General features: G+C 41.2%; 9 protein-coding genes across 28 annotated transcripts in view; 4 read left to right on the top strand and 5 right to left on the bottom strand.

Moving 5' to 3' along the window:
* The window catches only part of LOC147331413 (dedicator of cytokinesis protein 3-like), a 251,942-nt gene extending 233,366 nt beyond the window's left edge, over positions 1-18,576 (top strand). For 4 of the 10 annotated variants that reach the window (XM_086293682.1, XM_086293678.1, XM_086293675.1 and 1 more), the window contains 21 exons: positions 8-34; positions 385-480; positions 914-974; positions 1,861-1,954; positions 2,039-2,187; positions 3,164-3,250; positions 3,358-3,462; positions 3,928-4,069; positions 4,207-4,373; positions 4,970-5,056; positions 5,189-5,368; positions 5,776-5,859; positions 6,815-6,931; positions 7,249-7,379; positions 8,127-8,271; positions 8,474-8,555; positions 8,651-8,769; positions 9,113-9,200; positions 9,298-9,417; positions 10,871-10,956; positions 11,596-18,576. In XM_086293682.1, the coding sequence (XP_086149808.1) occupies positions 8-34; positions 385-480; positions 914-974; positions 1,861-1,954; positions 2,039-2,187; positions 3,164-3,250; positions 3,358-3,462; positions 3,928-4,069; positions 4,207-4,373; positions 4,970-5,056; positions 5,189-5,368; positions 5,776-5,859; positions 6,815-6,931; positions 7,249-7,379; positions 8,127-8,271; positions 8,474-8,555; positions 8,651-8,769; positions 9,113-9,200; positions 9,298-9,417; positions 10,871-10,956; positions 11,596-12,297 (2,869 nt within the window). In that variant the 3' untranslated portion in view covers positions 12,298-18,576. The remainder of the gene's footprint in view (positions 1-7; positions 35-384; positions 481-913; positions 975-1,860; positions 1,955-2,038; positions 2,188-3,163; positions 3,251-3,357; positions 3,463-3,927; positions 4,070-4,206; positions 4,374-4,969; positions 5,057-5,188; positions 5,369-5,775; positions 5,860-6,814; positions 6,932-7,248; positions 7,380-8,126; positions 8,272-8,473; positions 8,556-8,650; positions 8,770-9,112; positions 9,201-9,297; positions 9,418-10,870; positions 10,957-11,595) is intronic. The other 6 variants (XM_086293683.1, XM_086293676.1, XM_086293681.1 and 3 more) reach the window with 5 other exon arrangements.
* Positions 18,577-21,879: 3,303 nt separating this feature from the next.
* On the top strand, positions 21,880-46,886 carry LOC147331412 (uncharacterized). 4 transcript variants are annotated; one of them, XM_086293688.1, is made up of 6 exons: positions 21,880-22,557; positions 22,891-23,047; positions 40,818-40,871; positions 42,153-42,785; positions 43,438-43,470; positions 43,563-46,886. In XM_086293688.1, the coding sequence occupies exons 3-6, from the start codon at positions 40,823-40,825 to the stop codon at positions 46,316-46,318; spliced, it is 3,471 nt and encodes a 1,156-aa protein (XP_086149814.1). In that variant the 5' UTR covers positions 21,880-22,557; positions 22,891-23,047; positions 40,818-40,822; the 3' UTR covers positions 46,319-46,886. The 4 variants fall into 4 exon arrangements, with proteins under 4 accessions (XP_086149814.1, XP_086149812.1, XP_086149813.1 ...); XM_086293686.1 differs by lacking the exons at positions 21,880-22,557; positions 22,891-23,047 and adding exons at positions 29,830-30,151; positions 33,106-33,140; XM_086293689.1 differs by lacking the exons at positions 21,880-22,557; positions 22,891-23,047 and adding exons at positions 41,047-41,345; positions 41,456-41,520 and having other exon boundaries at positions 37,231-40,871.
* A 9,154-nt stretch (positions 46,887-56,040) lies between these two features.
* Positions 56,041-60,585, top strand: LOC147331411 (butyrophilin-like protein 1). The gene is made up of 5 exons (XM_086293708.1): positions 56,041-56,270; positions 57,463-57,801; positions 58,807-59,091; positions 59,201-59,323; positions 59,774-60,585. The coding sequence occupies exons 1-5, from the start codon at positions 56,204-56,206 to the stop codon at positions 59,860-59,862; spliced, it is 903 nt and encodes a 300-aa protein (XP_086149834.1). The 5' UTR covers positions 56,041-56,203; the 3' UTR covers positions 59,863-60,585.
* Positions 60,586-65,672: 5,087 nt separating this feature from the next.
* LOC147331410 (butyrophilin-like protein 10) lies at positions 65,673-68,594 on the top strand. Of its 2 annotated transcripts, XM_086293695.1 has the most exons (5): positions 65,673-66,096; positions 66,271-66,306; positions 66,919-67,203; positions 67,313-67,444; positions 67,895-68,594. In XM_086293695.1, exons 1-5 carry the CDS (start codon positions 65,709-65,711, stop codon positions 67,981-67,983), a joined length of 930 nt encoding a protein of 309 aa, XP_086149821.1. In that variant the 5' UTR covers positions 65,673-65,708; the 3' UTR covers positions 67,984-68,594. The 2 variants fall into 2 exon arrangements, with proteins under 2 accessions (XP_086149821.1, XP_086149822.1); XM_086293696.1 differs by lacking the exon at positions 66,271-66,306.
* Positions 68,595-71,266: 2,672 nt separating this feature from the next.
* LOC147331409 (putative butyrophilin subfamily 2 member A3) lies at positions 71,267-77,134 on the bottom strand. 3 transcript variants are annotated; one of them, XM_086293700.1, is made up of 5 exons: positions 76,754-76,972; positions 74,902-75,234; positions 74,108-74,386; positions 73,843-73,973; positions 73,437-73,747 (listed from the first exon to the last, which is right to left on the bottom strand). In XM_086293700.1, exons 1-4 carry the CDS (start codon positions 76,827-76,829, stop codon positions 73,855-73,857), a joined length of 807 nt encoding a protein of 268 aa, XP_086149826.1. In that variant the 5' UTR covers positions 76,830-76,972; the 3' UTR covers positions 73,437-73,747; positions 73,843-73,854. The 3 variants fall into 3 exon arrangements, with proteins under 3 accessions (XP_086149828.1, XP_086149826.1, XP_086149827.1); XM_086293702.1 differs by lacking the exons at positions 73,437-73,747; positions 73,843-73,973 and adding an exon at positions 71,267-71,833; XM_086293701.1 differs by having other exon boundaries at positions 73,437-73,973; positions 76,754-77,134.
* A 2,416-nt stretch (positions 77,135-79,550) lies between these two features.
* Positions 79,551-86,624, bottom strand: LOC147331408 (butyrophilin-like protein 1). The gene is made up of 5 exons (XM_086293699.1): positions 86,383-86,624; positions 82,497-82,835; positions 82,130-82,408; positions 81,038-81,169; positions 79,551-80,080 (listed from the first exon to the last, which is right to left on the bottom strand). Exons 1-4 carry the CDS (start codon positions 86,456-86,458, stop codon positions 81,051-81,053), a joined length of 813 nt encoding a protein of 270 aa, XP_086149825.1. The 5' UTR covers positions 86,459-86,624; the 3' UTR covers positions 79,551-80,080; positions 81,038-81,050.
* A 4,661-nt stretch (positions 86,625-91,285) lies between these two features.
* LOC147331407 (uncharacterized) lies at positions 91,286-93,093 on the bottom strand. Of its 4 annotated transcripts, XM_086293707.1 has the most exons (4): positions 92,632-93,093; positions 91,935-92,153; positions 91,570-91,848; positions 91,286-91,472 (listed from the first exon to the last, which is right to left on the bottom strand). In XM_086293707.1, the coding sequence occupies exons 2-4, from the start codon at positions 91,945-91,947 to the stop codon at positions 91,354-91,356; spliced, it is 411 nt and encodes a 136-aa protein (XP_086149833.1). In that variant the 5' UTR covers positions 91,948-92,153; positions 92,632-93,093; the 3' UTR covers positions 91,286-91,353. The 4 variants fall into 4 exon arrangements, with proteins under 4 accessions (XP_086149833.1, XP_086149831.1, XP_086149830.1 ...); XM_086293705.1 differs by lacking the exon at positions 91,935-92,153 and having other exon boundaries at positions 91,570-91,867; XM_086293704.1 differs by lacking the exon at positions 91,935-92,153.
* A 12,067-nt stretch (positions 93,094-105,160) lies between these two features.
* Positions 105,161-118,861, bottom strand: LOC147331406 (butyrophilin-like protein 1). 2 transcript variants are annotated; one of them, XM_086293697.1, is made up of 6 exons: positions 118,565-118,861; positions 112,025-112,366; positions 110,099-110,134; positions 107,371-107,649; positions 107,092-107,229; positions 105,161-106,381 (listed from the first exon to the last, which is right to left on the bottom strand). In XM_086293697.1, exons 1-6 carry the CDS (start codon positions 118,653-118,655, stop codon positions 106,362-106,364), a joined length of 906 nt encoding a protein of 301 aa, XP_086149823.1. In that variant the 5' UTR covers positions 118,656-118,861; the 3' UTR covers positions 105,161-106,361. The 2 variants fall into 2 exon arrangements, with proteins under 2 accessions (XP_086149823.1, XP_086149824.1); XM_086293698.1 differs by lacking the exon at positions 110,099-110,134.
* Positions 118,862-140,781: 21,920 nt separating this feature from the next.
* Positions 140,782-141,792, bottom strand: part of LOC147331405 (butyrophilin-like protein 1) — a 14,666-nt gene continuing 13,655 nt past the window's right edge. The window contains exon 6 of the mRNA XM_086293693.1: positions 140,782-141,286. Coding sequence (XP_086149819.1) covers positions 141,264-141,286 — 23 coding nt within the window. The 3' untranslated portion in view covers positions 140,782-141,263. The remainder of the gene's footprint in view (positions 141,287-141,792) is intronic.

Genomic DNA, 141,792 nt, shown 5'->3' with positions numbered 1-141,792 from the left:
GGACTAGAACCCAGCTGTTTGGGCCTTACCCCAGGTATGACACTCCCTGCACATGGGCAGATATACGCTGCTAACATTGACTGTTCTTATCTGCTAACCTGACATTGTTGTGAGTCTGTTGGCCCTTCAGTGAAGCCTTTGTTAACTCCCTGATGGAGAAGTCATGGCTCACAACACAGGACAAAAACGTTACACTAAAACACGAAACATCAGATTTGGCTTCATTTATTGCTCTTGTTGAACTTTTTGACGTCTTTTTAAAGTAGAACATTGTCGACACACTTTCACATGTGCTTACACACAGTATGTCCAGAGGCACGTGGTGGGTTTGTCCCCACAGTTTAAACTGTTTCCAGTGTGTAATTTGTTGCATGCTTCTTGCAGCCTGCTGGAGAAGATCGAGCAGGAGACGTGGAGAGAGACGGGCATCTCCTTCGTTACCTCCGTCACACGACTGATGGAGCGGCTGCTCGACTACCGGTACAGTAAAGCCTTTGTATTCATAGGACATAAATGATTCTGTGGTACTTTATGCTCCATAAGTCATAGAAAGTTTGGTTTTGTTGTTGTGCTTTTGAAATGTCTTTAAACTGAGCAAAGAAACTTTAAACACTGTGAGACCCAGGTCATATACGGGGCCATCATATAAAAGTCTTTGTCTGTAGAATACCAGCACTTAGTCACGTTCCCTGCAGGAACCCTCCTTTACCTGCAGTATCTATATTTATATCCGTCTTCAAAAACAGTCTTCTTGTTGTTTGCAAACTTGTTGGGCATCTCGTGACGTCTATCATAGGAAAAAGTGTCTTGGAGCTTGGGCTAAATGAGAACACCCACCCAAGTTAATAAAAGCGGAGGTTCATAAGTAAGTGTGGAAGGTTTAAGTTTGAAGTTTTATAAACTTTTTTTTCAGGGACTGTATGAAGGGAGATGAAACCGAAAACAAGAAGATTGGCTGCACAGTTAACCTCCTGGTAAGACTTTAAATCAGCGACATCACTAAAATACTGAGTTCAGAAAGTGTTCACATTTATTGTCTGTGAAGCTTCTCAGTCATCCAGGTCATCGTAGTCTAAGGAGCTTGGAAAGAAAAGCGTCTGCACTTCTTCAAGTTACTTGAAGACGTTTCATCCGAGAAGCTTTTTCAGTTCTAAGAGCAACTTGTCGAGACCTAGATTTAAGGCCTATGGGAGTGACCCCCCAAGAGGGTCATGGACCCCCTATTGATCCTCTACACGAGGATCACTCCTCTTTCAAACCATCTGTCCTCTCTGTCCAGAATGTGAACATTGGCATCCTCGAGAGAGTGACCTTTGACCTTTATGTGCAGATGGACAGCTCTCCTATTTGTGCCAGGATCAGACCTCTGCATTGGAAACAGTCACTTCATAAACATGGCTGCCATTGACCCTCTTGGAGACGCCCCCATGGGCTGAAATCTGGGACTCTGCACCAGCTGTTCTTAGAACTGAAGAAGCTTCTTGGATGAAGGTGAAACGTCTTCAAGAAAACTTAAACAAGTCCAGACACTTTTCTTTCCAAGCTGCTTCACATTTATTAAACCGTCCAGTTCTAAATAAACAGCCTTCAAGAATAATTCTCATGTTTTCCACATTCAGTTGGTCTACACTTGATCCTTTACAAACAAACAAACTAACATATAGGTTTGGTACAGTATGCCATAAATAGGTCCATGAAAATGATGAAGATGATTCAGACCTTGGCCTTGAGTTAAGTTCTGCCCTTCTTTAAGAAATTTCCACACCTATCGAGTGGGTATTTGCAGCGTTTGGCATCCCAGGTTTAAATCAGTGCATAAACACAGGAAGTGCATTAATTGTCTGTTTTGTTTCTTCTCAGAACTTCTACAAGTCAGAGATCAACAAGGAGGAGATGTACATCCGCTACATCCACAAACTGTGTGACATGCATCTGCAGGCGGAGAACTACACAGGTACAGCAGAATCAGTCACTCGTGGACACGAGCAGAACGTGTGACAAACACCAGGCTGACGCTCTCTGGGCTGTTTGTCTGCAGAGGCCGCGTTCACCCTGCTGTTATACTGGGAGCTGCTGCACTGGGACGAGCGTCCTCTGAAGGAGTTCCTGCATTATCCTTCTCAGACCGAGTGGCACCGCAAGGAGGGACTCTGCAGGAAAGTCATCCACTACTTCAACAAGGGGAAGGTGAGGGCGTGACACGGTCAGCGTGGGCTTTAGAGGTCACGAGCTGCTTCATTAATGGAGAAGCTCGCGGCTCTCCAACGGGAGATTGAGAGACCAGTGTCGGACTGTTAGAACAGCTTTGAAATTCATATGAGTTGTTCGCAGTAAAGTAAAAAGCACCATCACTTCATGCGGAGACCCTCTCGGCGCCAGCGGCGGTCTCGAGGCTGGAGCTGAACAACAACACCCTGATAACGACTGTGTTTAGTCTGTTCTTCCCATTCTATGCAAGGCCACCTGAGTTGGCTGGAAGACTGTTTGCTTAGCCTGGCAGGGCGAAGGACACTGTCTCAGCTGAACTCTGGACACACACACAGACATATACACACATGCAGATACACACTCATCCCCCTCCAAACGCCTTCGACGCTTATTCCCCGCCGATGCTGACGCTGGATCAAGGAGACCAGCGCACGCAGGCCCGGCTGTGCTGTCTACACTGGCTGTCTCTCACCCTTTACCCGCCCCTGTTGTTCGTCGTGTGTTTCTTTGGTGTATTAAGAGTTTTTTCATGTGCTATGTGCACATTTTTTTTTCTCCTTATCTTTCCTCATGTGGTGCATTTTCCATTGTTATACCTCTCTGACCTGTCTTCCCCATGTGATGTTTGTGTAATGTATGTATGGTCGCAGGGTAAGATGGCGCCGCCATTGCGTGCAATAGGTCAGCAGCCTTATGAAATTTCCCCTTGTGGGACTAATAAAGGTATGTTCTCTTATCTAACACCGGGGTGCCAGTCTTGGTTTTACAAGGTGCCAGCAGCAACTACTTTCATATTAGACACTTGCTGCGTCTTCTCTGTTAAGCACGGGGTCAGTATGTAAAGTGTTATCTGGTAACCAATCAGCTCGCTGCAGTTAAAGGCAGTTTGTTAGTTGTTGTGGTTTTGCTTCAAACATCAGCGCCTCCATGGTTTTGTGTGTTTGTGTGTCCTCAGTGTTGGGAGTACGGCATTCCTCTGTGCAGGGAGCTGGCCTTCCAGTACGAATCCCTGTATGACTACCAAAGTCTCAGCTGGATACGGGTGAGCCCCAACAACACTCACATCAAGAATCTTTTAGATCTTTAATATGATAAGGACATATTAATTATTAGATCTCACAATCTTCCCCCCGCGACCTTTACCTGCAGAAAATGGAGGCGGCCTATTACGACAACATCATGGAGCAGCAGCGCCTGGAGCCCGAGTTCTTCAGGGTCGGCTTCTACGGCAGGAAGTTCCCTTTCTTCCTCAGAGTGAGTGATGTCACTGTGCAGCATTTACACATGCACGTTAACTCTATTTGAAGTTGAGTAATTTTCCATCAGAAAAGAAAATGAAAGCTCTAATGGTTTCACTTCTCACAGAAGAAGACGTACGCCTTCCAGGAAAAAAGCTTTTTAAAACCTTATTTTGGGGCAAAGTGAACAAACTCTCTGAGGGTATTTCGATGGCTGCAGGGTGGATGGACTTGTTTCTAGAAGGACTTTGGTCAAGCTAATAATTGAGCTGCCACATCTGAATTCAGTGACCCAGTAAACAGCTGTTATGAAGCGAGAAGTAAACATGTTCACGGCTGCTGTAGAGCATTTTGGGATCCAGCCTCAAGTGGTCATTACAGGAACTGCAGGTTTTGTTACTTAAGAGGTGGCTTCAAGATTTCTGCTTTAAAAAATGAACATCTTAATCTTTTCTGTTCGTTTTTGATTCGTTCCCTCTAGAACAAAGAGTTTGTCTGCCGTGGTCATGACTACGAAAGGTTAGAAGCCTTCCAGCAAAGGATGCTGGGAGAATTCCCGCAAGCCATTGCAATGCAGCACCCCAATCAACCAGACGAGGCCATCCTGCAGTGTGATGCACAGTGTATCCTTCAGCAGCAGAGCTGATGTTCATCCAAAGACCGCTCGATTTAAATATTAATCCACGCCTGACGTCCATGGAAGCGTTTTGTTTGCTGTGTTATCGGCTCTCAGTTATATCTTTGACCTCCCTCCTCTCAGACCTCCAGATCTACGCAGTAACGCCGGTGCCGGACAGCGTGACCGTCCTTCAGATGGACCGAGTACCGGACCGCATTAAGAGCTTCTATCGAGTGAACAACGTTCGCCGCTTCCGTTACGACCGGCCCTTCCACAAAGGCCCCAAAGATCGAGACAATGAGTTCAAAGTGAGACAGGAAGTGCTTTTTCCTCTTATTCTTTTATTAGATACTCAGTGAATCAGCTCAACACACTTACTTACTGCAACCCAGCTGAACCTGCCTTTGTTTATATTCTTATGAATGACACGATTTACAGCATTTATATCCAGTGACTCATTACAAAAACCTTTTTTGCCTTGTTTATCCAAGTTTTACATTTCTTTAAGTTCCTTCCTGTGAAATTTATCTGACATCTTCCTCGTCTGTCTTTGCTTTCTGTCATTTCCATCCCTGACAGTAGAGACATCGTTTCTCCTTCAACCTTCCTCGTGATTCAGCAGCTTACAGCATCAAACACTCTGCGACTCCCTCACATCGTTGTGGAGGGTTTTAATCCACCTCTTTTTTACAGCGTTGCTTCAGTTCATTAAGATCTGCCGGGTTTTTTCTGAAGCTCTCTGAAAATTCAGCCAGCATGGCTCATTTTGACTGAAGTTTAGATGATTAATAAACCGGATTCTCAACATTAATTAGATATTTCAGGAGATTTCGATGGCTGCTGATGTTACATCAAACCTCCTGAAGTCTGGACTGTTTGTCTCACTGCTTGTCATGTTTTTCAGAGTCTGTGGATAGAAAGGACGACTCTGATCCTCACCCACCCTCTGCCCGGGATTTCCCGCTGGTTTGAGGTGGAGAAGAGAGAGCTGGTGAGCACATGAAAGAGATCTGTAAAGATAAACAGGATCCATAAACTCACAACAATCTGTTATGATATATTCTACGAAGTAATCTGAGCGTCTCTCACTTTGGCTCCTCGTCGCTCTGCGTCTCTCTCTCAGGTGGAGGTGAGCCCGTTAGAAAACGCCATCTCTGTGGTGGAGAATAAGAACCAGGAGCTGCGCACTTTGATCAGCCAGTACCAACACAAGCAGCTGCACGGCAACATCAACCTGCTCAGCATGACGCTGAACGGGGTCATCGACGCTGCTGTTAACGGAGGCATCGCCAGATACCAAGAGGTCAGACAGACAGGGAATTTCATGTCATCGGCCTGCGTGAGGCTGAGTCACAGCAGTAAAATCTTACAGCGCATCACAGTGGGCAGTTTTATAGGCAGGTGAAGGAGGGGCCACAATATGATTAAACCACTGTTATTTTATCCACTCATAAAACACAAACGGTCCAGAATGCACTAACCTCAGTGATATGTTAGAGTTTCCTTTTATAAACAAAAGTACAGAACATGTATTTTATTACAAAGCACAGCAGTTTGTTATCCGTGCGCATAATCTCTGAATCTGTGCGAACAAATTATGTATAAAATGGACTAAAAATGTTCATTTCTATAAGGTTTGGTGTTTTGGGATGATGTAATGCCACAGTACTGCTCCATAAATTTGACTTTGCTTTTTTCCTTCGTTTGCAGGCTTTCTTTGATAAGGAGTACATCACGAGCCACCCTGAAGACACTGAGAAGATCACACAGCTTAAAGACCTGATGCAGGAGCAGGTGAGGTGTCATTTGCTGACGTTCCTGCAGAGCTTTAATAACACAGCTCTGCCTTTTTGTCCTGAGATGCCAAATAGACCAAGTTGGCTCCATATACTCAAATTAAAGCTCTATATGTGCTTCAGTGGAAACACATATAGAGCTGTAAGTGTGTTCAGATAGAACCATGTGGAGAATTTGACCTTTAGCGTGAGACAAATGTCACGATTGAAGAAAAACCTCAGAATCCTGTAATAGTTGAATCTATAGTTTTTGTTTTCATATATCTGCATGCAGACGTTATCATTCATGCTTTCACTGAACTGAAGGAAAGAAAATGACCATTAACAACAAGTCTTTGTTTTTTATAGTGTATCTGTTAACAAAATAACAATGTTTAAGTTTAATCAGGATATTTCATGGATACAAAACAAGAAAGAAATGAGTGATTAGCCCCGTGGCCATTAATAGTCACCGGGCTGTCAGGCTGTGATGTGTCGCTCTTTTTGAAAACAAACATTCACATGTTAATATTTTTGGCAACCCTACTTTTAACTATATTTGATATAAAGACTAAAAATGTATTTTATATTACAAAATGTCCCAAAAGCTACAGGTTTGGTGAATCTTTGATTATATCAAGTTTCATCAATGCTGCAAAAATTGGGAAGAAGTTTAGCAAAATGCTCCATAATTCCTGGGGGGCTAATACTTTCAGCCCCAGCTGCTGATAGGAGGAGATGCCCCCCCTAACCTCGCCCCCTCTCCCATGTCAGATTATTTCGATCCAGTAGAAAAACATTTGTTGACATGAAGCAGGCAAAAGTAAAGCAGGTGAAACACGTGCATTAAGTTTTCCAAAGGAAGGATTTGTCTGTAGACCAACGTGAGCAACAACCTCGTCTTCATTCTTGCTCATACTAACAGGGTTCTTCATCTCATCCGCTGATGTTTTTAAAAACTGGTTTTCACACAGGTTCACATCCTGGGAGTCGGTCTGGCTGTGCACGAGAAGCTGGTGCACCCAGAAATGCGTCCCCTGCACAAGAAGCTGATAGATCAGTTCCAGATGATGAGGAGCAGCCTCTGCCATGTGAGCACACAAAATAATATAATATTACAACCTCAGGAGGTACAAATACGTACGCGGAGCTGTTGTTAGATGTAGCTCATGAACCAAAATGAACGAGTGTAGAAGAAGATTCATTACGGTGTAAACATGCTGGAAGGATGGATGGATTCGTTTCTTCTTCAAAGAGCATGTTAGTGTGCACCAAGCTTAGAGACTACGTCACTGCAAAGAATCTCGTTGAACATTTCACCTCTGTTCATAATTTTACCTTTACCGTTCCAACCAGTGATTCTTCTGTCTGTGTGGACACCCGAGGGCAGTGTGAATATTCAGAGCAGTGCTTCTATGTGTCTCTGCAGGGTCTGCCTGGTTTAGACAAGTCCGGTTCAGGGCCCAACACACCCAGAGGAATCCTGGCCACTCACGGCCCCATGAGCCCCGAGAGCTTCAAACTGATGCACCGACACAGGTCAGCAACACGCAGAGACTTTTTTAAAGTGCCCGTTAGACTCTCCTGCTTTAATCTTATTCAGCTACACCCTGATACACTCCTCAGTCTGCACCACCATGTCATCAAAACCTCATTCAGGGTCTCTAAACATGTTGAAAAGGTTTTAAAAAATCCTCAAAGTCAGTTTCCTCTAAGTCTGCATAGAGGGTCGGGTCAAAGGGGCACGGATCAAGAGAGACAAAGCAGTTAATTACTTTTATCTTATTCTTAATTGAAACTGTTAAATGTGGTGAACACGGCAGAAACCATCCTTCACAGTCAGCACACGTCTTCTCACTGGCTTCACCTCCATCTGTGATTCACCTGCTGTGTCTCATTAATGATCTTTGAGAAGTTCCTCGCAGCATCTCTGCTGTCCTCTGCTCACATCGCACTTTCTGAAAGTCTGCCATTTTCTCTTTCTCTCCTTCATCCTTCACCGACACCACCCTGCATCGTGCTTCCTGCATCGTGCTTCCTGCATGCTCATGGCTGACCATCGCTCTCATTCTCACCGCATCACCTCATGCATGCCGGCTGTTTGGTTTTCGCTTCTTCTTTTTTGGTTTGCTCGGCCCTTCCCCTTCCTGCCTTCCTTCCTTTCTTCCTGCCTTCCTTCCTTTCTTTTCTTCTACCTGGAATTTCCCTCTTCTCCCCCCGCCCTCTTTCTCTTTACCCTCCCTGTTTCCTCTCCTCTTTTTTCCTCCTTTCGTTCCCTCCTCCCAGTCCCGTAGCTGTTCTGACTCCTGTGCGCAACTCCTCCTCCTCTCTCTCCTCTCACAACTCCAGTGAGATGGGAAACGTTGGCAATCTGCTGATCCTGGCTGACGGCATGGTAGTGGAACACCCCGAGGACTTCTACCGCATGCAGGTCAGTGAAAAACGCGATTCGCAGAGAGGAAACGCACTTGTTGCAAGAAACAAGAAACACTCCATATATCACACATGAATATAAAACTCTGTAATATTATCATGTCCAGCTTTTTCTGCACAGCTGAGCATCACTGCTCAAATACCTCACATTATTGTAATCTATATGTACAATACTGCGTTCGAATTTCTTGGAACTGCAGGCGAGCCTGTCCTCCTCCAGTCTTAGCTCCACCCACTCTGCGCCTTCTCAGATGATAAACTCCGCCCCCTCAACCATCAGAGGTTAGCGGCCCATGGCAGCTTTTTAAAACTATATTTAGCTTTCTGATATTTTGTATTTCACACATGTCTCACTTCTGTAATCTGTCCGTCTGCAGTCGGCTCTCCGTCTCTGCCTGACAAATACAGACACAACAGAGAGATGCTGATGCTGCTGCCGCCGCACAGAGAGAGGCCGAGCAGCGCGATGTACACCAACATCACAGACAATGGACAGGTAAAGCAGTGGAGGGGGGATCCTGAACGACAGCAGTGACAGTTGTCTGATTTATTAGAAGTTGCATGTACGTCACATGCAGAGGGTAAAGTGGGATTTGACAGGAGAGGAAACTGGAAGCTCTTGTTTTGTGCACAAAGATTAGTTTTCTTTGTGCTGCACTGTGATCAGCTGACCTGTGATGCTGCAGGTGCTTTTCATGGATTCAACCTACCTTCAGATATTCTTCTAAATATTTTCGAATGCAATCATGTTCAGTTCTTTACTGAGCTGAAGACGGATTAAAGTCTGATTCAGGTGATCGCTGTGGTCCTCTCTAACGAGCTCATGGTCTCCTCCTCAGCCACCAAACTTCCAGCGAGCTTTGTTCCACCAGGTGATCGGTCCATGCAAACCCTGCAGCGACCCAAACCTCTCTGTGGCTGAGAAAGGTCGGCAAACTCACTCACACACACAATACAGAATATTTCTGTAAAACTCATCTATTTTTTTTCTCCACTCCACCCGTCTTCACTCTCTGCCCTCCAGTCCTGACCACTCCCAGCAGTTGGAGTTTGGACAGCGGTACCAGAGAAGCCCTCCCTTTCCTTTCCTCCCACGTTGGCAGTGTCATGGCACCACCTGTTCCACCACGCAACCTGCCTCAAGGTATGAAACTACTGTGTGTGTGTGTGCGTTTGTGTGTGTGTGTGTATTGTGCACTGATTTCCCACCAAGCATAAATCAAACTTTGCCAGATGCTGAAGCGTTAAATCATTCTTTTACATCTAAAACCGTCTGAAACATGAAAGGACTTCCTCTTTAGTGGATTTGAACCTTCGTACTGTGAAACAATAATCCTAAAAACAGCTGCACGAGTGTGTCAGTGAGATGCAACCCAGGGAGAACCACACATGCAGGATGATCATGACCACCAAGAGAATGTACCGTTTGTCCCCCTCACACACAGCTCACAGCTACAGACAAACACTTCAGTGTTAGACTTACAGAATTAACGTCTAATGTAGACGATGTTTACTAGATATTTACTGAACTCCACTTTTTAACCAAGTTTGGACATGAAGCCATGCAACTGAACGCCTTTAGCCCAGAAAGTGTCATCCGTGGACGCCTGCTGGGTTTTTGTTGTGCGAGAGCGAAGCGTTGATTCTTGTGCATCGTTGCGTGTGTCGGTTTTTGTGTGTGGGGAATCCCCACAGGTTCCCCTGCAGTGTGTTTGTGCGGGGGACTCTGTAACGTTTTCCTGGCTGTGGAACTGAATCTGTTTTTTAAGCACCGGGTCAGAAGACATGACTCTGTTTTCTGAGCAGGATTCAGAGGAGATTCATGTTCATTAGTACCTCCGTTAGATTAGCTCCGCATGATTCATGATCCCCGTGTATCTAATGGTGAGTCTCGGTGCAGCCTCTCAGTTTGTCTTCTGTCTGAAAACAGCTGTTTTAGCCGTTTTCCCCCTTTATGCAAGCTGTGCTTTGATTGGCTGAGAAAGTATTAACAGAATAGCGCTGGGCCTCTCCTGTCCGTGACATCTATGATCGGGGATTCAAAGCAGCTCTGCTTTTCATTCAGGAGTATTTGTGACGACGCAGACTCGTATTAGTCCCTCACAGAAACCTTTCAAAACCACCGAACACTCATTCTCGGTTTTGTAAATCGCGTTATTCAAACCTTTGAGTCCCAAGAGTGAAAGTTCAGGTACATGAAGTGTTTATGAAGCGTTTGGTGGTTCCTGCAACCTCAGAGGAGACGTCTGCAGGGCTCGAAGCACAGAGAGAAAGAAAGGAAGCGTTCTCTGAGAGTGAACTTTGGTTAATTTGATCTCGTTTTCACTGCAGACACACACAGACACACACTTTATACCACTGCAATCAAACAACTTAAATGCTATCAGAGCTGAACACCTCCCCTCCTCCACACACTGCTCCAACTCCCCCCTTTTCCTGTTTTAACCCCCCCCACCTGCCTCTACCTTCTTGTTCTCCACTCTCTGACCTTTGTTCCCCCTTGCCCCTCCTCCCACCTCCTCCTCCTCTCTGGTCTGAAATGTGTGAGAGTGTGTGCGAGTTTCTCTCAGTCAGTCCTGCTGTGTCTCCCCCTGTAGGGCAACACCTGTCGATGCACTTTGACGCTTTCCACCACCAGGTCAGCGACCTCCCTCCAGCTCTCCCCGCGCGCTCTTTAAGAAAGGTACCCTTCTCCTCCTCCTCCTCCTCCTCATGCCTGCTGTCTGTCTGGATGAAGTTCGTCTGTCCATTAGTGTGTGTGTGTGTGTGTATGCACTCACAAATCAGTGCACATTACTGTCTGTGTGTTTTTCTTTGTGTCCATGATTTTGTTCTTTTAAATGAAGCATCAGTGTTCACAGCTGAGTCTGCAACACCAGCTGGAAATAACTTTACAGTTTATCCACCAACAGTTACGACAAAGACAAAATATTTTCTGTTCAGTTGTAAACCTTCGTGTCCTGTTCCTAAGCTCATCAGCAATATTTGATTTATTGGCTTCATGTTTCCTTTTTCCTCTTTTTTAACAAACACTCCAGAATCCTGCTTTCTGTGTTACTTGGTATATTTATAGTTTAAACTATGCCTGTTAATGTGCACTGTCATTGTTTTGCTTCTACACTTCAGTCAGATGTGATTCTAGTTAAAGACATTCATTGTAAATAAGTTGTGATCTTCATGTTTATGCAGGAGAAAAGAATGTGATCGACCTGCTTTGTTAAATATTGACAGACTTTAAACATATTTAATAAAACCGCAGCTGTTAATCACAGACTCTGTGTTAGAGATTGTTTGTGTGACTCTCCCTCGCCTCTCTCTCCAGTCTCCCCTGCATCCTATACCTGCCTCGCCCACCAGTCCACAGTCCATCCTGGATGGCAGTAACTCCAACCTGTCAGGCAGTGCCAGCTCCGGAGTCTCCTCCCTCAGTGAGAGCAACTTTGGTGGCCCCGCCTCCTCCTCTGACCCCACCGCCAGCCGCACAGACACCCTGGAGTCCGTCCCCAGCAGCCAGGCTTGGACCACCGACCAGGAGGACCTCGACTCACCTTACCAGCCCGTCAGGTACAGCATCTCCGAACCTGAAGTCCTGGATGGAGTCAAGCCCCCGCCCTGCCGCAGCCACTCTGCCCCGGGAGGCGTCACCCCGGCTCAAGTGGGGTCCCAAATCCAACCCCAGGCTCCGGGTTCGGCCTCCATCGGAGTTCAACAAATGCAGCAGCAGGATGTGCTGCCACACCCACAACACCCCCACTACTACCACCAACTCCACCATCACTTCCACCCACACTACATCCCCCACCACCCGCCTCTCTACCACTTCCATGAGCCTCCGGCGCTGCCCCCTAAACCCTACCTCCGAGAGGGCTGCATCCCTGAAGAGGACTCCCTGATCAGCCAGTCTGCAGCGCCTCCACCTCCCGCACCGCGGCCCATGCCACGCAAGATCTCCCAGCCCATAATCGCAGCCACCAAGGATGAGCAGGCTAAAGTGGCGTGGGAGCACGGCATCGGCGAGGAGTAGGACGCCCCCTCATGGTTTATAGGGACAGACAAGAAACTCTTCTCAAAAGAGAGAAAGAAAAGACGTGAGAGCGAGAGCCAAACTAAAAACTGGGTCATGAAGTTGAGGGTAGCTCTGAATCGCCCCCAGCTGTCCTCCAGTTACCGCTAAAGGTTTCAGTCTGCTCTCGCACGCTCCATCTGGCTAACGAGTCCTTGACCTCTGAGACGTGTTTCCTTCAACCAAACAGTCCTCACGTCACTGCATCCTGATTCTTTACTTCTTATATGTGCAGACGGGGGTTTAACCTGAGAAAATGCTGCTCAGCTTTTTCACTAAATTCATGATTACACCTGAAACTGAACCCGTGATTTTACGAAGGGATTTCTAGTCAAATAAAAAAAAGCCTCGCTCTGAAGATTTAAAGGCAAACGGCACTTTAAAAACATTTTTATTTATGTACAAATAAAACCTATAGACACAGAACGGTCAAAGCAGGGATGTTATACTGAAGGATATTTAGATCAGTGATTCCTAAAGTGTGGGCCGCTGCCCCTTAGTGGGCTGTGACGGTACTGCAGGGTGTCCTCCAGAGGCAGGGTGGCCAGATTCCATGAACCTCAATGATACAACATTTTACAACAGCTGGAGTTTATTTGTGTGGGAATCTTCACATATCCTAAAAAACTATAAAAGGACAAACTGCAGGTTTGTGAAGGACTTTCCCTCCTCCCTCGCTGAGCAGACGCAATAAGCACAATAAGAAGTTTCATGTTATTGTCCGTGATATATTCTTTTTACTATATTTACTTTTGCTGTCCCGATAATTGACCTGTCACTTAATGTCATGTTTTCCTTTCTGCATCACTGCTGATTAACTAAGAAAGGAAAATCATTTCCTTTGTTTTGACTTCACCCAGTTAAGTAGTCTCCCTGTATTTCAGTTTTTTTAAAGCCACTGGATAAAAGCCAGACTTTAGGAAAGTGCCTGTCCTGCAGTGAACAAAATGTGGGACACTGTCTCGATGTGGGACGAGGGGACCAAAGGTCAGTCTCGTGTGGACTCCAGTTTAGCAGCTTTGAGTTTGGGAATCACTGATTTAGATGATTTAAAAAGATGAAAACAAAAGACCAAAATGAAAGCAAATAACTAATGATGATTATTTCTGTCACGTAAACAGCGGCTATAAAGGCATCGGGTAGAGGTACTTTTTGTAACGATGTAAATAAAACGTTCACCACTAGGGGGCAGCGTTTGAACAAAAAGGTAACACACCAAAGTACGGCCGGGACCTCATTTGACTACGGTTGACATCGTAACAGAAAACACAGATAGTTTAGGACATAAAGTCAAGCTGGTATTTATATTCTGTTAATTTTTGTTAATCTTAGAAAACAGGAAGTTACAAAAAGTACCTTTAAGTGATGCTTTATGCAAACAGAGCGACGGCTTTCGAAGATTTTCAGTCACTTTTTCCTGAAATGTTGAAGATAAACGATGAGAAGTGTTTATATTTAAGTAAGAGAGAATGTAGATACATTTAATACACTATAAAGAAGTATATACATATAATTTATATTCAGTCGTTATACTTTTGATTGAAGAAATGTGCAAATGGCTTTCTGAGCCGACAGTAGCCGCTACATCAGACGCGATGTGCACTTCACAACAGCTGAAGGTTTTATTGCAGCTCCTGAAAACAGGAGCGAGGGACAGTTTGCTCTGAGGGTTTTTTAAAGCTGACGATGCGTTCAGCGGAGGAACCTGTAAATATGTGCGAGGCGTCCGACTGCTGGTATTTTTAGGGATGTTAGCTGAAGTACATATACACCTTTTTTGGCATTTTTTCTATGAAAGTAATGACTGTACATTTTTTTAATCAGGGTACTGTTTTGTATGCATGTTCATTCACTGAACAGAGACTGTGAGGTGAAGCACTGGAAGCACTGGAGAAATACTGTACTGTGCACTGATGTCTTTGTAGTCTAGGAAACCACTTTGAACACCAAGGATGTTGAATCAGCAGGATTTAGTAGTAGACGTGTAAAAGTACTGCAAAGGGTCATACTTTTGTATTTTAGTGTTTTGTTTTAAATATTCTTTTTACATTTAGCACTCAGATTGTGAGCAGACTGTCATCCTGATCACTTCGCCCCCTTTTTTAGGTTGAACAGCCGTTAGCTCACATGGCTATTTGAAATCCTCGTTGTGCTCTGCCTGGTGTCTGATCATCTTCTCACATTTTGCATGGTGAAGCTGATCGTTGTGTTTGAGCTTTGTCCTGTTTTGGTTCCTCCTAAAGGTGCAGAAAACTCAGAATCCTGATTCAGTGTCATATTGTGTTGGTGACGATGGCTGGTGGCTCTGTAGTTTGTAGTTTCGAACTTAAGCCCAGCTACATTTAGATAAATCCAACACAGAACTGTTCCCCTGTGAGGCTAAATAATAATAACACGATGTCTTTGCAAAGTGCTTTGACAGAAAGGCAAAAATAGAAAAATACATTTCAACAGGAAGCTGGACATCGAAGAGCGAGATGGGACGAATTAAAAGTTAAGACAGAGAACAACGACGAAATAAATCAAATCAACATTGTCTACATAAAGGGCTGAAAGCAAAAACAATAAAATAGGGGATACATGCATAAGTAAATATAGGCATCACATAAAAATATGTCGATGACAAACTGAGTCAGGTTGAGACATTTTAGATTTAAGGATTAGCGACCTGAGTGCGCACTCTGCCTCGAATGGCTTTCGCTGCTTTAGAGAAGCTGAAGGTTTGTTTTCGGTGAAACGACGAGACTGTGTGTGAGTGCGTCTGCACGTTTAGAACCATCACAGACTTTACTTCATCCATTAAATCATTTTCAGGAGTTACTAAAGTCGACCAGTTCTGGATTTTCTGACTCTGTCACACCAGGATGGATGTGCGCAGTAAACACAACCATAGTTTTGTTTACAAAGAGCAGCCAGTCTAAAGAGACGGGCACTGAAGCAGCTTGTTTCAGACACTTTGCAGTGTTATTTTTAACTATGAGTCATACAAAGCTCCTCTGGTAGAGTCCAAACATCAAACTATAGAGCTCGAAATGAGCAGAGCGGGTCCACTTTAAATATTCAGCTCCTGTAATGTCAGAAGAAAGAAGAAAGAAAGTGTGCTTTATTGGTCCCCGTGGGGAAAATCCCTCTCTGCATTTAACCCATTCACTCAGTGAACGTGTGTGCTGCATTCACTGACCCAGTAAGCTACATGGAACAACAGCCATCATTCAGACAGTTGTTGCACATGAGCATTTCCTGCCGCGACGCATGGCGTGAGCTGTGTGAGCAGTGATACGGGCCCACTGCTTGAATTCTCCACCATAAACATACGAGTGAAGCAGTGATGGTTAAAGATGTTCAGTGGAAGTTCAGAGCTGGACTTTCAGTGGCGCTCTGTGTCCGGTGAGCGTTTCCAGTCTCTTTATTCCCCACTTATAAAAGTCAAAGCCATGAAACTGTCCTGTGGCTCACACAGAGGCTGCACCACAGCCCGGACAGTTTGCAGAAAACTGCTGAATTCATGAAGTCGGGTGTTTGGTGAACTAACTGATGATGTTACAGGTGAATTATGCAGCACGGCTCGAGTTACCTCCTTCAACCTGTCTGTTTTTAGATCTTTAGCTTCTCTCTTCTTCTACTTTTAGTTATAAATTTCATTTAAAATCATTTTAGTTCATTTATTCCCTAAATGATCAACTCTTTCATCCTTGTGTGAAGAGTTCGAGTTGATTGTTGTCCTGTTGAAACTGAAACCCATATTAACACTCAGTGCAGCTGATGGTGGATTCATGCGCTGTGTGTATTCACAGCGATATAAACAGTTGTTACAGACTCGCACTGACGCCTTTGTGTTTATGCCAACAACATATGATGTTACCTCTGTTTTAAACAGCTTTGAGTGCTCTCAAAGGTTTTCTCACAGCACATCTGTTATGCTTGTTGCCTTTGCAAAACATGAAGATTGATATTAATATGTATACGTTTATACAAAGCCAGATTTAGAAATCACCTTATTGCTTTTTCTTCCTGCAACCTTTACCTCCAGTTCACATAACGCACTGGAAGGTTTAATTTTTTATCACTTTTCTGTCATTCTGTGTGTTTGTTTATCTGTAAAGCTCCGTGTGCAGTCGTGCTGACCCGTTTATGTTTGATCCTTCTGAGCCTACAAAGAGCTGTGAGCGGGGATGCTGTAAATACATGACGCAGGCAGGTTAGAGAAGCTTTTCAGCAACGAGAAACTGCAACAATGAAGGTGTGCGCTGTTACGGCAGTTTGTGAGAGAGTGTGTGTTATATCAGGATCGAATTACACCAGAGGGAGAGAGAGAAGTCACACAACAGTTTACTAAAGAAAAGTTCACAGCAGAATTAAATGTACTTTATTTTCTCCTGATTTTTAGTTCTGTTCATCCTTTTAGAACATTTTGACATCTGCTGTCTTTTAAATATACCTGAGCTAAACTGAGAATCTGAGATCGTTGATCAGCTACTGAGAAATAAAGAAGAAGCAACAACCTATTGAAGATGTTTCATGTGGGAACTATTTTCTTCTCCCTGAACTAAACCTACTTTACATGCATATGCTGCAATCACACGTGCATAGATTTTCTTTTGCCTTTTGTGTCGTTGCTCCTTTGTGCTTGTTGCGTTACAGTTTTATTCTGGTGCTTTTGTTTCTTATTCAAATTCAAATTCAAATTTTATTTGTCACACACACACAACCATACACAGTATGACATGGGGGTGAAATGCTTGTAGCTGTACAATGCCCGACCATTAAATGACAGAAGAAAAGTTTTACAATATTTACAATTTACTACAAAAATTTACAAATTAACTTAGGAATTTACAGAATTTATCCCGGTAACAGTCTGTTTCGTCCTGTGAGTGGACACTGGGATTGGGCCTGTATATAAAGGATGGCTGTAGCTTCCACGTCTGAAAATTAAAACAAAGCTGGAAGTTGCGTTCTTTCCAGTGGCCACTAGGGGGCAACTGTTTGTCCTGCAGAAAAAGTCTGAGAAAACAACCCCCGCAGCTTGAACTATGACCTCAGTAAATATTTACCTGATGAGCCTCACTAGTGGCAGGACTTTAATTTTATCAGCTGTCGTTCTATTGGAGGCAAACAAGTGGATAAACCAGGGTGTAATTGACAAGTTGCTGCTATATGAATGTGCAGCATCCTTCATATCCAACGGGGGACCTCGCTGGTGGGTACGGCATCTTTTATGTAAAGTGACGGCCTGCTTTGACCAGCTTATATTAATTATTTGCTCACTAAAGAGAGACCTGGCTGCATTTTCCATTGGCTGGCAGATGTAGACAGTAAAAAGAAAGTAGTTCTTTGTGCTGTTTAGTAGTTTGTATTGAAAAGAAGGCAGAAATCTCTGCACCTAATATCTCCAAAACTGGGTCATTCCCACCAAAACAAAAGAGATGTGTAAACGGTTACTACGGTTACCACAGTTAAAATGACATCTTTGATTTTGCTGTGAACTCTTGCTTTAAACAAACGGTCCTGCATACTCGGTCTGCAGCGATGAAGTGTTCAGATTTCAGTGAATCAAACTCGAAGCAGGTGAAGATGAACTATGCAAATCAGAGGTTTGTTTGTAGGATGTTCAGTTCATTCTTTTGTTCTTTGGCTTGAACGTGTCGGATGGCAGGAAAATTAAAAGTAGTTTGGTGCTTTTTTAAAAGAAAGTAAGTTTTGTGTGAGACTAAAACCACTGACCCCACCCAGTCTGTGTTTCCTTTAGAAGGAGGAGCGTGGAGGGAAATCCGACGGAGCTCACGGAGGAGACGCATTGATTTCTTTGTACATAAGCGAGGAGAGGGCGTATTTATCGCGGGCATGAAGGGCAAACCTCGTATACACGTAGACTGTGATCGTCTCGCCTCGTGTTTTCTGATGTAAACCAGTTTTTAAACCCGGTCCACAGCGATCCAAGTTCATTCTGTCGAATTATCGCGATCACTTCAGGGCAGCTGAGGAGACGTTTATTATGATTTTGTGTATTTTGCATCAATGACAAATCTAGATAGTTCCAACGATGGCGCTCCTTTGTATGACGACGCTAATGGTATTTCTTGTATATAAAAGTCTTTGTTGTGTTAGCATGGGTATAAACTGTGACGTGTATGATGGTAGATGTAAATACTCACGTTTTTCCTACTCACTAAACAAACTGCTGTGTTGTGGATTCATGATTAATGACAAACATTAAACGATAAACTTTTATTGACTCGACTGGATTCAGCCTGTCGTTATTTCACGTTTGCTGCTATAAAGTTCAGTTTTTGTTTAATTCATGCAGTCATGATCACAGATAGTCAGTTAAATTTATAACTTCCTCCATTAAATCTGAAACTCATTAAAAATACAATTTACATCACTTTTAAAGTTAGTCTTAAACATTTTTAATTTCACTTTTCCAGGAAACGTTCAGTTCATTTGTGAGATTTTCACATCTGTCGGATGTGGTTTAATGGCTTTTATTAGTGTAATATTTTGTCACTAATAAATAACCATAAAAGGAAATGCAGTACAAAGGCAAACACAGAGTTTGTACAAACACTTCTTGTTGTTTTTAACTCTTTTGTGCAAGGTGAACTTGAGTGTTTTGAAAGACAAATAAAATAAAATGTAGTCATTTTATCACAGCCACCATAGGCTGAGAGGCGGGTTACACCCTGGACAGGTCGCCAGTCTGACGCTGGTCTAACACAGCGAGAAGGACAGCCATTCACACCATGAGCAGTTTAGCGTTACCAGTTAACCCACAGACCCCACTGTCAGTTTGGCCGGTGGTCATGTGTCGATTCAACCAAAATGGCGTGAGACTGAGAACCCAACCCCTCTAAAAGCAGCTGGCTTCCTTTTATACTCGACCCGATTCAGGTCAGCATCTGGAATAGCCCAAGTCTGAGGTCAGCAAACCAAATGAACAAATAAACATCCACACGAGCAAACACGTGAAAGACATATTTATATTTGTACCACGTCCTATAAATAATTCAATAACATATAGACTTAAACCTTAACCAAACTCTTGAGCAGGTGAGTGAGCTGCTTTTACTCTTTTGCTCCACATCCTGAATAGGAAGCAACCAGGAAAGGTGAGTACTGTTAACACACTTCTCTATTACATGTACAAAGAATTTAGGTTCCAAACAAATTACACTGATAAAATGTGAACTAAGGTTCTTTTTCCTGACGCATGCAGAATGGCCAGTCCCCCTGTCTCTTCACCTTCCACAAGCAGTCAATTAAATATTAGCTAATGAACGTAATGAAGAATCACTAACCCACAAATGCATGTCTCTTTTTCTATTTTTAAATATAGGTTTTGGCTCATTTAGCAACTAAAACATAACACAACTTACCTTTAAACAAGCTTTAAAAAAAATGAACATTAGTATTTATTATATTTGCATTAAGACAGACTGCTAAAGTCTGATTTTCCCACACAAACATCTCCAAGATTCACAGGAAAAGGTCCAAAAATCCAGAGTGACTGTTTCCTGAGGTCAGAGGAGAACGGGCAGACTGCTTCAAACTGATAAGAAGGCAACGGGAACTCAAATAAGTGCTCAGTGCTCCAGTCAACAAAGCACCTTGTTCAGACTTTGCAACAAAGAATTAAGGCAGAAAAGCATCACATTACAACCAGTCCATTTAAAATGATGTTCATGATCCTCATTAAATAAACATCAGCAGAACATTTGCACTACTTATTGAGAGAGCAGTAAGTAGTGTAAATGTTTGCATCAAATAAACAGCAGGGGGAGCCATTGCTCTACTCAGTGTTATATTAAAAAAGGAAGAAGAGTCCACCAAGAATCCAGTCAGTGGTTCCAGGGAGCCTATCCAATGGTTCAGTCTGACGTCACTAGCCGTGTCTGGGCCTAAACTCCGCTGCAGGTCCATATATCAAACGATCACTATGGCATTACTGAGAGTTGAAAAACTGTCTAAAGTCTTTCATCTTTAATAAAATGATCAGCGTTCTGCTCTACCAGGTGTAACAATTGAGTTTAACATCCAGGCATCCATGAAAACGGAATTTATGACATTTAACGGAGTTAGAAGTTAGCAGGGAGTTAGCTCGCTAGCTTCTATCTAAATACAATATAGCATGTCCTGACTGCGGGGTTTTGGAAACAAATTCAAACTACAGCTCTGTTATCACTTCCAGCATAAATGAAGACAGAAACTAAACAGCAGTGACGTTTGTAGGGTTACTGAAGTTGGGCTAGCTGGTATATAATGATGTGCTACGTAGGGTTGCCAACTCCCTGAAAAATAAATAAGGGACACCTCGTGGCCAGGGCCGGGCGACCCAGTTGTCTTCACCCTTCCCAGTGTGGTGAATTTTCTAGCTCTTTTTTTGTGTGTGAAATTATTTTTTTAACCATTTGACTTGAAGTTGATTTAAGTAGATGCATATTCTATTCTTTGTGATATGAACACATGTGAAACAAATGATCATTTAGCCATTTATTTTTAGCTCAAAATGACAACATTAACAGAATAAAACAGGTCTCTTTCTTAAACAGAAGCCTGTCATGCTTAACTTTTGAGAATATAAGTAAATCTTTCTTTAAAAGAACTCTGTCCTGCTTAACTTAAAATAATAGAAAACAATAGAAAGAAAAATATTCTTGTAACAGTGCACATTTAGTGCATTTAGTACAATTGGCTTCAGTTGAGGTATTATTTCAGCTTTTCTAATGCTAATCAGCTGCTCCTGTTTGTAAACCCGCTTGTTCCCATGATTACGCATCATAACTCATCATCATTATTCATCTATGTATTACTTTTATGTATTAGTCATCTATTTGTTGTAATCATCTATCCTTGCAGTCGTTTATTACACAAAATAAATTATATTATCACACTTCTGGCCACATAGCGCTGATATTCATTGCACATGCCCATATTAACTTTTTCCAGCCAGGTGTTTTCCTTTTCCCATTCTTCCCTTTCTCTGAGGGGAACAAACATTGCTGCTCTAACGCTGGGCTCACACTGTGCGGTTTTAGGCCCATTTTGAGCCGATTTTTGAGTGATCGGACCGATTTTGGCCTTCATCGTGCATCGTGTAGTATACGTGGGGTAACGAGAAGTGATTAACACCTCACGACCAGCTCCCGATCATCAATCGCTCGTGAGCCGCTCACACTGCTCGCGCGCAAACACGTAAACGCCGTGAAAAAGACGGAGCAGCACGGCTGTGCAGCGTGTGATCTGGACACAAGCGATGGAGGCACAACTTGTAGAACTTTGGAAAGCTCATCCGAGCCTTTTCGATGTGGCATCACAAAATTATCACGACCACAACAACCGTGAAAATAGTTGGATTTACATGCTGCTCAATCACAGCTGCCTGATCATGTTTTTCATTAGCAATTTAGCAAAGTTGATGGTGGTGTGTCTGTGTGAGTGAGAGACAGAGAGAGAGAGCGACAGATTTTCTGTTATAACCTTCATGTTATGGAGGCACAGTGTGAGCACTCAGGTCGCATCAGAGCATCGGGCGATATAGTGTGAGACCTGCATCGTGACCTACCAACTTCTAACCCCTGCGAGTCAATCGTGCAGTTTGAGCAGGAGCTGAATAACGTGACTGAAAAAATCGCACAGTGTCTGCCCAGCTTTAGGTGTACTGTCGTCCGAGACTTGCACCGCAGTGTCGGCGTTTGTTTCCCTGTTGGCCATGCTTGTTGTTGTGGTCATCTGTTGTCTTCCGGTATTTTCTCCGCAAGCGACCTTTCCTCGACCAATGAGATGAGCGGTAATCTGAATTGTCATACTCGAATTGTCATAAGTGTGCTGTCAGCTCATTGGTCACAAAGCAGGAGAGGGGCTGGGAATTATGTTTTCAAACAAAGCGTTAATTCCATTAACATTTATAGACTACTTTTGATTCTCACTGTATTACGGGACAAAGTGCGTCCCTTATTAGCTCAATACGGGACGTGTACTTTTGTTTCTAAATACGGGACGATTCCGTTTTTTAAGGGACGGTTGGCAACCCTAGTGCTACGTGACCGCTAGCGACACAGCTATGTTAGCATAATATAAACAAGCTAACTTTTTTTCCACTCGATAAAAGTTAACGTGAGTGTTCTCGGTGGTCAGGAACAAATGTAATCGCATGGCAGGACGCTGTAAAAGGACCAAACTTCAGCCAGGAGAACAACTGAGATAATCCATCCACAATACGAGGTTAGTCATTCATATACTGCTGCATGGGCTGGGCTGTAGTTACATCCTAAGGTTTTAAAAACTGAGCTTAAATAAATGATTAGCGGTAATAAAAGCAGAGGGAGGTCAACAGTGATCACTGACTGTTTTAGGAGCTTTTTGAGATTAAATAGAAGAAAATACAAAACATTAAACATGTTAACAATACAAAAGCCATAGGATTCGTCACGTCATCACTTAATAATCAGATAGCTTTGGTTTTACCTTTTTATTAACCAGTGAAGAAACTCCCTAAGTAGAGATCCTGAGTCGAGATGAACAGGACTAACCTGGGATGTTTTTTTTTAACTGCAGGAAAAATCATCATGAGGAGAACGAGCAAACTCCAGGCAGTAGGTTTGAACCCAGGACGCTCCTCCTGTGATGCAACAGTGCTAACCACTGAGGCATCCTGCTGCCTCTTTTATATTGCAGACTGATCAAAGATAGTTGAAGACAGCATACACAAAAGGTCGGTAAAGGTTGTTGAAAGTTTGTCATGGTGATGGACGTGAAGCATGAAATCACAACAAGCTACATCTCTAACCTGACTTTAAACATTTTCACCAACAAACCACAAACTTCAACACTAGATATGAACTGTGAAACTGCCTGAAATCAGAGATGAGTCACTGTCCTGATCAAAATCTCATCACTTCAGTCATTTAAAGTCCTGATCTGTATTAGTGAGACAGACTGTTTCTGTTGGAGGATCTGCAGGAAGGAAACACAATTATATTCAAGGATTTGGTCCATTAAATCCAAACAGAACAGAATATGAACACAGCTGTCAGTTATGAGAGACAAAGGCTGTTAAATGTTCACTGTGTGGGTGTTTTTCCACTCACTCAGTGAGACTGAGACTCCTCACAGTGTTACGGGAGGCCGAGGTAATGGCATCCAGAGTAAGAGAAGCTCTCTCTGTGGGACGGAGACAACACCCTCAGTCACTGCGCAGCTCTTTGATTAGGCTGTAGTGAGAATCCAGAAGGCTGTGATCACATGAACTCAGTCAATGCTTCTGTATTGATGTGAACTGATTATTGGGATCCATGCAGGCTGACATCGTGTGATGAAGGTTCAGACTGGGCTGCATGCTGATGCCCTCCTTATCCACCCTCCACTGATAAACTGCAGTTTCCAGAGTCCACTTGTTCCAGCTGATTCCAGTCCAGTGCGTCACGCAACAGTTTTCTTACCGCTTTGATGTCCAAACATGACTCCAGACAAAGTGAGCAGACAGACACGCGAGCAGGAGAAGACACTCTATCACCGTGGAAATCATCTCCGGAGGAAACATCACTAACAGACACGCTCCTGACAGAAACACGCAGCCCAACTGACTGTCAGCTGCTGCCGCCACAATAAGAGCTTCAACTGTAATATTATAAAGTCAAATCAGGACGAGAACTGTAATATTATGAATGAGTCAAACACATTTAATAGGGATCATTGGTGCTCTCCAGGAAGCGAGTCCTGTGGGTTTAAATGTGTCGCACGCTGTGGATGTTTCCAGCTGTACAAGGCTTGAGTCATAAACATCAGTCCATAAACAAATGAAAGCTCTGAAACCAGATTTCTCTGAAATTAAGCATTTCCTTATTTTTCATGATATAAAAACCTGTGTTTTAATAAATCACGCTCCAGCTCAAAGGATCATTTTTCTATAAATCAGATGATTATTTTTCTTTGGGGAAACCTGGAACTTCTTCGTTGTGTCAAACAGGGAGAAAAACCCTTCAAATTTTAAAGAATTTAATAAATAAAAAAGTCAAACTTAAAAATGATCAAGAAGGAAAGGAAGCTGTGCTAGCATCTGTTTAACTTTAGAGGGTAGTGGTAAAAATGAGCTATTCAATCATTTCTGTTTGAGGGACAGGCTTTCTATTTAAATCACAACAATAAACACTGCCTTTATTAAAATGATGCTTTATTTTTGTTTTTGTTGCGTTTTTATGCTTCTAAATGTACAAACACGTGGTTGGTGTGGCTTAGAGTATCTGACGTGCCATCCAGATTTAAACAGAAGGCTGTCCGTGATTTTGTCCGTCAGTTATGACGTTGTTGCACGTTTCTATTGCACTTGTGTCTGTGTCGTTCTGTTCTGTCTGGTGTTGCACTGCTGTCGTTTTGCATTTTTGAGTGGAGGCAGCCTGAAGTTTATGAATATCTGAAAATACACAAATCGACACAGACACACAACAAGAATCAGGAGTGTTTTATTTAAAGGGTCAGAAGTTTTTACAGGATCAACCAAATCTTCTTCCCCTTTGCGCACTCGTCATAAATACGTCCGTCCTCATCATGAAGAAGTATTCTCTTTTAATTTTCTATTCAGGAGCATTCATGTAAATATTGCATTTTCCACACACAAAATCATACTTGTTTGAAGTGCTATGACCTTTGGTGCTTTTATGTCAGTCCAAAAAAAGAAGAAAAAAAAATCATGAAAATTACGATTATGAAACTTGATGTAATCAACATGAATCAAAAATAAGATAATATTTGTATCACGCTTATTAAAAATCAACATAACAAACTGCTCTACAAACATAAAATAGACATTGAAAATATGATTTTGACAGCAGCTTGGTTCTTAAATCCATCATTTTGAGTTTTAGCAGCACAAACTTCATCACTGTGAACGGAACAGCTGCTGATGACTCTGACAGTTTTTCTTCCTGAGAGATTTTAAAAAGAGACGTGAACACCTCAAATACAGACAGCCTTCGTGTCGACTCGACATGAAGACAAAAGTAAAAACTATCTCTGATTTCTTCAGAGTTACTGTTTGTGGTTCGAGTCCCTGAGATTTTGGAGTGAGGAAGAGGCAGGGGTAAGGGGGACTGGATGAGGGACGGGGGCTATGTAGAGCGTGGCGGGTTATTTCCAACCATGACCAACTCAGTTGTACTTTTACTCATCTTAAAAAGCTCTAATATTCTTGCATTCTTCTCATCCACCATCTTTAGCCAGTCCTGAGTTGGAATCCGAAGCAATGTGCTGAAAACACCGGAGTGGGTGTTTGTAAGGTCCAACATAAAATCATCTGTGCAAGCTCGATCGCTTGTTTGTCGACTAGCTCCATCTGCAAAATGGAGTGCTCTTGGTCTCCCACTGGGTGTATGTTTGCAGACCGGTGCTGATTGGGTTCTTGGGTGAATGGTGGAAACGAGTAGGCCTCTTTGAAAACTGGATACTGCTGGTCTCTGGTTCGCGGTGCGCTCGTTTCCCGCAGGCTTTTCTGTATTTCAGGGGTCGTGATGAGCGTGAGAACAGCCCAGTCAGAGCAAGTAAAAGCGATCCGCGATGTGAGCGGACCAACACTTTCACCCACTTTGAGCTGGTAGAAAAAGATTTCACCCTCTGGGAGGCTGAAGGCATCGCCCCAAAACCCCCCATTGTTGAGGCTGAATCTTTGCTCCAAACGGTTAGCAGCTGCTGTTGGCTGCACTCTGCAAAGATGTAATCGTCTGAGTTCTGGCGGCGTGGCGGAGGCTATAGCTATAACTATAGCTAGTTACGGGCGTTTGAGAGACCACAGTGAGGTTGGTAGGTCTGGCGGCCATGTTTGTTTGTGAAAAAAAGAGAAAACTTGCTTGTTTTTTCTGAGAGAAAAAAACCAGTTAAATTTAAGCTTAAATGTTAGATTATTTATCCTGAATGCCAGTAAGAGAATAAACCTATTGCTGAGAAGGTAAATCGGACCTGTATCCGATTGGCTAACCGGGGTGCAAAGGGAGCCGCCCCATTGTTATGTGATTGGCACCGGGGCGAGTTAGGCACGCCTGCGAGGCGGAGTTGGTCTCCGGCGCAAATTTCGAACGAAGAGCCCGAATCATTAAGCAGCAGATGTGGAGCGATCAAGAAGGAAAAATTGTGCGCTGGCTGCGGCTGCATCAGAGTCAGAGTCAGAGCGAAGGGAGAACTTAGACTTTGCTGAATTTGCGAGAGAGCTAGTAAGAGGGATCGTTTTGAAGAAAAAAGACTAAGGATTTTTCAGGATTTTTCCCCTGTTTTCGAATATAAGGTTTTGGGAATAGAGGGGTCCCTACCAGGGTTTTTTTTGAGAAATATACGGAGGGTTTTCAGGAGTTTTTCCCTGGTTATTTTGTCTAAGGATCGGGGTGGGAGCCGCGGGGCGCTGAATTTGAGAAAAAAGACTAAGGATTTTTTCAGGTGTCTTCCCCCTGTTATCGAATATAAGGTTTTGGGAATAGAGGGGTACCTAACAAGTTATTCTAGGGTTTTGGAGAAAACGCGGAGGGTTTTTTTAAGGAGTTTTTTTTTTGCTGGGAGCCGCGGTGGGATCGTGAGAGTTTTTTTTACGATTCTGAGTTTGATTCTAAATCTCCTTGTTCGTATTAAACAAATGCATATAAATTGAAATAAAGTTTTCCCCCGAGGCATGCAACCTGTATGTCTGGCCATACTGAACGTTACAAAAGCACAAGTTTAACTAAGCAGTTTTACTATTTTACTATATATTATTAACACATTTTTAAACACACAAGCACGGACCCGAGACACACAGGACAGTCCCAGACACAGGCGCGCGCAGAAGTGCGTGTGGCGCATAAAAAGCATAAAAAGTAAAAACTTTTAAACATTTTTTGCACTCTCTCGTCAACTGACTCAGTGAATCAAATGACTCGAAAAACCCGATTCACTTTGGTGAGTGACTCATTAAAACTCGATTCAGTAAAAACAATCAAATTTACCATCACTACTTGCTACTGAAAACAAGAAAAAAACCGGTCCTGCTATGGGCTGAACCATTTGTTAATGGTGGAGGGGGAAACACTATGCAATATATATATTCAGTTTTAGCATTTATATTCACTGTTGACTGTAACTACGCTCAAACTGTTAATGCTATCTTATTTTAATAAACAACACTGTCATATGCAAAACTGGGGTGGCAAGGGATCATTTTAAGGTGGCGCTTGCCACCCCATGCCACCCTTCTAGATCCGCCCCTGTCTGGTTAGACCACAGGATAGGCGTCTGCTTCTACATTAATAGTGGCTGGTGCACAGATGTAACAGTGATTGCTCAGCACTGCTCTTCCTCTCTGGAATACCTTTTTATTCACTGCAAACCGTTTTATTCTCCGCGGGGGTTTGCATCATTCATCTTGGCCGCTGTTTACATCTAGCCAGATGTTGATGTGCAGGCAGCTCTGGCATTTTCAACTCCTCACTGCAGGCATGTCATGTGCCTGTCTGCTTCAAGTCCTCTACCATAATCCCTGTCCCCAAGAAACCAAGGATCACTGGACTAAATGACTACAGACATGTGGCTCTGACATCTGTCATTTGAGCGCCTGTTTCTCTCCTACCTCAAGACCCTCACGGCCCCCCTCCTGGACCCCCTCCAGTTTGCATACAGAGCCAACAGGTCTGTAGACGATGCTATCAACATGGCTCTGCACTTCATCCTGCAGCATCTGGACTCCCCAGGAACCTACGCCAGGATCCTGTTTGTGGACTTCAGCTCTGCCTTCAATACCATCCTTCCAGACCATCTCCGAGGCAAGCTTTCCCAGATGAAGGTGCCTGATCTCATCTGCCAGTGGATCACTGACTTCCTGACGGACAGGAAGCAGCATGTGAGGCTGGGAAAGAATGTCTCGGACTCCCGGACCATCAGCACCGGCTCCCCTCAGGGCGAGTACACTAACTGCTGCACATCCACCCACCAGTCTGTCAATCTAATCAAGTTTGCAGATGACACCACCGTTATTGTCATCTTGGACGGGGATGAGTCTGCCTACAGGAGGGAGGTTGAACGTCTGGTGTCCTGGTGCTGAATGCCCAGAAGACAGTGGAGATTATTGTGGACTTCAGGAAGCACACAGCCCCACTCTCTCTCCCCCCCCCATCATCCTGACTGACACCCTCGTCACCTCTGTGGACTCATTCCGCTTCCTGGGTACCACCGTCACCCAGGACCTGAAGTGGGAGCCCACCATCACCTTCGTCATAAAGAAGCTGAAGAAATTCAACCTGCCAACATGGACGATGATGCAATTCTACACTGCAGCGTGTTGTGCGCTCTGCTGAGAAGGTGATTGGCTGCAGACTCCCATCTCTGCAGGACCTGTACACCTCCAGGACACATGACCCTACACTGTGTTCACTGCATCATTCCATGTTTGGCACTGATCACCACCTGCACTCATGTATATATCTATCTACTTAGCACTTTTAATTTTAATTTTTAGGTTTATTTAAGCATTGTCTGTCAGTATGTTTACACTAAGTACCGCAGCAATTACCTAATGTTGTAAACCTGCTCAAAATTTGGCAATAAAACCCTTTCTGATTCTGATTCACTTACTAAATCTGCGAGATCTACAGAATATTGTATTTGGTTTAATTGTTATGTTGTTATGTGGTGCATTTATTTTTGACTTTTGCTGCCATGATGCCAAGTCTCTCTTAGAAATAAGATTTTTAATCTCAATGAGATTTTTACCTGAATAAATAAAGGAATAATAAAAATAAAAATGGTAAATGGTCTGTATTTATATAGCGCTTTACTAGTCCTTAAGGACCCCAAAGCGCTTTACATATCCAGTCATCCACCCAGTCACACACACATTCACACACTGGTGATGGCAGCTACATTGTAGCCACAGCCACCCTGGGGCGCACTGACAGAGGCGAGGCTGCTGGACACTGGCGCCACCGGGCCCTCTGACCACCACCAGTAGGCAACGGGTGAAGTGTCTCGTCCTTTCTCTCCCTGTTTAGGATTTCTGTGACTGCAGTGAAAATTTCCTCCAGTCGTCACTTATTCCAGCTGACCTGGACTAAAGTAAAAATTAATCCTAAAGCAAAGGACATTACTAATGAACACTGATTATACAGAACAATAAATATACTTTTTTTTATAGTTAATATAGATTACAATCTTGAGCTTATATAGTGTTTTGCCTGCTACAACAACAACTCAGCAGTAAGAATAAATATCACACTGCAGAATAAGTTTTTATTCTGCAGTGTGAGTTCAGCTGAGAGTTTAACAGACTGTTGTTAAAACATAAATATATCAGCAGCTTATGGGTGAAACAGAAAATGCAGTTACAATGAACATTTACATGATCTGGGCAACTTATGTCGCTGGTTTTCATAAATAGTCAGATGATCCATCACAATGAATTATGGGACAGCATTTTCTCATCCCTTTTCATAAAGGATGGCTCCTTGTATCCTACGCTACAGGAAGCAATAAAGGAAGCATTGAAGCTCCTTTCCTCAGTGTTTGGAGAATTGGAACAGCTCTTACTGTGGCCACCACGCAGGTACTTCCGCGTCACGTCTCTCAGTAGGAACCTTCCGAAGCAAATTGGAACGCGCCCCTGGTCAATACTTTCACTTTCATTAGTGTTGGTGGCGCAGTAATAAGTTCCGCTTTCAAATCAAATCAAGCTGAACGTTTCAAAACGAAAAAGAAATATAGACAAAAAGCTGGATGAAGTCAGTGCGTTGGACATATTGATTGAGTTTAATAATAATTGATTACTGGCCGCACAAGAGGACAAATTAGTCTCATGACCGAAGAGTCTTGGGTGAGTTTGTGTTCAAGTCATTTTTGCTGATAAAACGGTGCATGTGCTGCAAACAGCTTTGTTAAACTAAGAGACAGAAATAGGCTTCTCTATCTCACTGAACTCCTGATTTTAAGACGTCTTTATGACTTCAGGTTTAGTGTGAGTTCAGATAAATGCGGATTTGACACGAAAATGGCGTAGAGGTGTAGTTTTATCCACTCGGGCACGTCCGCGTACATATTTGACTGACATATATTTTAGCACACCCAAAATGCGTCCACTTTAGTGCTAATATTTCCATTTAATTTATCTAATATTGTTATTGGTTATTTTCAGGAACTGCTAGAACTTCTAATTTTGGAAAAATGATTAATATTTGTGATTTATTATTGTAACATGGCCTGCACCGAAAGACAGTAAAGTGGAACAACCCTGCAGCTGCAGCTGTTGATTTCAGGGCAGATGCACGTCAGTTGCTGGGCTGAACTTCTGCCCACTACTGAGATTTAATCAGGGAGGTGAATTGAGTACACTGTATCTTCGTTGTCCCTGAACTTTACCCGTATATACAGGCATTTCATATTTGTCATTATGGCGTCTCTGGAGCTTGCACACTTACATGCTGCTTACAAGGATGGGCAAGTGTGCAAGCCTCCTGTAAGTCTCATTTTCATTCTTCCTTTTGGATAGTTGCTTGCTCTCTAACTGTGTTGCCATCTCTTCTATGGGCTCAAATTGTGGTCATAAATATTTTGTACTTGTAAATCAGGATTTGTATGTGTAAAAAGAATTTGTGTGTGCGTAAAAAAGATTTGTGTGTGGACTTAGCCAAAAAATACATGTGAAACTTTGACCCTATTTTTCTTCCTTTCATCTGATTGGCCAATGTCATGTCAATCAGAGAACAGATGGGTTTGGCTGTCGGAGGGGCGCTTGTTTGAACTGCAGGTCCTTGAAGGGTAATACAGTTTTAAGCTGGAGGATCTCTATATAAATATCCGAGAGATGCTAGATCCCCTAACTTTCAGTAGCTGTTGAAAGGATAAAGTTGTGGTATATCAGTGGTTAGAAACACCATTATTACTTTATGATTAGTTTAACACAAAGTCAGGGCTGACCTGGGACCATTGCTGTGAGTCACAGTGCGCAGCATAAAAGTCCTTTCACATCGGACGCAGCATGTGCTGCTAATGCTAACTGCTAACTAAAAGCAAAGGATCCAGAATTTGTTGCTGGCTGCTGGGCTCTGTGGGTTTTTGCAGCAGCTCTACCTGCACTAGATGCACCTGCTCCTTGTCTTTTCTATCTCTGACTTTATGTCCTCTACAAGAGTTTGTTTTTTTTGCTGGTTCTTCAAATGTTCAATAAAATCATGTATCCCCTCCCCCTACCCCCCAGAGGTCCGCAGCGCTGTTGAAAAGGCTCTGGAGGTCCCTGTATTAAGCACATAAACCTGTGACAGAAAAATCACCAAACTGAGACGACCACAGAATGTTTTCCTTCCTGGTGATGAAGGAAAACGCTGAGCTGGCATTCAAAAGGGCATTTATTCCCTTCAAGGACTTGAAGCTCCATAAAGCACCCCTCCAAAAGCCAAACCCATCTGTTCTCTGATTGGATAGTTAAATTTGTGATTGACATGACATTGGCCAATCAGATGAAAGGAAGAAAAAAAAAAAAAATAGGGTCAAAATTCATACTTGTAACTTGAAACTTGAGTGCAGAGTTTCACACATAAGTCCACACACAAATCTTTTTTACATACACACAAATTCCTTTTACACACACACACACACACACACACACACACACACACATATCCTGATTTACAAGAACAAAATATTTATGACCACAATTTGAGCCCATACTCTTCACCTTATGTTTTCTCTGGTGAATTCAGAGAGTTACAGATAGTGTGAAAAGGTGTTTCCTCCAGATTTCCCATTTTTTGTACATTTTTCACATTAACAAAAAAATAAAATATCAGACAAAATTAACAAAAGTAAACACAGAATGCAGTTTCTAAATGAAGGTGTTTATTGTTAAGGGGAAGAAAATGCAAATCTACATGATGCTGTGTGGAAAAAGTGATCGCCCCCTGATGGCCCTTTGTTGGGCCACCCAGCAACAACTGCAATCAAGTATCTGTGAGTCTGTCTGATTTAGGTCAGGACTTTGACTAGGCCACACTGAAGTGTTCAGAGAAACTGAAAATACACCTGTGATACACCACAGTTAATTCACGTTTTAACATTCATTAATGGTAATAGTAAATTTATTTATACAGCATATTTCATTATACATGAACTCAGTGTGCCTAATACAGAAAAACGGGAGGGAGTGAAAGGGAGTGAAAACAGCAAAATAAAACTTGAACAAAAAAAAAAAAAAAATTGAGTGTAGGCCTATGTGAACAAAAATCTTTTGAGTCTGGTTTTGAATGTCAACACAGATGGAACCGATCTTGGGTCAGCAGGCAACATTTTCCAAAGAACAGGACAATTTATTAACACACGGATGGCTGATAATTTGACAGTAAAGAATGTTTAGTGTGCTTCTACACATTGCACAGGTCAGCTGCTACAGTCACTTTGCTTACAGCTTTATTGCAGCACTCTTATGTGAAAACTGAATTTCAACCAATGTAGCTGCAGAACATTTTTAATGAGCAGTCTGTTTTTCCATTTGGCTTGTCAGCTGACACTGAACTTGACCAACTACATCCATCTGTGTGCACATATAGTACTATATGTGTGTACTATATGCATGTGTGCGTGTATACTATATGTGTGTGTGTGTGTCTCTCTGTCTGTCTGTCTGTTTTAAATTCTGTGAAAATAGTTAAAAGTCGGAGGACATGGCTTCATAGGTTGTCCAGATCACAGAACACTGACATAAGTAAAAGTTCCCTTTTGTTGTTTTAAAACTTGCTAATTATGTTATTAATAATTCTTTCTTGAAAATGTTTTTAGGGGTGAAGGTCACACAATGGCAACTGCAGGAACTGGTAAGTCCAGTCATTCTTTAAATCCTTGTAACAAAGCATTATTTAAAAAATAAATCAGACTGAAGGTGGATACATAAGCTCACAGAACATCTGATGGTGTGCACATGTAAACACAGGTTTTAGAAGGTTGTTCTAAAAGATTTATTTCTAACAGCTGGTTTGGTGGATGGATGGGGTTAGTTGGATCAGTGAATGGATGATTTCTTTTCTGTACATTAAATAATTACAATTAAAAACCAAACCAAACAGCACTACTATAAGCTGTGCAAAGCATAAAATTAGTATAACATCAACTTGCATCACTAACGCATCCACCATCTTGGTATTTCCATTTCTTTAAAGTTAACCGACATCTAGTACATTTGACTAAATATCCCTTTCGACTGAGCAGTAATCAGATAATTGGAAGGTTAAGCAGAGTCTTCTAAAATTATAGGGTTCTGTTTGTTCTCACTCTGATGGTAAGGAGGTAAAAGGCCTGCCAAAAACAAAAATATTCATGAAACTTGTCATACCACGCCTCTAAGTAACCTCCTGCTTGTACTTGATTGTTGATCTAGAACTTTCTGATCAACCATAGTGGTAGCAATATGCTAGTGTCCAAAGCTGAACCTCTGAAGGAGGTTTTTCCCAGCTGATTTGGGAAAACACGTTTTCATAGCAACAGGGGCTGTCAGGGAGTAACAGATGGATGTGACTGGGACTTTAACAATAATTTTCGTAGGGACTGCCATCAACCTCCAGGAATCACTCACGAGTGCTCGGTTACACCAGAAACGTCAGAATCTCAGGTTAAAGCTCACAAAACTATTTCAAAAACCACCAAACCGCTAAAACAGAAAATGAGAGCTGGAAAACAGATTCCGCACAAAGATGTTAACACAAAGTGCAGATTGTTTACCTGACTGCACGGACACGCCATCGGGGCTAAAAGCCGACATCTCACAGATTCTGAAGCTGCAGGTTCTGTTGCGCCGACCAAAATTCACTGAACCAGCAGTAAAAGAAGAGCCGAAACAAAAATAGTCTGGTAAGCAGAATCCCAGTCCAAAACATTGCAAAACCCCAGCTGCGCCTCCAGCAGCGGCGTCACAACAGTACCCCAAACAACGTTCAGGCAGCCTACCTCGGGTCTAGTGACCACAGTAACACAATCTGGCGGCAGCCACGGGTTCGGTGGCAACGTTGTTGCAGCTCAGGGGGCCTGCCACAGGTCTGGCAGCGGCGGCATTGCAGCTCCGGTGAGCCACAGTGTAGAATGGCACATGATCGCCGATGTGCTGGTCGTGCAGGACGTGGGTGTGGAGAGCGCGCTGGACGTGGAGGGCACGCTGGACGTGGACGACGTGGAGGGCACGCTGGACGTGGAGGTCCCTCTGGCACACAGACCTCAAGCTTTGGCGGAGCCGGTCCCTCCCGCTTGCTGAGCTCCTCTGCCGGGAGTGAGGGCTCCTCCCGCTCGCTGAGCTCCGCCACTGGTGGAGCGGGCCCCTCTGACAGTGCTGCAGCTACAGATGGTCGAGCCGAAGGTGATGTAGGTGATGCGGCAGCTGCAGGCGGTGGATGTAGTGTCAGAGTAGCGGATGTGGATGGTGGAACAGATGACAACTGAAGCAGCCCCTCTGACCTTCCGGGGACTGATGTGGGACAAGCAGGTGTATCGGCCTCTGGCTGAGGGTGTAAATGTGTGGCTGACTGGACTAAGGACTGAGCTACAGGTAGCAGAGTTGCAGTCTTACACGCCTCTCTGCAGCTTCTCTCCTCCTGCTACCCCCCCAAAAACCCATCTCCATAGAGACTGTGTCAGCTCCCAAACAGACAAAAAACAAACTAAAAACCATCAACAAACAACTTAAACATAAACAATTACAAAGAAAGAACAATAAAGTATCCACATCTGAACCAAAGAATAAAACAGTGAAATGTGGATTATTAAATATTAGGTCTCTCTCCTCCAAGTCTCTGTTAGTACATGACTTAATAATTGATCAACAAATCGATTTACTGTGCCTTACAGAAACCTGGTTGCAGCAGGATGATTATGTTAGTTTAAATGAATCAACACCCCCGAGTCATTCTAACTACCAGAAACCTCGAAGCACAGGCCGAGGGGGCGGTGTGGCAGCAATTTTTCACACTAGCCTATTAATTAATGAAAGACCAAGACAGACTTTTAATTCATTTGAAAGCCTGATGCTTAGCCTCAGAAACCAGTCTTACTTGTTATCATCTATCGTCCACCTGGGCCTTACACAGAGTTTCTGTCTGATTTCTCAGACTTTATATCTAATTTAGTTCTGAGCTCAGATAAAATAATTATTGTGGGTGATTTTAACATCCATGTAGATGCTAAAAATGACAGCCTCAACATGGCATTTAATCTGTTATTAGACTCAATTGGCTTCTCTCAAAATGTAAAAGAACCCACCCACCACTTTAATCACACTCTAGATCTTGTTTTAAAATATGGCATAGAAACTGAACATTTAACAGTGTTTCCTGAAAACCCTCTGCTGTCTGATCATTTCCTGATAACATTTACATTTACAATAATTGATTACACAGCGGTGGAGAGTAGACTTTATCACAGTAGATGTCTTTCTGAAAGCGCTGTAACTAAGTTTAAGAATATAATCCACCCACTGTTATCATCTTCAATGCCCTGTACCAACATAGAGCAGAGCAGCTATCTGAACGCTACCCCAACAGAGGTCGATTATCTTGTTAATATTTTCACCTCCTCACTACGTACGACTCTGGATACTGTAGCTCCTGTGAAAACTAAGGTCTCTAATCAGAAGTACCTGACTCCGTGGTATAATTCTCAAACACGTACCCTAAAGCAGATGACTCGTAATCTGGAGAGGAAATGGCGTGTCACAAATTTAGAGGATCATCATTTAGCCTGGAGAAATAGTTTGCTGCTTTATAAGAAAGCCCTCCGCAAAGCCAGAACATCTTACTATTCATCACTGATTGAAGAAAATAAGAACAACCCCAGGTTTCTCTTCAGCACTGTAGCCAGGCTGACAAAAAGTCAGAGCTCTTTTGAGCCAACCATCCCTTTAACGTTAACTAGTAATGACTTCATGAACTTCTTCACAAATAAAATTTTTATCATTAGAGAAAAAATTACCAGTAATCATCCCACAGATGTAATATTATCTACAGCTACTTTCAGTACCATTGATGTTAAGTTAGACTCTTTTTCTCCAATTGATCTTTCTGAGTTAACTTCAATAATTACTTCCTCCAAGCCATCAACGTGTCTTTTAGACCCCATTCCTACAAAACTGCTCAAAGAAGTCCTGCCATTAATTAATTCTTCGATCTTAAATATGATCAACCTATCTCTAATGATCGGCTATGTACCACAGGCCTTCAAGCTGGCTGTAGTTAAACCTTTACTCAAAAAGCATCTCTAGACCCAGCAGTCTTAGCTAATTATAGGCCAATCTCCAACCTTCCTTTCATATCAAACATCCTTGAAAGAGTAGTTGTCAAACAGCTAACAGATCATCGGCAGAGGAATGGTTTATTTGAAGAGTTTCAGTCAGGTTTCAGAGCTCATCACAGCACAGAAACAGCTTTAGTGAAGGTTACAAATGATCTTCTTATGGCCTCTGACAGTGGACTCATCTCTGTGCTTGTCCTGCTAGACCTCAGTGCAGCGTTCGATACTGTCGACCATAATATCCTATTAGAGCGATTAGAACATGCTGTAGGTATTACAGGTACTGTGCTGCAGTGGTTTGTATCATATCTATCTAATAGACTCCAGTTTGTGCATGTAAATGGAGAGTCCTCTTCACACACTGAGGTTAATTATGGAGTTCCACAGGGTTCAGTGCTAGGACCAATTCTGTTTACATTATACATGCTTCCCTTAGGCAGCATCATTAGAAGACATAGCATACATTTTCACTGCTATGCAGATGACACCCAGCTCTATCTGTCCATGAAGCCAGATGACACACACCAATTAGTTAAACTGCAGGAATGTCTTAAAGACATAAAGACCTGGATGGCCGCGAACTTTCTGCTTCTTAATTCAGATAAAACTGAGGTTATTGTACTCGGCCCTGAAAAGCCTAGAAATATGGTATCTAAGCAGATTCTTACTCTGGATGGCATTACCTTGGCCTCCAGTAACGCTGTGAGGAACCTTGGAGTCATTTTTGACCAGGACATGTCCTTCAATGCACATATTAAACAAATATGTAAGACTGCGTTCTTCCATTTGCGCAACATCTCTAAAATTAGAAATATCCTGTCTCAGAGTGACGCTGAAAAACTAGTTCATGCATTTATTACTTCCAGGCTGGACTACTGTAATTCATTATTATCAGGATGTCCAAAAAACTCACTGAAAAGCCTTCAGCTAATCCAAAATGCTGCAGCAAGAGTCCTGACAGGGACTAGAAAGAGAGAGCAGATTTCTCCTGTTTTGGCTTCCCTTCATTGGCTTCCTGTTAAATCCAGAATTGAATTCAAAATCCTGCTCCTCACATACAAGGTCTTAAATAATCAGGCCCCATCTTATCTCAATGACCTTGTAGTACCATATCACCCTATTAGAGCACTTCGCTCTCGCTCTGCAGGCCTACTTGTTGTTCCTAGAGTATTTAAAAGTAGAATGGGAGGCAGAGCCTTCAGTTTTCAGGCCCCTCTTCTGTGGAACCAGCTTCCAGTTTGGATTCGGGAGACAGACACTATCTCTACTTTTAAAATTAGGCTTAAAACTTTCCTTTTTGCTAAAGCATATAGTTAGGGCTGGACCAGGTGACCCTGAATCCTCCCTTAGTTATGCTGCAATAGACGTAGGCTGCCGGGGGATTCCCATGATGCATTGAGTTTTTCCTTTCCAGTCACCTTTCTCACTCACTATGTATTAACAGACCTCTCTGCATTGAATCATATCTGTTATTAACCTCTGTCTCTCTTCCACAGCATGTCTTTATCCTGTCTTCCTTCTCTCACCCCAACCGGTCGCAGCAGATGGCCTCGCCCCTCCCTGAGCCTGGTTCTGCCGGAGGTTTCTTCCTGTTAAAAGGGAGTTTTTCCTTCCCACTGTTGCCAAAGTGCTTGCTCATAGGGGGTCATATGATTGTTGTTTTTTTTTCTCTGTATCTATGAAGCGCCTTGAGGCGACTTATGTTGTGATTTGGCGCTATATAAATAAAATTGAATTGAATTGAATAGTGGGGCAGCAGACTGAGTTACATGCTGGGCTGAAAAAAAACTCTAACACCGGGCTGTCTAGCAATGGACTCTCTAGCTGATCAGCAGCCACAAAAACAGTTTTTAGATTTACACTTTCATAGTCCAATGACTCAGGGTTAACAGCCTCTAAAATTAAGGCTTCATCCTCAGATGGGGAGCAAGGAAAACGGTTTTCAATACTCTCTACACTAATTAATGACCCAGAATTAGTTGTCAGTTCATGTTCATCTTTTGGCCAATCAGAATTTTTAAGCTTATTCCCCATTGTGGGCCTTGTTTTACCATTCACCGACTGGGCGCGGTCCTTGGGTTCAGATGAAACTGTCTTTTTCACCACTAACAGATTCTGTTTTACTCACTGCGGCGCCTTGTGCGGCTAGCCCAGAGTCAACTAGTTCTTCAAAAGCCAGTGGAGTAAGTGGAAAGGTGGTATGACGACGGTGCGGGCGCCGTCTCCTCCGTGGAGGCGGGGCCGCGTTAAAGGAAACTGTCCCGTCCTGTTCATCTGCGTTTAGATTCTTAATGACAGGATCTAGTGAAACAACTGAGTCAGGTTTACTCACAGCTAGGGATGGGTACCGGTGTCCGGTGCCATGATGGCACCGGTTCAGACATAAACGGTAGTAACCAGACCGAAAAGCAGCGCACATTTCGGTGCTTTATTTTCCTGAGCTGTGATACACTTTAGATTCTAGCCAATCATTTTACGTTTCCGAGGATAGTAGGCGGGTCCAGGTACGTACGTTCTGTTAGAGCAGAGCTACAGATTAAAAATGCCCAAGGCGAAGCGGTCAAAAGTCTGGCTGTACTTCACAGCAAAAGATGCAAACTCAGCAGCAACAAGTGCTTTAAGCTGATACTGTGATACTGTCAAAGGAGGTAACACCTCAAATCCGATGAAACACCTGGCGACGCATAGCGGGTTTTTTTTAAAGCCAAGAAATGCACCGTATTTGATAGCTGTCTTCTTGTTTGATGGCAGATACTCCCTTCACCCTGGCCAAAAAGGCTAAAATGACCAAAGAAAAAGTGGAAAACAGTTAAACATGAGAGGTTTTTGGACAAAGTTTGTGTTTTTCCATTGTTTAAGCACTGCTTCCAGCCAAGAGTGATACCATATATGCCCCATAGCTGCAGAAAAGGCTAACATTGTTATCTTTTTACAAAAAAAAAAAAAACAGCTGAACATGAGGTTTTTGGACCAATTTTGTGTTCTCCATTCTTTAAGCACCAGTTTGAGCACCGTTTAAGCACCGGCACAGTTTCAAAAGCACCGGTTTGGCACCGGTATCGGATAAAACCTAAACGATACCCATCCCTACTCACAGCAGTGATGAACACTGTTGGACCATCGCCGGCTGGCCCGGCTGAAGCCGCTGGAGTGGGTTGAAGTGTGATGGGGTGATGATGGTGAGGACAACATCTCTTCTGTAATGGAGGATCAAACAGTTGTGCAGCAAGCATCGACGGAAAAGCTGGCCGCCGATGCGTGAAAAACCAGGCGGCTAGAGCTTCTACAAGGGCAGCCGAATTTTCCTTGCCCGGGCCGCCCAAGCCAAATAATTCCAAACTAGAACCTGCCCTCAAACTAGTGACTATTTGAGTTAGTTTGTTAATGTCAAAAAGATTTGCTCTGAAGGTAGTGGATGAAAGGAAATTGTCAAAAAACACAACCTGTATGTGTCTCTTGTGAGGATCTACCGTCCAGATTATGCTCCGGCAGTAACCCCAGAGCTGTGCGAGCGTCTCCTCCTCTGAGGTGACACTTGAGTCCACTGGGTCCATTATGGCTGGATCGTTCTATCACAGTCTGTGGGTGGGGAAGGAGGACCCAAGATGCAGGACTCTGCAATGCAAACAGTCCATTTATTTACAGCGGAGTAAATAGTACACAATAAATTCCTCGTGCGTCTCCTACTCCTTCTCAGTGCCCGTGCTCCGTGTCTCCGCTCCCGTGAAACTTGTGCTCGCTGCTTTCCCGTTCCCACACTCCTGCTGGAAAATCCACAGAGGCAGCCGTTAACACACAAATACAAGGCGACAGACTCGCACTCACTGATTTTGCCAACAATCCAGCGTCGAGGAGCTCTCAGTCACACTGCTTTGTAGCTCCTCCGACGAGGCTTGATCAGCGCCAGGTGTGTGTGTGAGGATCCTTGGGTGTGACCGGTCAGCTGGCAGGGCCACACCCACCAGGCCTGAAGGTGCCTGTCACGATGCCAATACACAAACATGGACCACAGGAATATCAGCAGTGCAGAACACACACATATAATATAATAAGTCCACAACTGTTCAGGGATTCTAGGTCACTCAGACCGGAGCAATGAGAAAATATTTCAGCTTCTGCTTTGGTGCTGCTCCACCACACAAGCAGTATTAATCCCCCATAGTTGTTTAAATCATAATTTAAAAACCAGTGCTAAAAATGTGTCTTTGTCCTTGTGCTCACAGATGATATGAAACCACTGACACGGAGTTCCAGCTTTCAATTCCTGCTACCTTCCAGTAAGTCTGTGTAAAATGTATATCTATGTGTGATGGAGGTGTACCATGTAATGTTTTTATCGTTGGTATTAAAACAACTGTGTAGTGAAATGAATGCATTTATTGCGAGAATTATTGATTTTAATTCCCTGACTTAAATGGCCTGTATTTATATAGCGCTTTACTCGTCCCTAAGGACCCCAAAGCTTTACACATTTAGTCATCCACACATTCACACACTGGTGATGGCAGCTACATTGTAGCCACAGCCACCCTGGGGCGCACTGACAGAGGCGAGGCTGCCGGACACTGGCGCCACCGGGCCCTCTGACCACCACCAGTAGGCAACGGGTCAAGTGTCTTGCCCAAGGACACAACGACGAGACTGTCTAAGCCGGGGTTCGAACCAGCAACCTTCTGATTACAAGGCGAACTCTCAACTCTTGAGCCACTCTTAAGGGGGAGAAAAAAAACCTTTCAATTAATATCTAACATGTAAGTTTTTGTAATGATGCATGTTTAATGTATCCATTGCATTTACACTATAGTTATAACTTCCCAGTCAGTTTGATATGCCTGTTATGTGCACCGGTTTCCTTCTGCAGGCTGTGAAGAATAGCAAAGAAACATTTGCCAGCATCAACTTATATATGGCCCAGTTGCATATCTGGTAATACTTGAACACAGAGGCCTTCTCTGCGCTGATGTAAACAATTTGTCGCCAGCATGAACACATAAACCCCCCCCCCCCCCCCAGTGGTCACAGGTCACACGTCATACTCTCTGAAACTGTACTAACATTGTGCATTAACCTCTCCCTAAACACTGATACCAAATCCACATGTGGACACTGTTTCTAAATTGAAATTTATACGTGAATGTAGGCATATGTGTAACTCATGTGTCTGTAGAGTGTCTAGTTTTGGGGGTGCATGTAGGCATGTAGCTTGGTGTGTGTTACATGTGCATGCGAGTTGGGGTGCAGGTCTCTGTATCTGTTCTTCTGTGTCCGTATATGTGCTTCTACCTAAATGACTGTGTGTGATAATGTATCTGTTATTTGATGTGTATTTTTATAGATGTGTGTGGAAGAAAAATATCCCTGTTGTGGAATGATCTGCCCTTGCATGTTAGGCAGGCTTCTTGTCTTTCTGAGTTTACAACTCTTCTCTTCTCTTTGTTTATTTATGCTATTTGTATATGTACAAAACTTTGTGACTTAATTAGATAAATTAATTAATTTCCTGTTCTGCTTCTCTTCAGTTAATTGTCTGGAAATAAGTGATTTACTTTTCTTCCCAGTGTCCGAGCTGAGGGTGGTTCTGCTGGGGAACAAATGGTCAGAGATGAGAGCAGTGGGGAACATGATACTGAGACAGGAGAAGTTCTGTACTGAAAAAGCACCAGACTGCTGTGTGGAATTCAGGACACCCTTCAAGGAAAAACGAATAGTTGTCATTAACACCCCAGACCTGTTGCTTCCCAATATTTCTGATGCCAAACTGAAGGAGCATGTAGAAACCTGTGTGAGGCTCTCTGCTCCTGGACCTCACGTGTTCCTGTTGGTTCTACAGCCTGAAGACTTCACTGAGGAGCAAAATCGGAGGCTCTGCAAAGTCCTTGAAGAATTCAGTGATCAATCATTTGATCATTCATTGGTTCTGAAATCAACTCCCAGAGAGAAGAGCTCAGCTTTCATGAAAGAAGATCAACCCTTAAAGGACTTTATCAGAAAATGCAAATACAGACATTTGAAGCTGAAGAACCTCGAACGTGCAGAGCTGCTAACACGCTTGGTTCAAATTGCAAAAGAGAACAATGGACACCTGGTCTGGGATGTATTTGAGGATGCAGCAACAGGTCTGGCTTCTGAGCAGGAAAACCTCAAACAAGAAAAAACATCAACCTTTCCATTTGGTCCAACAAAGGAAATTGGTAAGTTATTGTTTATGTCATGATCCCTGGGTCTAGGACCCAGTATTTTAAGTTTTGTCTCTTGTCAGTATTTCCTGCGGTTTCTGTTTATTTATGTTTCCCAGGTTTGGTTTTCCTGGTTTCAGTTTATATTATATTTCCTTGTATTTTTGGCTCCCTTATCTTCCCATGTCTACCCTAGTCTTGTCTCTATGTTTATTTACTTCAATATATCAAGACTGCGTTTTTGTTTCTGTGTTAAGTTCATATGTAAGTGATTCTGCCATCTGTTTACTTACATTCTGTTTTACTTTGGTGGTGTTTTGTCCTCTGTGCTTTTGTTAACTCCTTTTGTCTTATCTCTGCTGATTTATTCTCTTCTATGTTTCCTGGCTTCCTGGTATTTTCTGTACTTGCATTTTTTCAAACAACAAATTTAGGAAACTCTGCACACTTGATTTGATGACAGGTGCATAGGAGAGAAAAAATCTTAGTGAAAGACGTATATTATAACCTCACCAAAATGCCCTGCTTATCATTATTTGTATTACACAGTTTTGGTCCATGCAACCTTCGTCAGTTGCAGAGAAACAGGAAATTGTAAAATGACTATAAATCACTTTGGAATCATACTTCCTGTACTGTTGAAATAAGGCTGTGTTGTCTTTTACAGAACTCAAAGCTCCCAGTGAATATTCCCAACAGTGTAAGTAAATCACATTTTATATATATGTGTATATATATATATATATATATGCTTGCTGGTATCTTAATCTTAGTATTTTTGTTAATTTACAGCACCTGGACTCAGAATTGTGATATTTGGAAAAAGTGAGGACAAAAAGAAAACGCTCTGCCAATTCATCATGCAGAAAAAACACTTTCAGTTCTCTAAATTCAACCCGAACAAGCAATGTGAGGTGGCTCGTGGAGAATGGAAAAGAAAACCAGTAACAGTGGTGAAAACCCCAGACATGTTTAGTATGACTGTGAAAGCAATTATTGAAGAGATGAGAAGCTGTGTGAGTCTTTCCCTTCCTGGACCAAACGTTTTGTTGCTGTTAGTGAAACCTTCTAATTTCACTGAAGAGAACAGAAGAACTCTGAAGGTCATCCTGAGTTTGTTTGATCAAAATGCCTTTAAACACTCGATGGTCATCAACACACATGACAACCCAATGAGTTCCTGTGTGAATGAACTCCTCTGGGACTGTGGAGGAAAATTCTATAACATGTTTGAGGAAGACCACAAACAGTTAATGGCGAAGATTGAGGACATTGTGAATGAAAATAAAGGAAAATTCCTCACGTTCACTGAAGAGACCACACAACTGACGTCTGAACTCATCAAGCCAGCTCTAAACCTGGTTCTGTGTGGGAGGAGAGGAGCAGGGAAGACGTCAGCAGCCAAGGCCATTTTAGGTCAGACTGAGCTTCATTCAGACTCCAACTCATCAGAGTGTGTTAAACATCAGGGAGAGGTGTGTGGACGTTGGGTTTCCCTGGTGGAGCTGCCTGCCTTGTATGAAAAACCTCAGGAGGCAGTGATGGAGGAATCACTCAGGTGTATTTCCCTCTGTGATCCTGAGGGTGTCCATGCCTTCATCCTGGTCCTAACTGTGGCTCCCCTCACTGATGAAGACAAGGGAGAGTTAGAGACCATCCAGAACACATTCAGCTCTCGAGTCAATGACTTCTCCATGATTCTGTTCACTGTGGACTCAGATCCTACACATCCAGCTGTAGTTAACTTTCTAAAAGACAAGGAGGACATCCAAGAGCTCTGTGAGAGCTGTGGAGGAAGATCTGTTGTTCTCAACATTAATGACAAACAGCAGATCCCACAGCTGGTCCAAGCTGTGGAAAAGGTGAGAGATAAAGGACCCAAATCCTTCACAAAAGACATGTTCATATTAGCTCAGATGGAGAGAGTGGTAGAACAGAAAAACATTAACACAAGACTTAAAGCTGAAATGGATTTAAGAAAAGAAAGGGCCATGTGTGTTGATGATAGAAATCAGAACAGGGAATGTCTCAGGATGGTTCTGATTGGAAAGACTGGCAGTGGGAAGAGCGCAACTGGAAACACCATTCTGGGGAAAAAACATTTTAAATCTAAGCCCAGCGGGAGGTCTGTGACAAAGTTCTGTGAGAAAGCAGAAGGAGAGGTTGATGGACGTCCTGTTGTTGTGGTCGACACCCCCGGTCTGTTTGACACGAGTCTGTCCAGTAATGAAGTTGAACAAGAGCTCGTTAAATGCATCACCATGTTGGCTCCTGGACCTCATGTGATCTTACTGGTGCTATCAATCGGCCGGTTTACAAACGAAGAAAAAGAAACTGTTGAACTGATAAAGAAATACTTTGGGAAAAATTCACAACATTTCATCATCGTTACATTTACCAGGAAAGATGAACTGAAAGGTCAAACATTTGAGAGTTACATAGAAGATGATTGTGATGAATTTGTACAAAAACTGATTCATGATTGTGGAGACAGATATCATGTCTTTAATAATAATGATGCAAAGAATCGGGCTCAGGTCAGTGAGCTGCTGACAAAGATTGAGGTAATGGTGCACGAAAATGGAGGCAGCTGCTACACCAGCGAGATGTTCCAAGAGGCTGAGGTGGCAATAAAGAAGGAAGTGGAGAGGATCCTAAAAGAGAAGGAAGAGGAGATGAAGAGACAGAAAGAAGAGCTTGAACAAAAACATGAGGAACAAATAAAAGCAATGGAAGAAAGAATGGAAGAACAGAGAGCGGAAACTGAATGGCAGAGAAAACGGATAGAAAAACAACTTAAAAAAATGAAGGATAACATAAAGAATGAACGTGAACAGAGAAAAAGTGAACAGAAAAGGCGAGAAGCAGAGGACCGCCAAAGGAAAATACAAGATGAACTTCAACAACAAGAGTTGGAACAAAAGCGTATAGATCTGGAGAAAAAACTAAAGGCAGAATCAAAGGAAAAGGAAATAACTGACCGACAGCTGGAACAAAGCAGAGAGGAGATGAGAAACCAACGAGAGAAGTGGGAAAAGGAAAGGAGTGAGTGGTGGGACAAACGACATCAAGAAAATGAAGAGAAACAAGCAAAACTTACAAAAATGCAAGAAGAATACGACCAGGAAAAAGAAAAATATATAAACAAGAGAAAAGAAGAGGATCGAATGAGAAGAGATCAAGAGGAGAGAGAGCGGAAAGAACTGGAGGAAAACTATAAGAAAAAACTGCAAGAAATGAAGACAAAATATGAAGAAGAAGCCAGAAAACAGGCTGAAGAGTTCAACGAGTTCAGACAGAAATACACCAAAGACTTTACAGCTCTGGTAGAAAAACACATGGAGGAAATAAAAGAACTGAAACAACAACATGAGAGAGAAATGCAGCAGACAGACGTGAGACACAGTAAAGATTACAAACAGTTGGATGAACTCTCCAGTTACAAAGAAAAATCTCTCAAAGAACAAATTAAGGACTTGGAGAAAACGCATGAGGAAGAAATAGAGGCTCTAAAAAAGAAATATGAGAGCAGCTGTATTATCCTCTGATCATGAACATGATAGCTCTTCAGTACTTTTTCATATTTTTGTCCAACTTTTTTTCCAATATTTTGGAGATTGATTCAAATGTACAGGACTCCATGTTCTTGACAAGTCTGGCTAAATATTTAGATTATGCACAGTTAATAAGACTAATAAGAATGTACATCTGCAGTATGTGTGACATTGGCATGGTGGACGATGTTAAGTAAATTCTTTGATGTAAAATATTTAATATGCGGTAAAATTGTCACTCTCTTTCATAATCAATTTTCTCCTCATTTGGAGACTGAAATAAAAACAGAATTAAAATGTCCATACATTCTTTATGTCATAACAACCCACAGCTTTACTGTGTTCCAGCAAAGTATCCAATAGCAGTGACAACTCCTCCACATTAGCAGGTGGTATTCTTCGTTTTTGGGGACGGCTCCTTTTATCTTTCAATATGGATGGTCTGTTTATGTTTTGATCCAGAGCAGGGGCGGAGCGTGGGGGTGGCTTACGGGGCTTAAGCCCAGGTTGTTTTGTCAGAAGCCCGGGGTATTTTGGAGTGTAATTTTTTCATAGTTAGATGTCTGGCTGACAACTGTATAAAACAGAAAGTACACACAATATTCGAAGCACATAGTGCACACTGTGGGAATTTACGACTGTGCGTGAATCCCCCCTGATATTGGTATGATCCGAGCTCAGGCACTAAGCGACTGAGCGAGAGGGCGGGGCAGCTGCTGCCTGTGAGTGCGCTGTTGTAGAGACGGAGCCAGCCATACTAAGGAGAGCTTAAGTTTGACCAGGTACCAAAGCAAATCATTCGTACCGTACAAATAATGTAAATATGACGGTGCATCACGAAAGATTGATATCAAACTGATCACTTGACCAATATTACGTTACTTGCTCTTCAAGTGAATCAACAAATGGCGAAATGAAAAGCCGAACAAATGCTATTTTTTTTAGAGTCTTAGCTTACGTGTGTTTATTTCATATTTTCAGTTCTTACCCTCCCTGACTAAATCGGTTTCAGTTATGTACTGAAATATAAGAATGGACATTAGAGGCTTCTTTCAAAGAAAAAACTCAGGTAAATGTTATTTTATATATTATGCTTTGTATGTTGTTCAGTATATTTCTATGCAAAACAAGAAGAATTTCAGTACACAGCAGGATATTCACATTTGTAACCAGATATTTACACTTTAGGGAGAAAACATTTTTACTGTACAACATCAATTTAGAGTAAACTTTTGTTTTAGATAAATATTGAAATATATTTTGAATTAGTTAAATGTCAGAATAAAGAGACAGAGCTTCTATTTTTTATCACTTTCATCAAATTTAGGAGTACATGTACACTAAGTTTACTGTTAATTAATAAGAAAACTCCAGACGATTCCATTCTGAGCTGAAGAAGCTTCTGATAGGTTAGTAGAGTCCATGTGAGTAAACTGGTGGCACAGCTGTGGATGCATATAAGGCAAAACACAGAGCCTGTTTCTGTGACATGGGAACATCAGGAGATGTCAACCAAAACACCAGGAACAGAACTGTGGAGCTCCATAAGTGTGGCTCAAGTTTGAATACAATTTGGTGCCATTTACAATTAAGAAATACAGACAGTTTCTCTCTTTACTCTTAAAGTTAACAAATATGTTTTTATATTTATCAATCTAAAAAAATAAACATTTAGTCTGATTTGATGTTACAATTAAAAAGTGTTTGTGTTTTGATCTGAAGAGTACATATCTGGTTTCAACTGTATATTTGATGATTGTCAGCACAAAGAGGGAGAGAGAGGAACAGAGATGAACAAGAGCAGGTGAGACACACATGTTAGTCACATGGTTGTTTACCAAAAGTATCACCGTATCACAGGTCCTCATGTGTCTCGTACCTAGTGTTTCTTTTTAGGTTTGCTATTTTTCAAATTCTATATTAAGTTTTGCAGGCTTGTTTGCACAACAAGGCTGAATAATTATATAAACTTTTCTCAGTCTAAATATTGTACTTTGGTAGAATTAAAAAAACAACTGTAGTGCAGGTCTATGATGATTTTTAGTGCTGCTATCATCTAGTTCTGATTCTGGTTCTGTCTTGGTTAAGTCCCAAGTAGTCCTGATTTTGAACTGTTGTAGTCCTGTTTTAATTCTGGATCAGTTCTGGGTTTGGTTGAATTGGGGTTTAGTCCTCGTGTCTTGATACAGCCCCGACTTTGTTCTGCCTTGCTGCTTAATTGAAAAACTAGATTAAGGTGTCCTGCACATGTGATATATATCTTTCCCTATATGAAGTCATTCTTTTTTGAACAAAACTCAAAACAGAGCCTATTAATCTTTCAGTCATTTCTACCCCCCCCCCCCAAAAGAAAAAAAAAAAAATCCCACATGCATGCATGCATGAGCCCCGGGTGTTTCAAATGTCTGGCTCCAGAGCCGTTTTTGGGCAGCTGAAGAGGAGAAGTCTATCTTATGGCCAACCTCTGGCTGTATCTTGGTCATATTACCCAGCAAAACCCAGTATGCAGGTTTATCTGTAACAGTCCTTGTGCCACAGATCCACACTGCTGCTTCTACTTTAAACAGAAGAGCAGTGACATGGCTGCAGGTCTCCACGACTCCGGCCTTACAGGTGCAGTGGGCGGCTTCAACCTTCCTTGTGATGCTCACAGTGACCCATGGCTGCAATGCTGGTTCATTCAGTCTTTGAGAGTGCAGGACCTGAAACATACAAAGTTAATTTAAAGACAAGGACTCTAGTGAGCCAAGGCCAACATAAATGTGTTTTATCTACTTTCAAATCCATTTTATCATAAATGTAACAAAGTATTTAGAAACTAGCACATACATGTAATTTTTCATTTTTTTATGTATCCATCTATAGAACGCTGCATGTTATATTCCAAATCTGCCTGTTCTCTCTCAGAAACCTGCCTTCAGAAAATGAACCTAAAGTATGTAATGCAAGGATGTCATCACTTTCAAGATGGAGAAAGCATAAAGTTTGACTTTAGGTGACAATTATGGACACATAATATGATAAGGAGATTCTGCAGGTCATTAATCAATGTATTATAAATGGCCTGCATTTGTATAGCGCTTTTCTAGTCCATAGGACCCCAAAGCGCTTTACACTACATTCAGTCATTCACACACACTCACACACTGGCGATAGCAAGCTACATTGTAGCCACAGCTGCCCTGGGGCGCACTGACAGAGGCGAGGCTGCCGGACACAGGCGCCACCGGGCCCTCTGACCACCACCAGTAGGCAAACATGGCGTTAGTATCTTGCCCAAGGATATTTGGCATGCAGCCAGGATACAGCCTGGGATCGAACCACCGACCTTCTGATTAGTGGCTGACCTGCTCTGCCACCTGAGCTACAGCCACCCCAATGTAGTAAAAAATTTATTTTTGTGACACAGGACACAAACATGGAAGCAAGATATATAATTAGGATTATTTATAATAAATATGAATAAATAATTGCAATTTCTTTAACCACTGAGAATAACTAAATCCTTCAGGACAATGTCACATCAGTGCACTGAACTCACTATGGCTACGTTCACACTGCAGGTCTTAATGCTCAATTCTGATTTTTATATTTAAATCTGATTTTTTGTGTCTGCTTGTTCACACTACAAAGAAAATGTGACATGTACTGACAGCGCTCCTTTGTGAACTCTCAAAGTGGCCCGCATGCACAAAAGCAGACGTCACACACAACACGCTCTGTTCAGACCCAGACCAAACAGTATTGTTTGATGGATGGCCCTTAATATAAAGACTTGTTTCAGACTTTGCGTTCTCCAATTTTGCTTTAAGTTATTTTGTTATTTATATATGGCCTAATAATTATCCTTATTGCTGTTTTAGAGAGGAGCGGTGCTTCAAAGGATAGTTGCAGATTTCTGTCAGAATCTTCAGATTATACAGTATAAATAAATGTTCACATTATCTTCCCAACAGTTTCACTAACATCTACACGGGATGGACATGAAGCGCTCATGTGTTCTCAATGTCTTCTCGGGTGCTTCTCCAGCGCTGATAATTGGCATATGTTTTGTGTCAGCGACATAAAAGACGGATTTATTGCAACATGACCATTCAAACAGCAGTTGCTTTCTAAAACATCAGATATGTATCGGATTAAGGACCACATATGAAAGTGACCCAGATCGGATTTGAAAATATCGGATTTGTGCTGTTTTTACACTGTCATACCATGATTGGATATGGGTCGCATAGGGTAAAAAAAAGTCGGATTTGATGCGCTTTCACGTGCAGTGTGAACTTAGCCAGAGCCTCCACATGTTCTCACTGTAATTTGCCCCTCATGAATGAATTTATGATTCCACTAATTTGAATGTTCAAGAGAAAATCAAACGCATTTTACTCACAGTGCCCTACAAACGTCACTGCTGTTTAGTTTTCTGTCTTCATTTATGTTGGAAGTGATAGCAGAGCTGTACGTTTGAATTAGTTTCCAAAATCCCTTATTTAGATGGAAGCTAGCGAGCTAACTTCCTGCTAATTTCTAACTCTGTTAAATGTCATATATTCCGTTTCGTTTTCATGGATGCCTGGATGATAAACTCAATTGTTACACATGGTAGAGCAGAACGCTGATCATTTTATTACAGATGAAAGACTTTAGATAGTTTTTCAACTCTCAGTGATTTATGGACCTGCAGCAGCGTTTGAGCCCAGACACGGCTAGTGACGTCAGACTTAAAGACCGGATAAAGAGTGATATGAACATATCTATAACTTACCGGAATGAAAATGTCTGGAGCACACCAACAGATATTTGGAGATGGAAGAGAACTGGATATCAGCTCGTCTCACAGCTGCTATCCAGACTAGACGCCTTCTTTCGGTAACATCTGATACATGAGCTGCCTCATGTTGCTTCCAGGTGGGGAAAGAATGAAAAGATAAACCATTTTCAACCTTATTCGCTTGCCGGTCGTGCGATCTAACTTTACAACCGACCGCACAGCAAGTACGAACCATAGCTGGTGTTATCCGTGTACTTTCGCTCCTCTTTCGCTAGCGCTTTGTTCGGCCCAGAAACATGGCGCCTCAACCAAAAATCATGGCCACGCTCCCTCTCGTGATATCACGCTCCAAAAGCCCTATTAGGCTAATCGTTGCGTCACTTCCTGTATTTCAGACAATCCCTTTCTGTCAAGGATTTTTAATTTTTTGTGGGTTTTTGTAATTTTTTGTGGGTTTTTGTAATTTGTTGTGGGTTTTTTAATTTGTTGTGGGGTTTTGTAATTTGTTGCGGGTTTTTTTAATTTGTTGCAGGTTTTTAATTTGTTGTGGTTTTTTAATTTGTTGCGATTTGCACTTCCCAGCCACCGTACTAAACGTTGCTTATTGACGACAAGAGATTGCTGCGGAAGAGCCTGTTGTCAGTATATATTTCCAAAATCACTTTGTAGTGATGTATACTGAACACAATAAATTATATGTAATGTTTGGGTGTAATAGTGGATGAGAATTTGACATGGAAATCTCATATTGAACATATTAGAAAGAAAATGGTCAAAAGTATTTATATTTTGGGTAGTATAAGAGATTTATTAAATTATAAAACAATGCGTATTTTATATTTTTCTTTGTTTTTTTCATATATCAACTATTGTGTTGAAGTTTGGGGGAATACATATGAGAATACCATAAAACCTTTAAACCTATTACAGAAGAAAGTTATACGAATAATTCATAATGTTAAATATAGAGAACATACAAACAAATTATTTATAGAATCAAAATTATTAAAATTAGGAGATTTAGTGAAATTACGGACATTATTAATTATGTTTAAGGCTAAAAATAATATTTTGCCTTTTAAGTTACAAAGAGTATTTTTGATGTGTTCAAGTGGAGAAGAGAATAGAAGGAAATTTTATTTTAAACATCAGTTAGCCAGGACTACACAAAGATTAATGAGCACAACGGTTAGGGGTATAAGACTGTGGAATTCACTTCATTATAATTTAAAGAATTGTATAAATTTACAATGTTTTAAAAAGTGTTATATGTTTAAAACGATAACTCAGTATGAAGAATGCGAATGAATGTGATGTTGGTTTGGGATTCGACCGGAGAGAAATGTCAATATTAGTTTGTTCCTGATTTTTGGTGCCCACCGGTGATATAAGTTCGATGGTAGATAGGGGGCAGGGTTTAATAAGAATATTTTCTTCTTCCTGCTCCTTTTCACACATGGTTGTTGTGTTTTGTTGACAGAAGATGTGGTTGTTTTGTTTGATTTGTAGTACCAAGTGTGAAATAAATAAAAATGAAATGAAATGAAATGTAAACAACTACCTGAGAAACAGCAGATAAATTAAATACAGGCTATTACTTTTGTATCGTTTATTGCATTTATGGAGGGAGTGGTGTATGCTGGGTAATGGTACAGCTAGCGACTGGGTGACTTTATTCATCTGCTTCAGATGTTATCAATCAATACTAGTGATATGCGATACCACTGATTTCCTTTCCGATCTGATACCAAGTAAATTCAGGGTGGTATTGACGATACTGATCCGATATCAGTACTCTGTAATGTAATGTTTCATTGTATTTCATAATACAATATATAATTGTAATATGTAATTGTAATAATGATATAATAATATAGCTTCATAATTATAACAGGACATCAGACTAAACCTGAAGTTGTGCTTTATTTGAACACGTTGCCTGCCTGCAGCACTAAAGAAGTCCGCAAGAGACGTCTGTCTCGCCCTAGCAGCACCTGTCCCGCTCGTCCTCTTCAGTTCGCCTCAACATAAGCTCATCATATTCTGTGATATGATTTACTCTGAGGTGTTTTACGATGTTAGTGGTGTTGCCACAACACCTCACTATCTTGCCACATGTATGTGTGGCAGGATGAATGTTATCCCTCGGTCCAACCCACTTTCAGCCTGGCCCATTAGGGGGCGCTGGTATAAATAGTGGCCATTTGAGTGTCTCTGCATCGCTTGCCTGTGATCTCCTTTTTGGTCACCTGACTTCCTCGGTGTGGTAGAGATCGTTTGTGGGTTACTCCTCTGAAGTCTCCATCGCGGCTGGTCGTAGCTATAGAAGCCTCCTGAGCTATTCTGCTTACGTTCTATGACACGGCTTACTTGGAAGTGTGGGCCTTAGTTTTGCGCCAAGCTATGCGAACTGAAGTGCTGCTGTTTTGCCTTGCTGTGCTTTTATCGTCTGTTCCCGTTGTGAGATTTCTTTCCCCGCTGCTGTCAGCTTTTACAGTGGACGTCGGCGTGGACAACGGCCATATGCATGCCGGTTATCGGAGTCAGCTGGCGTGCATATTGATTGACTGTTAACTTGTCGTCGTGTGACGGCAAGTTGGAGCAGTACGGCGATTCCGTTTGCTCCAGATTTTAGAGTTTTATCCAGATTGTATGTTGTTTTATTGCTTTTGATTTGTAGTTTGGATTTTTGTTACACCACTGGTGGGAGGCCCTTTTTCTAGCTGTAGATCACCAGTGTGGTCCTGCAGTTGGGTTATCCCCCGGTGCTACACATTAGTTTGTTGTAATATATTAAAATTTTCTTTGTTTCTTTTATTCAGATGCGGAGTGCCGACGTGGAGGAGACTAGGGTGCCTTGGTGGTGGGATCCCTTGAGTGTACACACCTGCCTTGTTTAGTTTATTAGTGTGAGTGTGTGATAGTGTGTTGCACTTGTGTCTTGGTGTGTTTTCTTTCTTTAGTTTGTGTGTGGCATCCCTGCCCCTCCACTGGTAAGCCTCAGCTCTGAATACCTTTTTAAGCATATTTGTACTTGAATATTTATGATTGTGCTTTTATATGGTGTTTTAAATAATTATTAATAAATTGTTAATTTGTTGATCATTGAACCTCGTCTCTGGACTGAGTATAGCGAACTTAAGTGCCTTTTCGGTGATTTAGTGTTACTTACAGTATTCTCTGGGTGAAATTCCCAGGGTGGCGTTGTCATTCTTTAAAACTGTGAAGAGTAATTACTTTATATCCCATCCTCGTCTCGCCACATATGCAAACCGTGTCTTGGCTGTTTTTGGAGGTAAAATACGTCCACACATGACTCCGTTTACACTCAGCCATTGTTGTGAGTGCGCACGCCAGAGGCTGCCACACATTTATGCAGATATATTTCTCACATGACTATGAAAGGCAGAAGAGGAAGTAGTTCCTTCCAATGTAGACAATCCGAATGTTATAGTTTCTTTCCACTGTGTTCCTGTTAATGATAAACTAATTTGCCCTATATTACTAAAATATTGATATTTTAATATGAGAATCGATTCTAGAACATAAATTACTGGTATCGGAGGACTCAATATTTCAGCATCGATTCGCAAATCACTACAGTTCCTCTTTTTACCACACCCAACTCCGCTGCCGCCTAACTTCCCCTAAAACTCCTAAGTTTCATACACATACGAGTCATTTTTCTTTCATGTTATTACTCTTGATTCATATACATTCATCATGTCAACATCATGATTTATTGTTAGTTCAAACTATAATCTATACATATGATTCTGTTGTATAACGCCCATAACATTTACTCTTCATACGTACCCCCCCCCCCCTCGTTCTACTCATGCTGAATAGGCCGGGGGCTCTCACACTCACAGTCTCACAGTTTATCGACAGCTGAGAGGAAGAAGTTGGATAAACTCATCAGGAAGGCCAGCTCTGTTCTGGGACGCACCCTGGACCCAGTGCAGGTGGTGGGAGACAGAAGGACTCCGGCCAAAATAGCATCTCTGATGGACAGTCTCCCACCCCATGCATGTAGATGTTGCTGCAGAGCTGCTTCAGTGACAGACTGCTGCATCCTCACAGACTTCATTTCAACAAACTGAAAGAAGCAACGGCAGACCGACCGACTGCGGTCTACAGCGGGGAGCCAGTGTTGCCAACTCCTCAGTAAGGAAAATCGCTATTGGCTGTCCTAAAAGTCGCTAAATGACGTCATCGCCTAATTTGCATAATTGGTCATGCTAATATAATTGCAACCTACGTTGTTGGAGAGAGAAATAACATCGTGGAAGAGACATAAAGTGAGTAAAAAATGTCCTAAATGCATTTAGAGTTTATTTAGAACTACAAATTAAATTTCTTTTAGCAATTATTGTTTTTTAATGTCACAATTCCAACCCTGCTCCTTTACCCGGGCTTGGACCGGCAAAAGTGGCCCGAAATAGGCGCTCTGGTGGAGTTACTTTGTGTGTGTTTATAAGTAGTTTTAAACTTGATCCACAAAACAGCATAAGAGTAAAAGAAGAACTGACTGCGTCACAGTCAGTGCGGAGCAGCGACTTCGCTCATGCGCGATTCATTTGCAGTTCAGACGCACAGGCGTGAACATCTCCTGCCCTGATAGCAGCGGGGGGAGGACTATCCTCCGCCCGTGAGCGCTTTGGAACGGGCGAGGTGCCCACGGCAGCACCGCTGCTTGTTGAGAGTAAAAGCGATCCGCGCTTTCACGTCAAAAAGTCGTCATAAATAAGTCTCCAGTAACACCAGAAAAAGTCGCCAGATTTGTCGCTAGTCGCTTTTTAGAAAAAAAGTCGCTAAGGGGTCTGAAAACTCGTTAAATATAGCGACAAAGTCGCTAAGTTGGGAACACTACATGGAGCTGGTCGGTCGGGGAGATCGTTGGTCGTGGAAGGGGCGGGCCGTGGGCCGTCGTCGGGCGTGGAAAGGGGCGGGCCGTCGTCGGCCGGGAACATTTCTGTCGGTCGGGAGCTTTTTTCGCCGTATATAAAGCCCGGTCAGCTCGCGCTCTGTAACTCTCCTCTCGTCTTCGCTCGGAGCAGCTCCCCGCTCTTGGCCGATCCGTCTGCCGTTGCTTTTTTCAGTTTGCTGAAATGAAGTCTGTGAGGATTTTGTGCATCTGTCTCCTGACTGTATCTGCAGTTATAGGAAATGAAAAGTGTAAGAAAACTAATGACAGTAAATATTTAAAGCTCTGAGCGAAAATATTCTAAATTTCTGCAGAAATGAGGAATTGGATCCTTTTATCGCTCACTTTAAGTACATCTGGGTGGTCTTACAGTACTTGGAGTAAAAGTACTTAAAGAAAACTTCTGTCTGCAGTTTTTGGAGCTCATTTGAAATATTCTGTTGCTTTCTGGTACAGTCAGCAGCGTTTAGTTTAGACTGATAAACACGGATCAGTAGAATACAATAGAATAAGGATGGAGTTCAGTGATAGTTGTTGGACAGAAGCTGCTCCAGCAGCAGGTGAACCTTCTTCAGTATCCTGAGGAAATAAAGTCTCTGCTGGGTCTCTTTTTTTACAATAGCAGCAGCTTCTCTGATCATTGAAGCTCCTCTTTGATGGAAACCCCCCAAAATTTAAAGCAAAGCACTCTCTACCTCCTCACCCCCTACACCCCTCTGTGTCGCCTCAAATCTAATTTTTTTTATTGATTATAATTAACACTAAAATAGTGCTGTGACTGACAAAGTGGGGTTTCTGTTTCTAACAGTGTGTTAAAGCAGTGCAGAGAAGCTGTAATGACTGTAACGTCTCCAGGAATGTGTTTTGACAGACATCAGTATTATTGATAAGATTATGAGGATTAATGATGGTACACATAAATGTTAATGTGAGGAAAAATGTTATTTCACAGTAAGTTGTTTTATACATTTACATGAAACATAGTATGATAGATGGGCAGAATTTGAATTGAACTTATTTAAATTCACTTTCTAATGGCACAAAGTTCTGCCCACAGCACAGCTTCTATTTAGAAGTATTAAAGCAATGAGGACATGCCTTAAACCTGTATTCTATCAGAAGCAACCAGATGGCAAAAGTTTATCCCAAAAGGTTGATTCTGATCACCTGTTCACGCGCTTTCAGTTTCAGTTCAGTTCTCCCACTGAAAACGCTGCTTACAGATGAACAGAATCCACCTTTTGCCATCTGCTTACCTGGATGACTGAGCAGGCGTCAAGACGATAGAGCTGATCCTATCACAGTAGATTGTATGTTGGACTTATCAGTGACCTGAGCTACAGACAAGTGAAGTAAAAAATCTGAACACACTGAGTCTGAGCTACAGTCAAACTATGAACTGCATATTTCAACATACTGAATCAAACATGCTTCATTCTTCAGGTCCAGGAGTCACAGTGGTTGTCTCAGAAGAAAGTGATGTCATCTTACCCTGCTCCCTCAGCACCAATCAGGACCTTGAACAGAAGCTCTTTGATTGGAGGAAAAAAGCACCAAATAAACAGGAGGTGTTCATGTATGATGGAGGCCTTCATTACAATAATGGACGTCGAGGTCAAGACGAGCACTTCAGAGGACGGGTCTCACATTTCCCACAAGAGCTGCAGTTTGGTAACGCCTCCATCATCATCAGAAACACCACGGTGGCTGACAGTGGAGTCTACACCTGTGATTTTCCACATCTGCAGCCAGAACAAAGGTTCTGCATTAAACTTGTTGTTGGTGAGTAGAAAGCATCGTGAAAATAAACCCTTTAATAACTCTGCTGGAAGCTGTCACCTCATCAGTTTGTTACCTGAACCAAGAGATGCTCACAAAGGTGATGCAGAAACATCAGCTCCATCATGAGTTCATGATGCTGTGTGAAAAAACACATGTTTAATTTTTGCCTTTCAGAACTCACCTTGAAAGATCGATCAGGAGAAATCCCAGGTGAGTGATGATGTCACTGATGTGTGCATCTGTAACCTGTTATAAAGTTACGTTGAAACCAAGCACACCATTGTTTTTCTTGTGACATTACCAATAAGTGTGATGTGTCACATGGCCCTCTTCCTATTGAAAAAACAAAAGTTGTATCCAAGATGGCCGACTTCCAAATGGCCACCGTGGTCACCGCCCATCTTGAGGAGTTTGCCCCTCACATATACTAATGTGCCACAAACAGGACTTTAATATCACCAACCATTCCCATGTTGTTACGGAGTATCCATAGAAATGGCCCACCCTGTACATCAGAGGAGTCGGTGCTGAGCCTGACTCTGATGTCACTGAGCTCTACATGTGCCGTTTGTAGAGGCTGCTGTGTGGACTGGGATCAAACCTGTGCTGGTGTCCAAATGTGTGAGTAATGGTACGTTCCCTCTGGGGCACAGAGTCGTAGCACACAGAGCGCAGATGTAGAAATCAGTGATGTTCTCAGTCAAGCCTTCAGATTTCTCTGATCAGTCTGTAAGGTCACACTCTGGGTCACAGTCTAACAAATCAACCTGTCTGAAAGCTCAATAATGATGACATCATTTTTACTTCTGTGAAGCTGGACTCAGGACGTTTCCTGTTTGTGCTGATAAATGAAAGTCCTCCCAAACTCTGCTGTAACATGTAGTAAAGGTTGTTATTTCTCTGCTCTCACACACGATGTGTCGACATCTCCATCAGGAAAGAGAAGGACATGAGAGCATGACAGCACATTTGTGCTGTAACTGCAGCTTCATGCTGTGTTCACAGGTGCAGCTCCGAAGCCGTTTGTTGGGATCCTGAACATCAGCGAGGACGAGGCGCTGCTGAAGTGTGAGGTCAGAGGTGCTTCTCCAAAGCCTAAAGTAGAGTGGAGGGACAGCGATGGGAACATCCTTCCTGCTGAGGAGCCACAGGTGTCACGCACAGGAGAGCGCTATGACATCACCCTCCTCACCACGGTGACCAGGACAAACAGCAGCCTCTTCCACTGCGTAGCCACGCAGGAGGAGATGGGCCATGTGACCCGTGATCAGATCGACGTGCGTTACTGTGGTAAGATCTTATTGTGTCGTTGTTTAGACTGTGTTTAATGTTTGTGTGTATCCAGTGTGCTGTGTGTGGCGTCCTGCTACAGTCCTGCATGAACTTTCATGTGTTTCAGAGAAAACGTCTGAGGTGAAGTCCTGCTGTGGAGTCGGTGTGCTCATAGGTTTGTGGTTTTCTGGAGTCGCTGCAACTCTGGCTCTATCTGTAGCTGCAAAGTGCATCAGAAAACACAAGAAAGGTGAGTTAGAATAATGGATTTATTATTTATGATTTATTTCATATACCTGTAAGGTTAGACAGCCATATAACAGATGATTTGATCAGTGTCGAGTTCACATTCCTGACATTTTATGTTTGAATCCTTTGCTTTAAACAGGAAAATAAAAACTCATAATTATTAATAATTAATAATCCTGGTGTACACACTAAGTCAGAGTGTGCACACCAGGATTATTCTGATAGTTTCAGGCACGTTCATGTCAACATGGAGCTGTTCATCTTCACATAATGCCACCAAACTTTATCAGTTAATATTCAAGGTTCTGAGCATTAAATCATCATTTTAGTCTGACTACATGTTTTTGTACCACAGTTACCACAAACTGCTGCTTCTCTCCATCTGTGAGTAAAGCAGAGACATGATGTTATAATCTCATCCTTCATGTTCTCACTTTTTCTGCTTTTGCAGCTTCTCAGAGAAACCAGAGAGACGATCCTTCTAAGGAAGCTTGTAACGGTGACGCTTCACTCACAAACTGTTTAACGTCACAGCTGTAGTGTGTCTGTATATTTCAGGGGAAATGGATTCATATCTCTGAGGTCAACATTACTTTTTTAATATTTTGTATTTTCATTCCTTTTATTGTTTTCTGTCTCGTTGTGTCTCCATGTTTCTCACTGCTGTCTGTGAGGAGTCAGTGAGATCATATTGATCATATCAACTGTGTTTCACTCCAAAATCTCAGGGACTCGAACCACAAGGAGCAGATTCACCACATAATGCCTTAAAAATGAGCAGAAAGTCAACTTTGAACACAAAGGCAGCTTATGAAATGTGGTAATAATGGCTGCTGTGTGTTAAAGTGGTGGTTATGAAGGTGCTGACTGCAGGTGCTGGTGATCCTGCACAAACTGGTTCTACTTTTGTAGATGTCAGATGGTTGTAAACATCAGTGCAGCAGAGATTCTTCGTTCAGGGAAACTGACTGTACGTCAGTGTGAAAGCTTTTAGAACTTTGGTGTTCACATCTGTTTGTTAATTTCTCAGGTTGAAAAACTGTTTTTATTCAGAGTCATCAGCAGCTGTGCCTTTCACAGTGATGATGTTTGTGCTGTTAAAACTGGTATTGATGTATTTAAGAATCAAGCTGCTGTCAAAATGATGGATATTTTTGTGTTTTTCATGATTTTGTAAAGCAGTTTGATGCTGATTTTATAATATTTGTATCGCACTTTTTAAAGTCTTGCAAATAAACAGATTAAGCTCTAAACTCAACTTTTTCTCGCTCAGCACCACAAAGCTTAATTATTACTGTCCATAAATATAGAAATCATTTATCATTTGTAAATTCTTTTCAAATGATAAAAATAAAGATTTTAAATTGTATTTTTCTGATTTTGTTTAATAAAGAAGTGGGGAAGGTTTGACCATGTGATACAACTACTGCATACAGTTAGATCCATAAGTTCTGGGACTAATTTTTGGTAGCCTTGCCTCTGCACAGACACAGCGGACTTTAAAACACTCAGGACTGATTGACCTGCACACTTTCAGTGGCGCCTACTGTGGCGCAGCAGTTGGGCCTCCTCCGCTGTCTCTGCGCACTGACACTTAAGCCCCTCCCTCTGCACTTGCGCTTCGTCGCTTTCATCAGTTTTGTTGAAGTGAAATGGTAGTTTTTACGTGCATTCAAAGTTCACCCTGCTAATCTTCGTTTCCATTTATATTAGTGAGACATTTATTTCCTTTGCAATGTCCGTTTTATTTCTTTTTGGTTTATTTATTTCTGATGTTTGCGCTGTGGACAGTTTCAAATAAAGCGATAAAAATCTGAGTGGAAGAGGCAGATAAATACAGATCACAAGGGATGAAATTTCTCCACACACACACACACACACACACACACACACACACACACACACACACACACACACGGTGAATCACACCCTGAATGAGACGAGCGGTGTAGCGCTATTTATTTACCTGGCGGAGCGCACCACGCACCACCAGTGAATTTAAGAACATAAAAAATCTGACATTTCTTACACGCAGCTTCCGGCTCTCTCCTCTTTAATGTGTTTTCTCTCCTTTTCCTTCTCTCCCGTGGAAAAAGCTTGGACAGCTTCATGTCTGCTGGGACGAGGTGCTGAGAGTGGGTCACTTCTGCTGTGTTTAAATTAGCAGTCATGTGACACTTCTTTGAAGAGCTGATGATCAAACTGAGGCAAAGCATTTAAAAACAGAATGACAACATCAAGTGCATCAACACTTTTCCAAAACTGGAGCAACTCAAATTAATCCAGATATAATTAAGAATCAGACAGAAATCCTCTTGTTAAATGGCCACAATCATATTATTAGTGGCTCATCAGGTCTCTCAAGACTATCCGGTGTGTAGGCTGAAAGAAGCCTATTGTATTATTAAAAATTAGCTGGCAAGTCTGCCTCTTCTTCTGTGTACGTGTTCATCCAGTTTGTGTGTGAATGTTTCTGATGTTTTGATATTAAAATAGCACCTTTCAGCTTCCATTTCCTGTCCCGTCTTCCACAGCCAGCATGTGCCTTCCCCTCTCCCTCCCTGCAGAGGAGGGTTTCACTTTTCTCTCTTCTTTATAATTGATTCTTTTCTCTCACTCTCTCTCAGCTCCTCCTCTCAAAGTGGGAGGGATTAGAAGCACACAAGGAGGAGCTTGTCGTTTGGTTAGCTGATATGGATGTCTGCCTGAGTGAGGTTGACCAGCTGACAGGAAACACCTGTGAAAAACTGCTACAAGGCTTGTTTATATATGAAATGTATTTGATATATATGATACATATGTAAGAGACATTGTCCTGAACTGGACTAATGAAGGACCATGAGTCCAACATGAAACTTACCTTACATAACGTAAGGCTGAAGTTCATTGATAATCTTACTCAAAAACTTGTTGAAATATTTTTACTGAACATGCAAACATCTGCTGATGAAAATGTGTTGATTTGTTGGTCCATTATGAAGCTATTGCTATTTCTAATGTGTTTTTATCACTTTCTGGTGTTTTATTAATTAAACAATACATGTATTAATTGTTGTGTTATCTTAGTTCAGTTTTTATATGTATTTATTTATAGTCTAGTAAAAATATTTAATTATTACTGTTTAAATGACTAATATGTGACATGTATTAGTAGTGACGTTGTGCTGAGGGTTAAAATACCTTTTTGTCTTTTGATATACAACGAAATGGCAATAAACCAGTAATATATGTCCATGTGCTTGTATTTATTTTACCCTACTCATATTCAATTTATGGTACATTTTATTTTGAAAGATTTAAAAAGGTTCTTTAAATTGTTTCTTTAAAGAACCGTTTTTAAAAAGGTTCTTTGAAAAACCATTAAAGGTGCCCCAAAGAACCATCAAGAAATGGTTCTTTGGGGCACCATTAAAGATTCTTCAATGAACCACTGAAAGAAATGGCTCCTCTTTAGAACCATTGTTTGAAAGGTTCTTTGTGGTGCTAAAAAAAGGTTCTTCTATCAGTCTAAAGAAACACTTTTGGTTCCAGTTGGAACCTTTATTTATCTGATTCTAATATATAGAAGACACATTTATTTGTAAATGTTTTTAAAACCTTTAATCTTTTTAGTGCATTTGAAGCTGACAAGTCACCTGATAGATCACATGACCCAGCCACAGCTGGACACACCTCCGCTCTTGGGCAAATCAGTTTGATTAGCCGAACTGAGTCGGTGTCACTTCTACTGTAGGCCGCATGATCACGTGTGATTCGGCCTATTCAACTGTAGACCACGTGTGATGCGGCCTACAGTAGAAGCGATTGGCCGATCTGAGTCGGATTCAGGCCTACAGTAGAAGTAAGGCTAATACACGTGATGTGGCCTACTTCTACGTGACGCCGACTCAGATCGGCCAATCAAACTGAGTCGGCCAAGAGCGGAGGTGTGTCGACACGCGTGTGATGCGACCTACTTCTATTGTAGGCGAAGGTGTGTCGGCTTTTTGCCACTTGGTTTGATTGACCAATCTGAGTCGGCGTCACGCCTACAGTAGAAGTACGCCGCATCTCGCTTCTGCGCATATCTTCCTGCATCACTTTTAGTGCTACCCATCGGGCTGCTGTTGCTTTTATCAGTTTGTTGAAATGAAGTCTTTGAGGATTTTATATTTGTGTGTCTTTATCCTGACTGTATCTGCAGTCACAGGACATGAAAACGGTAAGAAAACTAATGACAGTAAATATTTAAAATGTACAACTTGGAGTGAAAATATCTCCTAAATTACTGTAGAAATGAACTGACAGAACATTGACGGGGGGATTTGATCCTTTTTGTTAGAAAAACAGTGAAACCACAAATTGAAACCGCTCACTGGAAGTACATCTGTGTGATCTTACTGTACTTGGTAAAAGTAGGGGAGACCGGGGATAGTTGTAACATTTTTGACATTTCTGTCTGTAAATTGGAGCTCTTTTAAGGTAGTGGATTCAAAATGTAATGCAAAGTATTTACATGTCTCTGCTATTAAATAGTGCAGCTATTTTCTCTGCAGCACAATTACCCATTGCATGGTATGGCCTCAAACACAAAGAGTGAAATGTTACAATTAACCCCATAGTCTGGGTTAGTTGTAACATATCCTGGGGTGAAATGTAACACAATGAAATAAGGGTACTGACAAAACATTAACATGTAATCTTTGTTTATTCAACACATGAATGCACTTAGAGCCATTAATGTAGCTGTGTGTGTGTGTGTGTGTGTGTGTGTGTGTGTGTGTGTGTGTGTGTGTGTGTGTGTGTGACAGAATGCAGAAATCCAGCTTTTGAACATATTCCAACCCCCCAAAAAGACAAGTTATGGAATTTTCTGCAACTGAATATTTCATTAATTTTGGTTGGTCTTCCTTGAGTTTGGCCTCATTGGCTCAGTGGGCATTATAACCTACAACTCTTGCACCAATTTTGAACATAACAATGAAGCTGAAAAAATGTAGTTGTTCACCAGCATCGCAATTCCATTACTTTTTATCATGGCTTACCTTGGTGTGGTTTGCAAAGTGCTTCAGAAAGATGAGGAAATCTGTTTCTTGCACCCATCCTGATTTATTTCCACTACCAGTACTTCCTACTGGTCCATCTCTGACACAGTGGTCTGCATAATGTATGTGTGGGAACACAAACAGTGGAGGAATTGTGTTGCCAATGGCATTAACTGCATATACAAAAGCGACCAGTGAACCTCTCTCTGCTGATGTCGTTGCCCCAACTTGTTTAATATAAGTTAAAGTAATAGTGTGGTAAGTTGTAACATCTGCATTATTGTTACAACTAACCCAGACTGTTGCTGTTACAACTGACCCAGACTCCTATAGCCATGAACTAGCTAACATTACAGCCAACGGCTAAAACATTAGCACTAAAGACCTACACAGAATATATCCCCATAGACATACAAATAACATAATTTAAGTTTGATGAGTTTAACTGCAAAGCAGATAATGCTATTAGAAATTGAAATAAAGTAGAAAAACTTACTTTTTGACATACAAATTACTTTTTTCATGTTAAATTGTCTGTGTTTGACAAAATGTGCTGATTTTTCACATGTGATAGCAGAACTAAATTGGGCATGCACAGGATGAGTCACATCATTTGAAACTTAGCCCTGATTGGAGAAATTGGAAGTGTTACAACTGACCCACGTTACAACTATCCCCGGTCTCCCCTACTTAAAGGAAACTTAAAGAAAACGTCTCCTCTCTATTGTTTGGTTGGGATAGAAGCTGCTCCTGCAGCAGGTGAACCTTCTTCAATATCCTGAGATAATAAAATCTCTGCTGGGTCTTTTTTATAATAGCAGCAGCTTCGTTGAACATTGAAGCTCCTCATTGATGGAAACTCACAAAAATTTAAAGCAAGGCACTTTCTACCTCCTCACCCCCTCTGTCGCCTCAAATCAGTTATGATTTTTTTTTTTAAATTAATTATAATTAACGCTAAAATAGTGCTGTGACTGACAAAGTGGGGTTTCTGTTTCTAACAGTGTGTTAAAGCAGTGCAGAGAAGCTGTAATGACTGTAACAGCTCCAGGAATGTGTTTTGACAGACATCAGTATTATTGATAAGATTAATAATGGTACACATAAATGTTAATATGAGAAAAAAATATAATTTCACAATAAGTTGCTTTACACATTTGCCTGAAATATAGTATAATAGATCCACAAAGAGTCTATTTAAAAACATGAAACCAATGAGGAAAATTAAACCTACACCTGTATTCTATCAGAAGCCACCAGATGGTGATAGAGCTTAACCTATCACAGACTTATCAGTGACCTGAGCTACAGATAAGTGAAGTAAAATATCTGAACACACTGAGTCTGAGCTACAGTCAAACTATGAACTGCATATTTCAACATACTGAATCAAACATGCTTCATTCTTCAGGTCCAGGAGTCACAGTGGTTGTCTCAGAAGAAAGTGATGTCATCTTACCCTGCTCCCTCAGCACCAATCAGGACCTTGAACAGAAGCTCTTTGATTGGAGGAAAAAAGCACCAAATAAACAGGAGGTGTTCATGTATGATGGAGGCCTTCATTACAATAATGGACGTCGAGGTCAAGACGAGCACTTCAGAGGACGGGTCTCACATTTCCCACAAGAGCTGCAGTTTGGTAACGCCTCCATCATCATCAGAAACACCACGGTGGCTGACAGTGGAGACTACACCTGTGATTTTCCACATCTGCAGCCAGAACAAAGGTTCTGCATTAAACTTGTTGTTGGTGAGTAGAAAGCATCGTGAAAATAAACCCTTTAATAACTCTGCTGGAAGCTGTCACCTCATCAGTTTGTTACCTGAACCAAGAGATGCTCACAAAGGTGATGCAGAAACATCAGCTCCATCATGAGTTCATGATGCTGTGTGAAAAAACACATGTTTAATTTTTGCCTTTCAGAACTCACCTTGAAAGATCGATCAGGAGAAATCCCAGGTGAGTGATGATGTCACTGATGTGTGCATCTGTAACCTGTGTGAGCGGTTAGAGACCTGCTGAAATGTGACTTTGGTCAGATGTACATCAGATCTGTGGTTGTGTCAGTAACGACCGATGAAGAGGAGTCGGTGCTGAGCCTGACTCTGATGTCACTGAGCTCTACATGTGCCGTTTGTAGAGGCTGCTGTGTGGACTGGGATCAAACCTGTGCTGGTGTCCAAATGTGTGAGTAATGGTACGTTCCCTCTGGGGCACAGAGTCGTAGCACACAGAGCGCAGATGTAGAAATCAGTGATGTTCTCAGTCAAGCCTTCAGATTTCTCTGATCAGTCTGTAAGGTCACACTCTGGGTCACAGTCTAACAAATCAACCTGTCTGAAAGCTCAATAATGATGACATCATTTTTACTTCTGTGAAGCTGGACTCAGGACGTTTCCTGTTTGTGCTGATAAATGAAAGTCCTCCCAAACTCTGCTGTAACATGTAGTAAAGGTTGTTATTTCTCTGCTCTCACACACGATGTGTCGACATCTCCATCAGGAAAGAGAAGGACATGAGAGCACGACAGCACATTTGTGCTGTAACTGCAGCTTCATGCTGTGTTCACAGGTGCAGCTCCGAAGCCGTTTGTTGGGATCCTGAACATCAGCGAGGACGAGGCGCTGCTGAAGTGTGAGGTCAGAGGAGCTTCTCCAAAGCCTAAAGTAGAGTGGAGGGACAGCGATGGGAACATCCTTCCTGCTGAGGAGCCACAGGTGTCACGCACAGGAGAGCGCTATGACATCACCCTCCTCACCACGGTGACCAGGACAAACAGCAGCCTCTTCCACTGCGTAGCCACGCAGGAGGAGATGGGCCATGTGACCCGTGATCAGATCGACGTGCGTTACTGTGGTAAGATCTTATTGTGTCGTTGTTTAGACTGTGTTTAATGTTTGTGTGTATCCAGTGTGCTGTGTGTGGCGTCCTGCTACAGTCCTGCATGAACTTTCATGTGTTTCAGAGAAAACGTCTGAGGTGAAGTCCCACTGTGGAGTCGGTGTGCTCATAGGTTTGTGGTTTTCTGGAGTTCTGACTGTCGCTGCAACTCTGGCTCCATCTGTAGCTGCAAAGTGCATCAGAAAACACAAGAAAGGTGAGTCAGAATAATGGATTTATTATTTATGATTTATTTCATATACCTGTAAGGTTAGACAGCCATATAACAGATGATTTGATCAGTGTCGAGTTCACATTCCTGACATTTTATGTTTGAATCCTTTGCTTTAAACAGGAAAATAAAAACTCATAATTATTAATAATTAATAATCCTGGTGTACACACTAAGTCAGAGTGTGCACAGCAGGATTATTCTGATAGTTTCAGGCACGTTCATGTCAACATGGAGCTGTTCATCTTCACATAATGCCACCAAACTTTATCAGTTAATATTCAAGGTTCTGAGCATTAAATCATCATTTTAGTCTGACTACATGTTTTTGTACCACAGTTACCACAAACTGCTGCTTCTCTCCATCTGTGAGTAAAGCAGAGACATGATGTTATAATCTCATCCTTCATGTTCTCACTTTTTCTGCTTTTGCAGCTTCTCAGAGAAACCAGAGAGACGATCCTTCTAAGGAAGCTTGTAACGGTGACGCTTCACTCACAAACTGTTTAACGTCACAGCTGTAGTGTGTTTGTGTGGTGCGGGGGGGGGTCACCATTACTTTTTTAATATTTTGTTTTTTCATCCCTTTTATTATTATTTTTTTAAATCCGTCTCGTTGTGTCTCCATGTTTCACACTGCAGTCTGTGATGAGTCAAGGAGATCATATTGATTATGTCAACTGTAAGTGTTTCATTCCAAAACCTGCTGCAGGTGCTGGTGATCCTGCACAAACTGGTTCTACTTTTTAGATGTCAGATGGTAAAAAGCTGCTTTGACTTCTTCAAATATCACTCAGCTTCACGTTGTTGTCAGAACAAACCAAAGTTTCCTGCAAACCTTTGACTGTATTTAAACTTGATGAGATTGACTTTTTCTTTTGTCTTCCTGTCGAGTCGACTTGTTGGAGGAACGTCTGTCTGTATTGGAGGTGTTCACATCTGTTTTTAACATTTCTCAGGTTGAAATCTGTTTTTACTCAGAGTCATCAGCAGCTGTGCCTTTCACAGTGATGACGTTTGTGCTGTTAAAACTGGTATTGATGTATTTAAGAATCAAGCTGCTTTCAAAATGATGGATATTTTTGTATTTTATGATTTTATTAAGCATTTTGACACAGATTTTATAAAATTTGCATCACACTTTTTAAAGTATTCTAAATAAAGACTTTTAACTTTAAACTCTGGCATCTTTTTCTGGCTCAGCACCGGGAAGCTTTATTATCACTGTCCATAAATATAGAAATCATTTTACATTCGTAAATTAATTTCTAATAAAAAAATAAAGATTTTAAATGTCTTTTTTTTTTTTTTAAATCTTGTTTAATAAAGAAGTGGAAAGTAGTCGTCTCATATGGAAAAACCATGTGAAACAACTACAGCATACAGTTAGGTCCAAGAGTTCTGGGACTACTTTTTTGGTAACCTTGCCTCTATTGTTGGACCTGTCAGCAGCTTTTGACAAGGTCGACCACGACGTCCTGTTATCACGGCTAGAATTTCATGCTGGCCTAAAAGGATCTGCCCTCCAGTGGTTTCAGTCCTATTTGTCAGGAAGGTCTTTTCACATCAATATGGGCCCCCATAACTCCAAAATAGCCCCTCTTAAACACGGTGTACCTCAAGGCTCTGTTTTGGGTCCTGCCCCGTTTAATACACTTTTTCAATTTCTGTGAAAATTCCTGTCCCCCTTGAAGGGAAAATCTATCTCTGGAAATTCTGCTTTAAAGACTGAATGCTAAATGTGAGTGATCAGTTTTCTGTATTATACTCATACTGTATTCTTATTAATAAACTGATGGCAGCCTTGCAGTGTTGCAGGCTCGAATAGACGAGCTTGTCGTCATCATCAGAGTGCGAACACAAAATCTTTACAGCCAAAGTATGTCACAGTTTGTTTTAGCTGGATGTGATGCATGTTCTAGCAAACAAATTGAAGAGTCTGGATTCTAAATATACACAGTATGTGAAGGTGCCTTTTTTATTATTATTTACAGATAACAACAAGAGGCGACACAGAATTCCTAAAGTCATCTTAGGCTACGTCCACACGTACACGGGTATTTTTGAAAACAGATTTTCCATTTTTGTTTTAAAAAAAAATCCCGTCCACACGTAAACGCAAAATTGAAGGAAAAATGTAAATGCAAGAGACCGAGTACGCAGCATGTGTCGTACCTGACTGTTGATCCAGGGTCTGGTTGGGGAAAGACTGCAGCAGTGCAGGAGTTGGGTTATTGGTCTTTAATAAATTCCCACAGAAGAGTTGTTTGCATCAAAGTGCTTGCCAGGCGGTGCAGCCATAACTGAACTTGTCGTTTACGTGTCACAGATAACTATGATCACAATACAGTAACTCCATCTTCTCCACACAACAATATCTCACAATGTCCACAAGGGGTCCCTGTAGACCATAGATAAGCTTTTTAACACGTGTCTTACAAGTTGCTCATATTAAGGCACAAATACGGTAAAACTAGCAGCAGTTAAACTAAACAGTCGAACAGTCCTTTAACTAATACAGCTGGATGTTATTATTGTGGGGATTATGGCCGCTGCTATTAACTTAGTGCTAAATATCTTATATTAAATATCTTAGCAACATAGTATCAAAGTACTGAGACATATAATCTTAACATGCACGAACAATTATAACCAGAATCATTACAATTAACCTGACAAAGAAATAACTCAATCACACCATGAACTGAAATATGTGAAGTCCAGAAACGACTGACTGGATGTATGATTATAAAAACAGCTGTAGTACACACATACTTCCTGCTCTTCTGTTCTGGATAGTCTTGAGGGACCTGAGAAGACACTAATTATGTGTTTTGGACCTCTGACATTTAACAAGAGAATTTTTGTCTGATTCTTAATTATATCTGGATTAATTTGAGTTGCTCCAGTTTCTGAAACGTGTTGATGTTTATTTAATTCATTTACTGCACATAATTAACGTACTTGCTGCATACAAATCTACTACTGCACATAATGTCCCCCATGTATATATTCTTAATGCACATAATGTTCTTCTCTCCCTCTTTTGCACAGTCGAGGAGCAGGTCAGGATACATTTCACTGCGTGTTGTACTTGTATGACTATGCATGCAACAAATAAAGAGTTTTGAGTCTTGAATCTTGAGGGAATCTTTGAGTCGTGGCCTGCCAATATGGTGCTGCGCTCCCACAATGCATTGCGGCGTTACGTCAACTCCAAAGCCCTATAACGACTCTAAATCCCAGTAACGATTGACGGGTTCCTGATTTTGGCATAATAACTAGTTACCGTGCTCGTTACCACAATAATAATGTAGTTACTGTAACACTTTACTTAACAACACGTTAGTCCCTGCACTGTAAACGAATCAGTGAAAACAAAACGAGGGAAATCATCTGAGTCTGGAGTTTGGGCTGAGTGTATGAGACTGCGTCTGAGCTGCAGACACACAAAGAGAACAATTTATTTAAACCTTCAGATTTTATTTATTTATTTATTTATTTTTACATTTTTGATCATCATTAGTTTTTCTTTGATCAGTCAGTGAAAAACACAGAAATGCCTTCGTCTGAACTGTTTGTAGTTACATTTTTTGACTTTTGGGAGTTAAAAAAGAAGTGTTATACCTCAGAGATAAACGTACCCATATACACACACACGGTTACAATTTAGGCTTGAAAGATTCACGGGTCAGTCATACGTGGCTTAAGTAAACGGTCAGGTGTAAGGACAGAAAATGTCTTCTTTTAAAGACTTTAGAAAGAAGAATACAAGTGATAGACATACACACATTCTGAACAGCAGCAAATAATCTTTAAATTAGAAGGAAAGATTTTATACAAAATTTCAAATCTGCACATAGAGAAATAAGAGAATGAATAAAAGATGATGGCCATATTTGTCTTAATTAAATGAAACAGCACGAGAGTCTGCTGTGTAATGATGGTTAACATTATCTGACTGCAGATATAAGACGTAGCATTCATAAGGTAATGACAGTGTGAGAGCACAAACATTAAAGTGCAGAGCAAAGCTGGACGTTACTGCAGCTTAGTGTTCATTTCCCAGTAACAACAGCCATGATCATGTTTCATGTGTCATGATCATCATGGAAGTCACTGCTTCATGTGACAATAAAAAACATTCATTTCATCATGAGCCATCATTTTAAAATAAATATAAAACAGCAGCATTTCCTTCACGCTGACTCAATATGAGACAAGAGTAAAAGTAAAGATTTCATTTCACTGACGCATGAATCTGTTGTCCTGAACTTAGAATCAGTAAGTTTCTTCTGAGTGTCTGATGTGGCAGCTCGGTGTCACCGTTACAAGGATCCTTAGAAGGATCATCACTCTGGTTTCTCCAAGAATCTGCAAACAAGAGATCAAAGTAAATATTACACAAAAGCAACTTTTACATCAACACATACATGTGATAAATGGAGCTCCCAAAAAGATGAGTTATCAGCATCTCATTTACAGTTTTTTACAGACGCTAGGACACATTTCTCAATACTTAGGTCACGTTTGCAAAACTCTTCACACAATCCTTCTAACTGACCGTCAGCTTGGCAAAGCAGTTCATTTCACATTCAAAATGCACTACAACTACCAAAACACTTCATTCAGGTCTCAAATAAACTCATTCTTCCAGAACACTAGCAAAGGTTGACAGCCGACAAACACACTTTGTCACCCACAAAACAATGACCTAAAAAACACTAACAACATGTTACACAGTGTTTTCCTGTGTAAAACAAGGACACATCTCTGTTTATAATTTCAATATATGTTACTGGAATGAATCAGACATCATGCAGAATTCGTTAATATTTGTTTATGTATTTTTATTTTTTTGCACTAAGTAATCCCAAAATACAAGAATTTGTATACACACCATCCACTGATACACATACAGTAGTAATGCTAATCTACTCGGTCTCCTCCATTTGGCCACAGGTTCTCATCCACATCACATCTTATGTCATCTTGGGCAACACACCTAGGAAAGAATCTTCTGGCTGCCAGAATTGAAGGAGTTGAAAAATTAACAGTAACACCTGTGTAGATGTTCATCTACAATGAGAATCAGCTGTGGCTGGTTAAACTGCATTTTTAGATTTAAAATATGTTTCAATAAAATATTGCTGTTGGATTTTGCTGTCTTTTTAAGTTTTGCATTGTGTTATTGTTTTGACCATGAGTTTAACAGTTTTGAAAACAGTATGTAAGCACATGCAAAATGTCCTGTACGTACAAAGATTTTTGGCAGTTGTTGTGTCTGAGTGAGAAGATGATTCATGAAATTTGAGAGATGTAGTCATTGAATGCATTTTGTGCCAAAACAATGATAACTGGTCCTCAGTTTAGCCCACATAGACTTCTGTTGTGCTCACTGTGTGAGGAGTTTTGCAAACGTGACCTAAGTATTGAGAAATGTGTCCTAGCGTCTGTAAAAAAACTGTAAAGCCACTGGACTGTGAGTGAAACTCTTTAACTCTAAAGATTTTAATGTTAGTAATGAACTCAGTGAGCAGAAGCAGCTGTGAAGCTTATTATTCTGCATCTATAATATGTTCATGACTCCAAGTTTCAATAAAGAAACTCAACAAGTTACACATCACCTGTTAGCAGGAGAAACAACTATCCCTCCTCCTCTGCTCATCCTCCTCAGAGACGCAGGGGGTGGAGTCTATCCCAGCATCCATAGGCCGAGAGGCGGGGTTAACCCAGGACAGATCAGCAGTCTGTCACAGGGCCAACACAGACACTCACACCAGTTAACCTCCTGTCCCCATCATCCCTGTTTTAAACACATCACTGCACGATGCAAACTTCCCGAATCTGATACTTTTCATTTTGGTCATTAAAACAACAACAAATAAACCAAAAATGTGATTTTGCAAAAAGAGCTCGCATAAATATTTTTCTTTCTTTGGTCATTTAATCATTCACATAACTTTGCTTTGTTTCTGTAGCAACTCCTATTTTTCCTGGGTTCACGATTAAAAACGTACAAAACATCAACGTGTGAAACTGCAGACAATCAACCTGAACCTGAACACATCAAGTTCCTGCTTTACCTTCCAGAACAATCAAACACACAACAGAACAAACTGATGTGAATATGCTCAGTGAAACTTCCTCATGACAAATAAATTATATTTAAGGCAACATCACTCACACACACACACACACACACACACACACACACACACACACACACACACACACACACACACACACACACACACACACAGAATAAAAGACCCAACAAAAAAGAAGCTGTGAATAAGATAATAAAACAAAAATTAATATCCGCGGTACAGTCGTGTCTGCAGATTACAGACATGTTGATATAATCCATCTTTCAAACGCACCTTCATGGACGATTAGACGGTAAAGTAGAGGAAACACACGTACACAGCTATCAGCACGACCGCAGAGAGAATTCCACAAACAAATGAAACTATGAGCACGATGTCTCCACCGCACGACTCAAACAGCTGGTCTGAAACACACGACACCAGCCTGCTGTCAACACGAGTCTCCATGACATCCACAATTTAGTCTGTGATCAACGAAAAGCACATTCATGAAAACAGCATCATTCACAGACTGAAACATGATGAGCGGGAATCAAACCTGGAACAAAGATCTCGTCAGCAGCTCGGTGGCTGAGCTCCTCCTGCGTGGCTACGCAGAGGAAGAGGCTGCTGTTTGTCCTGGTCACCGTGGTGAGGAGGGTGATGTCATAGCGCTCTCCTGTGCGTGACACCTGTGGCTCCTCAGCAGGAAGGATGTTCCCATCGCTGTCCCTCCACTCTACTTTAGGCTTTGGAGAAGCACCTCTGACCTCACACTTCAGCTGCACCCCGACCTCGCTGATGTTCAGGATCCCAACAAACGGCTTCGGAGCTGCACCTGTGAACACAGCAGCAAGAAACACGAGTCAGAACAAGCAAATCAGCTTAAAACTGTCTTCAGTGAAACAGGGAAAAGTTCTGCGTTGTTGTTGTTCCTGCTTCATGACACGTCTGAAGTGGGTTACAGGACACAGGACTGTTGAATCTGAGGAATGTAGAATAAGATTTGTTTCTGCTGATTTGTTTTCCTACCAGCCAGCCTGTCTGAACACACCCTGTTCTTATCCCGAGAACAAGCAGAGGCATCAGGAGAGAAATATCTGCGGTCACTTTCCCCACAAAGGGTTGTTTGAGCCAACACTAACAGCACTAAGAGTGTGGAGCATGATCGATACACTTTTGTCATTAACAGCAGAAAACACCAAATATTACTGATATCAAATCAGTATAAAGTTTTTATATCAGTATTGTGGTAAAAAAGGAATATTTCACCTCTTGTCTGTTATAAAAGTTCACGTGTGCTTCGCTTGTTACACTTGGTCTTTGGTTTGTTTTCAGAAATGAAAGACTCACCAACAACCAGGGTGACGTTAAATGTTTCTCTGTCCGGCTGATGAAATGGAAAATCACAGGTGTAGCCTCCACTGTCGGCCACCTTGGTGTTTCTGATGATGATGGAGGCGTTACCAAACTTCAGCTGGTCTGAAAAGTGTGACACGCGTCCTCTGAAGTGCTCGTCTTGACCTCGCAGGCCGTTGTTGTAATGAAGTCCAGCGTCGTACACAAACACCTCCCTGTCGTCGCTTTTCCTCCAATCAAAGCGCGTTCGTTCGAGGCTCTCCTGGGAGCTGAGCGAGCACGGCAAGATGATGTAACTTCCTTCAGATGCCACCACCATGACGGTTCCTAAAGAATGAATCACAGTTTAAACCGCATGAGAACAAAACATGAATAATACAGAGCTAAATCTAAAATAAGTAGCTCGTAAACACGTCATCTCAACTGCAACAACAGTTTATAACTGAGTTAGAAAACAGTTTTATTCAGCATTTGAGTCACATGACCAAATCATTTAAGGAAGTTCGCATGAGATGAAAAATAAACTGGATGCACTCCTGTTTATTTCAAACATGCCAAACACCAGGACAGGAAAACCATCAAGCACACAGACTCCTCCTGTGCTCACTTCATGTTCGTCCAACCCCAGGTGAAGTGAACAGGCGAGTGTGATCACCTTTACCTGTGGAGCACACACCCCACAACCAAACATAGAAACCAAACATTATCAATCCACAAAGCATGCATGCCTCCTACAGCAGCTTTATCAGGGAAACCTTGCTCTTATTCAGTTGGACCGTCTTTACCTTCAGAGCTGTTAATGGCGCAGAGTCAACAAGCTAACTTCTCAGAGGTTCTGGTCCATGTGTTAGCATCACACAGCTGCTGCAGCTTTGTCAGCTTTTCTTACATGATGTGAATCTCCTATTATACCACAGCCCAAAGGTGCTCTGCTGGACTGAGATCTGGTGACTGTGGAGGTCATTCGAGTACACTGATCTTATCGTCATGTTCGAGAAACCAGTTGGAGATGGTTTAAGCTTCTTTAAGCCTTAAGTGCTGTCCTGTTGGAAGCAGCCATCAGGAGATGGTGCACTGTAGTCATTCATCGATAAACACGGTCAGCAACAAAACTCAGGTAGGCAGCGTGGACTTCGCTGGTACAGAGACCCACACCACCAGCAGCTGGAACGATACCAGGAAGGATGGAGCCATGCTTTCTTTTATTTACGCCATATTCTGACCTGCCATCTAAACATGGCAGCAGAAATAAAGTCTCATCACACCAGGCAACGTTTTTCTATTCTGCTGTTTGCTCAGTTTAGCCTCAGTTTCCTGTTCTTTGCTGACAGCGGGCCCAGTGTGGTCCTCTGCTGCTGCAGCCCATCTACAAGGTCCAAAGTGTGTTCAGAGATGCTCTTCTGCCCACTTTAGTTGTAACGAGAGGTTATTAGAGTTGCCTTCCTCGCCATTCTTCTCTGACATCATGAAGGCACCCAGACAACTGCAGCTCACTGGATGTTTTAATGCAATTATTCAGGTAAGTAAATCCCAAAATTTGATCCTGTTCATCTGACCTTTTATTGAATTAAATAAAATTGAATTTTAAAAGTGGAATATAAAACAGACAAACTTAGACTAAGACTCATTCTTCCCTTCTCTCTGAAGTGAGCATTTATTATATGTGACTATAAATATAATTTTTTAATTAATATTTACACCGTAACAAAAAGGCAGGAAGGCTTGTGTCTTTGACTGCAGGTGAGTTTGAACAGTTGCTGTGAAGCTCTGAGTTTGTTCACTTAAAAGGAGGTCGGAGCAAACTCTCAGGGAGACGCTGTGATCACAGTTACTGATGATTTCTTACCGTTTTCATGTCCTGCTGTTACCGCAGACACCGTCAGAGGGAAGAGGCTCAGAGATAAAAGCTCCGATAAAAACATGTTGCTGAATAAAGTCTGTTCCTCCCTGCGATCCAAACAGCAGCAGCTTAAATCTCTAAAAGTGAGTGAGCACTTCCTGCAAATCCCCAAAAAATGAAATCCAAAAAGATCCCAGGAGCTCACGGGTCGTTGAGTCCGGTGTGACTCAGGCTGGAGCAGGAATGTGAGCAGGTCTTCCCTGGTGTGTGTGTGTGTGTGTGTGTGTGTGTGTGTGTGTGTGTGTGTGTGTGTGTGTGTGTGTGTGTGTGAGAGAAACTCTGCCTTAACAGACTGGAGAGAAAAATCTATGCAGTGCAGACCATCGTCACCCGTGGAGTCAACCTTTCATTACTTCACATTTTTCATGCATGCATCACGTTAGAGCTGTTACATCCTGTCCGTCGGTCGAGCTGGTTGGATGACAGAGGAACATGCAAAAACCGCCTGTTTCCAGAGAAGTGCAGTTCACCGAAACAAAACAGCATCACATTTCCTAGTTCACTGTGGGCATGTCACGTTTAAACATGCGCAGGCCCGTTGCAAGAATTAATGCAGGGCGCCGCCCAATAAACACAGAAGGCATGAGTCCAGAGAAGATTTATACCTGTACAGGTTCTGATCAGAGTCCACCTCCAGTCCTCATCCTTCCAAAACCACAAACAAAAACCACAAATATCTTAAATATCTGACCAACATGTGGACGGCCGAATGAAAGCTGCTGAAACGTGATTCTGTTACTGTTACATTCAGACAGCAGCCCGACGCTGTCATTATCAAAGTCATTATTTAAACTCAGCTGAATAAAATCAAGGAGGATTTTGAGGTAATGAAGAACTCAAGCTCCACGTGTCTCCCACACTAAGGCAAAAAAAATGTAAGAAGGTGGAAAGAATAAAAATACACATTTCATTTATAGTACTTTATTCTTTTGTGTGTGTGTGTGGGGGGGGGGATGCAGAAAAGAATTTAAGAGTGAGCAGCGCTCGGCTCACATGACAGTAATAGGTTGGGGCGTCTGACAATCAATGTTATTTTAAAGCATCATTCGCCACCTCTCTATTTTTTTTCTCTTAGCTCTTTATACAGTACACTGGTGTAACACCTGGTAGTGTGGTAACTTGTCCTGCATGAACAACTCCACCCCGATCAAGCTCGCCCAAATCACTGGAACACAAACACCATAAAGCCCAGAAGCCCCAGATTGGTCGTGACCAATAGCAAAGACCACAAAGCCAAGAAGACCAGATGTCTCTGTTTTTTCTGAGAAACAATGAAAGTCTGCACCAGTGTCTAAAGTCACCACAGAGATCAAGTATAAGCCAACAAGCACATCCCCACCCCACAGACGTAGTAAGGGCACCCAGAGAGAAGGGCCTCGAACACTGCAGACACCAAGGGACAGTGAACAGACCCGAAGGCCAGGTAGGGCACCAGCCAGCACAACCCAGGTGCCAAGGCCCACCCCCAAAGGCGCAGGATACCCGAGCCCCAGACTCCCGGACCCCCAACAATCCTGGAAGAAAGAGGCACCCACCCCAAACCAGAGAGCCAGGTGAAGGGATAGGACAGCCTGCAAGGAGGACCGCAGGACACAGGCCAGCACAACTCACAGAGAGAAGGAGACTTCCAGTCTTTCTAATGGACCAGTAAAGGCTGCATTTAATTCATTAGCTCATTGTTGTTTGCTGCATGCTGGAGTTTTGGACACTAGAGGGCGCCAGAAAAGCACTGCATTTAATATTCATAAATTCATTGAGTGATGTGCAGAAGTCTGAGTAAAATCAAACTCTAAATAAAGCGAACAAAGCAACATTTAGTCAGCCTGTGATGTAGAGTTGAGATGTTTTACAGCTGACTGCAGGATGAAAGATGGAATAATATTCAGCATTTAAGAACAGACGCTAAAAAAGCTGACACAGCTCTTTGTTCTAACAGAAACATCATCAACAAGAAGGGAAACTAACTGTAAAAACGAAAAGACAGAGTTTGGAAAAGGTTTTATTTTTAAGTTGAGACAATGTTTCATGTTTTTTCATGAGCATGAAGGCACTAGTTGTCCCACAAGAAAGTTCATTCATTCATTTCACCAACAAAAAGGAGAAAACTAATGTTTAAAAGTCCTGAGCATCAAGCCTCCACAGAGTGGAAGCGAAAGTATCAGCACAGACTAAATAACAGTAAAAAACAGGGACTTCGCTCATCCTTGGACCACATCAAGCTTGCGTGTGGAGCTCTGAGCGTCTGTTTCTCTGTAAAGAGATAAAACTGGAGCTGATGTGATTCTGGACGACATCTGTGGAAACACAAAGATCTCTGGCACAACTTCACTTGTACTCAAGGTGCATGGAGGAGAGCTATAGCCTAAAGAAGGTGAAGCTTGAGCAGCATCGTGGGAACAAGAACGACTGAATTACTCAATCGACATGTTTCTGCTTGTTGCCTTCATCAGAAAAACACTGGGCAGAGGATGGGAGGTGGGAGGGGCAATGATGATGATGAGGAGGAAGCCTCTAAAACGTGTTTTGAAAAGAAGGTTGTACATTACACAGCAGAGGTACATTTTGCACACAGCCACAGTTAGTTACTGTATATGTGCACATTTGTAAACATGGCTCTGTGAATATGGATCTTTAGGAGTGGGGCTCCAGTCGTTGCATCAGATATTAAATTTAAAGGATCTTGAACAGTTTTTATAGTGACAGAATTTTAAAAAGGCAGTCAACATAGACCCAGACACGTCTATAAACAGCACAACGTTCATGTTTTCAAATTGTTTGTTTGTTTGTGTCTTTGATTTGAGATGGGACGACCTGTGAAACGATCTTCTGTGTGACTAATGACCGAGACCGTCTGTCTGCAGACATGAAACATACAATAATAATAATAATGAGAGCAGTAGTTCTGGGAGCACAAACACTAAAAACATTCACAGACGTCCTGTAACAGGACCGAACAGAATTAAAACCAGCTGCACTTTCGCCTGCTTCACAGTTCACTTCCTGATAACAACATGTCAAATGCAGTGTCTGTTTTCACATTTCATGATCATCATAGAAACACTGCTTCTCAATGCAATTAAAAAAGATGGCATAAATTAAAGCAAGAGTATTTCCTTCCCTGTAATAAGCTGGATCAACATAAAGACAAAGGAAACGCAGGATTTCAGTTCACTGAGGTATGAATCTGTTTTCCTCAGTAACTTTGTTCTGGAGCCTGGAGTCTGCTGTAAATCAGCCTCACAGAAACATCGTGTCTCTGGTTTCACTGAGAAGCTGCAAAAAGGAAATAAAAGTACTTATTACATAAAGTCTGCTTTTAAAATCACACATACACATGAAGAATGTTGGTCCTGTGAAGATGAATTTTTATTATGTTAAAACAACAAAACACAATAAATTCTGTTGGTCAGAATAAAAACATGTTATCATGAATACATCTGTACTTCAAACAGGAACTCTGCACACCATTCCCTCACCGTTCCCTCACTGTTCCCTAACCGTTCCCTCACCGTTCCCTAACCATTCCCTAACCGTTCCCTCACTGTTCCCTCACCGTTCCCTCACTGTTTGCTAACCGTTCCCTCACTGTTCCCTCACTGTTCCCTAACCGTTCCCTCACTGTTCCCTAACCGTTCCCTCACTGTTCCCTCACTGTTCCCTCACCGTTCCCTAACCATTCTCTAACCATTCCCTCACTGTTCCCTCACTGTTCCCTCACTGTTTGCTAACCGTTCCCTCACTGTTCCCTCACTGTTCCCTAACCGTTCCCTCACCGTTCCCTCACTGTTCCCTCACCGTTCCCTCACTGTTCGCTAACCATTCCCTCACTGTTCCCTCACTGTTCCCTAACCGTTCCCTCACTGTTCCCTCACCGTTCCCTCACTGTTCCCTCACCGTTCCCTCGCCGTTCCCTCACTGTTCCCTCACTGTTCCCTCACCGTTCCCTAACCATTCCCTAACCGTTCCCTCACTGTTCCCTCACCGTTCCCTCACTGTTCGCTAACCGTTCCCTCACTGTTCCCTCACCGTTCCCTAACCATTCCCTAACCGTTCCCTCATCTGATACTTTTTGGACATTAAAAAACAAAATAAACAAACTCAATGTGACTTTTGTTTGACAGCTTGAGGTCAGCTTTTTCTTTCTCTGGTCATTTATTCATTCATGTCTCTATTATTTGTTACTGCATCATTCTTGACGAGGTCCACAGGTGTGAATATGTTCAAACGTACCTTTAAAGGCGAGTTACGCTGTAGTGTAGATGAAACACACACAGAGAGACAAAACGACGAGCGCAGAAAGAATCCCAGAAACAAATGAAACTATGAGCACGGTGTCTCCACTGCAGGACTCAAACAGCTGGGCTGAAACACACGACACAATCCAGCTGTTACACTAAAGGTCAGGTTTAGTTTCAACCCACAGAAATAAGATCAGCGTCTGTGATCAATGAAAAAATACAAACACGTCTGTGAAAACGTTTTTTTTCCTTCCTGATGTTTTATTTTATAAGCTAAACAGAAAATAAGATTTTTTAAGTGATGTTTTTATTTATTAAAGGAACAAAAACGTCCCACCCTGACCTTTAACCTGTGTGAAAAAGGAGTTTCCCCCAAACCTAACAGGTGCTTGTATTTCCCTCTGCAGCGCTCAGGCGTCTGTGATAACTGATGAACAGTGCGTCACATCAGTGTGGAGGATTTTCTGGTCTGTTCTCCTAAACTGACACAAGCTGCCTGTTGTTCTGGGTTCTTTACTGACCTCCTGGATGAGCCACCGATGTGCTCTCAGAGTAACTTTGGAAGGTCGGCGACTCCTGCTTCACCACTTTTCCAACTCCTGTCTGTTTGTAGATAATGACTCTCTGTGTGAACCATAAAGCCTTAAACACGAGTTTGTACCCAAACATCACCAATAGATGTCACTGACTTGTCTCAGCTTCTCTTTCATGACGCGCTGCTTTGTCAGATTTTGGTCTAATTCACTTTGTCAGAAACGTTTTTTGTCTGTTTAGGAGATTTTTTAAAATTCATTTCTGGTTTTCAGCTCTGGCAGCATTAATGCTTAAAATAGGAAAATTAAACTCAGCTTTCCAAAAGATTTGCCTAATCACAGTGTGTGTCTGTGTTTGGATAAATAATCTAAAAACTACCTTTTGTATTACTTTGTTATTTATATTTGTTTGATGATCTGAAACATCTAAATGTGACAAATATGCAAAAAACAATGAAATCAGGAAGGAAGATAAATACTTTTTCACAGCATTGTTTAAAACATACAAACATCAGCATCACAGACTGAAACATGACGAGCGGGAATCAAACCTGGAACAAAGATCTCGTCAGCAGCTCGGTGGCTGAGCTCCTCCTGCGTGGCTGCACAGAGGAAGTGGTTTGTGTTTGTCCTGGTCACCGTGGTGAGGAGGGTGATGTCATAGCGGCCGTCTCTGTGTGACACCTGTGGCTCCTCAGCAGGAAGGATGTTCCCATCGCTGTCCCTCCACTCTACTCTCAGCTTTGGAGAAGCACCTCTGACCTCACACTTCAGCTGCACCCCGACCTCGCTGATGTTCAGGATCCCAACAAACGGCTTCGGAGCTGCACCTGTGAACACAGCAGGAGAAAGTGGACACTCCATACTGTTTCAGGTTGGAATGACTTCTTAGGATGATTGCAGAAATGAAAGACTCACCAACAACCAGGGTGACGTTAAATGTTTCTCTGTCCGGCTGATGAAATGGAAAATCACAGGTGTAGTCTCCACTGTCGGCCACCTTGGTGTTTCTGATGATGATGGAGGCGTTACCAAACTTCAGCTGGTCTGAAAAGTGTGACACGCGTCCTCTGAAGTGCTCGTCTTGACCTGAACGTCTGTTATTATGATGGAGGCCGGCGTCGTACACAAACACCTCCCGCTCATCGTCTTTCTTCCAGTGAAAGCGCGTTCGTACGAGGCTCTCCTGGGAGCTGAGCGAGCACGGCAAGATGATGTAGTTTCCTTCAGATACAGCCACCACGACGGTTCCTCGCCCTGAAGAATGAAACATATTTAAATCATTATGTTTAAACACAGAACAAATGCAGATCATTCAGAGATAAGTTTTAAAACATCACATTCCTCCAGCACATCACACACACTCATATTGTTCCTGCACAGGCTTCACTGCTGAAGACATCTGCTAGTGTGTTGATCCACTCGTCTGAGTCTCACAGCTCATCACAAACGTTTGTTTTTTCAGTCAAAAACATCTTTTGCAAACCAAATGTGTCACTTTGATGATGAGTTTGTGCCTGTGTCTTAACTGTTTGGAAAATTTGGACTTTGCTGTCATGCAGCAGGCAAGTCAATCAAGAAAAACTGTAAATTCAATAAAAAATTGTCAACATGAATTCTTTCGATGCTTTGTTTATTGCTCGGATCTGTAGCTAGTGTTTAACCCGTATTTGTGACTAAAAAACAGACCTGCAAACATATTTTTGGGCAGCTTGTCAGAAAAAGGTCTGACAACATCAAACCCAAACAGCCTGCAATTATAAACAGAAACACTGATAAGCAGTAGCAGTGATGATGAGGCTGCGATAGTTTAACGTGGAATTTACACACAGTGAAGACTGAGACGAAGAGCTCAGGCTGATTTAAAGATACAAATCTGTTCTGTGATCAACATTAAAACCTTTAAAGTCCTTCATCAAAGCTCCTGATCATCAAACTCTAACATGCAGAAAAGCAAACTTTGTCGCTGCTCCATCCTCCGATGTTTGTTTTACACACATGCAGATGACCTGTTCCCTCAGTCTTTGAGACGTTTAAATGATGCAGCTCGCTGACGGCAGCCGTCCTGTTTTACATGGAGAACAGGGGCGAGTCTAAAGGGGGCCATGAGGTGTACTAGACTATATTTGTCTTTCATACCATTTTTTAGATTAAAAGTGAAATTAGTTAAAATATTTTATTGATCAAACTGCGTGAATATTTGAAAATATAAAATAAAAGTTTGGTTTTAAAAGCCAGTAAAAATGTACACAGACGACTCTGAGACACTGAGCTGAGGGTGGTTAAATTGGATACTGAAATATTATTATAAATTAATAGTACTTGACTCCTCTTAATGTCAGCAAGCTTTCTAAGAAGAGTCAAGCTACATTTTTATGCCTTAGTTCAGATTGAAGATATATTATTTTATTTGACTTTGACCTTTGACTGTACCTGAGATCATTTATATATTTTTTCATTTAAGAAAATGTTTTCTATTTTATATTAATACACAGATGTTGTATGCAGTTAAACTATAAACATTTCTTCATTTCTAAACTGGAAACCAATGAGCAGTTTGTTCTGAATCTGTGACACAAAGAATGAATCAAACTCTGAAAAGCAAAAATGGGTGCTACCCAACACATGCCAGGTGTACCTAATAAAGTGGTAGGTGAATATATATATAGCATATAGCATATGCTCATGTGTAATTACAGTGCCATGTCAGGCACCTGTGACACAAGACTGAGAGTCTGTGTTTCTGTTTCGTGCAGCTGCACCTCTTCTGAGAACGTGTCAGCAGCACTTTAATAATGTCTCTCTATTAAGCATCATTAAGTATCATTAAGTTATTAGTAAGCTATTAGAAAGTGCTTAATTCATCATTCACCAATTCACAGAGGTGTGGACTCGAGTCACATGACTTGGACTCGAGTCATTAATTTTATGACTTTAGACTTGACTTGAAAAAATGTTCTAAGACTGTGACTTGGACTTTTACACCAGTGACCTGGGACTTGAATTGGACTTGAACCATTTTACTTGAAAAGACTTGATATTTCACCCCATCTCTAAAATTTAACACACATAGTATATAGAAAATGTGCACCATCAATTCAATTCATTCATTCATTTATTCCAACCACACTCCGTACATATGTGTGCATGAGTGTAGCACAGCCAATCAAATTAACCAGATTTTTTTTTAAGAAGAAAAAAAAAACGCTCAAAAATGCTGCAAGGAGTTATTTTTTTCAGGTACATAAACTATGAAGTAGTCAACAAAAAAATGAAATGCAATATGCAAAACATGCAAGCAGAGAATCACAGACAGAGACGGAACAACTTCAACTTTGTCCGACAGCTGAAGTTGCATAAAGTAAGTAGCTTCTCTTTTGCTATGATTGGATAGCTGACTTCATCTAACTAGCAAATGTTGTCCAGGCTACGTTGATGGTACTGTCTGGTTTTAATGTGTATAATTTTTTTGTCATGCTATTTTAAAGCCGGTCCTACAAGCGCATCCAAGAATAACGTGCAGCTTATCTCAGAACTGTCGGTGAAACTTATTCTAGGAGCTAAGTTTAATTGAGCTGCATTTTATAGAGGTGCAATTTCACAATTTGTGTATATTTTCTAAGTTCAGTATTTCGTCATGTGTTGAGAAAAACAGATTTAAAAATCACATGGTCTAATATTTACATTTACATATAACTGCAACTTTTTTTTTGTTGTTTTTGTTTTTTAAAGACTCGAAAGGACTTGAAATTCAAAACGTTTCAGACTTGAGACTTTACTCTGACTTGAGGATAAAGACTTGAGACTTACTTGAGACTTCCAAAACAATGACTTGGTCCCACCTCTGCCAATTCGTCTATAAATCACTCCTCCTTCTTAGTATGTCGCCTCTAATTACAGATGTGATTATTCATCTGTGGTAATGATCATAGTCAGAAAACAATCTGTATTCATAATGACATGCTACAGAGGAGTATGCTGTATAAACAATGAATGACCTTAATGATGCTTAATAGTGTGACATTATTATAAACGTGTTCATGTTGCTTTGTCCTGAGAGGCAGTTTCAGCGTCACACTGATGTGATTTGACTGGAAGCACAAATGTGATGCTGGTAAGTATTCAGGAACGTGATGGATCAGGATCTGTTTCTAATGAGAAGTTCATTCAATTCAATTTTATTTATATAAAATCACAACAACAGCCGCCTCAAGGTGCAGTGACGTGTGTGGAAACAATGAGAAAGGCTAACGTGATTTGAGAATTGAGTGAGAGCTGAACAATGCACCTAATAAAGTGTCCAGTGAGTCACTTTATTAGGTACATTATATACTTGAGATTAAAGTTTGAATTCTTTTCTTATACTTGTTTAAACCCACCGATCTTAACAGAAGAACATGAAATGAATGTAAATAATCCCGTCACATCTTTGGGAACGATCACAGAATCAAGTCCTTAAAGAAAACTTTCATCATAAAACAAATGTTAGAACAAACGTCTGACGTTATACACAAACTAAATCTCAAAAACAAAAAGAGAGCTCATAGATTATGTCCGGTGTCTTTGACTGTAGGTGAGTTTTTTCACTTGGTCAGTTCACATCTGGAGCAGCTGGATCCACAAACTGCTGTGAGAGCAGGCAGTTCACAGCACGCCATCACATTTTAATTACATGAATGGGAGACAATAGTCTGGATTCAAGGTATTGGAGACATGTACAGCTGGTATAAATTATAAAGGAGGTCAGAGCACAGAATCAGGGAGACTCTGTGAGAAATGATCAGAGTTATTGATGATTTCCTACCGTTTTGATGTGCTGCTGTTACTGCAAACATCATCAGAGGAAAGACGCACAAAGATAAAAGCTCCGCTAAAAACATGATGCTGAATAAATCTGTTCGTCCCCGTGATCCGAACGGCAGCAGCTGGTTAGGAGGTGAAATCTCTGCAGTTAAAGCACCAAATAAAGTCGGAGCAGTTCCTGCAAACCGGAGACCAAAACCTGAGACCTGGGAAGGCTCGCACACCGAGATGGTCGGACACAGACTGCAGCAGGAACCAACAAGTCTTCACTGTCAGTGTGTGTGTCAGTGTGTGTGTGCGCGCGCGCATGCGTGTGTGTGTGTGTGTGTGTGTGTGTGTGTGTGTGTGAGAGACACCTAACTCTGGAAGTAGAAACAGCAGACTCACTCAGCAAGTATTCACATGCACATTAAAACTTTCATCACTTTAAATTTTTCTGTGAAATCGCAGCTCTCAGGAACACGATTGTATCCTTTTTCTGATGAACAGGTTCAACTTTCAAAGACCTGCATTCACTGATAAAACAAAGCAGCTGCGCCACATTTCCCAGAAGTTCGTAGTGGGAGTGGCGGCTTTAAGCGTGCGCGGTCCTGCTTCAGGAGCTGTGGGCTCACGGCCATAAGCAGAGAAATCACAATGAGCGCAAACACAGACACACACAGAGAGGCAGGATCAGTTTATCTACACAACAGCCTACAGCCTGAACGACTGTCTGTCCAAACTACATCTGCTGATGTTTGGTGGTTGAAGCAGGAGAGACAGCAGTGATGGAGCTGCCAACCAGTCCTGGCTGCTGTAAAGAGTGTGCGTCATCATATTTATCTTGCAACATAACAGGGGACCAGATACCAACAAAGTAAACGTGAAGCAAACACTGTGTTTGTGAAGCTCAACTTCTTTTCTCTTGCTCCTCATGAAGCTCTTTAATGACTCACAGCTTTATTCCACCTTGATTTTTATTTTACCCACAGTTAGATTCATTAGCCTCCAGCATGGGTCTCATACGCTCAGGAACCCCTCCGTGGGGAGATCTCCTCTAGGGGTTAAAAACCTGGGACTCGGGATAAAATGAAACAGCTTGATGAACCCAAAGGAGTCCAGTGCCCTTCATTTCAAACTCGTGACCTGACCTGAGCATACACAGACAGTCAGAGCTGTTATAACCCAGATAAGCTCAGGATAAAGGATGGACGTCAGTGTTCGCTGATTAGGAAAACCCAGAAAAAAGGCCGGGGTCACTGTTACAGCCCACTCTAATCAGCGAGGGGTCCACAGTGAATGGATATGCTGTGAGCACGGTAAATGTTGAAGCATTACAGGTGCGGTTTGTGTAACTGCTGACCTGTTAGTTCTGGGCATGATCAGATCCAAACGTTGTGTTGCACTGTTACACGTGTTTCAGATGAGCAGAGTTCTTGGCACTGACTGGATGAACTTCCACGAACATCTTCTTCCTTTCCTGCTCGACCAGCACACCTTCCACAGATGACGGCACTGATTCACGCGTCCGTGGCAGGACTGAAACACACCTGCTGTTAGTGCTACACGTGAGGACTTAATCTGACTGATTACACACCAACTGTAGATCTGAATAATTAAATCTGTAAATCTGTGAACAACTGCTCACCTGACTGAGCGATCACCGAGCTTATGTCATGGAGAAGCTCATCATCTGTCTGTCCACAGCTCACAAGCATCACTCCTCTTATGATCAGTGTGTGTAATCAAACACTGATCACCTGAGGGGTCCAAACAGTGCTCGAGGTCACGGTCAGATTTAGTGACCTCTGTTCGCTCACACAGGCAGCATTTTAGGTCTTCAGTACACCAGCGCCTGATGTTACAGACCTGTTCGTATCCGGGGTTTGTCCTCGATGATCTCCCCGAGACTCACGATTGATTTCAGGTCCAGACTCTGGGTTAGCCATTTCATTATTATTACCATCATCTTCATTATTTCAGGGTCATCATTGTGCAGTCAGGGTTGTAGTCGTTATGTGGTGTTAAAAATCTCTGGCTTTTTATAAAATGTGTGAAAATCTTTAGTCAAGCGACGATGAGACCCTTAAAGATTCCCGTCCTGTTCTCTTGCATCTTATGAGGATTTTCAGTGAGTTCATTAGTGTCAGTATTGACTTCCACTGCTGGAAAATCGAACCTCGCAGTTAGTGAGAGGATCATCTCTTCAACCATAACAGCCATCGAGGCAGCAAAAAGGTTCACGGGTTGTTGTCCCTGTAAATTCATCTGAAAATGACAGAGTTAACAGTGAGTGTCAGATTGTCAAATCCAGTACGTGGTTAACATGTCAAGTTTCTGCGTGTCACATTAAAAGTGTGACATCACTCAGTGCATTAAACCTTTTATAACTTTGATATTTCCTGTTATGAAAACCACAGCTGGCAGGCAGCTGGAAGCAGAAACATAAACAATGACTCTTTTTATGCTTTCGTCTGTTGAGCCGGTCGGACGAGAAGTCAAAGCGTACGAACGCTTTCATAGAACAGCATCACATTTACCAGGAGTGCACAGTGGCAGTGGTGACTGTAAGCATGTGCAGTTTATGGTAAATGGCCTGTATAGCGCTCTACTAGTCCCTAAGGACCCCAAAGTCACCCTCAAACTGAACACTCCTTCAGTTTCAGATAATATACTTATACTTAAGTTCAGACCCGTCCTTGCTCCAGTTTTACCCTCAGCTGGTTTACATAAATCTCCACTCAACACTCAGCTGCTTCCAAGGAAGGATCTCATCCTGCTGCTGGACTCTAACATCAGCCTTTACCTGCTCTGCAGATGTTGAGACCTGAACGGTCACTTAAACCAGGACCAGGAACACTGAGTCAGACCAGCTGCAGCCTGAAGTGGAGTCAGCAGGATTAGACTCTCACAGCAGGGTCGTGTGGTCGTGTTTTAGTGTTCAGAAAGCTCATTTTCTTTTTGTTGCAGTGCACACCGCTCACCCCACAGAAAACATGTAACACTGAACGCTGTGTTTAATTAGGACCTCAGCAGGCGAGAAAAGATCCACAGGTGCTTTGCGTCCTGAATCATCCACAGCTGTGGAGCTGTGTGGCCTGCTGCTGTTTGTCACTTTGCTGCTGTTTGTCTGACAAAAGTGTTCAAACGAGCAGCGACTCGTGGCCCAAAGAGTCGTCCCTGCAAGTTTTTGTAATGTGGACGGTTATAAGAGGCTGACGCAGCAGCTGAGCCGCCTCATTACTTAAGCAGCTTAAGTCTGAACCGTTTTAGAATTTCAGACAGTTTTAAACACAGTTCTCATATTTCAGAGGCTGGCCTTTCACTTCTAGGTTTGATTATTAAAGATGAGAAACATGCACAACAGTGAGCAAAGATTTAGCATAGTTAGCATGTTGAAAACACGCTCAGGATTCACACAGCTCCTGTGGGTAAATACTGTGTTTTTATTTATTGTATATCATCACGCTCCATTATAAACAGCCTCCATCTCTGCTGGATGTCATCACAAAATATCCCACAGACTCTTCTGGAAGGACACAGAGACTTTCTCACGCCAGCTAAGAGACATAATCAACACTGCGTCTGCCCCGGAGGCTCCAGCCTCACCCACAAAACATGCAGGGGGGGGGGGGGGGGGGTTTCGTCAGATGTCACCTCAACTGACTTCTTTCAATCTGTAGGACTGATAACTCCAGAATGACTGAAGCACTCACCCTGATACCTTTTGTAGGAAGCTTATTTCTCAGAATTTTTTCCTATATTTATCATCTAGATCCTCACTGTTAGCAGACAATAATATGTAATATTTAATCTTCAGTGATGCATAATATTTTTTATAATCATGTTTGTGGTGGCTGTCCTGTGAGGAACCACGTCTCTCTGAGTAAACAGCTGTTAATGAGCTCAGAGGATCAGGCCGACACTCTCATTTACGACTATGTTAAACATTTGACTCATTTAAATATCACAGCTGACTTTAAAGGCCTGAGCAGTGATGCAGGTAACTGTCAGCATCTACAGAGAGATTACAACCGAATGTAACATGAAGGCAGTGTTTTAGTACTTTTATTGAACTTGGCTGTTCAATGAAACTGGACCTGGCAGCAGTTCCCTCTTCATCATCACAGCTTCCATTACTGACAAGCAACAAGTTATTAAAAGTTTCATGTATCACATGTGCTGGATTCTGCGTTTAGTAAGAAGAAACTGTTCTGATTACAAACTCTGATCATCAACCGTGACTGACTGTGTCGACCGCCTTATGCTCAAACACGGCGTTCTTTATGGAAAAGCTGCGGTCAGCTCAGCAATAAAACACCCAGCTCTCACTGCCAGTACCCACAAGAAGTAGTAAAAATAAGACTCTCCAGCTGCACCACCTTCAAGCATCCACCAGGAGCTCCAAGCAGGTCAAGTACTCGGAGCTGATTTTCATGTGTACAATTATATGTGACACTCAGGACCTCCAGTATAACCTGTAGGAAAACCCCAGCTCACATGCACCTAACCAGGGTGATACAAGCACGCCCTCCCCCACCCTTTCACTCCAGAGAGTTCCTGAACCCAAGCTTTGAGGCGAGCCCAGGCTCCCTCCCAATCAGAGAGGTGATATTCGTATACCAAAAACCAGTTTTAGCCACCGGGGATCAGTCCACCACCCTGCATCTGGCCATTATAAATACAGCTCTGATATCAGGATTCATCATAATAATGAGCAGATAAAGGGCAGAGCCTCAATTTGTATCCAGTGGGGATAAAAACATGAATGTGCTTCAATGTGAACCGTGATGTTTAAACACTTTTAAAGCAGTTTAGCATGTTTTAAAACCTTATCCACATCCATATCCACATTATCCACTGAGTCATCATTTACCCAACTTTATTTTTCATTAATACAATGTTGGTATAAATAACATATCAGCCTTAAAACCAGAGGAAACAGAAGAGCAGAGAATAAAAAAATACAGATGAAAGTATCTGCTGTCTGTTATCAACAACATTTAATACAAGCTGAGAACAGCAACAGAGACGCAAACACAGCGACAGAGAATCCAGAAGCAAATACAGAAACGATCACACCGACTCCATCGCAGGACTCGAACAGCTGATCTGAAACACATTACAGAAGCCTGCTGTTACAAAGATATACGTTTGTAAACACACTAATTACAACCTTTAGCAATCAAATCAGAGTCTGTGGCCTCACCTGGAACGTGGATCTCTTCTTCAGTCACATGGCCCATCTCCTCCTGTGTGGCTACACAGTGGAAGATGTTGGTGTTTGTCCTGGTCACCGTGGTGAGGAGGGTGATGTCATAGCGGCCGTCTCTGTGTGACACCTGTGGCTGCTCAGCAGGAAGGATGTTTCCATGGCTGTCCCTCCACTCCACTCTAGGCTTCGGAGACGCACCTCTGACCTCACACCTCAGCTGCACCCTGTACTCCGTGATGTTCAGGATCCCAACAAACGGCTTCGGAGCTGCACCTGTGAACACAGCATGAAGCTACAGCACAAGGAGGGTGATGTTTCAGCATTCAGGTGAATTTTAAGGTGGTTTCTGGTTTAGTGACCTCCCAGTGGCATTAGCCTTCAGCTCACACTGAGGTGGTTTGGCACAGTGTTGAGTGATGGTAATGAGAATGTCACAGACTGAAAAGGATGAAGAGTCCACTCAGAGACCAGCTGCTGTGTTTGAGCTTGCTGTGACGAGCCGACGTGCCTGAACTCCTCCTGCTGTCATCACGATAACAAACAGCAGCACTGGAAGATAAGCTGTCACTCTCCTCCCTCTGCAGAGTAGAAGGCTGTTAAACTGAAGTGTGCTGAGCATGACCTGCAACATCTTCATTAACCTGCGATTTGTCCAATGATTTCTTCTGTGTTTAATACCAGAAGACCAATTCTTAGTGATATCTAGTAGAAAGAAATGTCTTTGTTAAGTTTTCACACCAACATCGTGGTGATTTGAGAACTGAATTTGTTTGAAGCAGTAATTACGTCTCCTTCATTGTTGTTTAGTTGATATTTCAGTTTCTCTTCATCCCTGTGACAGGACAGCTCGGACCGCAGTGAGGAAACACTCAACACTTGTATCTTTAAATCTAGTTGTTGTTTACCTCATCACTGACAGTTTTGAACCATCTAAAGATGAGTGGGGAAAACGAATCCACACCAACATTAAAGGGATAATTCACCATTTTTGGATACATCTCGCTGCTGTGTTAAATCAGTAGAAGAGCTTTACTGTCTCAGCATTAGTGTTCTTACCGTTTTCATGTCCTGTTGTTACTGCAGTCACAGTCAGAGGAAAGAGGCATAAAAATAAAAGCTGCAGAGTTTTTGTCTTAAAAACAGAAGAAAACATGACGCGGAGTAAAAACGTTCCTCTGTGCTGCGTCGATCACGCTACTGACGCTCAGCAGCGGATACTCTGGTCGAGTAAGTTTAGGAAACAAGCTTCAGTCACGAGTGGGAGGAGCGTGTGTGTGTGTGTGTGTGTGTGTGTGTGTGTGTGTTAGTTCTGTTAAGATTTGCATAAAAAACATCAACATGTTCAACAATCCAGGTAAATAAATAAATGAGTGCATAACGACATAAATGCAAACTGATGAATGAGAACTTCAGCGCTCACACTTACAGGCATAAAGTGTTTAATATAAAAGGTCAGTAAGAAGAAAACAGACATGTTTCAGCGCCGGTCCTTCCTCAGAGTGTCATGAAACATGTGAACACACGTCTCCAGCTCTCGCTGTAAGAACCACAGATTACAGATTAAAGCCTTCGAGGTCTGAACTCATTTCTCTCCTGTTGACTCTGAGCTGTTTCAGTCTTCCTGACCTGGAAGCTACAGCGTGAACGACACCATGAACCTGTATTAGGAGGAACGATCTGTGGCTTTCAGTGTTATGAAGAAGGTTCCCTTTTCACTGGTGCACATCACCATGGCAACATACACTGAAGACCTAACCTGGGGCAGGCTGGACGAGATCCAGAAATTACAGCGACCATACAAAAAAACCCTTTTTGGTAAGTTTCTCCAGACCTCAGAGGATGAGGGTCCAAAGTCTTTGTCTGACCTGAAGAGCATCAGGAAGAAACTTAGGAATAATTTTAGACCCGTTTTCTCCTGTAAGCTGCAAAAAATAAAAGAATTATTACAGCAATTTTATTTTTCTTTAAATTCCTTTCCTGTCTTTAAACTATCTAACCTTTATTATTAATACAGCAGCTATTTTCCACTCTGGCTGACCAAAGCACTCAAACCTCACACTGCTGCTTTCAGTCTGTAATATAAATCATAAGAAAGCTTTTATATAGCTCATATTTAGGAAATTTATTTATTTTGTTTTTGTTTAACCTCTGCATACTTTTCTCAGTGTGATTGGTCAAAAGCAATGTTGTTCCAGAAGTAACACTAACACAAGGATATCAGATATATCAGATAAGTGAAGCCAGATAAGGAAAAGATCTCTCAGTCTCTCACTGAACGTACTCCTGTGACTAGCCAGCATGTCATGGAGTGGGTGAGAGGTGTTATCCAACATTGTTTTTATCTTGGACAACATCCACCTCTCAGACACCACCATAGTCAAGTCAAGTCAAGTCAAGTTTATTTATAGAGCACATTTAAAAACAACCAAGGCTGACCAAAGTGCTGTACAGTAAATACAGATAAAAATACAATAGAACACAATTTCGTAATAACACCTCGCTGATAAAAATAAAATAAAAATATATAAAACAAATAAATTAAACCTTTCTAAAAGCCAATGAAAAGAGGTGAGTTTTAAGAGCGGTTTTAAAAGTTTCTAGGCTTTTGGAGAGTCTGACGTGAGGAGGTAAACTGTTCCACAGTCTGGGTGCAGCCACAGCAAACGCCCTCTCTCCCTTTGTCTTTAATTTATACCTGGGAACATCTAAAAGCATCAGGTCGGCTGACCTCAAAGATCTCCTGGGGCGATAAGTACTAAGGAGTTCTGACAGGTAAGAAGGTGCAGTGCCATTTAAAACCTTAAAAGCCAGCAATAAGATTTTAAAATCAATCCTAAAGGCAACTGGGAGCCAGTGGAGAGAGCAGAGAACCGGAGTGATGTGGTCTCTTTTTTTTGAACCGGTCAACAGGCGAGCGGCAGCGTTCTGCACCAGTTGAAGGCGATGTAGACAGGAACGATCTAGGCCAGCATAGAGGGAATTGCAGTAGTCTAGCCGTGAAGTAATAAAAGCATGGACCACTCTTTCTAGATCGTTCCTGCAAAGGTAAGACTTGACTTTGGCTAAAATCCGCAAATGATAAAAAGATCCCTTAACTACAGAGCTAATTTGTTTATCAAGTTTAAAAGCATTGTCAAAAATAACACCAAGACTCTTAATGGAAGAAGTGCAATCGGAGGTTAGGGGTCCCAAAAAGTCAAGAGAGAAGTTGGGATCTTTAGGAAGCCCAAACACAATGACTTCAGTTTTGCTTTCATTAAGGTGTAAGAAGTTAAGAGTCATCCAAGTCTTAATGTCAGACAAGCAGGAGAGTAGCGGCTGCAAAGAAACATTGCAGTTCAACCTCAGAGGGAGGTAGATCTGAATATCATCGGCAAAGATGTGGAAGGACACATTATGTTTACGGAGCACATCGCCCAGAGGGAGCAAGTACAGAATAAACAACAGGGGGCCTAGTATGGACCCCTGAGGTACGCCACAGGTTAAAGGAGCTCTGGGAGATGACAGTTCACCAAGGTGAACAGAAAAACTCCTATTATTCAAATAGGACTGGAAAAACTTTAAGACAGTGCCCTTTAAACCGACACAATGTTGAAGGCGGGATAGCAGTATGTTGTGATCAACAGTGTCGAAGGCTGCTGTCAGGTCCAGGGTTACTAAGACAGCAGCACAACCAGAGTCAACAGTTAAAAGCAAATCATTAAAAACTCTCAGAAGGGCGGTTTCTGTGCTATGCCGAGCTCTAAAACCAGACTGGAACTTCTCATAGAGATTGTTGTTGTCAAGAAATAGCTGGAGCTGCGTGAGGGCGGCTCGTTCCAGTACTTTGGACAGAAAAGGGAGGTTGGAAATGGGCCTATAGTTAGAGAGTAGGGATGGATCTAGATTAGGCTTTTTAAGGAGAGGTTGAACAACAGCGTGCTTGAAGGGTGTTGGAAAACAACCAGAACTGAGGCAGGCATTGATCAGGACCAGAAGGAAAGGTCCGACTGAGTCCAGAACCTGCTTCAGAAGCCGAGAGGGGATAGCATCGGTGGAACAGTTGGTAGTCTTAACCTTGCAGACTATTTCATGCAGCTGAGAGAGAGAGATTGGTTCGAACTGATTAAAGGCAGAATGGCACAAAGACAAAACACAGGGATTGGAAGGTGAAGATGGAATGACAGACTGCAGGGAGGAAATCTTGTTTACAAAGAACTTTAGAAAGTCATTACAGAGGGTGGCAGAAGGTGTGAGGCTGGTGGATGTGTAAGGATTTACAATGGAATTTAAAACACGAAACAGAGTCTGAGGTTTATGGACACTACTGCTAACCAGGTTTGATATGTAGGAGGACTTGGCCTCTTTAACGGCTTTCTGATAGGTTGAAAGAGAGTCTCTGAGGATATTAAAAGAAATGTGCAGCTTGTCCTTTTTCCATTTTCTCTCAGCACACCTACAGGTGCGCCTGAGAGCACGAACAGAGTCTGTAATCCAGGGTTCAGCGTGAGCTTTGGGACGGAGTGTTTTTAGGGGAGCGATGAGGTCCAAAATAGAAGTACATGTTGAGTTGAAAAGAGCAGTTAAATCTTCTGCACACAAGGAATCAATCCAGTCCACCGTGGAGAGCTCAGAGTTGCTAAAAGCAGCAGAAAACTGAGATGGTACATGGGTATTGATGATCCGGTGACGGCGTGAAGGAGGGAATACAGCACCATCCCCACAACATTGCTGGCCTTACGGATCAGTTTATTGAATCTGTTGGTGTCTGCGACCCTCAGCCTGCTCCCCCAGCATGCAACAGCATAGAGGATCGCACTGGCCACAACAGACTCATAGAAAATCCTCAGCATTTTCTGGCAGATGTTGAAGGACCTCAGTCGCCTCAAAAAATAGAGACGACTCTGGCCCTTCCTGTAAAGTGCTGTGGTGTTTTTAGCCCAGTCCAGTTTATTGTCAATGTGTACTCCAAGGTATTTATAGTCCTCCACAATGTCAACACTGACCCCCTGGATTGAAACAGGGGTCAAGTGTTTCCTGGTCTTCCTGAAGTCCACGATCAGTTCCTTGGTCTTTGCCACGTTGAGCTGCAGATGATTCTGCTCACACCACGTGACAAAGGAGTCGACCACAGCCCGGTACTCTGTCTCATCATCCCTGCTGATGCATCCAACCACCGCAGAGTCATCAGAAAACTTCTGAAGATGGCAGGTCTCTGTGCAGTGGCTGAAGTCTGTGGTGTAGAGGGTGAAGAGGAAGGGGGAGAGGACAGTCCCCTGTGGTGCCCCTGTGTTGCTGATTACCTTGTCAGACACACACTGTGGAAGACGCACATATTGTGGTCTTTGCAGAAAGTAGGAAGATTACTTGCACTACCAGAATAAAGAAAGGGGTCACACCGGCCATAACACAGCCATGTGAGTGTTATATAATGTTTAATGGATGGATGATTACGTTTATTTTAAATAATTAGTGGACAGAAGCTGACAGATATTAGCGGAAGTCATAAGATTTTACTTTAGCCTCTATATTTTATTTCTTTGAGCTGTTTTATGTGAGGACAGATCTAACACTGGATCAGCCTGCTCTCAGGATCAATCCTGCAGTTTCTTGCTTATTAAGTCAGAAGCAACGACAAAACATTCAGTGGTCATACACTGACACCTAGTGGTAAACTCTCAATTCAATTCAATTTTATTTATACAGCTCCAAATCACAACAACAGTCGCCTCAAGGTGCTTTGTTGTAAAGGCTCACCTTTTAGCACATTCACTTCACCAGATGCACCTTGTTTCTTTTCCTCACCTTTGATTGGGTGTGGTGCTTGGCCTTAATTGCACTCACCTGTTACTCGTTATATAAGGACTGCACTCACCTACCCCTCACTAGTGATGGCCAAATGAAGCTTTCCGAAGCACTGAAGCTTGTATCGAAAAATGGTTCATTACTCGAAGCTTTTCAACACAGTCCTCTCCGGTGACATCTGGTGGCGAATATTTTGAAGAGCAGCTTGAATCTGCAAAATAAAACGGACTGCTCAATTATCACTGCTCACTCAAGAGTGGAGTTCTCTCTGATATTGGGCCACCGTTCCGTTGCTTTGAACATGTAATTGGTTTTGTTTTCTCGATTGGGGGGCTGAAAAAAATGTAATGCGTATCTGCGTAATACATTTTGATCAATAAAGTTTCCCTATTTAAACATGCACTATGGTGTGGCCTTTCTTTGCTCATAACTCCTTGATGTTGGTAAATACAATAAGTGAGCAATATATATAATATACATATGAGAATGCACAGCACATTATGGAGTATGCCCCTGCTGTGGAGTCCTGCCTCCATCTACTTGTCATTTAATCACTGGACAGCTGGACAGGTTCATACAAAATATTAGACGAGGCCAATTGTCCTATACATATTTTTGACCTAGGGGTGGGATTGATTGTGAACTGGAAAGGGAAAATGCTTAGGAAGCTGAGTACGGCTGCATCGTCACTGATTTGTAGAATCATTTTGATTCGATACAGGATCCGATTCAATTTGATTGGAATCTGGAAAGTTTTGCCTCAGTCAGAAATATTACAAGTCTGATCATTTAACAGTATATATCCATAATTTCGTATCTATTAAAAGAAAGCTGACACATGTGAGACTTAATTAGAGATGTAAACAGAGAGTTATGAAACCTGCAGCTGCAGAAGCCAGCGAAGAAAAAAGAGGCAAACACAGCGCGGACCCGACGACACACCAAAATCTGACTCTGACGCGTCGGGTCCGCGCTCTGTGTTCACGTTTGTATGCAGAATCCGTAAACCTGCTCCCAGTTACTGTTTTAGCTGCATGGTGTTTGACGACATGTTGTGAGGTTTAACCTGAGATGCTGGCGTTTCAGGCATAATAACGTTAATTTACAAATCGACACGGGATTTTAATGAATCAATATCACTTTATTCAATTTAGCATGGATTGTAATCAGAAAAGCGATAATCAAAACCCACCCCTAATCAAGAACTTGCAAAGTAAAAACATGATCTATGTAAGCTAGCCCTTTTGTTATTTACAGTTAAAAAGAGGATTAGTGTTACTGTGTGCTGGCTGAGTCTGTTTCTTTTCTTAGAAATAGTTTCTCCTGCCCTGGAGAAAATCCACTTGCATGGAACAGAAGAGGCTGTGGAGTGCAGGAACTACACTGCAAGTTGGTAGATATGCAGGTATTCCTGGGTCCTGCAGACTATCACCTAAAAACAATAAACAAAATGATTTTCTAAACTGTAGCAATGTAATGTACGTATAGTGTCAAATACATTTTTGTAGTCTTCATCAGCTTTAATTCACATGGAAGTGTTCCTAAAGTCATATGCTGTAATGATATTTACATTATGAAAACATGATTTTGGACATTTCAAGTTTTTCACTTCGGCAGATAAAATGAATTGAGCAAAATCAACTCAAAATATAACAACACGCCAGAACGTCCTCTCTTCCTCGCTGGCTCCATATCTGTCAGTGGAATGATCACCTCTTCGCTCTCTGTCACCATCAACACACTCCACGAATCCCGTGGATGATTCACTTCCTTATATCCGTTTGAATCAGGTACCGAAGCAGTTACGTGCGTAATGAAGCTTCGGACGTCACTGGTCACGTGACTTTTGCCAAACGAAGCAAGCCTCGACACAGTGCTTCTGAACCAGTGTGTTGTTTTTTTCGACACACGCTCCGGAGCGCCAGCTTCAAGCGGGCCATCACTACCCCTCACTCTTTCTTCACTCCCACATGGGGCGGCAGCTGAGTCCATGTGTGTCTTTGTTTCCTTCCTTCTTTGCCTTATTTATTTGAGAATAAAAGGAGAACCCTGAGAATAATTCTGAATTAGATGGCTGCTTTTTCTTATTCTAACCGGATGAGCCCATGATGCTGATTGCTTCAGCCCTGAACCTTCCTTCCTCCAAAACATGGTCCTCTGAGCCGGAGTGGTATTAGCGTCATGGATTCAAAGCAGCCATTGACTGAAGGTTTGAGAAGATCCAGTCGTGATAGTCGACCTCCTGCCTACCTGCAGCAGTATGACTTTCAGTACCCTGGAGCTAGAAGAGCTACATGTGAGACAGAGTCAAACAGAATGCCAACATAGTGACAAAGACACACATGGGCTGCAGGATCCTGTCGGAGAGTCAGAACGACAACCAGAGACATCCCCTGCTCCTTTACCCACCAATCAAGATGAGGTGATGAGGGAACTCCTGATGACAATGAGGGAGATTAGGCAATTCATGATTCAGTTATCTCCTCCCCATTCTCGCAGTTCCTCCAGATCTTCAATTCACACTGTCTCTGATGAAAGCAAATCCTCTGTTTGCGGTTTACAAGCCATTCCCCAAACACACCAGCAACATGAGCAGTTCCCAGTGATTGATCCAGTAACATGTCAATCACCCTCTCAGCCCCCCCAGGTTAGCCGTCACTCTGGTGCAGTTCTGGCTGCTAGCCCTCCTTTCCCTAATTCATCAATATTAGATGCTGCAGTTCCTTCAAGTGGTTTGCCTAGACCAGTTTTTCCTACACCAGATGAGACTCCTTTTAATTTCCTGGCCACACCACTATAAGGTCCCCACCAGATTTCATGTGTTCAACCTGCTGTTCATCTAGATGAAGACCCCGCTAAACCTCTCCAACCAGCTACATCTGATGGTTTGCATGCACAAAAACCTTCGGTACCCATTACTGCTAGTTCTAGTCACCCTGTTAGCACTAGAACACATGTGTATAAACTTGAGGGTCCTTCTTTCCCAGACCTTAGCAGAGAAGATGAGATCCAGTATAGGCTGTTACGAATGGCCCTTACTAACCTGCTTGACCCTCATGAGACAGAGCACTTCAAATATCACGTCCTTCTCGATCACCTGAAAGTAGACCAAGCTAAACGGTTAGCTATTTCCTTTTCCTATGCTCCTGACCCATACACTCAAGCCATCAAAGCTCTTGATGAGCGTTATGGGCAACCAAGACAGCTAGCATTGAAAGAGCTACGGAATATACTGGAGCTTCCTCCTATCAGAGCTGGTGATGGTCGGACTCTGGATAACTTTGCTCTTCGTGTGCAAGCTTTAGTTGGTTTGCTTAGCACTATGGGTGATCAAGGACGGACAGAACTAAATTGTGGCTCCCATGTCGATCGCCTACTTGAAAAGTTGCCCGCAGAGCATTCCAGTCGCTTCAAACGGCACATTTACAGGGAACAAGGAGATATGATGTATGACTTACCTTTGTTCTCATCCTGGTTGCAAATGGAATGCAAGTGTCAACCAAGAAAGGACAGTCCTGTTTCATCCTCTAACCAGCCACGACCTGCCCATAAGTACACCTCTCCACTCACAACAATATTACATGGAACAAATGCATCCGATCCTGTACAGGCAGCACAACCCATCATAATGACTAAGGCAAGATGTGCATATTGCTGCTCACCTGAACACCACATTAGCAAGTGCCCTGAGTTCATTAACAAGACAAAGGATGAGAAAATAAACTGGATAAAGAGAAACAAACAGTGTTGGCGTTGTGCTAGGACTCATCAGGCCGCAAAGTGTGACCTGAGGAAAGCATGTGCCACCTGTATGGGACTACATCTACAGATCCTATGTGAGGTGAATCAGAGACCTAGAACTGAAACTAATCCTGTAGTGAGGACACTGTACTTTGATAGACCTAGTGATTGTCCTAGTGTACTATTAAAGGTTGTGAAAGTGCTCCTGCGTAATGGCAAAAGAACCCTGGAAACATATGCAATACTTGATGATGGCTCCCAACGTACCATGCTTCTGACATCTGCAGCTAAGCATCTCAACCTAACTGGGAAAGCTGAAAAATTATCACTCAGAACTGTCCATCAAGAAGTTGAAACTATTCAAGGTTCTTGTGTAAGTTTCCAGATTTCTCCCATCGCACATCCAGAGAAAACTTACACAATTAATAATGCCTTCGCTACAAGTCACTTAGCACTTTCAGACCACACCTACCCCGTATCCTCTCTTCAATGGAGATACAAGCATCTTCAAGGTATCCCATTAACCTTTATTAACAAAGCAGTTCCACTACTGCTCATAGGCTCTGATCATACCCACCTTATTACGCCTATTGCACCAGTTAGACATGGACCATTTGGATCTCCTGCAGCAGTCAAAACCCGCTTAGGATGGACACTCCAAGGTCCAATCACAGACTTCCAACCCCAGAGCAGTTCCACGCATGCCCAATGTTTATTCACATCTTCCAGTTCAGGTTCAGGAGAACCGCTCCAGCACATCCTTGTGTCCGCTGATGGCTCTGAATTCATTCAGCCACTTCATACTCTACCATCGGCAGTACCTATGTTGTCACCGGCAGTGCCACTATCACCAGTTCCACCGCCTGTGGCTGCCATTCCGCCAGTGGTCAGGGCACTGCCTGCTCCTGCATCACCTGGTCCTGCCTCTGCCAAGCCCCGTACATTGCCCCCAGCACCTGCAAAACTGCCCAACGGTCTGCAGGTCTGGGCCTGCCGCTGCATCCCACGCGGTTGGCATTTGGACCTGCTTTGCCGCCACCACTGGCTACATGGTCGGCCCCCTGAACTGTCTGGCCTGCATTGTCGACCTCTAGGTCGACCCCCTGAACCTATAGTAGACCTGTAGCATGTCTGATTCCTCTGCCCCCGCTTTTTGAAAAAGAGCATCTCTAATCCTTTGAACATATTTCTCAGTAGAAATATGGGGGCGGCTGTTGTAAAGGCTCACCTTTTAGCACATTCACTTCACCAGATGCACCTTGTTTCTTTTCCTCACCTTTGATTGGGTGTGGTGCTTGGCCTTAATTGCACTCACCTGTTACTCGTTATATAAGGACTGCACTCACCTACCCCTCACTCTTTCTTCAGTCCCACATGGGGCGGCAGCTGAGGTGAGTTTCTCTTTGAGTTTCCCGAGTTCATGTATCATTTTGAGTTACTTAAATCATACTTTATGTCCTTTTTAGAGAGAGCAGTCCATGTGTGTCTTTGTTTCCTTCCTTCTTTGCCTTATTTATTTGAGAATAAAAGGAGAACGCTGAGAATAATTCTGAATTAGATGGCTGCTTTTTCTTATTCTAACCGGATGAGCCCATGATGCTGATTGCTTCAGCCCTGAACCTTCCTTCCTCCAAAACAGTGCTTTATATTGTAAGTAGTGATGGGCAGATGAAGCCCCATGAAGCACTGAAGCTTTTCATCCAATTGGTTCACCCCAACGCGAAGCTTCATGAAGCTTCATTTGCTCTAGTAGGACACCTACTGGACGTAAAAAATAATAGCTGGCATGAATTTGAAGAGTGTGGCATTTTGCACACAGCCTGTAAATGTCAACAACAAAAGGAGTGTGTAAAACATGTATATTGTAGTGATGGCAGTATACTGTGTATATTTATAGTGGCAGTATGGAAAATGATTATTTGGAAATGCTTGAAATGGAAATGATCATTTACTGTGAGGTGAGGTGTGGTTGGGGTGTGGACAGTAGTTGTGCTTTTGTAACGTTGAGGTATGGACAGCTACACACTGAGGCTTTGAGCCTCAGTCCTGCCTGTTCACATTTTATTCTGTAAAAACTAAATTTTCACTGCTTTTACGACCTTTTTAGTGGGGAGAACATAGCTGGGATTTAATGATTTAACAAATCTTTTGAATCCTTTGTCCTCCACAATGCTAAATGGCTGTGAGTCCTCAATCACCATGCTGACCAGGTCTTCATCTATTTGAGATTGTTCTCCTGAGGAAAGACAATAAAGATAAAGCACAAATATAAATATCACATACGTAACTTATAACAGTTGTATAATATTGTTATATCAGTTAGTAACATTACAGCATGCTATATTATCATTGCATTTGATGGCTCACCTGGTCTTGCTCCACAATCGGTGTTCCCCTTATTCTCATGCAAAGCTCTGTAGTGCCTAAGCATGGATGAGGTGTTGTTGTTATATCCCAGCTCCCTGGCACATAGCAAACACTTCACCTTGTACAAAAGTACAGACAGCTCAACATAAATTGTATTGCACCATCAGTATCATGACAATACATCTTCTGTAGAAATTTACATACCTTGTTGGGAGGAATAAGATCAAAATGTTCCCACACAGGGGAGGACATCCTCCTCTTCTTAGCTGGCTCCATTCTCTCCTGACTTTCTCTCCTCACTCTCATAAACCTCCAAACGGTCTCCAAACTCTCACTAACCGCAACTCTCCATCAAACACCCACATTTTTTGAATGAAGTCTGAGGGGTTTATATCGCTGTCATATCTCGCGGCAAAGTTCGAACCACTTCATGAACCAGTCACGTGGTACAGCCGGGCAGCGAGGCTTCGGACGTCATCATTTTCAGCTCCTCCCATAAATGAAGCAAGCCTCGATACGCGCTTCGCGGAAACGCCCCCTCCATTACTCGACACACGCTCCGAAGCCTCGATACAGAACGTCACATCACTAATTGTAAGGTAGACCCTACAATAATACTCTCTGGCTAGACTCTTGTTAGATTATTTTTCCATTTTGTTTCTAGTTACACTCACAGGTGAATATAGGTTCAAAGTCTTGGGCTCAATCCCCAGTAGTTATGTCATGTGCACAGTACCTTACAATTAATATTAATGGAATATATTGCTTTCACATGTAGTAAGCTCTTTCGACGTTTGGAAACCTAATTTCAGTCGAATGCTCCTTGCAAAAGCAACATAAATAGTTGGATGACCTATTGCAGGTTACTTTTTTGGTGAATTTGATTATATGTCCATTCTTACCAGTTTCTTTTTCTCTCTTTGCCATTTTCATCTTACGGTCATCCTCTCTCAGACTTTGTGCTCTCATCCAAAAGTTAAACGTAACAGTAAAGCAGAATTTACAAACCAATAAAAGGTATAAACTAATCCATATCAGTTTATAAAAATATTTTAAGTGCACACTGTAACATCCTAACATTAGATTAGATTAGATAGAACTTTATTAATCCCTCGGGTGGGTTCCTCTGGGACGAGTTGGCAAATATAGCTTTAGAAAAGGATGTCAGAAAATAATAAAATACATTATCATTACTGTTACTATAGAAAGGGTCTAAACTTGCCTGATTACAGTTGCCTGTATGTTATTTAGCAGAAAGGAAATTGGAAAATTACTTATGCTGTAAACTATAAACCATTGGAAGCTGCCAAAAGTATAGAATAAAGACATTTTCTTTTTTAGTGCATCATTGTTTTTCTGAAGCCAGCACTCTGTTTGAAGCCATCCTTATATTTCCATTTTGCTCTTTACAGTCTCTAGTAGTGAGTCAGCAAAGTACTTTTTCATTTTCCTGTACACCCCTATGCTGGTTCACACTGTAAAACTCAACAGACCTCAGTTCTGCATGTACAGGTGTATTCATAAGAGTTTCAAGGTGGAGATGGAGTGGAGTGTGGACAGATGTAATCACTGACAGCCCAGTTGGAAGATAAAATCCTGTTTCACAAAGAGCTAAAACTACTGTACCAAACACATTCCCAACAAAAAGTAATGATTTTTCTCTTTTATTTTTGAAAATAATTTGTTTATTCTGTATTTTTTCACCGAGATGCAGTAAAAGTGGTTTTGTAAAAACAGTTAAAAAAACAAACAAACAGTGAACTCACTGGCTACAGATATACAAAAAAACAAAACAAAACATAGAACCCTCAAATTTTTTTGTTTTTTTGTTTCTGTTTGTCACAAGGAACCTTATAGCAGGGATAGCTCAGTAGGTAGAGTGGTGGCCCCATGATCGGAAGGTCGGGGGTTCAACTCCACTGAACGGCTACCCTGAGATACCCCTGAGCAAGGTACCGTCCCTACACACTGCTCCCCGGGAGCTGCATTGGTGGCTGCCCACTGCTTCACTGGGTGAATGGGTTAAATGCAGAGGAGTATTTCCCTATGGGGACTAACGCATACACATTTACATTTTAAGAGAAACTCCCACTAGGGCTCAAATACCTGGGACGGATAAAACCTCTTCATCAAACTTAGAGAAGTCCAATTGCTTTCCAAGCTCCTAAGGCTGGGCATGCACTGTCCTGCTCAAGCTGTACGATTGAATCGCAGTAGTTAGAGGTTCGTAGGTCAAGATGCATGGCCTCACACTATATGGCCTGATGCTCTGGTGTTACCTGAGTGCTCACACTGTGCATCTATAACATGAAGTAAGAACAAGAAGCTTATAACACAAAATGTCTGTCAGAAAGCATTGGAATTGAGCAAATGGTTCAGGGGTTACAGATGTTTAAAAAAAAAAAAAAAAAAAAAAAACTAAGCCTAAAACTATCTAATTATATAGATGGCTCTCAAACAACATCACAATAAACAACCTGAAGGCCAAAAGAAAAGTGCAATGTAATAAAAGATGTTACATTTTTAAGCAACACTTTTTCTGCAAACATAATATATACAAATATTAATATTTCCTTTCCATTCATACAGTTTCCACAAAAATAGCATAAAAGACCCTGCTTGAGAGAATGCATTAAAAAAATGATAACCCAGTGGAAAAAGGAGACTAGAACTAAAAACAAAACCTAAGCAATACACACACACACACACACACACACACACACACACACACACACACACACACACACACACACACACACACACACACACACACACACACACACACACACACACACACACACACACACCAATAGCTTGACCACAAATACTTCAATGGCAGACTGATCAAATTAAAGCATTTGGTTTGATTTTTCCTCCATCTTCTGAGGTGCCCTTCAAATGTTCCTCCGACAACCTACAACAGACACATTTTACACAAAATTAATGCTTAGATATTTTGCAAAAACATTTGAACCTTATCATCTCAAACATCTAAAAGTGGAAATTGGAGGTTTGTCTTTTGATTAAGGCTACTCGAAGATAAATAAAAAATTTTTTTTTTGCCTTGTAACATTTCAGTGTTACAACCACAACCGGGTTATGCCATCTCAAAAAAAAGAAAAGAAAGAGAATTTTGGGCTTTATCTGATTGGCTAAACATTTTATGGTCCAAAGTTTTTCTATTTATAATTATTGCTTTTTGATCAAGTGTCTTTCTTACCATCAAAATGAATAATGTTCCTAAATATAAAGATTTGTTTCCCATCATGCAAAGAAGCCATATGTAAACACGAACCAGAAGCACCATTGTCCTCTGAGCCAAAGCTCAAAAATGAATGAAACGGGATCATCCAGTTTGTGGATGGCTCTAGCCACACTAGGGGTGACGAAACCAAATCCAAGATTTGATTCAATCCATTCTGTTTTTGAGCAGCTCTTCACCTCAACTTGGAGTAATTTAGCCCATTTTAATGTTCAGAACACATCAAATTCTTGGATATTTCTGGGTTTATTGCATGAACTGCTATCTTTAATTTCTTTAACATGCATTTCAAAAACATTATTTTTTACTTTATTCACTTTTTTTTTTCGAACAACTTCTTTGCTTTGCCTTATATTACCTACCTTTACCAAAGTGTATTGTGAGCTTTCTTGTAGCCACAAGCAGAGCAATAACTGCAGCCAGGATCAAAGCTCCCAAAAATATTCCAGCTACCAACCATTCAAAAGTGACTGTTCGGCACCTCTCCTTGAACAGGCTTTCTGAAAGACATCACAAAAACTAGAATATAAATGTGTGTAGATTATGTAGAGGAGATTTCTTTACAGAGAAAAGAACAAAGCTCTTCACATTCTTAAAAGCTTTGAAAATAAATTTTAATCAGACACTAAGGGGAATCTCACTTGGCAATGCAATCTTGCGATTATTCACATGATGGAAGTCCTCCTGTTTGACCACACAGTAGAAGCAGTTGGTTTCGGTCGGGGTCACAGTAGCGCAGAGGTTGACATTGTAGCGGCCTCCTCTTTCTGAGATCTCTAGCTGCTCAGCAGGAAGAACATTTCCGTCACTGTCCTCCCACTGCAGTGTCGGCTGGGGGAACGCACTTTCAATGACACAATTCAGCTGCACCCCGGATTGAGTGACATCAAGTATGGTGATATCAGGCTTTGGAGCAGCAGCTATGAACATAGTACATATTATTAATATTAATAATGTGTGTTAAAGAAAATAAAGAGCATGAAGAATTGACTGAATGCATAGATACACGTTTAGGCAAAAGAAGGCACAAGAAGTGCAACATTTTCTCACTGAATTGGGCACTGGGGGTCCTATATGGATCAGATGTGTGACTTCACCACAAATCCCATGTGGTAGAAAAATCTGACACAGACAGATTGTCTTTCTGTACTCTGTACAGTTGGGAAAGTGACATCTGAGAGAAATGTTTATAGCCAGAAAGCTGGTAACGAGCTTCTTTAATCAGTCACTTAAAGCCAACATTTTCGGCTGTGAATAATGGCATCATGTCTTTTACAATAATGTAGGCTGTTGTATTTGTGATGTCACTGTGTGTCTTTTTTTGTCAAAAGGCATGTACAGGAAAAACTGTGACTGTAAATTCTTGCCTTGTGCAAGTAAGCTATCACCTGTGTAAGAACTGTACTGTTTCAGATGGTAAAACAATCCACAAATATTTTGCTCACGCTCCTAATGTTCTAATGAGTATGGCCACAGCAGCCCAAACATTAGCACAGTGGTTCCCAAACTTTTTTTTTGCTAGGCCCCCCTTTGTTTTACAAGAAAAATGTTCCCCCCCTCCCCTTCCCCCGCACAAACACATCCTCCAACCACACACACACCCATGTTTTGTTTTCAAACTCCATTGCGGTTTATTTCACACCATTTGGTAAACAATTAAACAAATAAAAGTAATCTGCAATAAATTACAGGTAGTAATAAAACGAAATACTAACTCTTTTACGCTACGGCCACACCTATACGGGTAAAGTTACGTTGAAACCAAGCACACCATTGCTTTTCTTGTGACATTACCAATAAGTTTGATGTGTCACATGGCCCTCTTCCTATTGAAAAAACAAAAGTTGTATCCAAGATGGCCGACTTCTAAATGGCCACCGTGGTCACCGCCCATCTTGAGGAGTTTGTCCCTCACATATACTAATGTGCCACAAACAGGACTTTAATATCACCAACCATTCCCATGTTATTACGGTGTATCCATATAAATGACCCACCCTGTATCAAGAGCTAACATCTCCAAAATGTCAGGAGTAGTTAGTCATTACAACAAGTGTTTGTGAACTAAAAAGCAAGAATGTGGGATACTGTTTGTCTGTGATTTGGAGATTCCAGCACGTGCTCCTGACGCAGGGGAAACTAATTCTGCAGGGGAGATCTACCTTGGCAATTGTGCAGTTGAAGCCAAAGGGAAGATATGCTTCACTATATTTTCTAGGGAGTGGGCCCTACACTTTGGGAACCTTTGCATTAGCACATGTGCTGCTGCCAGCTGCTCCACTGTCTGTCAAATTAATTCTATTTCATAATTGGGCTGTTCGATATATAACGATATATATCGGATGACGATATTAAAAACGTCTATCGTTTCATTTTACACTATCGTTTGTTTCGTGGTGTCGCAAAATAAACTGTTTAAAATAAACAGTATTTTTTCATCATTCTGATGGTCACTGTAGTGCATGGGTGTCCAACTCCAGGCCCCGAGGGCCGGTGTCCTGCAGGTTTTAGATCTCACCTTGGGTCAACACACCTGAATCACATGATTAGTTCGTTACCAGGCCTCTAGAGAACTGCAGGAGCTAATTTAGCCATTTAAATCAGCTGTGTTGGTTCAAGGACACATCTAAAACCTGCAGGGACACCGGCCCTCGAGGCCTGGAGTTGCCGCCCCCCCCCCCCTCCTGCTGTAGTGGCTAAATTAATTTCTTAAAGTTCTTTCTCTTTCTCTTATATGTAATATAACCAAACTACGGATGGACAAGCGCCTGTTTTTATGCGTTGTGGTTAACAACAGTGACGTTAACACCAAACCTTTCACAATAAAGCTGAAGATCCTGTTGAGACTTTTCAAAATAAACTGAATCACATGAAAGATGCAGAGTGTTTACGGATGAGAAGTAAAAAAAGAGCCGCCAGGTGCTAAAAAATAAACCTTGTATTCAAACATTAGAACAGGCTTTTCCCCGCAGCACACCGTGTAATAAATACTCACAAAGAAAACGGCGGCCGTTACAACTTATGTCTAAAAATGTATCGTTTCATGCATCGGTTAAAACACTCGACTCCAGCAACACGACGCGCAGCTGGAAACACTTCCCGCAAGTCGAGCTGCCCGAGATTCACAGAATTTACAGAAAATGTTAAATTTTTGTGATTTATATCGTTATCGGACGATAGATGTCTTATATCGGGATATGAGATTTTGGTCATATCACACAGCCCTATTTCATAATATTAAGAATAGGTTATCTCATAATGATCATCATCCATCACTACAGCATCCTAATTTAACAGAAGGATCAGGAGAAATTTTATTTTAATTTGATTTACCTAATCAATTTGTTAATCTGCAAAGTGTGAACTCACCTGCTCTTTCTGCTGATCGGTCTTTAAGGACAGGATCTGAGAAAACAAATTCATTCATTCATTTTTGACAGTACAATTTAAAAGAAAAAGCCTTTATTCTCCAAGAAAAAGCCAACATTTAGCTCACTACACTAATAGTTTGTCTTATTAGTGTTGTTTCCATTGGCAGGATAAAAAAAAAAAAAAAAAAAAAAAGCAGGAAAAAAAAGTTGAATTATAAGATTAATATATAGTTATATCAATATTTTTTTCATCAATGACAGTTATTGTAATTTTGTATTTCTGTACAGCACTTTGGTTGTTGTCCTCCATTTATAAACGGTCAAACATAATTGGACCCCTTCCCTCATTATACTATGACAAATTAGACAAAAAAAAACTGAGGTTGCCTACATGTATTGAAGTTGCATTTGGTAACTTTTCACTGGAACTCTCAATATGAGGCTAATAAATAAATCTATAAGAGATAGCAAAAACTTTACAAGTGGCCAGATCATCAGAAGCAACACCAAAAGGCCTAAAAGACCACAGAAGACAAATAAAGTCTTAAGAGTCTTGGTGTCACCCTTAATAGTATTCTTTCTATTAAAAAAAACAAAACATCACTCTGTCCTCATACTTCTATCTTTGTGACATTAATTGTCTCAGTCCATCTCTCACACCTAACAGTATTGCAATCCTTGTTTACAACCTGTAAGACACAGAGACCGACAACCATTCGCACCTATGCAAATCTGTGGGAGGAAGCCGGAGTACCCAGAGAGAACCCAAGCAAACACAGGGAGAACATGCAAACTCCACACAGAAAGACCCCGGTTTGATGGTGGAATTGAACTCAGGACCGTGCCAACCACCGTGCTGCCACTTAGAACTGACCAAAGAATTTCTAAATTAAGCTAGAGTGTAAGTGATTATGTCCAACAATGACAGAAGTCTCTTGATGTATGCTCAATCATCCAGGTAAGGAAATCCCAAAAAGTCCATCTGGATGTAGTGTCTGACAATAGAATAGTTCCATCTTTCATTGGCTTTAAGGCCTTGATAATACACTAGGAACAATAAGTAGCTTTATTAGATTATTTTAGTAATCAAATATTCTATCAATTACTCATTGATTAATCGGGTAAGAAATACTTTTTTCTTACTAATAAGCAATAAAAGATATTTAAAAGTTGGAAAAAAAACATGGGTCTGTCAAAATGAACTGCACAGTTACTGAAATGGAAAGCAATGTTTTAAAATTTAACTGAATACTGCAGCTTAAAAAAAACCTCTCAATTGTATTTATCTATAAAATATTTATATATATTTATAAATTTCATTTTTAAATAAACATAACTAAATAAGGTTTCTTGGAAGGCTTTCTGATGATTTCTGAAATAATCTTGACAGTGTTCCATCTCCTTTATTAGGACTATTTGTGTTCATTTTAATGAATCTTTGTGCATATATATGTTTGTGTCTGAGTGTTTAAGTGCACAGTGAATGAATGAGTTTGTGTTTGCAGTAGGGCTGTGTGATATGACCAAAATCTCATATCCCGATATAAGACATCTATCGTCCGATAACGATATAAATCACAAAAATGTAACATTTTCTGTAAATTCTGTGAATCTCGGGCAGCTCGACTTGCGGAAAGTGTTTCCAGCTGCGCGTCGTGTACCTGGAGTCGAGTGTTTTAACCGATGCATGAAACGATACATTTTTAGACATAAGTTGTAACGGCCGCCGTTTTCTTTGTGAGTATTTATTACACGGTGTGCTGCGGGGAAAAGCCTGTTCTAACGTTTGAATACAAGGTTTATTTTTTAGCACCTGGCGGCTCTATATATTCAGTTGAGGGCATATATATCTCAATCAGAGCATAAAACAAAATGAGGTTATGAATTGGATTTATGGTTTTACTAATTAACGTTATGCACTCACCAACAAGCAGCTCAACTCCGAATGTTTGCTGTGGCTTCAGTTTTGGAAAAAAACAGGTATAGTTTCCACTGTCAGCCACTGTGGTGTTTGTGATGATGATGGAGGCGTTACCAAGCTGCAGCTCTTGTTGAAAATGTCCGACCCGTCCTCTGAAGTGCTTGTCTTGACCTGAACGTCCATTATTGTAATGAAAACCAGCATCATACAGGAACACCTCTTGTTTTTGGGGACCATCTTTTGTCCAATCAAAGACATTTTGAACAAGGTTCTCTTTGGTGTTGAGGGAGCAGGGTAAGACGGCATTGTTTCCTTCGAATACAACCACTTTGATGAGATCTGACCCTGATGGACAAAACATATTTTAATCAGTATATATTTAAAAAGGTAAGAAAATGAAACACATACTGGGCTCTAGACTAAATTTTGCCATGGATGTGCTGGCACGCCTAACTTTTTTTCATAGGCGCACCGGCACAAAAGTTAGGCGCACCCAAATTTTTCAACCTTAACACTGCAGTTTTACATGCGCACTTTTTTTGGGGGAAAATTGTTGTCCATACAGACAATATTAATTTGTAAGTGATTACTAACAATCTTGTCAACACAAGGTTCTTTATTTGGAGCACAGTTCTGCAAGAAAGATAAGTTACTGAAAAAGTGCTTGTGCTTAAAGTGCTTTGGCACTCTTTGGCAATATTGTAGACAATGTTAAACTTAATCATCACATCGGCTCCTCTGACGACCTGTTTGCTGTTGCATGCTGCTGAACGGCAGTGGGGAGAGGGGACACTTGGGCAGTGCATTTATCGCAGCATATAATGTGTTTTCTGGATACACTGCTGCTTTTTCAGCATTCAGAGGTTGATGGCTCCATGTCAGAGCTGGCTATGAATTTCAGACGGATCAGGCCTTAACTTAACAAAAAATTATCAATAGTTCTTTTCATCTTTTTTTATTACCCACAGCTACATCCACTTGTAGTGGCCTAGGCTGCTCACTAGGGCTGGGTATCATCACTGATTTCTATAATCCATCCAATCCGATTCACAAGTAGGGCTGCACGATTAATCGTTAGAAAATCGCGATCTCGATTCATACTTATGTGCGATCTCATTTCCAAATGACAACGATTAAAAGAAAAAAAACAAACAAAAAAACAAACAAACCGACGACGACGATTGTACCGCATTTTGATCCGGGACGTAATCTGCATGAAAACAAGCGCTCACTCTTCCTGCTCAACAAGTGACAAGGGCAGAAACTTATACCACGTGAACAGCTGGCTGTTAAAATTAGCAGGGAAAAAACCACGGAGAGCACGTCAGGGATGATGAGAAAGTGACAGGAGAAAATCCGTCCCGGTCAACCACCCAAACATCAATAACGGGAACCTTATACAGCGCTTCCCTATACCCGTCGAACTCCCGCAGGCACAAAGAAATTACGGAGGCTATCACTTATCACCTGACCAAAGATATGGCTCCCATCAACACTGTGCAAAACGAGGGATTTAGGAAAATGATCAACACCCTAGACAAACGCTACACAGTGCCGTCCGCAACTATTTTTCTATTGTTGCACTACCTGCTCTGTACATGCAGCGTCGAGCAACGGTGGAGACGGAATTTCAAGCAGTACAACATTTTGCGGCAACGACAAACGTGAGACATTTGTTGTTTTTATGTTTATTTATTGTTTTTATGTTCAGTCTCAACTGTTACGAAGTTGATGTGCAGTTAATAAGTGCAATAAATATTTATACTGGAAAAGAAAATCGTGAGAGAATCGTGATCTCAATTCTAAGCCAAAAAAATCGTGATTCTCATTTTATGCAAAATCGTGCAGCCCTATTCACAAGGTCCCAATTCGATTCACTTTTGAAATGTTATAATTCTGATCATTTATCAATACTGATACATGTGAGACTTCATCAGAGGTGTGAGCATCACAGCAGATACCTTTGTGTCAAAGTAACTGAGGATAAAACACAGAAAAACATGAAGGAGATTTTCCTGGCCTGGCTTTTTATAGCAGATAACCTTAAAAATATTCTGCAATTTTGCATAATTTTAAAAAGTTTAAATTTCTTCAGTATTGAACAGCGGAAATGTCTGAGGTCACTGACTGACTGACTGACGGTTCAGTGAATTTTGGTTGGAGTAGGGCTGCTCGATTATGGCAAAAATGATAATCACAATTATTTTCACTGAAATTGAGATCTCGATTATTTGACGATATTTAGTTAACCCTTTAAGACCTACCATAGAACCAAGTCTACCAAGTTTACATGTTGTAGTGCCATTTTTGGGAGCATTTCAAGTTGCTATACATCAATACAACTGTTATAGCCCATATTTTAATAATATGTATGCATTAAGTCCATAGTAATTACATTAATTGCAAAAAAGTGCAATAAACTACAAAAAAATTGAAAATCGTTTTTTTTCTTTTTCTTTACTTACATATATTTCTACTTTGAGAAATTTAAGAGGTTTATCCCTCAAAACTTTAAATACAAAAAAGTTGCAAAAAATAGTTTACACCAACAGGAAATTGATTTTGAGTGTCTTCATAGTTTTATTTTGGAGATACAGCAATTTTTATATACTGCAGGAAAAACAAAAAACAATCCTATGATGCAAAGAAAACAGCAGGTGCATCAAAATAAACTATTTCCAGCAGTGCAATTCGAGTTCCAAGCATCCCAGCAACTATTCAGAAAAGTCAAACATGACTTCTAAAAACACCAGTATAGGCTTTTAAGGCCTACAAGTAAACACTACATTTTCCGCGAAAATGACGTCACTTCCGGTTTCGGACAGGAAATGGCGGACATGCGATTTACGTCTTTTTCAATTTGGGAAGTGTTAGGAACAGCTGATCAGATCGGCAAAGCGTGTTTCTGGAATATTATGTTTTTGTTCCTGCAAGCGCTTTTTATGCAATTTTTGCAAAGATATATGTGGAAGGAAACTGTGACCGAGGACAAGCTGATGGCATCAGATTTAAGTACAACTCCTCCAGTTTCACATGCAAAAAAAATTTTTGCGCTAGCTTATGCGGTTCCGGTTCTACAGGGATTTAAAGGGTTAACAATAACAATGTATTGAATAATGACTTTAAAAAAATAATATAAAATAGTGTGCAAATGTTTGCAATATAAGAAATAAATGAAAAATGTAAACATCTATGTTTAGTGAACTTTGCAGTGTTGCTCTGTGGTGCAGCTACAACACTGTAGCAAAGTTTACACACTGTGTCTACTTGATCCACGTCTGACTCCGTGAACCCATAATGTTTCCACACTACTGAAGTTTTTTTCTTTTTTTACCTCTTTTCAACCAACGGCAGTCACTCTCCTCTCCAAATAACTTCTACTTAGCTTTCCGAGCTTCCCTCAGGTCCTCTCAATTGTTGTGACGCGTGTTCGAAACGCAGAGGTGCGCTCGATTTGCCACACGGAGCAGCGCGAGAGTAAAGCATGAGGGAGGTGCTAATAATCGGCTCAGTCATTTTTAATGATCGTTGAAAGCCCAGATCGTAATCGTGATTAAAATTCGATTAATTGAGCAGCCCTAGGTTGGAGAGAGATAAACCTCAAGCTTCAGAATCTAACACAAAAAGGACGTAAACACGAAGCGCGGACCCGACACGTCAAAATCAGTGAGCTGCTGGCTTTCAGCCCCGACTGCTTGTCCGTCGGGTGAGAAAGCTGAGAAAGACAAAGCTGATTCTGATGCGTCGGTCCGCTCTGTTTACGTCTTTGTGTGGAATCCATTTACCTGCTCTCATTTACTCTTTGGTAGTTGTTGAAATAGTTTTGAGAGCTTTAACCTGAGATTCTGGCAAAATACATTTATATTTAGAAGTCGATCCAGGATTTAATGAATCAATATTGCTTTATTCAAGCTACTCACCTCTCTCTATCTGCCTGCACTTTCAAACGTACACATGTGTAGGACTACAGGAATATCTGGACCACGGCCAATCAGAAAGGTCCGTCCTTGACTATCTCTGATTGGTTTACACCACGATAGGGGCATAATGTGTTTCTGTTGTTGACCACAACAGAGTTGCAGAGATTTTTTTTTTTCTCCCTCACTCGAACAGCTGGTCGCACCAGTGCGACCTAGGATTTTTTTAGTCGCACCCTTGAAATTGGTGCTCTAGAGTGCGACATAGCACATCACCTCTATTATTCTGAAACCTGTGCTTGCATACCAGTTAGTTAGTAAGCAATTTTATTAATTGTAGGTTTGATGTTTGTTTAAATTATTTTAGTAAATAAATCAAACAGGCAAAATTTCTTCCAGATCTGTGTAAAGCCAACATTTAGACTTTAACACAGTTTAGGATCTGTCAATTCTTTATACAGGTTTTTTGCCAGGTTTACATACAAACTAGAATTGCTACCTAACAACTATACTCCACCATCAAGTTAACTCGTGGATCACAGCTGATCCGGATATGGAGCAGCGGAGCTCCCCTCAGACGCTACTAGTCGTTCTCTGATTCGGCAACGCGGAATCTACCCTGTCTATTGATACTGAATTTCAAACTCATTAAATGCACGCTCGCAGAAGGAAGAAAATGCCCTCTCTGCCTTCTGTACATTACCAAGCACCTAAATCTAAGGAAACACCGGAACAAAAAGCTAGGTAAGTCTGACCGTCTTATTTCTGCAGCCACTGTAAAACCACAAGGTGTTTCTTCCGTTTCACCACAACATATACATTTCATGTAAAGAAGATCCCCTGTACGTGAATATTCAATTTGGCACAATCCCGAAATGAGCATGCCTTTCTCTAGATACGGATGAAACTACTACAGCCCCTGCAGCATTATTATCAAAATGACTTCAACACATAAACTTTGACTTGCTTCAAACTCAGTTTACTGTGCCCCTCAAGCTCACGGCTAGCTTGAGTCTGTTAAATCACATGTCAACTCCTCGGACCTCTGCGTCCGGTATTACTCTTTTCTCACAAATAAGTGTCTCTCAAAATGATCCTCTGATCATAACCTATTTTAAAACCAAGGTCCCAAGTCTTGGTAGATGGTCAATATCCAGTACGGCCACGCTCACAGTATTTTATTATCAGACTTCTCACTTTTAATAATCAACTCACTTCACTACAAAACCTCATTAAAAACATATTATTCAAGACCTTTGGAGCTGGAACTATCCCAGCTGTCTTAAGGCTAGAGGTGGGGTACATGCTGGACAGGTCGCCAGTATGTTGCAGGAGACAGACAACCATTCGCACTCAGATTCATACCGATGGGAAATTTAGAATTATCACTTAACCAATTAACCATTGTTGGCAATTGGTTAACAACAATGCAACCATAGAGCCTCTACTTACTGTAAGCCTGTTCAGCACTCATTTTGTAATTTGTGTAGGTATTAGTAATACAAAGGAAATGTGAAATTATCATCCTGTCTGTGAAATTATGTTTCAGAGACAGGCTGAGGGTAAGATTATTAACTGTTGTGCTGTAAATTTATAATCTAAGTAGGAAGAATGCACAAGATTCTCTCTTTTTTAAAAAAAAAAAAAACATTTTGTAGTCAGTTTAGGAGCTAATGCAGACAGAACACATGTCTGAGTGGAAGGATGTGTCGAATAAAGAAGCTACAAGGAGACAAAATAGTCAAGGTGGATGAGTTTAAACACCTGGGATTAACCATCCAAGGAAATGAACAGTGCACAAGAGAAATGAAGAAGGTTAGAGTGGGTGAAGATGAGTGTCAGGGATGATTTGTGACAGAAGAATAGCAGTAAGAGTGAACGGGAAGGTTTATTAGAGAGGCAAGGCTGAGATGATGACATGTACAGAGGAGGGAGAGTGACCGAGAGGAGGATACGCAAAGGATGAGGGGAGATGGAAGATGAGGATTCACTATGGCAAATGCTAAAGTAAGCAGAAGGGAAAAAAAGGCAAAGCAGGAAGAATAACAAGATTCGTACATTCAGGAAATTAAAATTATATTCTACATTAATCTCAACCCTAAGAAAAATTAACAGTAACTGAATCACTGCTAATGACCTATTTCAAGGTTGACTATATCATTTTTGCAGGTAAAGATTTTTCTTTTTTCTGTTTAACTGTAATGTGATAACTAAGATTAAAGAATAAGGCAGTGATGTGTTCATAAATAAGTCGTTTAAACTTCTTGTCTAAAGAGAAGCCATTGGCAGTTTACGCCAGAGATCACTGTAGCTCACCTAGAATGTATTGATGATTCTAGCTATGTTTCAATATTTTAATACATTTATTACAACCTAACCTAACTTTTGTTGCTAGTACAGTAAATGCTATATTAAAAATGTTATGTTAGGAAGCAGATTTTATTTGACAAAATTTATTTGATTTAGACACGTTTTTGCACAGGTAATTTTACGATTCAGTTTACTAAAATTGCCACAGAAAGTGAGTTCTACTTCACAACAATGTGCAAATCAATTAGCAAGAATTGCTAACGTCAACCGTAGTTCTTTATGACTTGTATCGTTAAGGTAACATTAGCTTTCTTACCGTGTACATTTCCAGCTGTTACTGTAAATACAGTCTGAAGAATAAGACAGTGAAGAATAACGCACAGAGGGTTTAGCGATGCCGACTTCATTTCCAGACTTTCCACTAGAGTCGGGAGTTAGCAGTGATAGGTAAACAACGGTTTCTATCCGTGCGCTAAGACGTCAAGCTAAGCAAACCACAACTGCAGACTGACTGGACAGTCAGAAAATAATTTGATTTGACACGTTGGTATTAAAAAAAACTTTACCAAACTAGTCAACAACTCGATCAAAAAGAACGATCCGTACCGGATAACTACTTTGGCACAACACCGGAAACCCGATCGGTACCCCGCATGCGCGAAAGGTTTCTATTTCCGGTCATAGCGTTTTACGATAGTTATAGGTCAGAGTATCTGTTAAGATGTTAAGAATAACAAGTATATCTTAAAATGTTTGCAATAATGAAGCATTTCAGTAAAATGTAGACAAAAACGAAAGATAAAAAGATAGTTACGGATCAGGACTCCCCGATCCTTACTGCGCATGTGCAGATGTTTCTTCTTCTTCTGTTCGTTTAATGGCAGTGTACTCCCCAGTGTACGAGGATACCGCCACCTGCTGACCGAGCGAATAAACCCTATTATAAACTGAATTAGCGTCATATATTACAAACGTGTGTTAAATTTGATTTAGCGATAGTCGAGTGTGTTTATGCTTGTCTGTGAGGAGAGGATTGTTGGAATAGTGATGATGATGTCCGCTATCACTGTCAATTGTCAGTAAACACTTCATCTGGCTGATGAATCTACACGTGAGATATTACAAAGTCTGCATTATTAACTCTGTAATTAGGCGCCATTCTTCTTATTTTACGGCGCCGTTGCTCAATCGGGGGACGCTCTCTGTTGAGGAGAAAAGCATGAATTTCTTTGTATACGGATTATCCATTGTTTAAATGTCCCGGGCAGTCGAAAAGGAGGCAGAGCTGTTGAGAAATGCTAGGAGCTAACTGGGCGCTAACCGTAGCCTTTCTGAAACCGAATATTCCGAGTTGGACAGTTCGGGGTTACTCAACCCTGAGTATCGTTTTTCACTCTGAGTTTTCTAAACCGGCTTCCTGAAATAGGGCCCTGGTGACATCTAGTGGTCAACAATATGAAACGCAGCTCGAATCTACAAGTAAAAATGAACCGCTTCGGTTATGGTTATAACGCTGCTGTTTTTTTTTTGTCTGTTTACTAAATATACGTTGGAAGCAATTTAGCAGTTTTTGTATAGAATGTGAAATATAAGTTTTAACTACTAAATTGAGCATTTCTTCTCAAATCGTCTTCTTAAAGTCTGCGCAGTAGTAGAGCTGTTATGGACCTCCTTACCTTCATGCTGTCCACATTATACTCCATGATCTCCATTTCAGGCTCAGTCACGGCACAGATCAGCCGGTCGTCTTTGATCCATTTTATATCCAACCCTTTAAATAAAGCTTTTTTTTATTTTTCTCTCCAGTCTTTCATTCGTTACAAACTTTAACCGCTTTTCGCAGCACAAAGTTTGAAATTTCTTCTTTAGTTTGGTTGACAAACCAACTTCCTGATACATTACCGCCACCTATTGGAGAGTTTTATTTTCAGTTTTTTTGTTTTGTTTTGTTTTAATCAAACAAGAAAATATATGTAAAACTGTGTCCAGTGAATGAAAGCTGTTATACTGCTTACTCTAAGATATTTTAAAAACACTACTTCTTACTATTTTTAGTTTAAAGCTTTCGTTGCTCAAAGCTACTTATTTCTGATGTTCTGTGATCGAGATCTTACACTTATCCAACTGTGAGAGGCTGGAGCCTATTTTTGATTATTATTGGATATCTGCTATAGAAAACAGTGCTACCAGTAAGCTGTGTTTTCTTGAAAATGAATTACAATCAATAAGAGTTGAGGGAGTATGCATCATATCTGAATGTTAACATGTTTTAATTTTACAAGCAAAGTATTCCCACATTGTGATGGTTATTACATCTGGCTGTTGTACAGAAAAGGTCATAAGGCATTTTATTCTTACTGCTTGTCCCAAAACGTAAGTGCAAACTTACCTGCTCACTGTAAATTAAAATGGATTTGCTACAATAGTACAAATGGAATTATCATTCTTAGCCACAGTGTGGAGTAATATGAGCTTGTAGCACAAAATGGCGTATTGAGGCATAGACTTTTTTTTACTGTCCATTGGAAGAAAAGAGACACTGTGAATATGAGAAGCAGAGAGCATTTTGGGCTGAAATGAGTGGTGTCCCAATCCAGCGACCGCACGCTTCGTAGTACGCGCACTTCGCGGACTACGTGCGTCGGGTACTAAGTACAAGAAGTGAGGAAGTGAGAGGCTTGTGAAATGGGACGGTCTACTTTCGTCCCGCTGCTCAGGTTGTCTAGCAACCAGGATACTAACCGCGAGAAACGCTTCAGACAGCTTTATTTAACAGAAATGAAGGAGAAAAAATGTTGTTTTGTTCGTTTGTTTTGTTTATGACATCATTTTGATTAGCTGAGTATCTGAGGCTGAGACCACGGGACTGTAAAACATGATTGTTGGGCTTCATTTCTGTGCTGAACAGTCATTTCAAGATTAGTTAGTAAAAAACAATTAGCTAATGTTGTTCATGAGACTAAAGTCATCTCACTGTAGTAATGTAAATATAATATGGACAATATTATAGTTATTATTAGTTTATGATTTATTACAGCAGTAAACTTAAACTCTATGTCAAACACTGAGCTTCAGTAAAGATTCAAGTTCCAGTTATTTATATTTCCTATCACCTTAAATCTTCACTCAAAGACAAGTATCTTGTGTAGGAATTTCTTTCACTCATGTATTAATCACGTTATTGTAATGCCTTGGTGCCACTGGATTTGAACATGTCTGACACTCATACTTAAGACAAATGGTAGGGGGTGTAGTAAGGATGTTGGAGGAAACAGGAACTCCAGAGGACCAGTCTTTTGTCTCTTCGAAGACTCTGGGAAGTAGCAAGGGAGTGGGAACCTTAAGGTGTGAAACAGCTGTGTACTGCGGTCATGCAGGGGCTTCACAAGCTTGTTTGTATGTTCTTTGTGTGCATTGATTAAAGAATGTTAGCTGCCGCTCACCGCTCGTCTGCAGGCTTTATTTAAATGGAAAACTTCCACAACAATCTGTGACAGTGTATATATAAATGTATTAAATATAAGAGACAAATATTGTTCGTTTAATATGTTGACATTATTACATTTCTCTCAATGCTTACATATATGTGTAAAGAGAAAATGTACAAGCTGTGATAACTGTGTCTGATAGAATGAAGAGTAGACTGATATATGAAATATTCCTTTATTGGGTGAGAAAATCAGACCATGTCATAACTGCTTTAAGTCATACAGAATAGACATCAGAGCCTTAAGCAATGAGACCAGATCTATTTAAAGCAGACTAGTTTAAAATTTGTTACATTTTTATTCCATTTACAGAAACAGTTCACTGTCCTTTTCTACAGGTGTAGATAAAAATAGAATTACTGACTTGCCTGACTTCCCTGAATAGTGGTCTGAAATTCGTTTTGTAAGAAGTTTACAGTGCAGATGATTTTGGAACTTTTAGGTATAAAAATGCCATAATACTACTGTATTACTGCTTTGCATCCAAAGTCGCTTTCAATTGTAAATGCAACCTGTTGCATTTGTTAAAGGGGTCAGTTATGTTGTTAAGTTGTAAACTAAGTAAGGAGGCTTAGACAGGACACCTCTCGTTAAAATATTTCTCAGCCAGACATGACTGGGAGAAAAGAAAGGAGAAAGAAAGAGAAGGAGGGAAAGAAAAGAAAAAAAAACAACAACAACAGGGAAACAGCAGGGAAGAGAACGGGGGTGTATGAAGACCCCAAACCTCCCTCTGCCCACTCATATGTAGTGTTGTTGCATGTGTGTTCTAGGTGCATTTAAAACGGCATGGTGATACCTGCCACAAAGCAGTAGGTTACCGCACAGCCCCTCCCGAGAACCCTCAATGTCTACATGTATTTAAAATTGAGATGTGGGCACCGGCCAGAGGTGAGGTTGTACACCCTGACAGTCTTCTGAGTGCCATGTAGCGTGCCCACCCCCAACGTCCTGTATGTATGTGTTATACAGTGTGAATAAGTGTGAGAGTGTGAATAATGCGGATGTCTAAGTTGTGGAATAAAACAGAGCCAAAGGCGGCCATTTTTAAGCAAAATCTGTCCTTTAAAGTTGAGTTTTTAGTGACAAAAAAGAAAGCCACTTATTTAAAAATTGATTGATTGGTAATTTATTTCAACATGTGAACAATATATAAGCACATTTAGAAAAGAAAATAAGAGAGAAAAAAATACTATACAAATTACATACAAAAAACCGTTCTGATTAATTTACATGTTGAAAGGGAAGAAGTATACACTTATTTAATCCCACCCCTTTGCCATAAATTATCAGTTAATATTTAGTCAGCTTCCTTACTGATATAATTTGTAATAAAAATAGTGAACAGATTTCTGATGTACTATACTGATACTATATCACATCATGTTTTTTTTTTTTTTTTTTTTTTTTTTTTTGTAAATAGAGACATTCACTTTAAATATTTTCCTTTTCTTTATAGTTTGAGAATATCATATTTTTATAACTCTTTTTGAACAGTTTTATGTTTGGACATTGCTTTAATTCCATATTCAGTTTGTTCCATAGTTTCACTCCTTGAACAGAAACACAAAAGCCTTTTCTTGTAGTACGTACCTTCATTGTTTTGAAGTTACAAAAACCCCTTAAATTATAACTTCCTTCTTTCAAAAAAAAAAAAAACAAAAAAAAAACATACTCTGAATATTACCTGGCAGTTCTTTATTTTTTGCTTTGAATAGAATTTGTGCTGTTTGGAATTTCACTAGATCGTCAATTTTCAATATTTCAGTGCAAAAATAGTGAGTTTGTATGTTCCCTATAACCTGCATTGTGGATGATTCGAATTGCTTTTTTTTGAAGAGTAAAAAGTGAATGTAATGTGGTTTTATAGTTATTGCCCCAGACCTCTGCACAATAGCTTAAGTATGGTGAAACCAGTGAACAGTAGAGAATATGAAGTGATGTTCTGTCGAATACCTGTTTTGCCTTGTTTAGTGTTGCAATGCTACGTGATACTTTGGAATGAATATATCTTACGTGAGCTCTCCAGTTAAGTTTTTCATCTATTATTACCCCCAGAAATCTATTCTGTAAAGTTTCAAAAGTATACAGATATATTTGCACAAGTACTAAAACATAGTAAAACACAAAAGCATGTAGTATCTAGCTATGTGCTAAGTTAGCTAAGTAGTATGAATGCTGGGTCTGACTACGAACTTATACTTATATCTGTAAACTAAAAATTAGCATTAGTATCCTTACCGGGTTCACCTTCAGCTGATGCAGATAGTATCAGAAGGGCGATACACAACCACACACACTCTGATGCTGACATATTTAAAAGACACTGGCAGGTCTCTTAAAGTTAGCGCTTATGGCTATAGAAGCTATCCTCCGGCTTAGCTCTCAGGCTAAATATAAGTCAAAGTGACTGTGGATAATTTTGAAACACCCGAAAAACTATCCCAATACAGAAAAAGTTAGTAGACTAAAAGTTAAACGAATTTCTACAGCTATAGGGCGTAAACGGCACCACAACAAAAACTGTTGGTTTTGTTTACGATTTCCGGTGTTCTTCTTCTCTTTTATTGGCTGTTGGCAACAACTGAATGGTGAATTACTGCCACCAACTGGCATGGAGTGTAAACTGGAACGCCGCTTAAAAAACAAAACAAAAAACATAAACAAACAAAAGAACCCTCAAATCCTTCCAAACAATTTTCCCTCTTTTAGAAACTGAAATAATGTCTGATAACATTTACTTCCAGATTCATTTTGCAATAAATCAATAGGATCCAGTTTCATTTTTATGTTACTGAGGTTTTGGATCAATTGTCTCCTCTCCACCTGATACTTCTGACAGTGCAATATAACATGTTCTATAATTTCCTCTTCTCCACATTAGTCACATTTCCCTGTATTATGTTTCCCTATCATGAATAGTGTAGTGTTCAAACCAGTATGTCCAAACCTCATTCATGATATGGTAAATGGCCTGTATTTGTATAGCGCTTTACTTGTCCCTAAGGACCCCAAAGCGCTTTACACAACCAGTCATCCACACATTCACACACTGGTGATGGCAGCTACATTGTAGCCACAGCTGCCCTGGGGCACACTGACAGAGGCGAGGCTGCCGGACACTGGCGCCACCGGGCCCTCTGACCACCACCAGTAGGCAACGGGTGAAGTGTCTTGCCCAAGGACACAACGACCGAGACTGTCCACATGTTGTCATGTCGGGCTGTGAGCTGAAAAGCTACAGCCGGCTGTATGTGTACAGCAACCGTGTGTGAAAAGTGGTCAATAAAGAGATGCTCAAAAGCATGCTCATGAAAACATCGTCGGGTCTGTCGTGATATGTTTACAATGGAACTTCTGCTCCTGAACCTCTGCGCACAGTGAAGTCATCTTTACGCAGGACTGTAAGCTGTCATCTGTGAGGCGTGGTCGGGGTGTTTGTTTCACGGTGGAGCTGCTGACATAATGTGGATCCGAAGATCTATAATTGGCCTACCTGGTGTTGAAAGTCTCGGTAAATGCACGCCGTTTCGGCGAGTATACCGCGAGTGTGAGGCTTATTTTGAGCGACGAAAAATAATAAAATATAATTTTATTTTTATATTTCAAAATAACAATCTTCCAATTTAGAACTACAAGTTTAAAAGAACTAATACAAAAAAAAAATACACTTCAGCTAAATACTTGTAATTTATTTTCCCAAACCACACGGAGCCGCACTAAGGACTAAAGAGCCACATGCGGCTCCAGAGCCGCAGGTGATGCAGTACAGTGTGTGGAGGACGCTACAAATCACGTTATCAGTTGACCTGTTACGCCTTTATGCGTCATTTATATTATTAAAAAATATTTATTGTTAATAAATATGATTACAATATTATTACATATTAAATTCTTATTTAGCACTTTTCTACTCTCCGGGAGTACTCAAAGCGCTGTATACAACATGCCACATTCACCCAATCACACCCATTCTCCCAAGCACTGACTCCAAACTGAGTGCTTTTCTAACAACTTTCACCCACATTCACACTCCAATGAATGCATCGGAGAGCAACCTGGGGTTAGTATCTTGCCCAAGGATACTTGGCATGCACACTGGAGGAGCCACCAACCTTCCGATCAGCAGGTTACCTGAGCTACAGCCACCCTTATCTCTGCAGATCTCTGATGACCTCTCATGGACTGCAAATACCATGGCGGTTAGGGCTGCACGATTAATCGTTAGAAAATCGCGATCTCGATTCATACTTATGTGCGATCTCATTTCCAAATGACAACGATTTAAAAAAAAAAACAAAAACAAAAAAAAAACGACGACGACGATTGTACCACATTTTGATCCGGGACGTAATCTGCATGAAAACAAGCGCTCACTCTTCCTGCTCAACAAATGACAAGGGCGGAGCCTTATACCACGTGATGCAGAAGCTGTGCCGTGTGATGCTAAAATTAGCAGGGAAAAAACCACGGAGAGCACGTCAGGGATGACGAGAAAGTGACAGGAGAAAATCCGTCCCGGTCAACCACCCAAACATCAATAACGGGAACCTTATACAGTGCTTCCCTATACACGTCGACCTTCCGCAGGCACAAAGAAATTACGGAGGCTATCACTAATCACCTGACCAAAGATATGGCTCCCATCAACACTGTGCAAAACGAGGGATTTAGGAAAATGATCAACACCCTAGACAAACGCTACACAGTGCCGTCCCGCAACTATTTTTCTATTGTTGCACTACCTGCTCTGTACACGCAGCGTCGAGCAACGGTGGAGACGGAATTTCAAGCAGTACAACATTTTGTGGCAACGACAAAATGTGAGACATTTGTTGTTTTTATGTTTATTTATTGTTTTTATGTTCAGTCTCAACTGTTACGAAGTTGATGTGCAGTTAATAAGTGCAATAAATATTTATACTGGAAAAGAAAATCGTGAGAGAATCGTGATCTCAATTCTAAGCCAAAAAATCGTGATTCTCATTTTATGCAAAATCGTGCAGCCCTAATGGCGGTGGTGTTAAAAAAAAAAAAAAAAAAAAAAAAAAGGCCCAGCAGCGTCTCCACTTTCTGAGAGTGCTCAGGAGGAACAACCTGGAGGAGGCTGCTGGTGACATTTTACAGAGCCACCATAGAGAGCATCCTAATGTACGGCATAACAACATGGTATGCAGGGTGCTCAGCTGCAGACAGGAAAGTACTGCAGAGGGTCATCAACACAGCCCAGAAGATCACTGGCTGCTCTCTGCCCAGCCTGGAGGTCACTGCAAACTCTCAGTACCTCAGCAGAGCTGGCAATATCATCAAGGACCACTCTCACCCCAGCAACCAACTGTTTGAACTATTACCGTCAGGCTGACGGTACAGGTCACATAAAACCAGGACAAACAGATTTAGGGGTAGGAGTTAATAAGTATGTGCATACTTCTTCCTACTCCTTTTCAGACCAAACAACTGTTATCTCATGTTAGACGAATGTGTTTTATTTTATTATATTTTTCTTGTTTGTCTGTACAAATACGTGTGTGTGTGTGTGTGTGTGTGTGTGTGTCTACACATATATATATATATATATATTCGTAAATGAAAATACATGTAGATGAGTATATATTGGTCTTTTTGTTTGTTTTATTATGTCTGAAATAAATAAAGATACAAATACAAGGGATAGCTTCTTTCCCAGAGCTATCACCGTAGTAAATAAGCACAAAAACAATTGAACCTGCTTAGCTATTCCATACCGTCACTGCCATTATATTATGCTGCTATTCATACTGTCATTATATTAATGCTGCTATCCTGTATATATTGTACATACTATTGTTTGAGTACTTACGATTGTTTTTTTGTACTTTTTATATTTTACATTTATATTTATTATTGAATCTTGCACCAAGGAAGTGGCACTCCAATTTCGTTGTACTCTGTACAATGACAATAAAGGCTATTCTATTCTATTCTAGTTGAGGATATTCGTATATACCTCAGCTAACTCTGCCGCACAGTCTTGCCACTCCATCTGGGCCCGCTGCCTTCTAAACTTTAATCATCTCTGAATTGAATTGAATTATTCAATTTTATTTATACAGCGCCAAATCCCAACAACAGTCGCCTCAAGGCGTTTTATATTGTATAGTAGATCGTACAATAATAGATACAGAGAAAAACCCAACAATCATATGACCCCCTATGAGCAAGCACTGGCGACAGTGGGAAGGAAAAACTCCCTTTTAACAGGAAGAAACCTCCGGCAGAACTAGGCTCATCTGCTGCGACAGGTGGCGGTGCATTCTGGAGAATGTGTCTTACCTCAGCAGGATGCAAAGTAAGTGGCTGGGTGTCAGTGGCTGGAGCTGGAGTGACAGTTGTTGCTGCATCACTTCAAATTGGCTGAAGAAATGGTTGAGCTGCTCTACTGCTAGTCACAGACCTTGCCAAGCACAGCGGGGGTCCAAGCTTTCAAAGCGGTGATTAATCCTCCACCTGTACATGGCTTCAGCATCTCTGTTGCCCATTTTGAGGTTTGCTCTGGGCGTGCTGTACTGTTGTCTCTCACCTGAGCGGAACGCGCACGTCTCTGTTCACCCAGGGCTTGTTTTAGGGGAACACCTTATTTGATACCATGAATAAAATCTAAATATTACAAGGTTTTGAAATAATAATAATTCTGTAGTTGATTTCTGGAGATATATATACCTTACAATAATTATGACAAATGAAAAATGTAACTCAATAGCTCAATTAGATTTTTTTTCATAACCTAAGATGTTTTAAAATGTTTCACAAGCCAGTACTGCTAGGCACTATCACAATAAAAAATAAAAAGTCCGTAGCTAACGCCCCTTGGTGGCCATTAAAAGGAAGGCAGGTTTGTTTTTGGTTTCACTTTCCAGACATGGGAGCATCGTCCACGTTTTATACTGCGTTGATTAAGGTAAGACTGAGTATTGGGGCCACATTAACGAAAAAGGGAAAATCATTTTGAGAACAAAGACAACGTTTGGGACTAAACCCGAAATATTGTTTTGAAGGGAAAACGTACAAAAGTTCTCATTGTAAGTCAAACAACTCCCACAGCTGCTATACACAACAAAATGCCTTGTTACTGAAACAACTTGATCAGCTGTCGTATTGTGTCTTGTGACACTAAATCCACAATAGGATGTTTACATCCTCTTTATGTGCTAAAAGAAAAATATGTACGATTCCACTAACTCATCCATACAATACATTTTTAAAGGGTATAGCTGCCATGGAAGTTGTTTGACTTGAAATGACAACACCAACCTCCACATTTCGATTTTATTGTGAAAATGACAGAACCACACCAATTTGCTAAGTTTAAAAAACTGTAAACAAGACTTGGAGCTCTCAGCTATAGGCCCAGAGCAGTGTCTGTCTCACATAGATGGAGGTGTCTGCATGAAATTACTTTACTCTTGTTGCACTGGTTTAACTTTAAATTCAGAGGATTTAAGATGGAAAAAATAAACAAATACAAAGACTCTAATTCATGAAAGAGGAGCACTATAAATAGTGCTAACTGTGTTCAAGATACAAGCACCGGAAGAGTCTAAAGTGCTTTGAAATCTTGCGTGTTTATGTTACAAGTGAGAATTTTCTAATATAGTCATGTAGTCTATGAAACATCAGAGAACTTGTCTTTTCTGAATACAAAACCCAGTCATTTAATTTTCAAAAAGAAAAATAAAGCAAAGCATTAAATCAGAACACAAAAGTAACATAAATCCATCACATCCTACACATGCTTTACTTTTTGATTTTACAGATTTAAGTGAAGCCAAAAATTCATGAACAGTGTTCCAAAAAGATTTATTTAAACAGCAAGTAAAGAAAAGATGTTTCTGAGTGTGCTTGCCAATACACACCCCTACTTAAAATCAATCCTTTGATTTTTCTGAAAGTCGACAGTGCCCCTTATAATCCCGTGTGCCTTATGTATGAACTCTGGTTGTGTTACTGACCTCGAAACGATTTTATGTACACGGCGCTCGACAATCTGTCAAATGTTTCAGTACGACTTTGCTGAGCTACGAAGCCGCACCGCTTGATGGATTGTCGGAGCATTACGGCATCGTAGGCGGAGCCTCGCGGAGTGATACGTACTGCGCTTCAACATAATATTACCGTATTGTGTGTGTTTAACCTCTTTTTAAGTTTTGTGGATATTATACATGGTTATGCTGAGGATATGTCGGGCAATTTCCACTGAAATGCCTTTTGGTTAAACTGTCAGCAAAGAATTTGCACTGTTACATTTTATATAACTTTAATGCAGATAAAAAAACAGCTGCTTGTTTACGTGAAAATACATTGATGTTTGTTTGTTTTTTTGCACTAATAAAGTTGAGGAGTTGTAAAGTATTTTGTCTGGTGTCAATTATATCGTCAGTTATATCGTTATCGCAAATTTTTAAATGTATATCGTGATAAATATTTTTGGTCATATCGCCCTGCTCTAGATGGAGCTAGGTTCACAATGAGTTCACCTGAAACCCTGGCTGATTGTGACCCACACCAGTTTTCACACCTTGGCTCAGCGGTCCCCAACCCCCGGGCCTCAGACCGGTCTGTGAGTCGTTTGGTACTGGGCCGCGAGAGTTGAGGCTCAGGTGTGAAATGTGTGGTTTTCAGGGTTTTTATCGGTTTTCAGCGTTATTTTGTTATCGTTTTTGTTGTTAACTCTGTTTTCCTGGGTCTTTTCATGTGTGTTATGAATAAATCGTCTTTTTTCGGTACCGGTACTGGTTTTATTTTGTTGTATTTATCCGCGACACCTTAAAGGCCGGTCCGTGAAAATATTGTCGGGCATAAACCGGTCCGTGGCACAAAAAAGGTTGGAGACCGCTGAGGTAGAGGATTAATAGGGGTTCCTGTCCCTCTTACGCGGATACTCCCACAGGGCTTAAATCTGGGACTCTCCACCAGAACTGAAGAAGCTTCCCAGATGAGAGGTGAAACATCTTCAAGCAACTTAAAGAAGTCCAGACGCTTTTCTTTCCAAGCTCCTTAGACCAACAGAGATGTTGTGTACAACTGGTGACAGCATCAATGCCAGAGATGACAAAAGGGAGAAGAAATTAATCTGCAAGGCTGAAAGCAGCCTTTGAGTCAGCGAGGGTCAGAGATCACTGAACAAATTGCCCGCCATCATGGATAACCCATCACACCGGCTCCATCACACGCTTAATAAGCTGTTGTGCTCCTTCTCCCTCAAAGGGATTCAACCTTTGAGCCACAAGTAACACTTCAGGAAACAAATTTTATTGTTCTGTCTGTGAAACTGTAAAATAAAATGTTAATTATATTAAAGGCAAACACATCTGTAAGCCATAAGAGCCAAACATGCTTTGCATTATGCTTTCAAGCATCTGTTTATATTAGATATTAGAATCCTTAATTATTAATTGAATTTGCAATGATCTATTACACAATGACAGTCTTTCTTTTAATGTTGTGATTTAACATCATTTTCACAGTTAATTTTTTCTATGAATAAATCCTGCTCAAGTAAATGCCTGACACTAACCAGAGAGGTGTGGAAGATTTTTTTTTAAATTTTTTAACTAAAATTTTTGCAGACTTTACTTTTTATTGGCCTTTATCGTGCTACTGTAACACAATCTCCAAAACCGTGAGGTAGAGGAGGAAGAGTGGGGATGACCCAGAGTAAGAATCCAGTAAAGTATTCAAAGTACAGTACTGTAATTTGAGAATAATTTACTATTTATTTTCTCTGAAATTGTACTGTACTTTGGGCTGTGAGGCAGTAGTGCAACAACATTTTGGGTGCGGCTGGCGGTGCGAGTACCTTGACTCTGACGTCGTAAGTGGGGGCTTACTTGAACGCGGTGAAAATAGTTGGATTTACACTGCTGCTCAATCACAGCTGCCTGATCAATGTTTTTCATTAGCAATTTAGCAAAGTTGATGGAGGTGGTGTGTCTGTGTGAGTGAAAGAGAGAGGGAGAGCGAAAGACAGGTTTGTGTTATAACCTTCATGTTATGGACGCACAGTGTGAGCACTCAGGTCGCATCAGAGCATCGGGCCGTATAGTGTGAGACCTGCATCGTGACCTACCAACTTCTAACCCCTGCGAGTCAATCGTGCAGTTTGAGCAGGAGCTGAATAACGCGACTGAAAAAAATCGCACAGTGTCTGCCCAGCTTTATATGAGCTGAAAGATGTGAATATTCAAAGTACAGTAGTGTAAATTGGGTAAAGTTTAGTATTAATTGTCTTTGTAATAGTACAGTAATTATGGCTGTCAGGCAGAGTAGGAACAGTGGGGATGACCCATGGTAAGAATCTATCTATCAGATAGATAGACCCCAGTTCTGTTTTATGCATGTTTAGTAAATATGACTAGAACACATTGGAAGCGTTTCATCTTTATAACTCTGAGAATATTTAACAAGTATTTCATTTTTACGGTGAGTCACGCGGTAATGGCTCATTTCGTGTGCTAATTTTTTTTACACTGTAATGTAATAAACGTTTGCTTACGAATCAATATTAACCCGATATATTCGTCAAATCTTCTCTGTGATTAATAAACCTCCTTACCGGCATGCGGTCCACATCATAGTCCATGATCTCCAGTCATAGCGCAGATCTTTGATCCATTTTATGTCCAAACCTTTTAATAAAAGTTGTTTTCTTTCTATCTTTGTCATATTACAAACTTCTAACCGGGTTTTCTTTTCTGCACACCGCTGCCTGCATTTTGAATTCTTCTTCTACTATGGTTTAATAAATCAGCTTCCGGCATTGGCGCCACCTATCGAACATCACTGGAAATAGTGTGGTAGAGAGGGTATTCTACTTTTTAACTATTTGATATGTTGTTGAGGTTAACTTCATTGTAATTATTTTAACAAAGAAATGTTTAACTTTAGACAAATAAACATATCATAGTATTATGGTGTTGGCCAGAGGGGCCGATGGCGCGATATGGCAGCCTGGCTTCTGGGCAGCTGTGGCTACAACTGTAGCTGCCTCCACCAGTGTGTGAATGTGAGAGTGAATGAATAGTGGCATTGTAAAGCGCTTTGGGTGCCTTGAAAAGCACTATATAAATCCAATCCATTATTATTATTATTATTATTATTATTATTATTATATAAAAAGCCAACTTCCAAGCTGCAACAATAATATCAAATAATATGATGAATAAAGTGTGTTTGTACAGAATTTGGCGCAGTTCTGGGAAAATAAGAAGTACACCCCTACTTCAGTAGCTTATATAATGACGTTTAGCAACAATAATGGTTTCCTGTATGACTTTATGAGTCTTATAATAATGTCAAGGCTTATTCCTCTTTACATCCTTCCTTCACTGTGGGGATTTGTTTATGTAGATGTTTTTTCTTTGTCTATGCTCAAATCAGTCCTAAAACACAAGAATTAAGACCAATTAATATCAAAACAACTGGAACTGTGTATTGTGTATTGTTAAATCACTGCTCACATTTAATGTGATTTTAGCCTCTAAAGATAAGTCTGGCTTTTTATGATTTGTTTTCAACAATGGTGTTTGTTGTGGAAATGCATAGCTTTGGGTCACGTGGTGTCGGTAATAGTAGTAGTGATTGCTATATCACCTGTTTATGGCCTGAGGGATTTTTTGTGAATGAGTGGGTGATGGGAGAAGTTGACTTTTGCTGACCGCTCAAGCCTGGAATGTTTTGATCACTGTTTTTCTATGGATTTTAAGGATTTGATAACAAATAAAGGAGTTTTTAACCTGGAACTATGACAGGACTGCTGGTCCATGTTTTGAACAGCGGGCGTGTCAACATTATTCCCCTATTCAGCTGCTCTGTGACTCAAAGTCTCGACAGTCGCCAATAGTGCTGAAAGCACCATGTATGTAAATGTCTACCATTTGCTGCAGAATCCTAATTCTTTTGCTTAAGTTTTATTTCACACTTTCCATTTGCTCCTTGACTTTAGGAATCTTCATCACAAGTTGCCAAATATTTGGCAAAAACCTGTTATTATGACCCAGGCCATAATTATCTTTTTTATTTTTTACATTTTATTGCTATCACTCCTCCTTGTCTGAGGATGGTGTGGCTAATTTTTTTTTTGTGTCTTTTCAATTATGTGAGCTCTGGGTTGCAGTTAGCCATTGGTTGTAGACTGAGACCAGACAACACCAGCTGGGGTCTGCTTATTTCTTGATTCCATATCAAGCCATTTCAGGCCAGAGAGATAGAAGCTGCCATTAGTTTTTGGCAAAACAACTTTATATCCTTTATTTAGGAATGTAAAACTCTTATTGACATTAAAAATGTCTTTTTCTAGAGAGATCTGTCCAAGGGGGAAACAGAAATAGCAACAAATATAACATAAGAGTTATGCAAAGATATTTTAATTGGCCAAAAGGACTGGATTCATTTTATTGTAGACCACAGAGTATGGTGAATAAAGCTGAGTCATAAAGATAGTTGTAAAAAACATAATTTCTTCATGTTATATATCACACAAAATCACAGAAACACTGGAAATCACTTGTTAGCAATGTTAGACTATGGCTACGTTCACACTGCAGGTCTCAATTGTCAGGTTCCTGGGTCTGTTGACCCAGCGTTTTAAGTTTTAGTTTATTTGGATGTTATGTTTAAGTTCATTAGATTAGCGAAGTTCATTTGGTTATTAGACTCCTTGTGTTTTCTGCCTCTGTATTCCCTCACCCTTTGTGTTTCATGCTGCATGTCTTATGTTATCAAGTTTGTATTGTCATGTCTGTGTCTCATGTTTCCTGTTTTATTTTGTAGGAGTTGTGTGTTCTTTGTTCATTGTATTTAGTTTTTCAATTCCCCTGTCCTGTCATTAGGCTCATGTCAGTCAGCTGTTCCTCCATGTGTTCCCACTTCCCCTGATCACCTCCTGTGTATTTAAGTCCCCTGTTTTCAGTGTGTTATTGTCAGATCGTCTGCTTTGTTTCCAAGCCAAGAAGTTGTATCAAGTTTCCTCATGTCAGGTCCATGTTCCTGTTGTAGGCTTTTGTTAGTGATGGGTAGATGAGGCCTCGTGAAGCGTTTCAGCACATTCCCCAAACTGTATCGATACTGAGTCGACACAGTGTTGCTGTTTTGCTCCATACTGTCACCTGCTGGACTTTAAGTATCATTGCAGGCAACTTACTTGAGACTCACAACAGGCACTGATTCAATGACCTAGTCATACTTGTATACACTGTGAGGTATTGTACTTTCCATGGAATCATTTTATATTTTTTACATTGCAAATATTGTAGACATCTTTAAAATATATTGTGAATGACATTAAGTGAAAATTAAAATGAAGGTATTGTGAATGTAACATTACCCATTTAAATGTATTTGACTCAGAGTTTATTATAAATTTTTAATCAGAAAAATAACTTTATCCAATGTTTTTGCATTCAGTCCATTGCGTTTTTTTTTTTTTTTGACACCATTTCGCCAGCTTTGGAAAACTCAAAGGCTCAGATGGAGCTGGGGTACACAAAAACTGTAATGCCAGGTGGAAACGGTTCGGATAAGATGTCTTCCTATTACATCAGTACGTTAAAGGATCCTCTGATCGTGGAATGTTTCTCTCCACCAAGTAGCGCTGGACCTCAATGATGGAGTCTGCTGTTGCATTGTTGGTTTGTCTCCCAACTTCTTCATCGAGCCAATGCCACAGGTTTTCTGAAATAATAAAAAATGCATGGCCGTTTTAGTTTTTGTCATCTACTCCAAATTAGTACACATTAGCATCAAAATAAATGTACGAATAAGTTGATAATACTGAAGTTACCTGGAACAGGTGACTGCTCTGATGAAGGTCCAGGCTGTGGCCCAGATGTTGTGGGGGCAATTACTGCAGAACACTCCATTTTCACTCGTTCGAGTTCCTCCGCATATTTTTTGGCTATCAATACCTTGATGGTCTGAAGATGAAACAAAATTAAATCAGTACACAGGACTTAACATCAGCTACCTGATGAAAGATTGTCTATACAAACCGTTCTGGTTGGCAAAACGTATGATGGATCAAGGACCTGAACCAGCTCCCTGAACCCCTCACTCTCTACAATACTAAGGGGTTGGCAGTCCTTTATAATAAAATTCAGGACTGCTGGTCCAGAACATTCTTCTTAGATGCTTGATTTCAAAATAATATAATACATATTATTAAAAAAATGATGATAATGCTGCTCAATGTCTATATAGGCCGACCTGTGTTATTCTCGGTGTGTTTGTCTCCTCATTTTCATGTTTGGCTCTGTAATGCCTAAACATTGAGGAGGTGCTTTTGTTTGTGTAAGAAAGCTCCGCAGAACAGATGTGACATTAAACCTGCATAAAATAAGTAATTTACACTGCTTGTTTTTCCTATTCTGATAGATTATTGACCCAAGATCGGAAATGGGTCGCATAGGGTCAAAAAAGTTGGATTTGATGCGCTTTTGCCTGCAGTGTGAACATAGCCTATGTGAGCTCCTTTTGGGAGTCTAACATTGAAGACATTGACGATGGCACCACTTGAACATGGCACATAGTTTGATGCACGGAAAGGAAAAATGATGGGAAAACTTGCCATTTTCATCTAGGAGAGAATGTTTTGCTCTGTAGTTAGTTCCAGGCTTGGTCTGGTATTGAGCTTGAGTTGACATGTAATCCATGCCAACTCAATGGCACATATTACACAATTAAGACACCCAACAGGAAGAAAGAGTCCAGTACATCATGTCAACCCCTTAAAGAAACATGTTAAATATGGGAATAGTCCCATCAGTACTCCTGTGACCCAGGAGCTATGTGGTTCTCCTGACTGTAGCAGAGAATATACACAATAATGAGAAACATAATGAAAGGAACACATTAGAGATTAGCAGAGTGGAAATGTTATGTGGAATAAGTTATTTTTAACAGGTGAGGTGCTTGGCGGGGGCCTGGCCCTTGGATCTCGGGTCTCTGCCCCGGGGCTTGTCCACCCTTGCCTAGCTGGCCTGGTGGCCACAGCCCACTGTGGGCTATTAATAATCAAAAACATAAACACTGGGTCCCTAGACTTCAGTGAGAGACTGAGATTACCAAAAAGCACCACTGAATGACACAGGGAATCATTCCCACCTGTGGCCATCTCCCTGTAAAACTCCTCCATCTAATAAACTGTAAACACTGCAATAGTTACTCCCTTTTTGCTCTTTTTTTGTTCAGTAATGTTGCTGTCAATTTTATTGATATTTATTTATAATCACATCTGTCAACCCTGGATATTTATTATTTGGTGATTTGTATATATTGTTCTATTCCTTATATCTTAACATATTGTATTGTTAAATAGTTTAGTCTGTTTTTGTTAATGTTACTGTACTGGAGAAACTGTAACCCACATAATTTCCATATGGATTTTGATTCAGGACCATGACAGGGATTCCCCCAATCCACCCCTCCCTCTCGTCTACATGTCCCTCCTTCAGCTTAATTATTTTTTACCCCCAATGGGCATGAAAATGTCAATTGATTTGATTTTTAGTGCTGCACCTTGAAACAGTCGACTGTCCAAAAAACCAATCAAGATCAGCAGCAGAGCAGAAGACACTTATTGGTGGGGGGAATGATCATGATCACTATCCATTTCAACTTTTCATTAAGTCACTAAGCGCCGCTGTTAAAAAGAAAATCACTAACTAAATAAAAATTATTCAAAACATCAGGACACTCAGGAAAAAAAACAGAAATATTCCTATATTATACAGACGCCTACATAATGTAAAATTAAAACATTTTATTTGGATTGCATTCATTGTAGCTACATGAACTTAATAAATTGGCAGCTGAGAGTATTTAAAAAAACTGTTTATAATAATTCAGTTAAATAAGCATGGCTTATAATTAAGATAATCATTATATCATTAGTTTGGTGACAGAATATTTTATTTCCAGAACTGAGCACTTTTTCTAATTCACTGTCAGGGTAGGCTGATGAACACAGTTGATCTCCATCAGAGTATGCGTCCCCTGTTTGAGTTGGACAGCGGGACCTGAGGAGAGAGCTGTGTGTGATGCAGGGCAGCCCCAACTGAAAAGTGCAACCAACACTGTAAATAAAAACCTCACTGACTTACAACACTGTGTGCTCTGAGCCCTTTTGTCACACTTTCCTTTTTGATAAAGCATAAAGTTAGTGTTGGATCAGGTGACCCTGAATCCTCCCTTAGTTACGTTGCAGTAAGTCTAGGCTGCTGAGAGATTCCCATGATGCACTGAGTGTTTTATCTTCGCTCACTTTTTTCCCCCATTTAATATGTGTTTATACACCTCTGTACATTTAATCATTAGTTATTATTAATGTATGGTTCTCTTCCACAGTGTGTCTTTGTACTTTCTGCCATTCTGAGCCTGGTTCTGCTGGAGTTTTTTTCTTTTAGAAGTGAGCTTTTCCTTTCCACTGTTCCTAGAACACTTGCTCAAAATAGGTTATTTGATTGTCAGGGTTTTCTGTTTTTTTTTTGTTTTTTTTTTCTATATTATTGTAGGGTCTACACGTCGCAATGCAAAGCACCTTGAGGCAACCTGTGTTGTGATTTTTTTTGCTATATAAATAAAACTGAATTGAATATAACAAAATTAGCTCGCTGTGCTCTTTAGGTCTTTTTTTTAACCATGACCCTATTCAGATAGAAACTGCTTAACTGATGTTTGTGATATTGAATCAGAAGAGGTATACCAGTGAGATAGAAGCCAGGAGAATGAACCAGATGTTCTCCACAAAACCAGCCAAGGTGTATGTCTGTGAAGGTTCTCAGTCATCCAGGTCATCGTAGTCTAAGGAGCTTGCAAAGAAAAGCATCTGGACTTCTTTAAGTTGCTTGAAGACGTTTCACCTCTCATCTGAGAAACCCTATCATGTGATTTCCTGAGGTCAGATGGCCCAGGATGTGAGTGGGCGTTAAGGCGTCTGGGAAGGATCTCAAACCTGGATTATAGATAGCAAACAGTTGGTTTATGTCCACTGTGAGCGACCATCTTTGAACAGAGGCAGTGGTTTACGACACCAACTGTCTGCCATATATGTTTGTATCTGTGTGTGCCTGTTTATCTATTGGCTCGGTTGGGCTCCTTCCGCTGTGTGGAGGGCGCTTGAATCTCGGGTGTGTCGGTCCCGGCTTGGCCTACTCTGGAATAGCTAGCTGCTGGCGGAGCCTGTGGGCTTGTCACTGCGGCCCCCTGACACTTCTGGATCGTGGCTGCTGGGTGAACCCTATACGGGCCTCTCCTTAGCTCTTTTCTGGGTGGGTGGTGCAACTGACCCTGTGGTGGTCCACCTTGGGCTCTTGTGCTCTTGGGAGCCTCTAGATGCGTGGGGCCCGGATCTCCTCCATGTCTGCTTGATGTCCTGGGTGGCAGGGCTATGGCTCCTTACACCCACTATTAGACACTTGGGTGTCATTCTCGATAGCACATTATCCTTTAACTCGCATATCAATAATATTACACGTGCAGCATATTTCCAACTCCGTAACATTAATCGCCTCCGCCCCTTCCTCACACCTCACGCCACTGCCATTCTCATCCATAATCTTGTTATCTCTAGAATTGACTACTGCAACTCATTATTATTTGGCCTCACACAAAAATCTGTCAACAAGCTCCAACGTGTCCAGAACTCTGCTGCCCGTATTATTACTAGGACTTCTTCTACCCACCACATCTCCCCAATCCTGAAGCAACTTCACTGGCTCCCGGTCAAATTTCGCATCCATTTTAAAATAATTCTGTATACATTCAAGGCTATTCATTCTCTCTCTCCACCGTACCTCTCTGACTTATTACAGATGAAGCTCCCATCCCACTGCCTCAGATCTTCATCTTCTCTTTCTCTCTCTGTTCCCTCTGCTCGTCTGATCACAATGGGAGGGAGGGCCTTTAGTTGCTCTGCCCCTCGACTTTGGAATTCCCTACCCCCGGACCTCAGAAATATTAGCTCATTCTCTCTTTTTAAGTCCACCCTTAAAACTCATTTGTTTAAAATTGCCTATTCTTAAATTTCTGTATGTTTTAACTTTTATCTTCTATTCTTATCATTGTGTATATTTCCAGTTTTTATCTGTTGTACAGTGTCCTTGGGTGCTTTGAAAGGCGCTATTTAAATAAAATGTATTATTATTATTATTATTACTTATATGGAGAAACCTCATAAATATAAGTGTGCTCACACACACAGGTGTACAAAAAATTTTCACAGACACACCATCTTGTTTGGTTGGTGCTTCTAAACATGTCATGCATTGTCAGTCTAGTGTGCTGCTCAGTACAATTTAATATTTCTTATGTCAGTTGTTGCTGTGGTTTCCCTACCGTGTTGCTCTCTTTTTGCTTTTTTTTTTTTCTTTCCGGCAGATGATTAGAGTTTTAATGTCTTTTTTCTCTGTCTCTCTTCTCCTGGCCCTGTCCATTATGAGTGTAACAACTTAAAAGTTAAAAAAAAAAAAAAATTCAATTCAGTTTTATTTATATAGTGCCAAATCAGAACAATAGTCGCCTCACTGCGCTTTATATTGTACAGTAGATTGTACGATAATAAAGAATAAACTATCACAATCGAGTAGACCAGTAAAGCAAAAGCCATAATCATCCACGTGGGAAAATAAATGTCTTGGGCATTTTTCTTGGGTTTTCAAAAAGTAATTTCGTATGCTACAGTGCCGTGCCCCCCCCCCCAAAAAAACAAAACAAAACAAAAAAAACCAAAACCTGGCTGCAGCCATGACCATGATGAGGGTAAGTGGAAAAGAAAAGCTGGATGATTTACAAATCTGTATGAGTAGCTCTTTGTTTGTATATGTTCAACAAAAACAGCAGGTGGAGACATTTCTCCACTCCATCCTTTTAAACTGCTGCAGAAGAGGAAAGCACAGGCGAGTGAACTCTACAATTTTCAATATTAAAAATGTTTCAGATAACAGGATGACAGTGCACACAACAAACAAGCAAAAATACATGATTGTGTGGAATGAAGAAACATGTTGATGGTGCTGCATTTGTTTACATTCAAATAGAAAAAAAAAACCCTGAATGTTTGAGGAAATTCCCCAAATGCCAGGTGCCATGTTGAAAAGATGCTGTTAGATGGTTCAAGTGTGGCTCTTAGATTGTATTTGAAAGTTTTTTTTAATCATGTATTGAGCACTGTGGGATAAATATTTCTACTTTTATTTTCATATAGATATATGAGGAGTAATTATGATGAAAAATGACTGTGGTGACTGAACACGAACCATTTCTTTTGCACAAATGCAGCAGAAACGACATCCCTCCATCCTGACTTTAACCATTAGCTAAACCGCAGGATTCAAATCTGTTCTGAACTTTCAAACAGCTTAAAATACCAAAAATAATCCAACATGTCCTGCTGTTCTGCTCCAAAACTTGGTTCTCATAAAACAAACTCACAATCTTCACACACCGTACATCACATGGGTTCACTTTGATCACTGTTGAGTTTCTGTTCCTGAGGGTTTAGAGGATTTCTTGTTGTGCTTCTGCAAATAGGAAAACAAAACTGTTAAAAATGGTTAATAACTGAGCAGAAATGTAGTAGAGTGCACAATGACACTCTAGTATCTTTGAGGTGACACTTGTTGCTATGGCAACATAACTACAGTGGGGAAATTTACCCAATTGTGTCATGATTACATAAAATCCAAACTGTCTTTATAAATGAATTTTGCTGTTTAATCATCTTCACTAGCCTCTACAGTGTGTTCTTCCACTCTTTCCTCACAAGCTCACACTGTGAACCAATCAGCAGCCTTAAAAATTAAAATTACCACTTAGTTTTTTTGTTCCCTTGCTTGCATGGGATTGTGTTTTCTTCAGATATTAAAATAACCCCCACTCCCCCCCATCCCCTCCAAACGCCTTCGAAGCTTATGTCTTCTATGTTGTGAGATGTGATGATTCATGTGCTGAGGTGTTTTTTTTTCTGTTCTCAAACTGATCTCCCTGTTGGAGCTCAGTCTGGGGGGGGGGGGGGGAGTTCTTTTTT

The sequence above is a fragment of the Aulonocara sp. 'chitande type north' Nkhata Bay genome, linkage group LG5 (genome assembly GCF_057382095.1).
Source record: "Aulonocara sp. 'chitande type north' Nkhata Bay isolate Kocher_YH1m ecotype deep benthic linkage group LG5, A_spYH_male_GT1.1, whole genome shotgun sequence".
Taxonomy (NCBI): domain Eukaryota; kingdom Metazoa; phylum Chordata; class Actinopteri; order Cichliformes; family Cichlidae; genus Aulonocara; species Aulonocara sp. 'chitande type north' Nkhata Bay.
Note: the sequence above shows the minus strand (reverse complement) of the source record. Positions and strands in the feature narration are given on the sequence as shown.

What these genes read in the sequence shown, in the direction of transcription:
- LOC147331411 (XM_086293708.1), top strand. Translation starts at nt 56,204, where the DNA reads ATGAAGTCTGTGAGGATTTTGTGCATCTGTCTCCTGACTGTATCTGCA. An exon ending in AGTTATAGGAAATGAAAAGT is followed by an intron (nt 56,271 to 57,462) that starts GTAAGAAAACTA and finishes TTCATTCTTCAG; the next exon opens with GTCCAGGAGTCACAGTGGTT. An exon ending in CATCAGAAAACACAAGAAAG is followed by an intron (nt 59,324 to 59,773) that starts GTGAGTTAGAAT and finishes CTGCTTTTGCAG; the next exon opens with CTTCTCAGAGAAACCAGAGA.
- LOC147331408 (XM_086293699.1), bottom strand. Translation starts at nt 86,458, where the DNA reads ATGTTTTTAGCGGAGCTTTTATCTTTGTGCGTCTTTCCTCTGATGATG. An exon ending in AACAGCAGCACATCAAAACG is followed by an intron (nt 82,836 to 86,382) that starts GTAGGAAATCAT and finishes TTCATTCTTCAG; the next exon opens with GGCGAGGAACCGTCGTGGTG. An exon ending in TGACGAGATCTTTGTTCCAG is followed by an intron (nt 81,170 to 82,129) that starts GTTTGATTCCCG and finishes CGTGTGTTTCAG; the next exon opens with CCCAGCTGTTTGAGTCCTGC.
- LOC147331409 (XM_086293702.1), bottom strand. Translation starts at nt 76,829, where the DNA reads ATGTTTTTATCGGAGCTTTTATCTCTGAGCCTCTTCCCTCTGACGGTG. An exon ending in AACAGCAGGACATGAAAACG is followed by an intron (nt 75,235 to 76,753) that starts GTAAGAAATCAT and finishes TTCATTCTTTAG; the next exon opens with GAACCGTCATGGTGGTGGCA. An exon ending in TAACGTCACCCTGGTTGTTG is followed by an intron (nt 74,387 to 74,901) that starts GTGAGTCTTTCA and finishes CTGTGTTCACAG; the next exon opens with GTGCAGCTCCGAAGCCGTTT.
- LOC147331407 (XM_086293704.1), bottom strand. Translation starts at nt 92,728, where the DNA reads ATGTTTTCTTCTGTTTTTAAGACAAAAACTCTGCAGCTTTTATTTTTA. An exon ending in AACAACAGGACATGAAAACG is followed by an intron (nt 91,849 to 92,631) that starts GTAAGAACACTA and finishes CTGTGTTCACAG; the next exon opens with GTGCAGCTCCGAAGCCGTTT. An exon ending in AGAAGAGATCCACGTTCCAG is followed by an intron (nt 91,473 to 91,569) that starts GTGAGGCCACAG and finishes AATGTGTTTCAG; the next exon opens with ATCAGCTGTTCGAGTCCTGC.
- LOC147331410 (XM_086293695.1), top strand. Translation starts at nt 65,709, where the DNA reads ATGAACTGCATATTTCAACATACTGAATCAAACATGCTTCATTCTTCA. An exon ending in CTGCATTAAACTTGTTGTTG is followed by an intron (nt 66,097 to 66,270) that starts GTGAGTAGAAAG and finishes TTTGCCTTTCAG; the next exon opens with AACTCACCTTGAAAGATCGA. An exon ending in TCGATCAGGAGAAATCCCAG is followed by an intron (nt 66,307 to 66,918) that starts GTGAGTGATGAT and finishes CTGTGTTCACAG; the next exon opens with GTGCAGCTCCGAAGCCGTTT.
- LOC147331412 (XM_086293686.1), top strand. An exon ending in TGGTCCAACAAAGGAAATTG is followed by an intron (nt 42,786 to 43,437) that starts GTAAGTTATTGT and finishes TGTCTTTTACAG; the next exon opens with AACTCAAAGCTCCCAGTGAA. An exon ending in CAGTGAATATTCCCAACAGT is followed by an intron (nt 43,471 to 43,562) that starts GTAAGTAAATCA and finishes GTTAATTTACAG; the next exon opens with CACCTGGACTCAGAATTGTG.
- LOC147331406 (XM_086293697.1), bottom strand. Translation starts at nt 118,655, where the DNA reads ATGAAGTCGGCATCGCTAAACCCTCTGTGCGTTATTCTTCACTGTCTT. An exon ending in CGGAGTTGAGCTGCTTGTTG is followed by an intron (nt 110,135 to 112,024) that starts GTGAGTGCATAA and finishes TTGTTTTCTCAG; the next exon opens with ATCCTGTCCTTAAAGACCGA. An exon ending in CCGATCAGCAGAAAGAGCAG is followed by an intron (nt 107,650 to 110,098) that starts GTGAGTTCACAC and finishes CTATGTTCATAG; the next exon opens with CTGCTGCTCCAAAGCCTGAT.